Source organism: Diospyros lotus, chromosome 10, assembly GCF_014633365.1.
Source record: "Diospyros lotus cultivar Yz01 chromosome 10, ASM1463336v1, whole genome shotgun sequence".
Lineage (NCBI taxonomy): Eukaryota > Viridiplantae > Streptophyta > Magnoliopsida > Ericales > Ebenaceae > Diospyros > Diospyros lotus.
In genome coordinates, this window is record NC_068347.1 from 27,878,423 (window position 1) to 28,014,438 (window position 136,016).

The 136,016-nt window shown below is 36.0% G+C and overlaps 11 protein-coding genes and 1 long non-coding RNA gene across 26 annotated transcripts in view; 5 read left to right on the top strand and 7 right to left on the bottom strand.

Annotated features, from left to right (window-relative positions):
• LOC127812148 (protein CHUP1, chloroplastic) overlaps positions 1-1,367 on the bottom strand; it is a 6,319-nt gene extending 4,952 nt beyond the window's left edge. The window contains exons 1-3 of one of the 2 annotated variants that reach the window (XM_052352482.1): positions 1,040-1,367; positions 336-955; positions 1-27 (exon numbers count right to left, since the gene is read on the bottom strand). The exon at positions 1-27 is cut by the window's left edge and continues 372 nt beyond it. In XM_052352482.1, coding sequence (XP_052208442.1) covers positions 1-27; positions 336-929 — 621 coding nt within the window. In that variant the 5' untranslated portion in view covers positions 930-955; positions 1,040-1,367. The remainder of the gene's footprint in view (positions 28-335; positions 956-1,039) is intronic. The other variant, XM_052352481.1, reaches the window with a different exon arrangement.
• Positions 1,368-4,136: 2,769 nt separating this feature from the next.
• LOC127810910 (F-box/FBD/LRR-repeat protein At1g13570-like) lies at positions 4,137-9,949 on the bottom strand. 6 transcript variants are annotated; one of them, XM_052350513.1, is made up of 5 exons: positions 9,856-9,949; positions 6,279-6,475; positions 5,208-6,164; positions 4,929-5,075; positions 4,137-4,787 (listed from the first exon to the last, which is right to left on the bottom strand). In XM_052350513.1, the coding sequence occupies exons 2-5, from the start codon at positions 6,312-6,314 to the stop codon at positions 4,476-4,478; spliced, it is 1,452 nt and encodes a 483-aa protein (XP_052206473.1). In that variant the 5' UTR covers positions 6,315-6,475; positions 9,856-9,949; the 3' UTR covers positions 4,137-4,475. The 6 variants fall into 6 exon arrangements, with proteins under 6 accessions (XP_052206473.1, XP_052206472.1, XP_052206474.1 ...); XM_052350512.1 differs by having other exon boundaries at positions 6,279-6,493; positions 9,801-9,948; XM_052350514.1 differs by having other exon boundaries at positions 6,279-6,390; positions 9,801-9,942.
• Positions 9,950-12,025: 2,076 nt separating this feature from the next.
• On the bottom strand, positions 12,026-12,671 carry LOC127811892 (cysteine proteinase inhibitor 1-like). The gene has a single exon (XM_052352087.1). It carries the CDS (start codon positions 12,582-12,584, stop codon positions 12,225-12,227), a length of 360 nt encoding a protein of 119 aa, XP_052208047.1. The 5' UTR covers positions 12,585-12,671; the 3' UTR covers positions 12,026-12,224.
• Positions 12,672-17,393: 4,722 nt separating this feature from the next.
• On the bottom strand, positions 17,394-17,846 carry LOC127811928 (cysteine proteinase inhibitor 1-like). Its single transcript, XM_052352137.1, has one exon. It carries the CDS (start codon positions 17,825-17,827, stop codon positions 17,468-17,470), a length of 360 nt encoding a protein of 119 aa, XP_052208097.1. The 5' UTR covers positions 17,828-17,846; the 3' UTR covers positions 17,394-17,467.
• Positions 17,847-31,552: 13,706 nt separating this feature from the next.
• Positions 31,553-55,715, top strand: LOC127811488 (uncharacterized). 5 transcript variants are annotated; one of them, XR_008025696.1, is made up of 5 exons: positions 31,553-31,683; positions 32,833-33,317; positions 33,437-35,305; positions 54,839-55,104; positions 55,442-55,715. XR_008025696.1 is itself a non-coding variant. In XM_052351397.1 (3 exons), exons 1-3 carry the CDS (start codon positions 32,971-32,973, stop codon positions 55,497-55,499), a joined length of 2,274 nt encoding a protein of 757 aa, XP_052207357.1. In that variant the 5' UTR covers positions 32,833-32,970; the 3' UTR covers positions 55,500-55,715. The 5 variants fall into 5 exon arrangements, 2 of the variants coding, with proteins under 2 accessions (XP_052207357.1, XP_052207358.1); XR_008025695.1 differs by having other exon boundaries at positions 31,576-31,706; XR_008025697.1 differs by lacking the exon at positions 31,553-31,683 and having other exon boundaries at positions 33,177-33,313.
• Positions 55,716-59,018: 3,303 nt separating this feature from the next.
• On the top strand, positions 59,019-66,554 carry LOC127812257 (CBL-interacting serine/threonine-protein kinase 1-like). The gene is made up of 12 exons (XM_052352645.1): positions 59,019-59,368; positions 60,343-60,405; positions 62,975-63,046; positions 63,165-63,272; positions 63,698-63,778; positions 63,900-64,079; positions 64,171-64,383; positions 64,479-64,583; positions 64,667-64,783; positions 65,559-65,627; positions 65,733-65,807; positions 66,314-66,554. Exons 1-12 carry the CDS (start codon positions 59,162-59,164, stop codon positions 66,395-66,397), a joined length of 1,374 nt encoding a protein of 457 aa, XP_052208605.1. The 5' UTR covers positions 59,019-59,161; the 3' UTR covers positions 66,398-66,554.
• Positions 66,555-66,685: 131 nt separating this feature from the next.
• Positions 66,686-68,907, bottom strand: LOC127811212 (pectinesterase-like). The gene is made up of 3 exons (XM_052350920.1): positions 68,768-68,907; positions 67,755-68,617; positions 66,686-67,656 (listed from the first exon to the last, which is right to left on the bottom strand). The coding sequence occupies exons 1-3, from the start codon at positions 68,905-68,907 to the stop codon at positions 66,959-66,961; spliced, it is 1,701 nt and encodes a 566-aa protein (XP_052206880.1). The 3' UTR covers positions 66,686-66,958.
• Positions 68,908-72,632: 3,725 nt separating this feature from the next.
• On the top strand, positions 72,633-78,461 carry LOC127810852 (rRNA-processing protein fcf2-like). The gene is made up of 5 exons (XM_052350422.1): positions 72,633-72,920; positions 73,030-73,090; positions 76,741-76,815; positions 77,620-77,735; positions 78,007-78,461. The coding sequence occupies exons 1-5, from the start codon at positions 72,673-72,675 to the stop codon at positions 78,113-78,115; spliced, it is 609 nt and encodes a 202-aa protein (XP_052206382.1). The 5' UTR covers positions 72,633-72,672; the 3' UTR covers positions 78,116-78,461.
• Positions 78,462-79,268: 807 nt separating this feature from the next.
• LOC127811300 (novel plant SNARE 13) lies at positions 79,269-105,439 on the top strand. The gene is made up of 10 exons (XM_052351040.1): positions 79,269-79,708; positions 101,266-101,358; positions 101,515-101,608; positions 102,385-102,422; positions 102,880-102,977; positions 103,953-104,032; positions 104,108-104,164; positions 104,247-104,339; positions 104,418-104,492; positions 105,010-105,439. The coding sequence occupies exons 1-10, from the start codon at positions 79,629-79,631 to the stop codon at positions 105,103-105,105; spliced, it is 804 nt and encodes a 267-aa protein (XP_052207000.1). The 5' UTR covers positions 79,269-79,628; the 3' UTR covers positions 105,106-105,439.
• A 147-nt stretch (positions 105,440-105,586) lies between these two features.
• LOC127811299 (probable sugar phosphate/phosphate translocator At1g48230) lies at positions 105,587-118,566 on the bottom strand. 5 transcript variants are annotated; one of them, XM_052351037.1, is made up of 11 exons: positions 118,208-118,566; positions 115,491-115,589; positions 115,276-115,403; positions 112,399-112,506; positions 108,133-108,164; positions 107,980-108,030; positions 107,675-107,736; positions 107,321-107,582; positions 106,584-106,849; positions 106,394-106,488; positions 105,587-106,294 (listed from the first exon to the last, which is right to left on the bottom strand). In XM_052351037.1, the coding sequence occupies exons 3-11, from the start codon at positions 115,366-115,368 to the stop codon at positions 106,109-106,111; spliced, it is 1,155 nt and encodes a 384-aa protein (XP_052206997.1). In that variant the 5' UTR covers positions 115,369-115,403; positions 115,491-115,589; positions 118,208-118,566; the 3' UTR covers positions 105,587-106,108. The 5 variants fall into 5 exon arrangements, with proteins under 5 accessions (XP_052206997.1, XP_052206996.1, XP_052206999.1 ...); XM_052351036.1 differs by having other exon boundaries at positions 115,276-115,418; XM_052351039.1 differs by having other exon boundaries at positions 115,491-115,614.
• A 6,820-nt stretch (positions 118,567-125,386) lies between these two features.
• LOC127812113 (probable receptor-like protein kinase At5g18500) lies at positions 125,387-130,276 on the top strand. Its single transcript, XM_052352439.1, has 8 exons — positions 125,387-125,806; positions 126,326-126,996; positions 127,088-127,192; positions 127,608-127,730; positions 128,096-128,266; positions 128,426-128,555; positions 129,712-129,924; positions 130,103-130,276. Exons 2-8 carry the CDS (start codon positions 126,344-126,346, stop codon positions 130,226-130,228), a joined length of 1,521 nt encoding a protein of 506 aa, XP_052208399.1. The 5' UTR covers positions 125,387-125,806; positions 126,326-126,343; the 3' UTR covers positions 130,229-130,276.
• LOC127812114 (uncharacterized) lies at positions 129,751-130,418 on the bottom strand. The gene is made up of 3 exons (XR_008025821.1): positions 130,274-130,418; positions 130,050-130,163; positions 129,751-129,898 (listed from the first exon to the last, which is right to left on the bottom strand). It is a non-coding gene; the product is annotated as an uncharacterized LOC127812114 (long non-coding RNA).
• Positions 130,419-136,016: the final 5,598 nt, after the last annotated feature.

The following is a 136,016-nucleotide window of genomic DNA, read 5'->3' on the forward strand; positions in this document are numbered from 1 at the left end:
TCTAGGATTTTGGTAATCCTCCACAGCCTGCTCTTCGTCCAAATTCAGATAATCAGGCATAGGACCTAGTAAGTGGAACATGATTCAACAAGTACAAAATATTTGTTTGTGCTATTGACATCAAACCCCCAGCTTTGCTTTCAGAATTTACAACAAGAAATCTCAACTAGATCAGTTGAAGAGCCGAGTTTGAATTAATTCATACAGAATAATTTCATGAAAATTAGAACAAAAACACAGCTAAAAGCGAAGCTCGACTAAACCCAAACCCGACTCACACCCGCCGAAGGAATCAATTAAAGATTATAAATGAATTGACATCCTAATTGTTTTACCTGGTGGCGAGTCGTGAGAGTAGCAATTTTTGCTTCAGCAGCGGCAAGGTCCTGGGACAGCTTGGCGTTTTCCGATTGGAGCTCTGCGTTGAGGGTCCGCACCTTATCCAACTCGGCTTTCAATCCCAGTAACTCAGACTGTAAATTCCCGATCAATCTTTCATAACTCCGGTCGGCAACCTTCTCCGGCTCCAACTCACGTCCATTCCTCTTACTAGATTCAGGGTTAGGATGCGTGGAAACCAAGCGTCGCTGTGGCGGAGCAAATTGCTCAGCCACCAGACGGTTGCCTGCCCTGCCGCCGACGGCCTTAACCTCCTTCCCTGATTCGGGCTCCGTCCCCGCAAGATTCCTCCTCGCGCTCTGACTGCTATGTAAATTCGAGTCTCGCGGGGCTACTGTTTTTGCTCTGGCTTTCTGTGAAGGTGAAAAGCCATTTGAAGCCTCTGGTTTTCGAAAATTCTTTGGTTTAGGGCTAGAAGAGGCCCTGAGCCGAGTTGGAGTTGCGGAAGAAGAAACGCCACCACGCTTGGCCTCCAGCTCAGCTCTTCTAGCGGTTGTTGGCGGGGTTGACGGCGGAGTCTCTTGCTTCATGGTTCAATTTTCAATCTCCTCTCTATCTATGGAAACGGAATGAACCATATCAGTGTGTGTGTGTGTGTGTGTGAGAGAGAGAGAGAGAGACAGGGAGGGAGAGACAGCACTATGTAAAGAGTTCAAAAAAAGGAGAGAATCTCTACTCCGAGGCGTATAGTGACCGTTGCAATAACTCCATTAATGTGTCAGTCTGCAGAAAGGACGTGGCGGAATTGGCGGTGGCCGGCGGGCACTGGCACTGGCAGTGGTGGCTCTTGGAATCTATCTCTGCGCTCAATTTTGGAACTTGCGGATGGAAAGGAAAGGAAAGGAAAGGGAAAGGAACGAGAAAGAAGAAGACCAAGAAGGGAGGTGGTGCGGAGACAGTGATGATTTTTTGCCGTGTGTGAAAGGGAGAGAAAAATGAAAAAGATAGTGGCTGGCTGGCTCGCCAATTGAGAAAGCGATAGAAAAGGAGCAGAAGAGAAAATGAGAGGGATCGCGAGGATCAGTAGTTATTCTCCTTCGTTATCATAAGTCATTAAATCTTAATCTTTATTATAATTTAATCCTTTTTTATTAATAAAAATTAATATCATTTACATTAATTTAGACCTCAAAATCATTTAATTGTTAAAAGTAATAATGATTGTAATTTACCCACAAAAGATTACTTGGCCAAGACTGTGATAAATAAATTTAATTAAAAATAACTTACCTTAATAATAAGAGATTATAGTGATTTTTTTTATTAAATTTAAATCTATTTTTGAAATAGATTCTTGCATGTTTATTTGATGTTTGTGAATTATGAATTATTATTCTTATTAAATAATTTTTTAATACATATTTAAAAATAATAATAATTATAGAATCTCATAAAATTAGACAAAACACGAAAATAGTGACACTTAGCAATCTCTTAGAGATGATAAAAAAACTCATTATCACGAACACCCCTGCTGCTTGACTTCATGATTTCAATAGAAAGAGTAAATCAAGGAATCCAACTAACAGATTTCGACTCTTAACATAACTGCAAAGGTGAGGGCGGCAAATATTTTTTATTTTTTAGAGTTGCTCCTTACCTGTTAAGCTGTCTCCTAACCAAGACTCGAACATGGAATCTGGAGACCCAAAAAGCAACACCCCAATAATTCTTCCTTTGCCAGTTGATTTACGCTCTGGGAGAAAAACAAAAAAAATATAGACATTTTTTTTCAAAATCATTCATATTCATAATAGTAATGCACTATCTATCTCTTATTTTTATTTATATTATTATTAGTATTATTATTTTAGCTTACATTCTAAGATGCTGAGGCATAGCCCACTCAAATACATAGGATTAGAATTTAGAACAAGACTGCCAAACTTAGGTGGGCAATCTTAATGCTTAAGCACTTTATAAATTTCTTGGTTTTTAAGAAACGTTAAAGTTGTCGAAGGCCGTCGCTTTGCGGGTCCGCCGCCGCCCCCCGTGAAACTCCCACCTAACGCCGACCGGGAAAATATTCCTCCTCTCATCATAACCACCCCATCCTTGGTAATTATGAATCTTCTAACTATTACAACGCAATAAGTACATTTTGCTTTCAAATAAAATGTATTTATTACAAATTGTTTGTAATTTGTAAATAATTTTATTGGTTGATTAAATATCTCAAAATATGATACGTTTATTATTAATTAATAAAATTATTAAAAAACTAAAAAACAAAATATAGATGTTGTAAAAATAAAATATACATATTATTATAATTAAAATTACTCTAATAAAATATATCCCATCATGTCTCTTGTGACACAAAATTATAAAAATTCTCCAATTATTATAGATAAAAGACTTCTCTAATGTATGCAGTGGCGGAAACAAGGCCAGGGGGTGGCCTCTGACCTGGCCGGGGCATGGCCCCTTGGTCCTTGGTTGGGGGAAGATGCTTTGAATACTACCCATTAAATACGTTTTAGAGACCAACCAACAGTTTATTCAATTTATATTTGTGGTAGGTACCAAATCAACTTCAGTAACAATCATATCTGATTCTATAATTATGGCACGAGATTTTCATTAAAAAGGCAAATACAATAGTTAATAAATTAATTAAACGTGTCAAATTAAAATTATTATGTTATACACATTGAACAATATAATATTTATTCAACTCAAATAAAAATAAAGGAAGGACGTGGAACCCCATGGACACACACACCTCTATACGTTTATGTCAAGTTTTGCGACATATAAGAGAATATTATTAATTTATATAATCTTCATTCCCTATTCTCTTTTTAATCTTAATTACAATTCTTATAATATAGATTGAATTATAGATAATTTTGCTGTTTACAAGTTAAATTAAACAAAGTTAGTATTTTCAAATAGTTATTTATATTTTATTAACCATTTTGTTCAAATTTCATGGGTGCAAGTTTGCCCCCTCCCCCTCACCCTCCTGCAACCTCTCCTACTCCCGCCCTTGAATAGAACAAAATTCTGTGTCAAAAGATGGTCATATTTATTGATACGTAATCTTCAGATAAAAAAGAGCATGGGTACAATTACTATAAAGGCTTATTTCTCCTAATTATTAACCATAGTTAGGTTTTTTTTAATTAAATTACTCAAAAGAAATGTAGATTAAGATGTTGGAAGTGAAGTGGCAGTAAGCAGTCTACTGAAACGAATATTTTCTTGCGAGAAAACCAAACGAAACGAAATTTGTTTCTAAATGATCATTCCCTTCAATTTTTGAAGGAAAAATCACAATGACAGTCACTATCACCATCACAGTCACAATCGTCAGAGCCAGCAGTTAAAAACGTCACTGATTTGAACCACCCTCAGACTTGGAGGGTCTGCAAAAACAGGGCTTTAACTTTAGTTGCAGTGGGTGGTTGTTGCCGCATCCCGTGAAGTTTATCTGATTTTTGCCACTCCACTCCACCACTAGGCTAATAATAAATTAATAATACACCACCCGTCAGATAAAATTGGCTTAGGAATATGACATTATTGATTGACATGAATGAATGAATTAATACCACAAACATTATCTTTACGTGCCTGCCCATCCCATAACATGACACGGACACGATTGGGAGAACGAGTTGCATGATCCGCGTGTTTGTGACTCATCTAGAACATTTTAGAGTTCACTGGGTAGAATTTCTTAATATATAACACGACATATAGCATGAAGAATTGAATATCTGAATGGTCAAGTAAGCAGCGGCTCTCTTGTTTTATAAGCTGTTAGATCGTTTAAATATACGAATGAATCATCCTCTCATGTTCAACATGCTTTGTATATCTTTTATAATTTGAACTCGACACAATCAGCAAAGGGCCATGTAATCTATCTCTTCCTATCATTTGAACTTAAGCCAAAAACATTATGAGTAAACCACATTTCCAGGCTTCCTCTCTTCTCTTTGCTCACAAAGAGTGATCCAACATATGCAAAACACTACCAAGGACTGGCATACAATAACAGTCGGTATCATGGTGCATGTCAATTCTGGGAAAAAGATTTCAAACTAAATTAAGTACCAGAAGCTATGTCACCAGATTTTGAGGTGGACTGTTGGAGGAATGACAGAATGAAGCCACCTGCGTACAGACTCCTTTCTGAGCTTATACCATGAGGCTGCTTCATGGTGAACCCAGTTGTGGCATCCTCTATAGACCTTCTGGCAGGGACCTACCGCCAGAACTTTGAGTTCCACTAGATTGTTGATGAGATACTTGACGAGCTCAACTTCATGCTGATTACCATAAAATCCATTTATCTCTAGGTCGGTCAGGTGCCAATGAGGGCAGCCGGGAAGGTTTCTTTGGTTGTCCCTCGGTATGATAAAGCTTGGGCAAAATAACTGTAAGGAACAGATGGTAGAGTCGGGTGATTCGCTGTATGATCCTTTACTAATTGTCAACAGACACATAGCAATTGACAGAACAATGGACTTGGAACCTTTCTTAAGTTTTTATTAGGTGAAAAGGAAGCATCTACTTACATTTAGTTGTAGTTTGTGCAACAGAGGAAAAGCCTTCAGCAAATAACTAATCCACAAGAGGTCATCATCGTCATTAAAAGGGAAAATAGTCAGCACCAATTGCTTGACATTGATGAATTTAGGTGCATCTTCCGGTAGCTTTATTATCTGAAATTAAAAAATACAAATGAATTCAGTATTCAGAATAAAATAGTTAAACAAACGATAGTTTGTAAGTTACAAAGTTCAGTACACAAAAAAAAATTAAAAACATGTGCTGACCCTCTTGACGACGTTTACCTTCATTGTCAATATCAAGACTAAATTTAGAGTCACCAATTCAGGTAGATCACTTGCAAATCTTGTGAGAGCAAAAGTTCCACCTTCCAGTCTACCCTCTCCAGTGAAACTTAGAAAAGCTGCGGCCAACTTTGGGACATTTTTGAAGCAGAAGCTGATGAAATTACCAATGTATTCAAATAAAACAAGATTCTCTGCACATAATTCCATCTTCTGCAGTCTGAAACATTCTTTTACACGCAAAAGCTTCAGCTGGATGTTTGGACCAGCAAATTTTAAACTGACAAGATCACTGCATTGGTGCAAACTAAGTTCTTCAAGACACGAGCAACTGGATATAAGACTTTCCAGCTGTTGATCACTGATATTCACACCTTGCAGCTGAATGTTAGTCAGGGAGGTGAGGTTGCAAGAACATCGTGGACTGAGACTGCATGAGGCCAGTTTCAGGTGCTTTACACTACAATTTTTTCCAGTGCTAGCAAGAAGCCAGTATGGGAACTTGTATTTTTCTAATGGGGATGAGGAGGAATAATCCATCTTAAAGCTACATGACTCTGACAAATCAAGATCTATATTTTCAACTCCCTTGGTGATTGCACAACTGATCCACTGATCTAGGTGAGGAGCAGAATCTTTGCCTAAGTGAAAATGGATGGTAAGAGAGTCTATTTTTGTGCCTTTGCTCCGTAGATGCATAAAACGATCAACCCTCTCCACAAACTTAAGCCTTTGTAGTATTCTATCAGATTCAGGTTGACAGTTCGATATGCTTGTGGAGTATGCTCTGTTCCCAAGTACTTTAGCAGAATCAAACCAGAGGTCAGCATGACAAGTCCAAATGTACCTCCATTGTTTTGACAAGATACTTGTTCTCACAGCCTCTCTCAATGTCAGCATAGAAATAATTGTGGAAAGAACCCCATCTGGCAGTTCAATGAGTTGATCCTTCTTTGTCTGTCAATTCAAAGAGAGTGTTAGCAACTTCTGGTAAGGGAAATTATTGACATCTTTATGTTTCAAAAATATTGAAGCAAATTCTTCTTCTTAAGATTACAAATTGCTTCTTACAGTCAATTTGGCAACTTTTTGTTGTCTGCCCATCATGTTATCCTTCAAAGTCAATATATCATCTCACTCCAGTCTGAGAGAGTTGACCAGAGAAATTGCGAAGAACAATCACCTAAGCCACATGAAAAGCCATACGCAGTAGGGGATGTTGCTCAGTCATGCAATATAAAATCTATCACTGTACTGATGCAGCGTTTCTGTAGATACAGAAAATACTGAGAATTTTATGTTTTATTTCTCCAATAGCGCAGAGCAATTAGATTGTACAAATTACAACAATGAAGTCAAAAAGAAAAACGAAAAAAGAAAATCACCTTATATGTTATTGCTATCCTTATACTTTAATGGCATATTGTTGAAGGATAAATCAGTAGGAAAAAAAAAAAAAAAAAATAGGCATGGTTACTTCTATGCTGCAACATATAATGGCGGTGTTGCTAAAATCTAAAGGGTGTTGACAGGAGTGACACCTTGTGCAGTGTGGAAGATAGTCAAGGTACCTGCAACCACCACAGAAAGTCACCCTGCGCAGTGCCCAGGAGGAGACTTTCAAATAATTAAGTTAGAAATTAACCGGAGCTTAAGAAGATCACAATAAATGAGTCATGGAGTGCTTAGAGATTTTGCTTGTGGAACGATTACCATACTTGTTCCTTTTATACTTGACTATGGTTTGGTTGTAATTTACTAATATGACTACCTGCTGATTATCCTCAATAGTGAAATCAGCCTAGTGATTATCCACAGTGGAGAGAACATACTTGTTTATCATCATCCCTCGTGGGAACATCTGTGATGTCAATAATCCAAATTTATCTGTGGCTAATCACTCATAGTGAGAAGATAGTTGCTAGTTATTAATAAGGCAAATTACCAAAAAATTTCTGAACTTTGACTCATGTATCAATTATATAATGAACTTTTAACTTTTATCAAATACAATGTTTTTAAAGGCCCAAGACACACTAAGGCACAAAAAGGTATTGGAGCCAAAGGCGCAAGGCGAGGTGCGCACCTAATGGAACTAGGTGTATGCTAACTAAAAGAAAAAAGAAAAATATATATCCTAGTTGAAAAATAAGATATCAAATAAGTCATAACTCCTAACAACATATTCACAAGCATGTTATCAAGGAAATTAAAAAATTCAACATATATTAATGAAAAGAACAATAAAAAATGCCAAAAGATGCAATCTACAAGTCTTTAAGTCAACTTAAATTAATTCTTAAATAATTTATAAGCCTTAAATCTTAATTAAGATTAACTAATTATGCATTTTAAATAATCTAAAAATCATCCTCATCATCAAAATCAAACATTTCCATATTTTCATCATTCCAAGCATCATCTCTAATATCTCCTTCCACATCATCTCCCTCTCCATCTTCATTTAGTTCAAATTCAATTGGAGCATTTGAAATAGTAGCCCTTTTACTCATTGTCAAATTTGTAGTTGAAGCAATAAATTTAAACCCTAAATAATAAAAAATTAAATAAAATAATAAACAGTAAAATAAAAACCCTAAAAAATAGTTAAAAAAACCTAGGTGTGCCTAAGCCCAAGGCGCCTTGGGCCAGGCACGCCCTAATGGTCTGTGATCGCTTGGAAGCATTCCAAGCGCCCAAGGTGCGCCTTGCGCCTAGACATGCCTTTAATAAAACTGATCAAATATATAGTTAAACTTTCATGATTGTACCAATTAGATAATGTCATTATATTTAGTTCTTCCCTCAAAAAAATTTTTATTTTTTTTTATTTTTACAAAAATTAATCAGAAAATCAAAAAATTGAGAAAATTAAAAAAAATGGCAAATTGCATTCAAGCCCCCTCCATTACTAACTCTAGCACTTAAACCCTAACTAAGCTAAATAAAATTAATTAAATGACAATTATGTAAAAGTAAAACTAAATTTAACCAATCAAAATAAAAAAAGTAAAACTAAACTATTAAACGCAGAAAATGCCGAAGAACAGAACTTGTTCTTCGGACAGGCAACCCAAAGGTCTCTTCTGCATTTTCTTGATGAAGGGATTTGAACTTGGTGCAATACCTGAAGACTGTTCCTGCTCAATTGTCCCCCATACCAAGTGATATTTAATAGGCTTCTAATTGCTTTGCCACAAGGTCTCAATGGTACCCAGGCACAAGCTTTTTGATTTCTCAAACGGTTAATTATACCAAACAATCTTTTGTCCTATGACGGTGCTAAGGTTCCCACGTAGTCTCAGCAATGAAGGCACACACAATGCACAAAGATAGCAAAATAATAAAGGTTCCAACCTTTATTAATCAACCTTGATTACGAAGGACTTGGCTTAGAGCTCACTCTCTACCGAAAAGAAAGATTAGGCTGAATGTCATTCTTATTCTCTGAAGAAAATAGTACAGCATTTTATACATCCTTACAAGGATCTAACTTCCCTCAAAAGAATAGGATAACTATCAACAAACTAATAACGACCTCAAAAGTCTTATAACTAGCCTTCCCACCAAGCCCCAACTGATCATAACAACTTTTACTGTCCTTTCTCCCCTTCTTATGCTGATCTCTACTTCAGTCTGGTCTCTATTCCTTTTTTTTTTTTTTTTTTTTTCTGTAAGTCAATCTAGTCTCTATTCCCGGTAGCTTTGTGGCATTCTCTTTGTCCTAGCTGATTCTTCCGTCCTGAATTTTCTAGAGCACCTAATCTGTTCTTTTCTTTCACTCTGTCTCCTGCATGTTCCTGGCCCTCCTGCTTCTTCGGGTGTTATCACTATCTGAATGGTGCATGCAATATGGACAAGTAGGATTAGCTTAGAGAATGGTGTTTTGTAAAGTAACAACAGTACTAGCGCTGCTCGAGTCTGCCACGGTAAGCGTAGAGTTTTGTTAAAAAAGTTATGTCAGGAACTTCTATACTCTAACACCATATGAAGGTTAGTGAAAATGGCTTCTACTTGCTGTTCTTTCCCATTGATACATATATTTATAGAGAATATTTCAATTATACAAGAGATGACTTTGCTTAGAGACTAGGGATATTAGGAGAACAAGAATTACATGGATACAAAGGTAGAAAATAAGGGTTGCTATAATATGCTCTCAGTAGGAGACTGATTTTTTGAATAAACAACAGAATAAAAGAATAATAGAGAACTTTGGAAGGAAACCAGAAAGCATTACATTCACTTACAATAAGAACACATAGACTGAAAACAGATACCATTCAGGAAATAGAGGAAGTATCAAACAAATTGCAACATCTAGATGCTTATCTAGAACAGACCTAAACAAGATTTCTAAACCGAAGTAAGAAACTTGAAAACCCCAACAGCTGATCCATGAAATAAGATTGGATGTTTAGGGCTAAAACCTTTGTTCCGAACATGGCGATGACGCACTTCGCCGGTGACCAAATACAAAACGAAAGGGAACAGCAAAATGTACGCTAAACAGAGAAAGGGAAAAAACTTCCAATAAAAAGATTGCAAGGAAGAGAGGGAGATCGAGCAGGGAGGAGCCAGAAATTCACTTACAGAAAGGACGGCAACGGAAGAAGATCAACCGTGCCGTGCTGATGATAGTACTCACCCGTACCAATTGCTTCCAGGTTCCAAATTTCCAATCCAACTCTAAACACGCGGAAGAGAGAGAGAGAGAGAGCAAACACACGTGTCAATTCGGAAGGAATATGAAACGTTCTAGATGTATGTGTTCCTTATTTTACTTTTGTAATTTTTATGTTAATTTTGAAAAAAAAAATTCACCTCAATTTTTTATTTTTAAATAACCAAATAAACTTCACATATATGTTGAAAAGACCAAACATTTGAAATACTTCTCATATTTAAGATTGCGTTCTCCTTATTGTTTTTAAGTCATTTTTAGTTTTTAATTTTCTAAAATAATGAAAACGCGTTCTCTTTGTTATTTTTAAAAATATATTTTTAAAAATAAAAAAAAAATTGTGAAGAAAACTCAAAATAACAAAAAATTGTTTTTGAGTGTTTTCATTCAAAATAAACTCAAAAGTCAAATATATTTATTTATTTATATTTTATTATTATAATAAGAAAAAATATTATAAAATTTATTAACTTTAAAATGTATGTATATTTTTAATAATATATTAACATTAAATATTTATAATTTACTTAATAATTAAATTTATTGAATAAAATATCATTAAAAAATATTTTTCAAATTTCAAAAGAACGCATTTTCTAATTTTTTTGTTTTAAAAAATAATTTTTTAAAATAACAAAGAGAACGCGTTTTCAATTTTCTAAAAATAGACTACCAAAACAGAAAATTGAAAATAAATTCAAAACTCAAAATTAAAAATTAAAAAACAAAGAAAACGCACCCTAATATTTTCTTTCTATTATCTTGATTGACAAACACCCCCTCATCGAACTTTAAAAGGATTATTATTTTTTAATTAAATTAATTTCAATTATTATTTTATTCTTTTGTAATTTTAATTTAAAAAATAATAAATAATTATAGAAAATTTCTTCACAAAACCCATTTTTATATACATCAATCTTAAAAATGTTGATATAAAAATCAAATTTTATATAAAAATCTTTATAAAATAGATCTTTGAATAATTTCTCATGAACATTATAAATATTTTCTAAAATAATATTTTTAATATTAAAAAATTCATAAAAAGTGATAGACCGACCGGTAAATATTATGAAGGAGGGTGTTATTTTTTTTATTTCTTAAACAAGTGATAAAATTAGCAACCATTTTCAGATTATTCATAATTATTTCCTACAAAAAAACCATTTATCTCTAAATTAGCTTATGTATTTGAGTCCGAAATAAGTAAAAAAATAAGTATGTGTATTTTTAATTTATTAAATATATTAAAAAATTAAAATTCACACATCATTCATAAATTTATCTAGATTCCATCAACCACTTTTATATTTTCATAAACACATAAGTCTCCTTTGATATTAATAGGTCTTGTAAATTGATTATTTTATCTTTATATATTTATTTATATAATTGATTTTTTAATTTTTATTTATTATTTTTTTCTTTCTTTTCTCATCTCTTTTTCTTTCTACCCTCCTGATTGCCAATAATCTCGATCAATGTGGGACAATGGTCATAAAGGTTTGAAAATCCCAAAATCATCATCGACAATAATTAATATTTTAAATCTCTATCATTTCTTTACAAATTTCAATTAAATATGTAGTTTGCCACCGACATAGAAATCCTATCCCTTTCCCCTCTATCCCCAATCACCACCACCATTAATCTTAGATGGTTGTCGAAAAATTTCAAATAAGGTAGAATAGAAGATGATAGTAAAGTTCATAAATTTCAATAATAAGTCTTTCTTTCTTTTCTGACGTATATGTATGTATGTTTTGAATTTGAACCCAAGTATTTGAATTTAAAAATATAAATTTTTTTGTATTTGAACGTAAATCTTTGAGTTCAATATTATTTTCACCCAAATTCAATATTTTTTTCTCGATCAACAATGGAGAAGGAATCATCAATATGGCATTTTTTATTTTTCACTTTTATGTAATTTTATACGAAAGAAGAGATAGGAGGATATTTTGAGAATTTTTGCAAAATTACTATCGTTAATTATCGACACTGGAGTATGTGGTGTACTATAATTAATTTCAAGGGAGGTTGGTGTTTTTGTAAAAAAATAAAATAAAATACACGAGACAATTGCCTCCAACAAAACGTTAATTCATCAAATGAACCAATTGAGTGCAAGTGGTTCAGAATAACCCACCTTTCATGTGATGCTCAGGCAGCATAATTCATTCATCATAATTTCCACGAAACGTTTCCAACAACTTTCAGAATCATTCAAATTCTAAACTGCCTCTATTTCACTGTCATCATCAAATTATAAACGATCTTTCTTCCACTATCATTCTCTTTTTAGGGTTTTACAACAAAATCTATCAATATCATACCAAACCAGGCAATTTCTTGAAGGAGGTGAGGTTCCTAAACTTCTCCCAATCCTTAACCCATATAACCGCCTCGTAATTGCCGGAAACTCCGCCATCTAGCGCCGCAATGACCAGCCGGTAGTTCATGCCTGCCACCACTTGTTGCTCACCGCGAACCACGCTCTGGAACTCTAATTTGGCGCCGGCAGCCTTGTTGTCTTCGGCGATGGCGAACTTCGCGAGGTCTTGAACCTCCGGCGAGCTTAGGTCCTGGATCGGCTGCCAGCCGCCCACCAGGGCGGAGTCGGAAGCGAGTAATTGAACGGAGAGAGCGGCGACGAGAAGGGCGATTAGGTACTGAGATTTCGAAGCCATTGATTGGTTTATCTATCCGCAGACGTCTGGCTCCGTTTTATAGGCGGAGAGTTACTCGGGGATCTGGGCACTGAGCGACCGGAATCCCGAGATTGCACTTCTTATCTTGTGTAAATCACGATCAAACCGATAACGGACAGACACCGATATACTTGTCACCGAGGGGTATCCAAAGAGCCTGGATGGGCCAACCTCGCCCCTGCTTGTGCTGGGCCTGTCTCTTTGTGGGCCCAGTCTGTTTGACAGGGGGCCAGTTCTATTCCTTTTTTAGAAGTATTATAAATATTTTTATTTTTAAAAGAATAAAATTACTTTCTATTCTGATTGTATTTGTTTTTTTAATTTAGGTTATAAAATATTTTAAATGTCTATACATAAAGATTTCATTACTCAAATTGCAAAAAATAAGTGCAGTTCAGACTGAAAATAATCAATCGTTTTTTAAAATATCTTTCACCTTTAAATTTAAAATAAAATTTTAATTATTACATTTAAACATTTATTCCAATTTCAAAATTTAAAATGTAACATATTATAGTTTAAGTCGCATGTGTAAGTATGAAATATGAAGTAATTTAGATTGTGAAACTTACAAAAATTTCAAAGAAAATGCACATTAAGATTCTTGATCAATTAAAATTTAAATATTTATATATATTTGGTAGTTACTTAAATATTTAAGGGTAAAGTACTAAATAAATATTTAAGGGGAAAATTATTTAAAAAAATGTTAAACTTTTGATTTTGTTTTTATTTTATAATGAACTTTCATTTTGTTAACAATATATCAAGCTTTATGTGATTATTCTTAGACTTTTTACGGTTTGAGTTATTTATACAGAGACTCTTTGTGATTTAGAAATAATTTTAGTAATCTTTGTAATTTAACTTTTTTGTTCAAACACACCCTCCATCCCTAATGTTGTTACTTAACTCTAATTATTATAATTTAAGTTAATTAAATACTAATTAATCTTAATTAAGTTATCAAACATAATTAAGGTAAATTAAAAACTAAATAATAAATAAAATTAAAAAAAAATATAGTTGCTAGAGCCAGTGTTTTTGACAACACCACTGGAAATGAATTTTTTTTTTACTTACAACCCATCTCTGTCTTTAATTATTAGTATGACCCATTATTGGAAGATGATGAGTCATCTTTGCTCGCTAATTGTTTCCAGTGATCAAATGTCTATAGTTGGAAACGATGGCACTAGGTATTGTATTTTTTTATTATTTTTTGTCTTAGTTTTAGCTTGATTTAATTTAATACAATTTAATGAAGATTAATTAATTTAATTTAGTTTATTTTGAATTTAATTAACATCGTGATAAAAGAGGTATATGTGCAAAAACTACAAAGCACGGGGACCAAAAGAGTCATTCCGAACCACAATGAATCTTCATACCAATGATCCAATTGATATGAGATGTAGATGCATTCTTTCTTTTATAATATCATAAGTATAGTTTATGTATGGGTGTGTGTATATATATATACAAATACATATAAATCAAATAGAAATATTAATTTTGTCTATATCAGACATTAATCTCACATAATATAAAAATTAAAAGATGAAAAATAGTTTATGATATGATAGAAAGCGTAGTAAATACATAAATCACTTTGGTATTAATAGATCTTGTAAATTGATTATTATATCTTTATATATTTATTTATGTAATTATTTTTTTTTATCTACCACCTCCCTTTTCTCATCTATTTTTCTTTCTACACTCTTGAATGCCAATAATCTTGATCGATGTGGGACAATGGTCACAAGGGTTTGAAAATTCCAAAATCATGGTCGACATTGATGAAAATTTTAAATCCCTATTGTTTCTATAGAAATCTCAATTGAATGGGTAATTTGCCATCGTCGACATAGAAATCCTATCTCTCTCCTCTCAACTCGATCACCACCACCATTAATCTTAGATGGTTGTTGAAAAATTTCAAACAAGGTATGGTGAAGATGATGGTATAGTTCATAAATTTCAACAAGAAATCTTTCTTTCTTTTTTTTCTGTGAGTGTGAGTGTGTGTGTATTTTGAATTTGAACCCAAATATTTGAACTTAGAGATCTAGGTTTCTTTGTGTGTGAAAGTAAATCTTTGAGTTCAATGTGATTTCCAATCAAATTCAATATTTTTCTTCTCACTCAACAAAGGAAAATAAATCATCACCACTAATGACATTTTTTATTATTTTTTTATTTTCACTTTTATGTGATTTTATAAGAAATATGATATGGGAGGATATTTTGAGGGCTTTTGCAAAATTACTATCGTTAATTATCGATACTAAAGTATGTGGTGTACGGTAATTAACTTTGAGAGAGGTTGGTGTCATTATCAAAAAATACACACGAGTCTCTTGATTCAACCGTGGGTCCTACAAGTTTGTCTATAAATATTAGCCTTTTCAAAGACAAATAGATTTTTCGAATCTTTTTGAACCTTTCTCCCAAGAACTTATGTGGAACCTCCTTGACTATCCTTCGAGATACCCAAAAAACACCACATGCATACAAACATTAAACATTTATATACTTGTACATTTCATATATTTCTCATATTGTTGTCTAACTTAGCCATTGGAGGGCCCGCACGGGGAAGTCTCCCGCGTGTCTTTCTAACATCCTTTGTATTTGCAAGCTAAGGCAAAGTCATGATCCCCGAAAGCTCCTTTCCCCGAAAACTCTTTGAGGTATCACAATTATATTTATGGAGTTATTTGTAATCAAATAATGTTACATCTCCTAAATCACTTGCAATAACTATAGTAACAAAGCTTATGATGCACTTAAAGCTCTTATATGAGTTGAGTTTTGCTGTGGGGGTGTCTTGAAAATTTTTTAAGTTTTAAGAAATTTCTTGATAAATATGGGACGATTGCTTTCTGGACCCGTGTTGGGTCCCCTGGGATTGGTTTAGGTCAATTTATTTTGCATAAGTCTAGAAACCTTTCGAGTTATCTCGGACCAAAGCCACCTAGTGGCCCCAAAACCCTCTTTAGGACCATTTGGAGACAATTATTGAGGCCTCACCTCGAAAATGTCTCAAAGCCCTCTAGCCTCTCTATGCATGCACCTCCTTGAAAGAGTCTCCTGATTCAACCATGGGTCCCACAAGTTCGTCTATAAACATTAGCCTCTTCGAAGACAAATAGATTTTTCGAATTTTTTTGAACCTCTCTCCCAATAACTTATTTGGAACCTCATTGACTACCTTTCGAGACACCCATAAAACACCACATGCATGCATACATTAGACACTTACATACTTGTACATTTCATATATTTCTCATACTGTTGTCTGACTTAGCCATCGGAGGGCCCGCATAGGGAAGTCTCCTAACGTCCTTTGTATTCGCAAGCTAAGGCAAAGTCGTGATCCCCAAAAGCTCTTTTCCCAGAAGACTCTTCAAGATATCGCAATTATATTTATGGAGTTATTTGTAATCAAATAATGTTACATCTCCTAAATTAGTTGCAATAACTCTAGTAACAAAGTTTATGATGCAATTAAAACTCTTATATGAGTTGAGTTTTGTTGTGGGGGTGTCTTAAAACTTATTTAAGTTTTAAGAAATTTCTTGATAAATCTTTCCTTCCCTAGAAAGCCTATGGGACGATTGCTTTCTGGACCCTCGTTGGGTTTCCCGGGATTTGTCTAGGCAATTTATTTTGCATAAGTTTAGAAACCTTTCGTGTTATCTCGGATCAAAGCCACCTAGTGGCCTCGAAGCCTTTTTTAGGACCATTTGGAGGCAACTATCGAGGCCTCACCTCGAAAATGTCTCAAAGCCCTCCAGCCTCTCTATGCATGCACCTTCTCGAAAGAGTCTCTTGATTCAACCGTGGGTCCCACAAGTTCGTCTATAAATATTAGCCTCTTCGAAGACAAATAGATTTTTTGAATCTTTTTGACCCTCTCTCCCAAGAACTTATTTGGAACCTTCTTGGCTACCCTTTGAGACACCTAGAAAACACCACATGCATACATACATTAGACACTTACATACTTGTACATTTCATATATTTATAATATTAATGTTGTTTAACTTAGCCATCGAAGGGCCCACATGGGGAAGTCTCTCAAGTGTTTTTCTAATGTCCTTTGTATTCGCAAGTTAAGACAAAGTCGCGATCCTCAAAAGCTCATTTCCTAGAAGACTCTTCGAGGTATCCCTCATTTGTCACCTTGAAAATCCCATTCGAGCGAACTACCTCGAAGACTTTTTCCCGACTATAATCGCACTGAGAAAGAGAGAGAACATGCGCCGCTACCCTTACCGACTGCCAGTGCCGTTACCAGCCCCTTTTCTTTTCTTGCCTTGCGACAACAATAAATGTCAAAAGGCCTCTAAATAAATATTTGCCTAAGAGCCCAACTCTATTGAGGCGGTCCTATTTGATTGAATAATTATTTTTTATAATAATTTATATTTAAAAATTATATTTATAAAGCATTCTCTATGTTTTTTATTTATACTTTTTACACGCTCCCATTTCTTATTTCTTTTTTAAAAAAAGAAGTATCGTTTCACGTGATATCACTATTCATCTCCGTTTCCGTACAAGCGGATGACAGGCCAATTTAGCGGGCATTCCCCCAAAACACTGGCAAATGAACCAATTGCGTGCAAGTGGTTCAGAATAACCCGCCTTTCATGTGATGCTCAGGCAGCATAATTCATCATAATTTCCACGAAACGTTTCCAACAACTTTCAGAATCATTCAAATTATAAACTGCCTTTCTTTCACTATCATCAAATTATAAACTGCCTTTCTTTCACTATCATCAAATTATAAACGATCTTTATTCCACTATCATTCTCTTTTTAGGGTTTTACAACAAAATCTATCAATATCATACCAGACCAGGCAATTTCTTGAAGGAGGTGAGGTTCCTAAACTTCTCCCAATCCTTAACCCATATAACCGCCTCGTAATTGCCGGAAACTCCGCCATCTAGCGCCGCAATGACCAGCCGGTAGTTGATGCCTGCCACCGCTTGTTCCTCACCGCGAACCACGCTCTGGAACTCTAATTTGGCGCCGGCAGCCTTGTTGTCTTCGGCGATGGCGAACTTCGCTAGGTCTTGAACCTCCGGCGAGCTTAGGTCCTGGATCGGCTGCCAGCCGCCCAACGGGGCTGAGTCGGAAGCGAGTAATTGAACGGAGAGCGCGGCGACGAGAAGGGCGATTAGGGACTGAGATTTCGAAGCCATTGATTGGTTTGTCTATCCGCAGACGTCTGGCTCCCTTTTATAGGCGGAGAGTTACTCGGGGATCTGGGCACTGGGCGACCGGAATCCCGAGATTGCCCTTCTTGTCTTGTGTAAATCACGATCAAACCGATGACGGACCGACACTGATATACCTGCCACCGAGGGGTATCCAAAGAGCCTGGATGGGCCTACCTCACCCTGCTTGTGCTGGGCCTGTCTCTTTGTGGGCCGAGTCTGTTTGACAGGGGGCCAGTTCTATTCCTTTTTTAGAAGTATTATAAATATTTTTATTTTTCAAAAAAATAAAATTACTTTCTATTCAGATTGTATTGGTTTTTTTTTTAATTTAGGTTATAAAATATTTTAAATGTCTCTCAATAAAGAGTAAAGCATTCCATTACTCAAACTGCAAAAAATAAATGCAGTTCAAACTGAAAATAATTAATCGTTTCTTAAAATATCTTTCACCTTTAAATTTAAAATGAAATTTTAATTATTATATTTAAAAATTTATTCCAATTTCAAAATTTAAAATGTTACATATTATAGTTTAAGTGGCATGTGTAAGTATGAAATATGAAGTAATTTAGATTGTGAAACTTACAAAAATTTCAAAGAAAATGCACATTAAGATTCTTGATCAATTAAAATTTAAATATTTATATCTATTTGGTAGTTACTTAAATATTTAAGGGTAAAGTACTAAATAAATATTTAAGGGGAAAATTATCAAAAAAATGTTAAACTTTTGATTTTGTTTTTATTTTATAATGAACTTTCATTTTGTTAACAATATATCAAGCTTTATGTGATTATTCTTAGACTTTTTACCGTTTGAGTCATTTATACATTGCCTCTTTGTGATTTAGAAATAATTTTAGTAATCTTTGTAATTTAACTTTTTTGTTCAAACACTCCCTCTATCCCTAATGTTGTTACTTAACTCTAATTATTATAATTTAAGTTAATTAAACACTAATTAATCTTAATTAGTTGCTAGAGCCAATGTTTTTGACAACACTGAAGGATTTTTTTACTTATAACCCATATCTCTCTTTAGTTGTTAGTATGGCTCATTGTCAGAAGATGGTGAGTCATGTTTGCTCGCTAATTTTTTTCGATGATCAAATGTCTATAGTTGGAAACGATGGCATTAGGTACTGCATTTTTTGTTATTTTCATGCCTTAGTTTTAGCTTGATTTAATTTAATACAATTTAATAAAGATTAATTAATTTAGTTTAGTTTATTTTAAATTTAATTAACATCGTGATAAAAGAGGTATCTGTGCAAAAACTACAAAGCACGAGAACCGAAAGAGTCATTTCAGAACCACAGTGAATCTTCATATCAATGATCCAATTGATATGAGATGTAGATACATTTTTTCTTTTATAATATCATAAGTATATTTTATGTATGGGTGTGTGTATATATATACAAACACATATAAATCAAAGAAAAATATTAATCTCATCTACATTAGACAATAATCTCACATAATATAAAAATTAAAAGATGAAAAATAGTTTACATGATGATGTGAGGTGTCATGACATGTTAGAAAGCGTAATATGATATCTTTTTTATTGGATAAATTTCTAGTAAGTACAAAATTTCACTTAATTATTAATTTTATAATGAATATTAAAAATTATAAATTACATACAAAACTTTAAAATTTGTATCAATCTCTTATCGCGGTAGCATGGTTAATCGAATTAATGTTTGTTCCTTCCTGACCAAAGGAGGACGATCGGAGGCAAGGCACGGGCTCCGGCAACGGGTCCATTCAGGGAGCAGCTGACACCTGCAAGCACTCTGATGATCGAGTGAGTAGGAGAGTAAAATAAGACAGCGTATTAGTAGATCAGAGATGGGAACATACTTTGGCTCTGAGGAGAGCTGATTGATATAGAATGAAGAGATGTTCTCCTGCATGCACGAGTCGTGCATTTGCAGGTGATGAGACTAGCTATCCGGCGCCGGTGGAGGTTCCCAGGATGTAACATGGTGGTGATGGGACCCTCATTAATGTAGATGGAATCCGCCATTAATGAGGACATGATTTGGGACTACCGTGCGTATATCCAGTGGGATTGCAATGATGCCATGGCAAGTTAGGCGCTGGGCCAAGATTGAGTCTAAGGAGAGGGTCGAGATTGGGTATGAAGAGAGGGCTAAGATTGGGTCTAATGAGAGGGTCGAGATTAGGCTTGAGGAGAGGATCGAGATTGGGCCCGGATGGTCCACAGCCCCCTAGGTCGAATGCTCAAGTAAAGAGCGTTCGAGTTAAAAAATGGAGGTCTAGGTAGTTTTTGCTGCATATGCTAATTTTGGAGAGTTGGGTTTCTGATTCGAGGCACGACTTTGGAGTCAGACCTAGGTAGACTCGAGGTCTGGTGTGCCTGTCTGATACAAGGTAAGACTTGAAAGAGGAAGTAGGACCGAGGCGAGCTCGAGGTCCTATGATGGATCGCGTTGACCTAGGTCCGGAGCACTGCAAATGAAGGACCGAGGCAAGCTCGAGGTCTTGTGATGAACCGCGTCGACCTAAGTTCAGACCATTGCAAAGGAAGGAATGAGGCGGGCTCAAAGTCCTGTGGCGGACCGCGTCGACCTAGGTCCAAAGCACAATAAAGGAAAGACCAAGGCAAGCTCGAGGTCTTGTGACTAACCGAGTCGACTTAGGTCCAGAACACTGCAAAGGAAGGAACATGGCGGGCTCAAAGTCATGTGGCAAACCTTGTTGACCTAGGTCTAAAGCACTGCAAAGGGATGACCGAGACGGGCTCAAAGTCCTGTGACGGAATCACGTCGACCTAAGTCTGAAGCACTACAAAGGAATGACCGAGGTGGGCTCGAGGTCTTGTGACGAATTGAGTCGACTTAGGTCGGGAGCACTGCAAAGGAATGAACGAGGCGGGCTCGAAGTCCTGTGGCGAACCGCGTCGACTTAGGTAGGTTCGAAGCACTGCAAAGGGAGGACCGAGGCTAGCTCGAGGTCTTGTGGCGGACCGCGTCGACCTCGGTCCGAAGCACTGTAAATGAAGGACCGAGGCGAGCTCGAGGTCCTGTGCCGAATTGCGTCGACCTACGTCCGGTGGGCGCCAGATGTTCATTCCTGACCAAAGGAGGACAATCGGAGGCGAGGCGCAGGCTTCTGCGATGGGTCCGTTCGGGGGGCAGCTGGCACCTGCAAACACTCTAACGGTCGAATGAGTAAGAGAGTAAAATGAGGTAGCGTATCAGTAGGCCAGATATGAGAACATACCTTGGCTATGAGGAGAGCTGATTGATATAGAATGAGGAGATGTCCTCCTACATGCATGAGTCGTGCGTTTGCAGGTGATGTGACTAACTATCCGGAGCCAGTGGAGGTTCCCAAGATGTAGCATGGTGGCGACGAGACCCTCATTAATGTGGATCGGATCCGCCATTAATGAGGACAGGATCTAGGATTTCCATGTGTATATTCAGTGGGATTGCAATGATGCCATGACAGGCTGGGCGTTGGGCTAAGATTGGGCATAAGGAGAGGGCCGAGATTGGGTCTTAGGAGAGGGTCGAGATTGGGCCCAGACGGTCCAATGTCTATTAATAAATCTTAAAAATTTGTATCAAATTTATACTAGGCTTTAAAAATTTACACCCATACTAAATTTAAAAAAATTAACAAATCAATCTTGCTTGTGTATAACTAGTGTGCTATTTTTTTTTTTTGTAGTACTTGAGAAATATGTATAAATAAACAAAAAAAATATATACAAAAAGTCTTTAGACCGTAGTTAGGGCATATATAGAGCAAAATATATTACAATTTTTTAAAGTGGATTACCACTTATTGAAATATTAGATCGTGAAAAATTAACTGATTAGATCGGTAAAACTCTTCTATTGAACTATCCTCATCTATACAAGAAATTTCACCTTGGGGATCCCATCGCGTGAGTAGGTCCATAATATACCTAGTGATTATGTGGTTTATTTAGATGAGTGTAATTATAATAGTGAAAAAATTATTCACTTTTAAACAAACAATTGTCAATTTGACATTAGACAAATGAAAAAAAAAAAAAAAAAACAATGAAACAAGAAATGCAATCTATGACCCGTAATTGTGTTCGAGGTTTAGTTGAGCTTTTAGAAGGTTTTGAATTCCATTGAATGTAAATAGGTATTTAAAGCTAAAAGGGATTTCAAATATGTCATTAAAAAATTTAAAACAAGACTAGAGAATATAAAAAGATGGCAAACAATGATTATAGAAATATGTTTTTTTCTTGTCTCTTTACAAATGCTTTCAGAATAATTATGACGTTAATGCAAATTATGATCTAGAGCTCTATCAAGTGGATGTAATGATAACTATTCTAAACAAATATATCTTTGAGAAAATATATATGCAACAACTTGAAAATTTTAAGGTATAGCTTGTGAATTGAAGGTCATTTATGGCCTAAAACAAACTTATCTAAAATTTCATGAAATTGTTTCATCTTTTTGTTTCGTGAAAAATACAATTGATTCTTTTACATACCTCATGGGGTTAGTTTTATTTTATTGGTTTCATATGTTGATGATATTTTGTTGGTAAGTAGTGATTTGGGATTACTTCATGATGTGAAAAAAAAAAATGCTATTTAAGAATTTTGATATAAAAGATTTTGATGAATCGAGTTTTGTTTTAGATAATGGAATCTACAAATATAGAAATAATAAATTATTCGATTTATCTCAATCTGGGTATATCGATCGAGTGTTGAATAGGTTCAAACTTGAAGAATTGCTAAATAAGAAGGAAGATAAGCTCAATACGAAATAATATCCCAACACTAATATTGAAAGAGCTACAATGAAGACAATTGTTTATACTAGTGTTATGGATAATTTAATGTATGCACATGTCTATAATAGTCGTCTTGATATTCTTATGTAATAAGTGTTCTTAGTAAGTATTTGTCTAATTATAAAAAAAAAAAAAAACATTGGATAGCTATAAAGGAAGTGCCAACAAAAAAATCATAAATCACATGCTTATTTATTAAAAAGTTGGATCACTTCGAGATTATAGGCCTTGTAGATGCAGATTTGGTTGGGTTGTTGATTTCATCTCTAGGCCAATAAAGATTTATAATGACAATACTTCACAGCAATGTTCTTTACAAAGAACACACGTAATTTGAGTGGTGCAAAGTATATAGAGTTTAAGTTCTTCAAATTAAGAGAATGGGTCAACAATAGTGATGTTAAATGTAAACACATTACTGCTAGCTATATGCCAACCAATCCATTTACCAAAGGCCTCAAGGACTATTGATTTTGATGGGCATGTTAAGAACATAATTTTTTTAATTTATTTTGATGTATTTGATTAATGAATGTTGATACATATATTTAATTGTTGCTATGGTTAAATTGTAAGCACTCCCGTCCGGATATTCCAGCCGCCCGGACTATCCGAACCGGAGCGCCTACGGAAGGGGAAAAATAATGAAACACGAGACAGAAATACCCTGGCATGCATACTCAAAGATGAGAGCAACGGAAGCGAAGCAAAACACATGCATGCACTACGGGAACCCTGCTAGCATCGCGGTCACCAGATAAATAAAAGAATACAAACTCATGTGCCGACACACACGAGATATGACCAGGCACAGTCAGAAATAAAAGAATAGACCCCACACAACCATCAGAGTTGACAGAGGTTGACGAGACTGTCTGTACACCATACTGACTCGGTCGCTAGACGCTGATTCCCCTACTTGGACCCACGCTGGTACTACCTGTAATGATGGAAAGCAAAGTGAGTCGAGAGACACAGTAAACATAAAGAAAAGAAAGGCTGAAGGCTGAACATAACCAAATCAATTTAATTAATTTAAACTAATTTAGATAAACTTAATTTATACTTTTATTATGTATTTATTTTTTTTTGGATATTACATAAATTATGGCTAACGTTTTATTTACCCATCATATAAACTTGATATTTATTTAGAGGGCGTTTGTTAATCAATATATGAGATGGAAAAGTTAAGATATGGGATGTATCCCGGATTTCTATTATTTCCAATATGTTTGTTAAGCTTATTTAATTATTTTTGAAAATATTATTAATGATCTCTTATCTTGATTTTTTAAGATATGCTTATTTTTCTCCCTCTCAAGATAAGCATATATTGATCTTTATAGATAAGAAAAAATAACATTTGTATCCTCTAGTGCATTTTAAAAAATTTAACAAACAGTTTGATAAAAATTTTAGAATACTTCTCAACTTTATTTTGACCATTTCGTATCTTGGTCCGAAAATCATTCTAGGTTTATCTTAATACTCCTTTATTTTGCTCATTTTAACAAACGTCCATTACTATACATATGTGTATTTTTTCATTATATTATTATGTTTTATGTTATGAGCTCATGTAGGTACAAAATTTATCTTGAGATGTGCAATTATATTTTTTAGATACAGTATTGCTTCAGTTTAGAAACATAGTAAAAGTGTTAAGATTTTGACCATGCATCGAATTGGATGTGATTTCTTAATTTATACATATATTTTGGATTACATGAACCAACACCTGACACTTTATTGCACTTAAAATTTATGTTATTCACACTTTAATGATACATAGGAGTCTTACATTAATTAATTTTAGATTGTGAAAAACAAGTTAATCAAATCGATAAAATTACTTAAGAGTGATTCAAACAAATTTCTAGCCTAACATCCTATTTAATGTTTATTAATGTATGAAAGTGTAGAGACTTTATATAAGTTATTAGACTATTTAATAAGAGGATCCATTAAAAAAATCCAAAGGCTAGATCTCTTTCTCTCTCATTTAGGATGATTATTTGTCCAATTGAAAACCATCATACAAATATTAGAGAAAAAGATAAAACATCTAACCAGAATATGTAAATCTTGTCATATAATTAATTCAATCTATCTAAACCCATCAACAGTTTGGCTAAAAGAAATATTTAGAAGGTTGCGAGTTTTGATATTTTTTAACCCACTTTCGATTATTGTTCTATTTTTGGTTTTGAATAACACATTACATTCAATAAAACAAACACCCAAATTAGAAATTCCCAACCTTGGAAACCTCACAACTAATATATAATAAGTAATATTAATCTTGCAACATAACATTTTAAATTATCAATTGACAAATTCTATTAATAAATTAGCTCTTGACTCTAGAAATGATCCTGAATTACAAATAAGATGGTCTCATGTTACCAAAAGGTTATCCCATAAGAACATCTGCCTTGTGATGAGAAGGAAAGATCAGCCATAAGAAAATGTGATTGTGTTTACGTGTCATTTAAATGCATAATAGCTGCAAGGGATGAAGATTTCAAATCTTTCACCTATACCAAGGGCATGTAGAGGGAATCTTAATTATTCAAACATATTTTATCTTTGATACACTAATAAGGCAACCAAGATAACCAAACCTATTCCTCACTTGAAGAATTCATCACATCATCAACTACACACACAAAACAAAAAAAAAAAAAAAAAACCTATTCCATGCTCTAAAAAGTTTAGTACTTAATCTTCCCTCCTCATATTTGCACACATGAACCCATGTTACCTTAAAAGTTGCACAACATAGCCTCAATTTTCATTATGCTTGCTTGAAGGATCATAAACAAGGATGACCACTACGCATATAATGTAGTCAATACTAATTGTATAAGTTGTAGTCTAGCTTCAAAGGACAAAAATCAATTATTTCGTTGACTTACCAACCCTATTATGCATCTTAGTAAAAATAGAGCATAATGAGTCGTAGTTAATTAATAATTAAGGTACACTAAGATACCAAATAGGGAAAGTGCTAGTGTTGCAATCGAACTAAGTCGAGCCAAGCTTCGCTAAGTTCAGGCTCGACTTGGCAAACCATCTTCTAAGCTTGAGCTCGCTAGAAACCTGTGGGGTAGTGACAAGTGGCAATAGGGATGGAAGAGGTTGTGTGACGACGATATATAGGGAGGGAAGTGTGCAGCGGTAATCGGGGCTTTAGAGAGGCAATGATAGAAAAAGATGAGGTTGTGTAGTGGTAGGTAGTGACAACAATGGGCAGCGATAGTAGGCGGTGTTTTAGAAGGAAAATGTTGTGCAACGATGGCAAGTGATCGTAAAAATAGGGGGTAAATTTAACATATACTCACTAAACTTTAAAAATATAACTACTTAATTATTCACTGAACTTTAGATTGTTATTATATGCTCACTAAACTTTACTCAACGTCAACTATCCATCACCCATTATATCTTGCAAATGAAAAATGCTCACGTCGCTAATGAAATTTAGGAAAATTTAATAGATACTCACTGAAATTTAAAAATATAATTATTTACTAAATTTTGGATTGTTACTACTTGCTCACTGAAATTTGTTTTACGTCAACCACCCATCACCCGTTACATCACCGTCTGATATTGTGAACCAAAAGTGCCCACGTGACTAATAGAATCCGAAGTGACCCAATCAAATCCTTATTTTTAGCCAACTCAACGTCGTTATGTTTCTCTCTTTCTCGCTCTCATCTCTATCCCCTTCTCTTGCTCCAGCAGCAACGATTGGCATGCGAAAGGAAAAATACCCATTGTGACGAGGGCTGGGATCGAACTTCACCCTTGTGAGTCGACAAGTGGCGGGGTTGCGAGTGGACACCACCCCGAGATCATTAAGCGATAATATTGTTCCCGAGGTGGACGTGGATTCCCAGGGATTGTGTTGATCATCTTGTGGCCAGGGTTGTGTTGAGATCCGGATGCTTTTGAGTGTGAGCGTAATGCCTAGACATGATATGGGGGTGATACCCGGGTTCATGTGTTGAGGTTGTCCCTCTTAAGCAGGATTGCGTTGTGCCAATGTGTCGATGTAGTTGCGTTACCTTTGGAGTGCATTTTCCCCCGGTTAGGGTTTAGTGTTGTGTGTGATTCTCTTCGGCTGGGATTTGTCATGATGTTTCAGTTGTTTCATGTCTTGCATACATTCATGAAAATGTTTTGGAGTTCTCACTTAGATGATTCAAGTTCTAATTTGGACTATGTCCCTGAAATATTCAAACGTTATAGGTGAAAGCAGTGGCGCTAAAGGAAAAGGAGTTATCGAGATGTAGTCGTTGATTTCGTTGGTAATCGTTAGCATATATTTTGTTTATGCTCGAGGTATTAGTAGTTATTGTTGAGAGATGAGACTTGATGGATTTTGTTTTGAAAATGTCATGTCAAACGATGGTTCGAATTCTATAGTATGAACAAAGTGAATTCGGTTATGTAATTTTGAGGTTTCAATTCTACTTCCGCTGATGTGATGATATTGCTAGTCTTAGCTTATTCCTTGAAGTTAATATGCTGAGATACTGGATCGGGATTGTCGGGGTTTGATTTATGCTGAGTATATGTTGAGTATTTGTTGAAGAAAAAAAAATGTGTCCCCGAAATTCCGTGATTAATGCTCGTTTCGAGAAAGTGAGGCGTTACAATGAGTCTCTAATTTAATATGCTCAAGAGTTTTAATGAGTTGAGTTTTACTGAACTCAAATTTAACTCTTTTACAAATTGAGTTTTTAAGTTAAACTCAATTTCAACTTATTTATCTTAATAAACAAACTCGAATGTATTTTTATTTAATTGAAATTTCATTTGTGATCCTAAAAAGTACCAATATAGAATCAAATATTTCATTTATTCACTTTCACAAGTTTGACATCATCACAGTACACAAACATATCAGTATTTTTATCATTTGTTAAAGAAGTAAATTATGTCAAACACTTCTTAAAATAGTATCCGGACATGAAGGTGATTATGGGCAAATGACAAGAGTAACTTATACAACATTTGCAAATTAATTATTGTTATGGGTATTTTTTGGACCACCTTTCTTATGGGCTGGACTCGACCCAGCAAGCCTGCCTAATCTCTTGAAGTCCGATGAGTCCAAAGCTGAGGTCGTTAGGTCAAGCTTGCACGTTGCCGAAACCCGAGCTCAGACCAAGGAATCAAGCGAGCTCCCAGTGATGTTATCAGCTTGCTAGCCAAATCGTTTAGCTCGTGTAACAAAAAAGACCGTAGAATAAGTGGAAAATATGTCCACCTATCTTATCAGAGGCAAGCCGGATCCCTAATAATGCGAAACTCACTCCCAGTTTTATAGAGTTGATAAGGACACATTGTCCCCCATGATATTATCCTTCTACTTTTGGATTTTATGTATGTAACGCCCCGCTTTCTCGGGCGCATTATAAATTGGGACAATTCTGGGACAATAAAATTTTTCTTTTCAAACTTAATTCTAAATCACGTTATACCTCGAATCCGTCCCAGAATTCCCAATCATTTTTCTCGAAAGAGAATCATTATATACATCAAATGCGGAAGCAAAGATCAAAACCTGATATCTTAACATTAATCATAAATAAATTCTTACATCTTTAACATTCCTCAAAATGTTCAGAATTTAAAGTAGCAGAACTTAAATACATGGGCTACATAACATACATTTAATTCTTCATGCACTCTGCTAAGTGTCTTATCATGCCTCATTTATCCTTGTATCTGCTACAATCTCCACCTGGAACGTTTGAATATTCCAGGGGCAAAACCCAAGTTAGATGATGAACCATCTAAGTAAGGATACATAATGCTATGTCATGTGTGTATGCAATGTCTTTCATCGTAGTTGTCAACTGCATCCCTCATGCTACCTATCATTTTTGCGGCCCCCTCTTTCGAAATCGATGTGTATGGGTGCACCCTTGGTAAAGTAGCGGTGTCAATTCGTACTCCCTATGGCCTCAAATGCGAGTGATCAATGATATCAACGTGTATTCATGCATTTCATAGTCATGTCATGTATACAGCCTAAGTGTTGGATATATATCAGTGCATGTCAATATGATGAAAATATTTTCGAGGAACATAAACCAAGCATTTTCCATAAAACTAACTTTAATTGAAAAATACCACTTACCTTCTCAAGCTTATCGGGCTACCTCGATATTCGTGCTTTGCCTCGATTTGCGTGCCAATCTCAAAAATTTGACAAGTCACTTTAACTTATTCCTTAAATCATCCTAATCACCATAATTATTTAAATAAATATTAAAACCTATTTTTTCATAATTTCTGGCATTTTCTGTAATTTTCTCTCTATTTCTTCCTATTTTTTCTCAATAAATCCAAACTAAATATTTTTAAAATATTTCTTTGAATATTTCACTATGATAATTCATAAAATAATATTCTTGAATTTTTGAAATTTTCTAGAGAATTTTACTCACCTTGATTTAGCATCTCCGACTTCCTCGGTATGCGTGCCATATTCCCGAAATGTATGCCTGCATTTCTTTGTCTCCCAAAATCTCTGAAATATTAATAAATCTCTATTTTCCATTTTTCAGAATTTTTTCTCACATTTCCTCTATTTTTTTTTCTTCCATTTTCTTTCTTTCTTTTTCTTTTTATTTTTTTCTTTTTCCTTCCACTTCATCTTCTTCCTTGCGCCTCTCCTATTCCCGCGCCTGCAACTTTTTCTTTCTTTCTTCTTTTCTTCTTCTTATTATTCTTCTTCTTCCTCTTCCCTTCTGCCTGTAACTTCCGTGACAACCGTCGCCCGCCGCACCAGCCTGCTGCCGCCGCCGCGTGCTTCCGCCTCCCTCGCTTCCCACGGCGCCTCTGTCGGCCTCCCCGAACGTCGCAACTGCATACGCCCGCCGCTTACGACCGCAGCTGGTTGCTGGTTCGGCCCAACTACCTGCGGCCATGGCTGCCATGGCCGCACTAGCTTCATTCGACCACCTCTGAGCCTCTACTAGCACTCCTCATGCACGTCTGGCCCCAGCTCGCAGCTCCGCCTTGCACTCAAGCTGCCATGGAAGCCCCTGCTCCGCTCGAACTTGCGGCCATGACCACTTGAAGCTTGCGGCTATGGCCATTTGCTGCTTTGGGGCAGCCACCGATCGGCCTCCCTCTCACTTGCAACTCTCTTTCTCAGCTCTCCTCTTGGTGCTTCTCAATCAGCCAAATCCCCTGCTTATTTATAGGCAGCCATTGCTTGCTCTCCAATGGCGTGTATGTATATATATATATACATCACATTAATTGCAAAATCTCACGAATTCGGCTGCTATATCCCTTAAATCCAACTGCAACTATCTTCCACAAATCTAGCTGCCATTATCTTCCAATTTGCAGCCCAAAATCACGGCCATTAAAGCTTCACAGAAGCTGGCCATCACGCGCACTGCTATGCCACTTATATATACATCTATAATTATATACTACATATATATTGAAAATTGCATATTAATCCTTAATTTTCTCATAATATCACTAGGGAAATTCTTTTATTACAATTATACCATTAAATTTCAAATTAATTTGCATTACAATACTAAAAATTCACAATTAATAATTTAAAATTTACTCGATATAGACGATTTTTGCCTTTGCATCCTCACCGGGATATCGATTGATCCAAAAACCACTGAAGGGTTGATCTTTACGCAAAACCGGAGCCCCCCTAGGGTTCCGTTGATTTTTTGAGAGGCTCCTACAACGATTTGATTTTTCAGCCTAAATGGCAACTGTATTTTAGCTGTACCGAAAACTATTCCCGATTCGATTTCTTTCGATTCCATAAATCTTATCTCGGAACGCTCGTCGAGACCATATCATTTTCCTTAGACAAATCCACTCCGAGGTATTCCTTACAGCCAATTCGGTACTTATAATTACTATCAAACTAATTTTTCGGTATTCTAAACTCATCGAAATTACGTGTCAACCTCATATGAACATGGGGTATTATAATGTAAATTGCAAATACCCTACACTATAAATAAGGGTTAAAAACTAATGTAAATGAGATGAACAACAATAATATACTGTTACTTTGCTGGAATAAACAGAGAATAACAGTGGACTACGCATTATTATAGCCGAACCACGTAAAAATTTCCTTACATGCGATTTATTATTAGTTTTATTTGTTTTTCCTATTTGCATTTGTGCTCTTTTTCTCATTGCGGGCCTATGAATCACGGTTGACTAACTCCGAACGTCGATAATTATAAATATTGAATAACATAATTTGTAACACCGCTAGTTAATTTTAAACAAAAAAAACCATTTTTGGACTCTTACGATTATCCCAACACTGGAAAATTTTTTTTATTAGATTAACATATACCAAGATGCCAAGAAAAAAAAAAAATCATAGTGATGCCACAAGATGCCAAGATCTTTATGCACGATGAATGGCAAAATATATATTTTAATTTATGTATTTATATATATATTTTATTTAGATATTCGATTTTTTTTATTATTTCAAAGACATCTCTAAACTTGTAATTTTGAGTCAATTGTATTTTTAAATTTTTTATTATTTTAATTATATATTTGAATCAATTGTTCTCAACTAATTTGTCAAGATGTGCAATTGATTCAAAATTACGTAGATTAGGGGTATAATTGAAATAATAAATAGTTAAAGAGTACAATTGACTCAAACTTATATAATTTAGAGGTGTATTTGAAATAATAAAAAATTAAATATATTTGAAATAAAAAAATTAAATATTTAAATTAAAAAAACGTACAAGAGTAAATATGTATTTAGCCTACAATGAATTGATTTATTACTAACTTTTGCAAAATAATATAACCGTACCGGCACCGGTCCCATTCGGTCCAATAATGAACCGGAATAACTATCTGCCTTCAAGGCTTAAATCCATAATGGGAGCCGGGTTTTCAGAATTCAGGTTTCTGATAATAGGGAGCTAAGCCGAAGCGTAGAATTCAATTGCCCGAAGGTGATTCTTCTCGTCTTCTCCAGGTCTTCTCCTGTCATATCCCCTCTCTCTTTCTCTCTGTGCTCTATAGCTTCCATGCAAATTGGTTTTTGTATGTATCTATGAGTATCGAATTGTCAATTCGTGTATTGTCCCAAATTTTTTGTTTCTGGTTTTGCCCTAGTGATGTGTCTTTTGATTTCCGGAGTGTCTCATTGTCTTCCGCTTGATTTGGGTGAAGATGTTAGGTTTTTCAACGAAACACGGCGGTATCGAGAGGTCTGCCCTAATATTACGCTTCCATGGTTCTGATGATTGGTTCTGGGATGAGTAGCAATTACGGGTTTTTGTTCGGCTACCGAGTGTTGAGTTATTGCATTTTGGGATATCTTATCTACTGTGTTTTTGAATTTGGATAATCTTTCGTGTGTTACCAGGAAATAGTTACTTGGTGGAAAATCTCCTGGTTTTGGTATTGTGCGAAAAAGCTTTAGCAGTTGGATTAACTTGTGTTCTGTTAATAAGCAATTAGTGGGGTACCTTACCCCGCTGAAATTTACGGGCAGTGGGATGTGAAGCGGAAGACTTTCGAGTGTGTTTTTGTTTTGTTCCTTTCATGTTGATCATTTATGACCATCTATATGTTCGTGGACTTATGATTCGATTCTGGTCGAATCAAGATTTGAATCATGAAACCTTAACGGGGTTTAATTGGGTTATTGTTGTGTGGTCTACATTCTGTAATGGTAGATGGATCAAACCTTAGATTTTGAGAAACTAAAGGGAAGGTTTTTATGAATATACATACAATCAATTTAACCTAAAGTGAAAAAGGGATCTCCTAAAATCAAATATGCCTTTGGTTGAATGAGCTCAGAAAAATCTGTTGACTGTTATGTTATTTGAAATTACTATTCGTCATTGTGGCAAACTTTGCAACTACCAGGAATATGATTGTGAGGACAAATCTAAACGGGAATGATTCTTTACTGAAAATAGTTTGCACTTGAGCCATTTTTTCATGGTATAGTTTCATGGTTAATCAGTTCTACTACTTGGTGGTTGAGGTTTCTTGCTTTTATGTGGTTTCTGTTTTGGTTGTTTGATTTTTGCATCTCTTTACCCAGAGAAGGTTTAGTTTAACTCTTTCTGGCTTGTTGGCAAATGTAGGTTGAATTGAATATTGGTGTTCTGCAGAACTTTTCCTACGGGAATTTTCACATTGTTCCTTCCCATAGTTTACATTGGTCATGTCTATTACCCGATTCAAATAAATTTGCTTTGTGTAAATGCTCTGTTGGCCTCAACATGGCCACAAAGAAAATTATAGCTATTTGTCAGTCTGGAGGTGAGTTCGAGACCAACAAAGATGGGTCATTGTCATACAATGGTGGAGATGCCTATGCATTGGACCTTGACCAGCAGACGCAATTAAGTGATTTCAAGCAAGAACTCGCAGAAACATTTCATTGTAGGGTTGAGGGCATGTTGATTAAGTACTTTCTTCCAGGAAATAAAAAGACACTCATTACAATATCCAAAGACAAAGATCTCAAGCGCATGGTGAACTTCTTTGGGGACTCTGATCAAGTGGAAATCTTTATCATGACAGAGGAACGTGTTGCCCGAAATGTGTCCAATATGCCTGCCAGTAGGTACTTACAGTTGAGCTTGGCTTATTCCATTTTGTTCAAACACAAGTTATTCCCGGTTACAATTTATGTTTTAGTTGTTCACAATCAGAATGAATGTTGTGGGATACTTGATCATGCAGGTCAAGCAGGACAACTGTGTCAGAAGCTGTGGTGCCTGCAGCTGTACCTGTTGATGTTATGAACTATGATGATCCAATTGATATGGACGCACCTATTAAAATACAGAATCTTGAAGCTTCTGCTGATATTAATGGTGAGAAGCACATTAAAGCTATAGTGCAATGGGAGAATACAATCACTGGTGTGGACCAAAGATTTCGTAGTTTTACTGAATTCCGTGAAGCTTTGCACAAATACTCAATTGCACATGGGTTTGCTTATGACTATAAGAAAAAGGACAGTCATCGTGTAACTGTCAAATGCAAATCAGAAGACTGTCCCTGGAGGTTATATGCATCTAGGTTGGCCACCACAGAGTTAATTTGTATTAAGAAAATAACTGGGAAACATACATGTGAAGGAGCAACTGTAAAAGCTGGGTATAGGACAACCAGGGGCTGGGTTGGAAATCTCATAAAGGAGAAGTTGAAGGTTTCTCCAAACTTCAAGCCGAAGGATATTGCCAGTGAGATTGAACAGGAGTATGGGATCCAACTGAACTATACTCAGGCATGGCGTGCAAAGGTAAGGGCAAGGGAGCAGCTTCAAGGTTCTCATAAGGAGGCATACAATCAATTACCATATTTTTGTGAGAAGATAAAGGAGACTAACCCAGGTAGTGTTGCTACATTTGCCACAAAGGAGGACTCAAGCTTCAATCGCCTCTTTGTCTCATTTCATGCCTCAATATCTGGTTTCCAGCAAGGATGTCGGCCTCTCCTCTTTCTTGACAGCACAACTCTATATTCCAAGTACCAAGGGACCTTATTGGCTGCAACAGCTATAGATGGGGATGATGGCGTATTTCCATTAGCTTTTGCAGTAGTAGATGCCGAATCTGATGACAACTGGCATTGGTTTCTATTGGAGTTGAAATCGGCAGTGTCAACATCTCAACCGATTACATTTGTTGCAGATTTCCAGAAAGGCTTGAGAGAGTCATTACGAGCGATATTTGACAATTGCCAGCATGGTTATTGTCTGCGCTACCTTGCTGAGAAGCTCAACAAAGATTTAAAAGGGCAGTTTTCACATGAAGCAAGGCGTCTTATGGTTCAAGATTTTTATGCTGCTGCTTATGCACGCAAACCTGAAGATTTTGAACGTTGCACTGAAAACATAAAAGCTATCTCACCTGAAGCTTACAATTGGGTTATAAGAAGTGAGCCTGATCACTGGGCAAATGTGTTTTTTGGGGGGCAAAGATATGACCATATGATGTGTAACTTTGGAGATCTGTTCTACAGTTGGGTAGAAGAGGCGACTGAGTTGCCAATAACTCAGATGGTTGATGTACTACGAGGAAAGATGATGGAGTTGATTTATACAAGGCGTGTTAATTCCAATCAATGGGGAGCAAGGCTGACACCTTCTATGGAAGAAAAGCTACAAAATGAGGCTTCAAAGTCTCACTCGCTTCAAGTGTTACTCGCACATGACAGCACATTTGAAGTTCGTGGTGAATCTATTGATTTGGTGGACATTGATCATTGGGACTGTAGCTGCAAAGGATGGCAGCTCACTGGATTGCCATGCTGCCATGCTATTGCTGTTGTTGAACGCCTTGGTAGGAGCCCGCATGATTATTGCTCCCAGTACTTCACAGCTGAAAGTTACCGCCTGACATATGCAGAATCAATTCACCCAGTACCAAATGTTGAAAAACTGGTGAAGAGTGAACAGACCAATGCATTAGTTTTGGTGACTCCACCTAGTAAATGTCCACGAGGAAGGCCAAAGATGAAGCCTGCTGGGTCAATAGAAATAATCAAACGCCAACTTCAATGTAGCAAGTGCAAGGATCTTGGCCACAATAAAAGGACATGCAAGTAGGTGCAAACATTACACAGCTTTAAAGTGATATATCTTTGAATTATTTATTTATTTTGTTTTTGGTGGTTAGCAATTAGCAATTTGATCTCCTTCACTTCAGATTTTGTTCTTTGTTTACGCATCTTATCTGTATGCTTTTTTCATCATTTGCCTTTGCCTTTGTTCATTCATGTCTTACATATATATGTATATATATTTCTTGTTGTTATCCTATCCTAGGTTTATGGCGGAATGTAACTTAGATGATATATGCCTTACTCACACTCACAATCCTCTCGGTTTGGACACAAACATCACAACATAAAATAAATGCTACAAAATCAGAACAGAAATAAGAAACAAGAAACAGAAACACAAACCACAATGACACCAGTTTTATCCTGGTTTAGATTGCCCCTTTAGGACAACCCTACATCCAGTCTTGAACCATCATGAGCAGCCTTCCTTGATTCAAAGAATGATCAGTACATGTGTTGCCCTCTCTCATGATTACAAGCCCTTCCCAAGATTACAAAAGCTATATTCTAATCACACAGCCTTTCCTTTCAGCTTTATCGTGAAACCAACAACAATTCTCATGTGTCTTTTGAGCCAACCCCCTCTACCGTATTTATAGATTTTAGGTGGATATCCCAATGAAGACATAAACATGTTTATAGTTTAAACCCCCCCCCCCCCCAAAAAAAAAAGCTATCACCAATTACAAATTGGGATATAAACTTCTATTTAATTCTTCATTGGCCCTCAAATGCACTGCTTTGCTTTCATTGATCTTCTTATCCTACACTCGAGACAACTTTTTAACACTTGTTGCATGTCAGATTCTTTTTTATCACTCACAAATAGTCTAGTGCACAGTGCATCCCATTTGGATGCTTTAATAAAATTTGTTTAACTTGGTAAAAAAATTAATTACAGGATGTGCACGACATGTCATCGTGTAGTCTCCTTTGTTAGCTATCAAAAGGGACACTGTTGGCTGCCCACCCTAATGTCTCTAACAATTTCAACTAGCTAATTTGAATGGGAAATATATACCCAATGGTGCTACTAGTCTGGTATCACAGAAAAATAAAATGCTTGTATTTCCTAACTCCCATGCTATGCTAGTTGAATGTCAAGGTAATGCCATGTGACAAATATAACATTTAGCATTACCTATGCCATGGGGAAGGCCTAGTTGCATCAAATTACTTTTTCAGCAGGCATAGGCAGAGCCTGTTGCATCAAATTACTTTTCCAGCACTGCAGGACTCCTGGGGTCCTGCAGGTCTGGACTCTTGGGCTTGGTAGCTAAAGATGGAAATTTTGGTACTACCATGTGCAGCGCCAGTGTTTGTCTTAAGGCCAGTTCTACTAGGAGAGGGAGGGCTTCTTATTATGTAGAAACTAGGTTCAATTTTTCTTTTAAAGGGTAAACCTTAATACCTTATCCTTGGAAAATATACTCCAGCTTAGTTTTTAACTTTCCGTTGATAGAATTAATCCTATTTGGAGTCTATGATAATCTTCTATAATTGGAGGGGCTGCTCCAATTTGAGGAGGCAACAAGCAGAGTACCTCTGTTTCTGGGTGAACTACTTCATTCTTCACTTCATCATCCCTTCAGCTGAATCAGCTCTCATTTTCTGACCTGTTTGATGAAGTGCTCTCATAACCCCCACATAACGTCTAAACCTGCCTGCTGTTCCTACCTGGTTACATGATGTGAAATGCCACTGGTATTCATGTTATGCAAAAATGTTTGCTCGACATTCTTAAACTTCTGTTGTTGTGGGCTTCTTATTAGCATAAATTCTTTTGATAGAAGCACTGTTGCCTGATGCCTGCATAATGCAGGGATTTAAAATTGTTCTGTATACCTCTAGCAAGTTCTTGTTTACAAGAAACAAAATAGTTACATAATAGAGGACACTACCTAGTGTTTCTCCATGGTGAATAGGAGCCGTCCGATAACCAAACATTTTGTGCTAGGTTTAATCTTTGAAGTTCTTCAGTGAATAATATGTTGGGTTAGGGCGAGGTTTAGATTTATTGAAGTTCACAATTTGAGTTTATTCTATGAGAACTTTTGGATGTTATGGCTATAATACAGACTCCTAAGATCAGAATTTTCATGTGAAAGGCTTCAGTTCGTGGAATAGATTTAGTGAGGGTGAAAGAAGGGTTTGATCTATGACTTAAGCACAAGAGATTAACCTTAAACTCTAGTGAGGCTTTCTAGGAGTCTCGTTGATGTAGACCGACCATGGTAGAACAAAAACTCAAGAACACTGTGAGAATGAATCTTAAACCAAGAACAAATCTCATATCTGCATATTAATTCAGTAATCAATCCTAGTCTGTCTTTTCAAAATTCAATAAGAGATGTTGATATGGGGTGCCAACAAACCCTATTTAGAAATGAAATATTTAAAATTAAAAAAATGAGACTAATTAGAGTATGTTTTGATTTGATTTTCCTCAAATCTCAAATCCCTTAATTTAGTTGTTCCATCGCCCACCATGTGAGAGGAAAACACTTCAGATGCAAATTTTGTTGATTAAGATGTTCTAGTATCCCTTATATAACCTTGGTAAGGTAAACATAGACACTAGTTTACTTCATCATCATCATCATCAACTGCACCTTATCATAATTAAGTTAGGGTTAGTGACATGACATTCATAATGTCAATTGATTTTTGAAAGTCATATTGACAATACAAATCTTTACAAAAGAACAATGTGGCAAGATTTAATGCCCAATGCCCTTCTTGAGGCAAACATCTAGTAAGGGAAGGATGAGATAAAGTTCCAACATCATCATCATAGGGAAAACTTTTATGAGATGGTGGTGAATGAAGATAATCTACACTTGTTTATTACAAAAAGGAATTTTTTTAATGCCCTACAAGTGAAGAATATGATTTCTTTTACAGGGGGCCTTAAACTAGTCCTTCTCCCCCACTTTTCTTTAGATAAATACAAGAATTAATATTGTCATATGCAGTGTTCTAAAAATCGGCGTAGGCGGCCCATGGCTGTCGTGAATATAGGCTAATCGACCTCCCTAGGCGCTGATCTGATTAATCGGTCGTTGGTGGTGCCTAGGCCGATTTCTCTCTCTCGTCGCCGCCGCCAATCGCCTCTTCGAAAGAGCTATCTCGTTGCCACTACCGCCACCAATCGTCTCTCTTGGCCCCGATTTCTTGATTTCCCTTGGCCCCTTGGTCGCCGTCGCCAATCGTCCCTCTCGTTATTAGCTGTTCTTCCTCCGCCCTAGCCATCACCCCAGTTTATATATATATATATATATAAGTTTCATTTGTCTTTTTAACTTTGATTTATCTGAAAATAACATGAAATTATATTAAAAACTAAAAAAAAAAAATAGCAGTCCGCCTAGGCCCCGGCTAGGTGTCATAGGAGCTAGGCCCCAGTCTGACGCCCGGCTAGCGTGTTTTAGAACATTGGTCATGTAGTTGCAATCTGTGAGAGCTAGGCACGTACAAGCTTAAGGCACGCACATGCATCTGTTGGATTGCACGGTGTTGCATGTGCTTTTAGGGTGTGCATACTTAGCTTTCTGAGGAAAACTGAACCGAACTGAACTGTTCAGTTTTTCTATTTACTCAAACTGAAAGGGAAATTGAGTGGGACCATTCTGTTTGGTTCTTCCAAAAACTGAAGCATTTTTTTAATTTTTCTAATACCAAAACTTGAAAAGAAACAAATTTTAATTTGGTGTTGTTGACTATAAGATTGATTATACACACAATAAACCCCCACTTCTCACAGCCAATTCACAACCAATAGAACACAAATAGAATAACAGATAACAGAGGAAATCAAAACAACAACAGAAAGTAAATGAGGCAATTAAACTTATCTTGGCTCAGGCACTCCCTTAGGATAATATGCCCTACATCTAGACTGCCGAAGACCTGACAGAATCCACTAGGAAGCAATATAATTACAGCTCTCCCTCTCGCACACACTTGGCTATTGACAATAGCCTTCCCTCCCGAGAATACAAGGACTGAGTGCTTTGCTCTATTTCAATTCTCTCTAGAGCCCGTGCAAGATTTAACAAAAAAGAATGAATGAATAAATGCCTTCTTCCCGAGAACCTATCCGTCTCTATTTATAAGGGATAGAGGCGGTTACAACATGGGACTAAAATGCAATTCTGTGAAATAATGAGACTGCTGGTACTAACTTGTAAAAGTTAGTTTCTGTTACATTTTAGACTCATAAAATATAAACATACAAAATTATTCCTAACTACATTCGAAGACCCTCTCCCAAGAATTGAATGCTAACTAATGCAAATCCTAATAGGTGTAATATATATACACATATGGATTACACAAAATATGTAAAAACAAAAAACACAAACTCAATTACAAAATACACAGAAAATTACATAACCTGGATTTACATAAAATTACAAAATCAAAACGTGGCTCACAGCCAGACCAACTTGAAGCAGGCACAACAAGTGCAATAAAATTGATTCATTGAACACACAAAATTGGAACCAAATCCAATTACCGTAAGCACTAAGCAATTCGTCTATATTCTCCATACAAGTGAAATGAACAACACAAATGAGAATGCAGCAACCTGGAGAGAACTTGAACAGAAATAATGTAGGACAGAGCAGAGAATGAGAAATGGTAATTGCAGGCTGAGATCAGAGGGAGACTCACACTGAAATTACCTCTGTGATAACAGAGGTATTAGATTAGCAGTGAGCAGCAGATTTAGTAGTGGGTCTCAACAGTGGATGAACGGCAGATCAGAGTGACTGGTGGTAACGGCATCATTGCAGACTGCGGTTTTTGGGAGAGGGAATGAGAATTGAGGGTATTTCCAGTAAAAGAAGAAAGATGTAAAGGTGTTTAGACTTTAGGCGTGTACATATTATTGGAATAGCAAATTGGTAAAAAAAAAACAAAAAAACATATGGTTCAGTTCAAAACTTTGGGTTGGTTTTTCAGTATACATAACCAAACCCTAACCAAATGCCTCGTCCCCCCAGACCAAACTGACTGACCCCTCTAAAAAACTGAACCAAATGTCCTGGTTCAGTTTGGATTTTGGTTTTCTCATTTTCACTGCAAATTGTGCTTGTAGCTGATAATGAATTCACTATTCTCCTTATCCTTAATAAGATCCCAGCCATCAATAATTTAATTAGTTGAAAGCAGATTATCGTTTATTGTTGTTTTTTGTAGAGTAGCTATATAAAGCTACTAAAGACTGTTTTGGAGGATATTTTGTTGAATGATAAATAGAATTTCTGATTCTTCTCTCTCTATTCTCACTCGATGTCCCTCCGATTTCTCTCTAAACGCTCCTTCTTTTGCTGTTCTGTTTGAATATCTCCCCCTATTCGTTTGATATCTCCCTCATTTCTTCTGATTTTCCCCCCCTTACTTCCTGTTCTATTCCCCTTGGATTCTTCCATCTTCCCATCAAAACCCTAGGTACATAACAATAAAGTAATGCCTAATGTTGGGAGAATAACATCAATACCCTTTCTGAAGGTGAGAGTAACCTAAGAAGATGCACTTGATGGACTTGGTGGAAAGTTTGTCTCACCTAGGGGGTCAGATCATGAACGAAACAAGTGCAACTAAAGACACGAAGGGGAAGAAGATAGGGGGTCTGAGTAGGGAATAAAATGGAATGTGGAGTTTTGTGTTGCAAGATAAATGAAGGCATACGATTAATCAAATAACAAGTAATAATAACAACATCAGCCTAAAAAAGATAAGGGACATTATTATGGAGCAAAAGAGTGCGGCGGTTTCAATGAGATGGCAATTTTTATGCTCTGCAACCCCATTCTGTTGAGGTGTGTGAGCACAAGAAGACTGATGAAGAATACTTTGAGAAGACATAAATGTAGTGAAAGGAATAGAAAAATATTCACAGGCATTATCACTGTGCAACACACGTATAGAAGCATTAAATTGGGCCTGAATTTCAGCACAAAAAGCTTGAAAAATAGAGAATAGCTCATAACGATTTTTCATTGAAAATAACCAAGTGCAGAGAATAGTCATCAATGAAGGTTACATAATATTGAAATCCTAAAACAAAAAGGATATGACTAGGTCGCCAAACATTGGTATGAACCAAGTCAAAGAAAGACGTAGCTCGATTATTAACATGCTTGGGGAGCGAAGTACGATAATGTTTACCAAGTTGACATGACTCACAATCTAAAGAAGACAAACTAGAGAGACTTGGAACCATCTTCTGAAATATGGAAAGAGTAGGATGCCCCAAGCGATTGTGGATGAGGGTTGGAGATGTAGTAGAAGTGTAGGCAACTGTGGAAGTCGGCATGGGAAGATGGTAAAGTCCTTGTAATTCACGCCTTGTATCAATCATCTGTCTTGTACTTTGGTCCTGCACAAGAACAAAATTATCAACAAAGATAACAGAACAATTAAGAGCATGGATTAGGTTGCTAACAAAAACAAGGTTAAAGGACATCCGAGAACATAAAGAATAGAGTCCAGAGTTAATGAAGGAAGGGATTGAGCTTAACTAATGCCCTTGGCAATTGCTTTGGAACCATTGGCAACAGTGACACAAGGAAGACATGTGGAATGATTGAGATGTGAGAAAAGATGTTGATTACTAGAGAGATATGGTCAGATGTACCAAAATTGAGAACCCAAGGGCCAAGTGAGGAAGACTGAGTAAGGCAAGCAACAAAATTACTAGTGTGAGCTATCCAAGCAACAGAGGATGTGTACTGCTTAGTCTCTTGATACTGGAGGCATTCCTCATAATCAACTCTAGTTAAGAGAAGAGACAACGATGATTGACCTTTTGATGCTTCTAATTGAGAGTCAGGATTAACAACCTGAATCGCATTAGTAGCACGAGGAGGTCAGCCATGTAATTTATGACAAGTCTCCCTAGTGTGACCCCATTGGTGACAATAATTGCATTTGGGGTGGTTTTTTCTATTTGAACAGTAGTCCCAACGGGCAAGAGAGAGTTGAACTCCTCTTTAAGTGACTCAAGTTTGCCAATAAACTCAGACATGTCGAGATCATGCTACTTCAAGTGAACCATGTTAAACACAACATTATAGAACCGTTGGATATCATTAGTGTAAAGAGTCTTAGCCTTGGTCTATAATTGATAGCAAGTCCTATAAGCTTTATAAATAACATAAAGTTTAGGGTCGATAGATTGTCGTAGTAAATTGCAAGTGAGAGCATTGACTTTCCTCCAAGTAGCTCGTTTAGGTATAGTGTAGAAATGTAGGAAATGGGGACAATGGATCCATTGTTTATGGGATCCCACAAATTGAGGAAACATGTATCCATGTTTCATGGGTTACATGTTTTCATGTTTTATGGGTTTTACTTTTCTATTTTTTTGTGTGTATATTAGATGTTGTATGTAGATTAGATGGTATGTGAAGGTATCATTGTATTTCATGTTGTTGTGTTTTGTTATATGGTATCAAAGCAGGAATTAGGAATTAAATCACAGCTATTGACTGTGAAACCCTGGCAGCCCATCAATCACAGTCGTTCTCTGTGAAATCCGGTTGCCCTTAATCCCTTTGCCATAGCCCATGAATCGGTCTCCACCGTCCAGAAGTCGGAAGTTAAGAAGCAGCCAGAGATTGCTGTAGAGGTTGGAAGACGAACAGCCGTCGGAGACAGCTGCTGGAACGACCTCCATTGTCGACGAAGATGACCACGGGCCTGCTTGCTGTTGCATCGGATTGTATCGCCGTCACCAGATCCATCTCCCTTCTTCGACCACGACATTGTCACTGCCATTGTTGACCAGATTTGCTCCTCGCCCACACAGATTCGGCCGCTGCCGGCTACCATCGCCACCGTCGCTGTTGTTGCCCAGATCTGGCCACTAAACCACTTTGTCCTTGACTTCGTTAAAGGCGTGAGGGAAGGGGGAGTCGGATCCTGCCACTCAGGTTCTAAGGCCGTCGTCGCTCCAGCTGCGCCACCGCCTGCCGACCAGATCTATCTTCGGCCGCTGTCATCAGATCTGACCAATTTGCATCAAGATCTTGCCACCATTGGCCGCGTTTTCTCCAGAATTGTCAGCCACCACAACCGTCGTCCATTATCGACTGTGTCGCCTTCTTGTTGGCCATTAACGTCCGAATTTGGTCCAGATCTTAAGTCTGCCATTGTTGGATGACCAACCAACCCAGATCTCAACTCAAATCTGATGCAGATCTGGTTTAACTCGTTGGTCTGCTCTAGACCCGTTATAGACTACCAGCCTATTTCAGATCTATTTGTTGCCTAGATTTGATACTTCTGGGTTAGATCCGACCCCCACTTATGACCCGCTTCAAATTTGGGGCCAGATCCAACTACTAGATCTGCCAGATAGGTCCAATATACCCAACCAACTCTTATTAAAAGCCGAAGGATGATTGGATCTGCAATGTGCAGTCACTTATTAGTCAATAGATCATCGGTTCCTACTGCCACCACGTTAGACGTTCCCTCCACATCTGGTTCCTTCAACAAAGAGCAATTCAATTAACTCTTGACATTGTTATTGTCCAATTCGTTACCTGGTACACCTAATGGTTCTCTAGTACATTCAGGTAGAACTACTTTAGTTTTGTCAAGTTCCTTTAAATCTACTGCATGGATCATTGATTCAAGGGAATCTGATCACATGACTTTCTTGCCCAATCTTTTTGATTCATATACTCCTTGTTCAGGTAGTGAGAAAGTAAGGATAGTAGATGGTAGTTTTTCCTCTATTGCTGGCAAAGGCCTCGTTAAAATCTCTGAAAGTATTGATCTTCAATCAGTACTTCATGTTCCTAAACTTACTTGTAATCTTTTGTTTGTTAGTAAACTCTCAAAAGATTCTAACTGTCGCATTACCTTCTTTGATTCTTATTGCCTATTTCAGGATCAAAACTCAGGGAAGACAATTGGCAGTGCTAGAGAGATAAACAGACTTTACTACTTCAATGAAGATTTCTTCAGTAATAAAAAAGCTCACGGATTAAGTGGTAATAGTTCAATCTCTGTTTCTAATCCAATAATGCAATAGCATCTCCGGCTAAGCTATCCTAATTTTCCTTATTTAATACACTTATTTCTTAAATTGTTTGAAGGAGTGGATTGTTCTAAGTTTCAATGTGAAAGCTGTCTTTTATCTAAAGATCATCGTGTTAAATTTGTTCCCAAACCTTACCATCCTTCAAAACCATTTTATTTGAATCACAACGATGTTTGGGGACCCTCAAAAGTAACCATTTTATCTGGTAAATGATGGTTTATAATTTTTATCGATGATCATACTAGACTATGTTGGGTTTACTTGCTTGATAAGAAATCCAACGTAACAAGTGTTTTCAAAGATTTCTTTTACATGATCGAAGCCCAATTTCAAACAAAAATTTGTATTCTTCGGTCTGATAATGGAACCGAATACTTCAATGAATGTTTAGGGGGTTTTTTGAAAGAGAAAGGTATTTTACATCAATTAACATGTCGTGAAACTCCTCAGTAGAATGGCATAGCTGAACGAAAAAATAGACATTTACTTGAGGTAACTAGGGCTATTATGTTTTTTGGGAGATACTGTTTTAACTGCTTGCTATCTAATTAAGAGGTTGCCCACTCGAGTCTTAAATTTTGAGACACCTTTAAATTCCATAAAAAAGGTTTTTCCTATGTTCCAGTTGTACTCTGAGCTACTTTTAAAAATTTTTCTTTGAACTCGCTTTGTTTATATTTCACAAATTTTTCGATCCAAATTAGATCCAACGGCTGAGAAATGTGTTTTTGTTGGTTATGCTCAAAAAAAAAAAAAAAGGGTACAAATGCTTTAACCCTTCAACAAAAAAACTCACACAAGCATGGATGTGTCTTTTATGGAGAATCAACCCTATTTTACCAAAAATTATCTTTAGGGGGAGAATATTATAGAAGAAGATAATTTTTCTAAACCTGTAGAAGAAGATAATTTTTTGAAAATTTTTGAATCTCTTCTAAATATGTTTGATATGATTGACACTCTACTCCACTTTGATAAATGATCCAAGGAAACTTGTGCTCAAAACAATAAAGAACAAGATGCGTCTAGTTTAGTTTACAAGTGCTAAGCATAATGGAGTCGGAGTCAGGGGGAGAATTACTACAATCAGATCAAAGCAATTTGAAACCTGAGCTTCTGTTTTATATCAGAAGAAAATCTTAGAGAAATGCTATTGATCCGAATATCCTTCCAGTAACTGAGCAGTTGGCATCTTTGGATGATGGTCCTTCTTCCACTTAGGGTAATTCTAAACTTACTCCTTTAAATTCTTTCTCAGTTGATTTATCTGATCTTGATGTTCCCATTGCCACTAGAAAAGGAGTAAGATCTTGTACTAAACATCCTACTGCCAAATACTTGTCCTATCAAAAACTATCCAATAGCCACAAGGCATTTCTTTCAAATATTTCTAACTTGCACGTACTAAGAATAATTCAGGATGCTCTAGGTGATCCGAATTAGAAGCTAGCCGTAAAGGAGGAGATGAATGCTCTTAAAAAGAACGGAACTTGGGAATTGTAGAGCTACTGAGAGACAAGACAATTGTAGGCTGTAAATGGGTCTTCGCTGTAAAATGTAACGTAGATGAAAGCATAGAGAGGTATAAGGCAAGTCTTGTTGCCAAGGGGTTCACCCAAACATATGGCATTGACTATCAAGAGACATTTGCTCCAGTGGCAAAGATAAACTCTATTCGAGTCCTTTTGTCTCTTGCGGTGGCCCAAGATTGGCCTCTAGACCAACTCGATGTAAAGAATGTCTTCCTAAATGGCGATTTGGAGGAAGAAGTGTATATGGACCTTCCACCTGGATTTGAGAGGAGCCATGGTACCAACAAGGTATGCAGTTTAAAAAAATTATTGTATGGTCTGAAACAATCTCCAATAGCGTGGTTTGAAAGGTTTGGAAAGGCGATAAAAAGCTATGGTTATACTCTGAGCCAAGTGGACCACACAATATTCTTCAAGCACTTTGGTGACGGTAAGAAAGCTATTTTAATTGTCTATGTGGATGATATAATAATGACTAGTGATGACAGGGGAGAGATTGAAGAACTTAAGAGGAAACTAGCATATGAGTTTGAGACCAAGGACTTGGGACCCCTAAAGTACTTCCTTGGGATGGAGTTTGCAAGATCTAAGGAGGGAATATTTGTCAACCAACATAAGTATGTCCTGGATTTACTCATTGAAACATGAATGCTTGGGTGTAAGATAGTTGAAACTCCCATCGAACCTAATTTGAAGCTACAATCTGTCCAAGCCAAATGTGTGGTAGAAAGGGAGAAATATCAAAGGCTTGTGGGCATACTCATTTATCTGTCCCACACTTGACCCGATATATCATTTGCAGTAAGTGTAGTAAGTCAATTTATGCACTCAAGGTTCACAACATTTTGAAGCTATCTACAGAATTCTAAGGTACCTAAAGAGAACTCCTAGAAATGGTTTGCTCTTCAGAAAACATGGACATCTTCATATAGAGGCTTATACAGACGCAGACTGGGTAGATAGTGTTACGGATAGATGATTTACATCAGGATATTATGCCTTTGTGGGAGGTAATCTCATCACTTGGAGGAGCAAGAAACAAAACGTGGTGGATAGAAATAGTGCTGAAGCAAAATTTCGTTCAGTTGCTCACGGGATTTGTGAGGTCATGTGGATAAAGAGACTTCTAGAGGATTTAAGGGTCTCCACTCCCTTACTAGCTAAGGTTTACTGTGATAATAAAGCTGCGATTTCCATTATCCATAATCTAGTACTCCATGACAAGACAAAGCATGTAGAGGTGGATAAACACTTTATCAAGGAGAAAATTGATAATGGGGTAATTTATATGACCTACATTCTAACAGTTGATCAAGTCGATGTTCTTACAAAGGGGTTACACAAAAATCAATTTGAAATATTAGCGAGCAAGCTTGCTATGGAAGATATCTTCAAGCTAGTTTGAGGGAGAGTGTAGAAATGTAGGAAATGGGGACAATGGATCCATTGTTTATGGGATCTCACAAATTGAGGAAACATGTATCCATGTTTCATGGGTTACATGTTTCCATGTTGTATGGGTTTTACTTTTCTATCTTTTTGTGTGTATATAAGATGTTGTATGTAGATTAGATGGTGTGTGGAGGTATCATTGTATTTCATATTGTTGTGTTTTATTATATATAGGAATATCATCAGCCTTTTTAGTCAAATGATCCTCGTATCCTTGACCCAAAAACCATAATTCAACAGATGCAACCCAAGACATATAGTTGGCACTACCAATCAGTTTTTCATAGGTATGGTTGGAGAAGGAGTGATAATTGGAGAGAAAATACCAGATTTGGAGCTCGAATCAACAGAGGAACTAGTGCTGGACACAATTTGGATGGAAGGCAATAAGTATTTTGGAGAAGCAAAGGATTGTAAATTGATGGTCGTAGTAGCATCACCGAAGTAGGAATGCTTTAACGCCGAAGAGGAAAAGCGAACGGGCTGACGAACAGTCACCTAAGCAGCCTTGCAATCTAGTTCAATGATGAAAGGGGGAACGTCGGTCAGCGATGGAAAAGGGACGTTGACGTCGGATCTGGTGAAGGCTCGATGGACGAGGGATGCCAACGTTGGATCTAGTAAGGGCTGCGACGGATGAGGGATGCTGATGTTGGATCTAGTGAAGGTTACGACGGATGAGGGACATCGACGCCGGATCTGGTGAGGGCTGTGATGGAGTTGTGAAGCAACCATCGAAAAGCAAGATCGGAGGTCAGGCTCGTTGGATTTGGGGTTGGATGATGCAACATTGACAACGAAAGAGGTGGCGTGTGGCAACGAGTTTGTCGATGAGCTTCTGGGGTCAAGCTGATTGGCCCTTTCTGAGCACGATGGTGTGGTTGGATTTCTCAAATGGCACTGGGAAGTGGGTGAACGAGCCTTGACAGGTAGGGTTGCAAATGAGCTGAGTCGTTCGAGATCGGCTTGAAAAAAACTCGTTTGAGTTCGTTCGTTAAGGTAAACGAGCCGAACTTGATCTCAATAAAGCTTAGCTCGTTAGCTCGCGAGCTGGCTCGATTAGAAGTTTGTGATTAGATATAATAATATATGTATGTATAATATATTAGATATATATTTTATGAATATATTATTTAACATGCATACATACAACAACATATCCAGCCTTTATCCCACTATGTGGGGTCGGCTACATGAATTCTAGACTTCCATGTATTTCTTTAACATGCATACATATACATACATATTATTATATCATTTATTAAATTATATATTAGATTAGATATATTTTTTATAAATATATTATTTAACATACATATATATACATACATATTATATCACTTTTTTCTCCCCAAGAAACCCTTTCTATGCCCAAGAAACCCACTCTTTCTCCCCAATCTCTTTACCCAAGAGGAAACCCACTTTTCCTCTTCCTCTCTCTGCTCTCTTCTTCCCTTCCCTTGGTTGCTTTGTCTTCTTCCCTTCCGCCTATTGCTTTTCTTCTCCAACCTTCTTCCCTTCGCCGCCGCCTTGCCCCTTGCTGTTGCCTTGCTTCTCATGGCTACCTCACCTTTCACCATCGATTGTCGTTCATCCTCCATCTCAGTCGTCGCTGCACACTTCTCCCTCTTTCCCGCTCATCTTCCTCTCTGTGGCGAGCTCAAGCTCGAGCCAAGCTTTCAAGCTTGACTCGAGCTCGAGCACGAAGCTTGGCTCGACTTGATTGCAACCCTACACAGGTGCGGGAAGAGAGAGAAAATCTGGTATGGACGTTGTTGGAGAGAAACATAGTAGGACTCTAGGGTTTTGGCTCTAATACCATGAAAAATTCTATGGGTGAATATTTTGTATGTCTCTTATTGGTACTACTGAGCCAATTATATACAGGCTATGGGCCGTGTAGTACAATTAGTATTAATGTAGTACAATAGCTAAACTATAATATATATACACTATTCTAACAATAGAATATACCTAATTAAACTTCTAAATTTGTAAGCTTGACCAGTTTTGTGCTACTCAAAAAGTCACTTGATATATCCTCTTATTTTACACTTGATATATCACTTAGCGTTATAAGCTTTGTGTTGAGAGATAAGCATTTTATCCTATTCTATCCAGTCTTCCTATCTTATCTTTGAATAGGAGGTTGCAGTCAAAAGAGATCCATTAGGAGACTTATTCTCTTATTTTAAAAGTTTCAGATTAGGTGGTTAAGTTAGTGTCCTATTTTTGGGGAAGTGGTTTGTTGACTCCCCAAAAATTGTATATATTCAAACTTTTCCTTGGAATAAGATTATTATGTTTTTCTTGCTCAAATTTTAACATGGTATCAGAATTGTAGGCTCTTTTCTGGGAACTAAGCATTCTTCTTCTTCATGTTTTTGAGTCCTGCAAATTTGTACTATTGCAAGGACAATATTCTACCCCATTTTCACCAAAGAGATCAAGCGATTTATACCAAGAGACCATGTCCATATCAACACCTATTGGCGGAGTTAACAAGGTCACAACTCCAACTGAGGAACTGTAAATATTCAAGCAGCCTATAGGTTGAATGGTAAAAAACTATTTGAAATGGTCTCAATTGGTTCACACATTTTTGAAGTGAAGAGGCAAGTTGAGTCATTTACTTGGTCTTGGGCATAAGAAAGGGGATCCTACATTTGAGGCTTGGGATGAAGAAGATTCTATGGTAATGTCTTGGTTATGGAACTCTATGTTCCTGGAAATAAGTGACATGGTCATGTGTTTAAGTACTGCTCAAGAGATTTGGGATGTTGTTAAACAAACATAATCTAAAGTTTGGGATGTTGCTCGTATTTACGAGATTAAAACTAAAATCTCGGCTACAAAGCAGGGGAATCAGTCAATCATTGAATACTCTAATCTTTTGCAAACATTATGGGAAGATATGGATCATTATAAGTGTATTTAGATGAAATGAAGTGAGGATGCAACGCTTCTCCAAAGGTTTGTTGAGAAGGATAGAATTTATGAATTTCTTATTGAACTGAACATTGAGTTTGATGCAGTGAGGGTGCAAGTACTTGGAAAAGAAGACTTCCCATCTCTAAATGAGACCATAGCTATTGTTTGTGCTAAGGAAGGAAGGAGGGGAGTTATGCTTGAGACTCCTATAAGAGACGGTTCATCTCTAGCAATAAGAAAAGGGATTATGAAACATCCTAGTTCAGAACAACAATAAGGTGAGATTAGAAAGGAAATCGATGGATCTCGATCTAATAAAAACTCCTTATGGTGTATTTATTGTAAACGGCCTAGATGTACCATAGAAAAATGTTGGAAGCTCCTTGGTAAGCCTCAAGTTGAGAACTAAGGATCATCAGGAAAACTGAGACGACAATAGGTGTATGTGGCAAACACACAACAAACTGGGGAATAGGATTGTCAAGAATCACTAACTGATTTTAATAAGGAAGAAATTACAAAGCTGAAATAGTTACTTGGGTCCCTAGAGAAACCATCTAGAACAGGTACTTGTACCTTAATCTTTTTAGGTATTTCTTTCTTATCTCATGCTCTAAATGCCTCAAATATAACCCTCTCAAGGGTCTGAATCATTGATTCAGGGGCCACAAACCACATGCCTCCCAGAAATTTATTCCCACCATGTGCTAGTAATAAGAAAGATAACCATTGCTAAAGCACGACAACAACAGTAGCTGACCAAGGAGATGTTTACATCAATGATTTTCTCATACTAAGAAATGCCCTGCATGTACCAAAATTGTTTACTAACCTTATTTCAATACAAAAACTCACCACTAACTCTAACTACAGTGTGATTTTTTGTCCTTCTTATTGTGAGATTCAGGAACATGACATGAGGAAGATGATTGGACAGGTTAGATAGAGAAATGGTCTTTACTATCTTGAGGAATCCAATGGGCAGGATAGGACAGCTAAGTTTTCACCATTTTCTTTTCTGTCCGAGTCTTCCGAGTCACGTAAAGAAAGAATCTGGTTACCACATTTTCATTTTGGTCATCCATCTTTTAGTGTTCTTATATTAGGTTGCGTTCTCTTTGTTGTTTTTAGGCCATTTTTAGTTTTTAGTTTTCTAAAATAATAAAAATGCGTTTACTTTGTTATTTTCAAAAATGTATTTTCGAAAACAAGAAATTTTTATAAAGGAAACCCAAAATAATAAAATGTTGTTTTGGTTGCTTCGGCTAAAACAATCTCTAAGTCCAAAATATGGAAAACACAATTCATTTTTCATGTTTTGACTCTAAAAAAGAAAAAGGAAAAAAAGAAAAAAAAATTATTCTTAAATTTAAAAAATAAAATTATATATTTATTTAAAATTTAAAAAATATAGTATATCTATATTATAATTAAAAATATAAGATAACATATAGTATATTATTAAGTATATTACACATATTATGTATAATAATATTTAATATAAATTATCACTCAGATGTCAATAATTTATTAATCAAATTTATTATTTTATTTTAATAGTAAAATTTTATTAAAAAGAGTTAATTTTATCATTTAATAATCAAATTCATTGAATAAAATATCATAAAATAATTTTTCTTAAAATTTTAAAGTAAACGTGTTTTTTAATTTTCTGTTTTAAGAAACAGTTTTTTAAAATGACGAAAAGGACACGTTTTCAGTTTTTTGAAAGTAGACTATCAAAACAGAAAACTAAAAATGAATTTAAAACTGAAAATTGAAAACGCAAAGAGAACACAGCCTTAGTGTTTCCTTTATTGTTCAAAGGATCAATTGGAGAGGATTTTCATTGTGATATATGTGAACTTGCAAAGCACAAAAGAACATATTTTCCAGTTAACATGAAAAGGAATTTTTCTATAGGGACATATGGGGTCTCTCTCCTATTTCTAATATCATTGGGGCTCTGTGGTTTGTGTCTTTTATTAATGATTACACTTGTGTTACTTGGATTACCTCTTGAAAAATAAATCTGAAGTGAGCTCCATATTTCCAATTTTCTATAATATGGTTAGGACCTAATTCAATGTTAACATTAAAAGATTTCATTCTGACAATGCTACGGATTATTTCAATCAGTTCCTTTCTCCCTATTTTCAAGCAAGAGGTATAATTCATGAATCTTTTTGTGTCGGCACCCCTCAACAAAATGGGGTATCTGAAAGGAAAAATAGTCATTTTCTTACCATCACAAGAGCCCTTCAATTTCATAAAAATGTTCAAAACAGTATTGGGGGAAGCTGTTTTGACTGCTACTCATCTCCTAAACAAGTTACCTTCAAGAAATTTTAATTTAGAAAGCCAATTGCAAATCCTTTCACAATTCTTTCCCTATTTTTCCATCTCTGATGGCCTTATTCCTAGAGTGTTTGGGTGTGTAGCTTTTGTACATTTACACTCCCAACATAGGGGGAAAGCTTGATTTTAGAGCTTTTAAATGCATCTTTGTTGGTTATTCATCCACTCAAAAAGGCTATAAATGTTTTCATCCACCATCCAAGAAATTTTTTGTATCAGCTGATGTTACATTTGTTGAACAAGATCGGTACTTTGCTCAATCTTCTCTTAGGGGGGGAGACTCCATTACCCGAAGATAAGGACAAAGATTTCTTCCTTATTGAGTTTTCAGTCTCGTCAGTTCCTAATGTTCCACTCTCTCAATCGAAGTCTATTAGTTCAGATGATTAGTCCTAGACACAAGAACTTATGCAGGGAAAACTTGCTCAAGAGCCTACCCGCTACCCACTGCAAGTATACTCAAGAAGAAAGGTACCAGCTACTCATCTTGCACCTATCCAACCATCAGACTCTACTCCTAGTCTTAACACTGGTCAAATTGAGGTAATCACTCCTCCTCCTTGTATCTCTTCAAATGAGAATCAGAATGAACATAATGAACCATCTAATTCAAGTGATGGTGATGTTCCTATTGTTATTCATAAAGGAACTAGAGCATGCACAAAACACCCTCTACACTTATTTATGTCTTACAAAAATCTGTCCCATAGCCATAAAGCCTTACTTACCAACATAAATTCCATTCCAATACCAAAAACTGTATTTGAGGCATTAAGTGATGAGAGTTGGAAAAATGCTATGAAGGTGGAGATGGAGGCACTTGGAAAAAAATGAGACATGGGACTTGGTGAGCTTGCCCAAAGGAAAAAAACCAGTGGGATGTAGATGAGAATTTACAGTTAAATATAAATCGGATGGGTCATTGGAAAGACATAAAGTAAGGTTAGTTGCTAAGGGCTATACTCAAACCTATGGTGTAGATTATCTTGAAACTTTTGTTCCAATTGCAAAAATAAATACTATAAGAGTATTGTTGTCATTAGCAGCTAATCTTGATTGGAAATTGCAGCAATTTGATGTAAAAAATGTCTTTTTTATATGATGACCTAGAGGAGATCCATATGGTGATTCCATCAGGATTATGTCCAAATGCAAGAGAGGGTGTTGTATGTAGATTGGAGAAGGCATTATATGGCTTGAAGCAATCTCCATGAACATGGTTTTGGAAGATTTATCAAAGCTATGCTTGGTTTGGGATATAAAGTCAAGGTGATCATACTCTGTTTATAAGATACAATATTTCAAGGAAAGTAACTATTTTGTTAGTCTATGTGGATGACATCATAATGACAGGGGATGACTTGGAAGGGATAGAAAGCCTAAAGAAATGTTTAATAAAGGAGTTTGAGATTAAGGAATTAGGCCAGCTAAAGTAATTTTTAGGTATTGAAATGGCACATTCTCAACAAGGGATTTTCATATCTCAACAAAAATACATCTCTGATCTACTATACAAGTACACTAGGGTGCAAACCTGTTGAAACTCCCATTGAACCTAATTATTGGCTTGGTGATAACCCAGAAGATGCAGCAATAGATAACAGCCTCTACCAATGTTAGTCGGGAGACTTATCTAGTTATCATATACTAGGCCAGACATAGTATTTGCTATTGGTGGTGTTAGCCAATTTATGCATAATTCTAATGAGGTACATTTGAAAGCAGTTCATAGAATTCTACAGTACTTAAAGGGTACACTAAGTAGAGAAATCTTGTTCAAAAGGGGACAAGAGTTAACTCTTGAAGCTTATACTGATGTTAACTATGCTGGGTTAGTAATTGACCAAAGGTCAACATCTGGATATTGGATGCTCTTGGGAGGAAATATCGTGACTTGGAGGAGTAAGAAACAAAGTGTTGTAGCACTGTCCAATGCAGAGGCTAAATTTAGGTCCATAGCTCTTGGAATTTGTGAGTTATTGTAGTTAAAAATAATTTTAGAAGATCTGAAAGTTAGATGGAAGGCTCCAATGAAGTTCTATTGTGATAATAAGTCAGCCATTAATATTGCACACAATCCAGTGCAGCATGACCGCACCAAACATGTGGAAGTTGTTAGACATTTTATGAAAGAAAAACTTGATAGTGGTCTGATTTGCACTCCGTTTGTGTCTACAGGAAAATCAGCTTGCAGATTTACTCACAAAAGGACTTCCTGGTGCTGTTTTTCAGAAGATAACTAGCAAGCTGGGAATGGAAGATATCCATTGACCAGCATAAGGGGGAGTGTTGAGAGATAAGCATTTTATCCTATTTTTTCCAGCCTTCCTTTCTTATCTTTGAATAGGAGGTTGCTGTCAAAGCTGATCTATTAGTAGACTTATTCTCTTATCTCTACCCGTTTTGTGGTTGAAACTGGTTTGGATAATGGCAGAGAGTTGAAGGTAATGTTTGAAATTTTCTTGAACAATTATCTAGATCTAAAGAATAAAAAAAAAAATAAAATAAAATAAAATAAAACATCCCCGTTAATCAAAGAATTCCCACTCAAAATGCCTGTCATACTATTTTCTTAACTATCTTTTCCTGTTCATACATCAGCATCTACTTCCTTGTGACGAGTGTGTAGGATACATTTTTGTACCAATTCATTGACTGCCTATCCAGATTACATCCACCTCAGATTCAGTCACGCTTTTATGCAATTATTTTCTCATATTTTTCTCATCTCCATGTTGCTGTTTTAACTGACGATGAGCTTCTGCTTTGTTGTGTAAACAGCAAGAAGCATAAGAATGACGAATCTGATGCTTTAGCCTTAACAAGTCTGGCAAGCTAGGCGACGCGACCAAAGCAACTGCAAGGACAACTCGCCTTTTGGATGTATGTTGAATTAGTTTCTGCTTTTGGTTTTCTTATATATGAACCCCATGAGCTGCTATACCGTCTGTAAAAATATTATTGCAGTGGCCTTTTGTTAGTTTTTTGCCCAATTGAACCTTGTAGAAGTCTGATAGAGGACCATTATAATCAATTTCATCTGGATTTTGGATCCCGTCTTGGGCAATGAGTTTCTTTTTTTCTTTCTTTAAAGCGAAGTAAAAGGGATAAAGATCGGAAGATTAGGGTACCTATCTTGTTATGGTTAGTGGCTTGAATGGTCTATTATTATTATTATTATTATTATTATTATTATTATTATTATTATTATTATTATTATTATTATTATTATTATTATTATTATTATTATTATTATTATTATTATTATTATTATTATTATTATTATTATTATTATTATTATTATTATTATTATTATTATTATTATTATTATTATTATTATTATTATTATTATTATTATTATTATTATTATTATTATTATTATTATTATTATTATTATTATTATTATTATTATTATTATTATTATTATTATTATTATTATTATTATTATTATTATTATTATTATTATTATTATTATTATTATTATTATTATTATTATTATTATTATTATTATTATTATTATTATTATTATTATTATTATTATTATTATTATTATTATTATTATTATTATTATTATTATTATTATTATTATTATTATTATTATTATTATTATTATTATTATTATTATTATTATTATTATTATTATTATTATTATTATTATTATTATTATTATTATTATTATTATTATTATTATTATTATTATTATTATTATTATTATTATTATTATTATTATTATTATTATTATTATTATTATTATTATTATTATTATTATTATTATTATTATTATTATTATTATTATTATTATTATTATTATTATTATTATTATTATTATTATTATTATTATTATTATTATTATTATTATTATTATTATTATTATTATTATTATTATTATTATTATTATTATTATTATTATTATTATTATTATTATTATTATTATTATTATTATTATTATTATTATTATTATTATTATTATTATTATTATTATTATTATTATTATTATTATTATTATTATTATTATTATTATTATTATTATTATTATTATTATTATTATTATTATTATTATTATTATTATTATTATTATTATTATTATTATTATTATTATTATTATTATTATTATTATTATTATTATTATTATTATTATTATTATTATTATTATTATTATTATTATTATTATTATTATTATTATTATTATTATTATTATTATTATTATTATTATTATTATTATTATTATTATTATTATTATTATTATTATTATTATTATTATTATTATTATTATTATTATTATTATTATTATTATTATTATTATTATTATTATTATTATTATTATTATTATTATTATTATTATTATTATTATTATTATTATTATTATTATTATTATTATTATTATTATTATTATTATTATTATTATTATTATTATTATTATTATTATTATTATTATTATTATTATTATTATTATTATTATTATTATTATTATTATTATTATTATTATTAAAGTTTATGGCTTTCCTAAGTTAATTTGAATTCAGTTTCCTAGTTTATAAGGGTGCTTCCTGTTTGTTACTTTCTGTTTGTTTGATTATTTTAAAGGCCATTACAGGAAATAATGTTTGGTTGTTTGTATTGGTTTTGTAAAACTCAGAAGAGGCGTTCATCTTTTCTTTTAGTCAGTCTTGTTATAGTTGTTGGCAACCTTTACTTTAGTTCTTGGAACTTTTTGGGAGTGATCACTGATCAGGTGAGACTTGAGGGAGTTGTTGGCGGTTGGCAACTTGAGTTGATTTGAGTTGAGTCTCGTGAAGTTAGGAGACTTTGATGACTTCGACCACATAAATAACGTTTAAATACTTTAGGAAAATATATATATGTATAAAGAAATTAAGAAAAAATAAAACGGGCCTCTTCTTCATCTTTTTACTTGGTTTGGGGGGGGGGGGGGGGGGGGGGCTGGCTTGAGCCTTGACCTGATTAAAGTATAGTATAGAATTAAAAGTATTTAATCTGTTTGTTTTCGTGGCTGCAATCAGCCGCACGCACCAAACTACGCAGTCTGAAAATGAAATCTGCCCGTGACAGAGGCAATGCCCGTGCCCATTTGGTCGGTTGCAGTCCCCAACCACATGCACCCACATCAGCACACTAAATGTAACCGACCCACCTGGCCGGAGCACGACTGTAGGAGATTTTTATTATAAGGCTATGGCGTCTGTCTGTGTGTACGATATATGTGGTTAGGGTTTGTTTTCTGAACTATTCGGCATGTTGGTTTGCTGCCTCAGCCTGACTGGCACTGCCGCCCGGTGGTGATAGATCATACGTGCATACATATCAAAACAAAGACTAGACCTGATTATTATGTCTTCTAAGGCGATAATTGTTCTTATAAATAAATAAATTTTTAATAAAAAATTCAAGTTATCAAATTATCGTCTCTTCTATTAGTTTAAAATTTAAAGTTGTTAATAAATTTATCAAAACGATATTATTATTATTATTTTTTTGGTTTAGAAAAAAAAGAGGGATCGCTGTAAGACTAAACTCTTGTCCCAAAATTTAGCCTACTCTTCTCTTAATGAAAGAAGTTAAAATTACCATAATAATTAGTATTCAAAAATGTTTTTGTTTTCGTCTTACTTAAAACTTTGGTACAAAATTCTTTTAACAAAGTGGTGGTCCTGCATCTGCATGGCTGTATCTATTGGATGCTATATCACCCCGCGCTTTCCCCACTCCTCACGCCACAAATGTGTGTGTATACATATATATATATATATATATAAAAACTAATATTCTAACCATTGGATCCTAGTGCAATCTGAATGTATTTTTTATAATATTTAATTAAAAGTATGAGATAACAATTTTTAAAAATAAAATTTATCATATAAAGTTTAAAGGATTTAAAAGTGCAATTAAAAATTTACAAAATAATACTAATACAAATATATCATAAAGGTAAAAATAAAATTCATGATTAAATATTTAAATTACAAATCAAAAAATTATCCATATATTAGCAAAATGATAAATTATATTCAAATAGTAGACTATCACTTCTGATTAAATATCTTATATTACTATATTTTTAATATTTAAAAATAAAATATGCACCCATCCAATTCAATTCTATTGATAATACAGCATATTTATATAACATTAAAAATCTTTAAATAATAAATAATCATATTTCTATAACTACAAAACAATAATTTATCAGCCTTAAATTTAATATATATATATATATAAATATATATATAATATAATTCAATATTTTTTGTCATCTACACGCGTCCACATATGATAGGTTTGATGCAGTATAAAATAAAATAGGCCGCGCCAAGCGACGTTTCTGTAACTTGTTTGCGTGGTTTTCCCTCTCCCTGCTCCCTTCGTACTTATATTGGAACGATTTCTCGACAACGCTGCTGCCTAGGCGAGTCCCGGAGAAGCCAGAGCTGCGGCGCCAACGGCGGGGAGGTTGTGATTTCGATTTTCACGGGGTGTCAGATGGTGGGAATTGGTTGGAACAAGAAGAAGGAGGGAGGGAAGGAGGAGGAGGGAATGCGATTGGGGAAGTACGAGATTGGGCGGACCCTCGGTGAAGGCAATTTCGGCAAGGTCAAGCTCGCCAGGCACCTCGATTCCGGCCAGTGCTTTGCTCTCAAGATCCTTGAGAAGGACAGGATCGTTCATCTCCAAAATATCGCCGATCAGGTTCACTGCTATACATATATTCCACTTCTCGTCGTCTACGTACGGCTGTTTGTTTTCTGTTTGAAGTTTCTTGTTGATTTCCTTTCGTTCATGTGCATTCAAGTCGCGCGAAAAGATTGAAGTATACGAGTAGAACAAGAGCAAGAGTTCTATTGTAAATCAATTTTTGTGCTTAACACTAACAGATCAATCCTATGCCCAACCAAACGAGCAATTTGAGTCGTTCGTACTAGTTTGTTTTTGGTACATAGAACTGTATTTTTCACCTGGTGTTCTTTGTTAAAAGTTTTAACATGATTTTTGAAAACTGAAAAACCTTTCGAGAGATTCCGATATGAATTGCCCAAAATTTCGGCACATATTCATGCGAATACGTTGCCCTGTCTGTGTCCTCACTCAACGTGACAAAGGGGTTCGCTCTGCCGGTTTCCAAAGGTTTTCTTGTTACTTGGTTTGTCAACATTTATTAGTTGTTTACCACTTGTAGTCGTAGGTTGCCAACATTGTAAATTTGAGGTCTTAAACTCTGAATCTCATCAATTCAGCTAATATATAATTGAAGGTTTTTGGCTTATTTTCATAATACTATATCCTGCTTAATTTTATTATTTTAACTTTCATTTATTTATTGTTTAAACATCTCCTCGTTTTTATAAATCTAATAGGAGGTTACTTGATCTCGTAAGCAAATGAAAAGGATTATTAAAAACACATAAATTATAAAAATAAAGAATTCAAAATATTAAAAATAAACTATAAAAATATGCCCTAAATTCAAATGAGCTGTGGTGTGAATTTTGCGTATGGGTCTCACTTCCCGATAACCAATTATTGAGTTGTATGATTGTAGAAGACCTTCAAAGATAACGGAAAAGGCTAAATCATTGAGCTGTATGAACTTTGGATACGGTTTTTTTTCTTTTCACTATTCATTATTGAGTTTGTAGATGAAATTTTGGCTCTTTGAATTGCAGATAAAGAGAGAGATTGGCACCTTGAAGTTGCTCAAACACGCAAACGTCGTCGGGCTACACGAGGTACGCACAGCAGCTGACCTAATTCTTTACTTTCACACGCTACACCAATCACAAACAGATAGAAGAAGTCTTTTATGATGCGATATTCTCACGCAACCGTTAAAGGCATATTCTCCCAGTGGAATAATTTTACGAGAAACGATGTTTTCATGGGATTATAAAATGATCCCATTCTTCTCGTGTTATTAATATTATTATAAGAAGTTATATTACTTTAATATTATTAGTTTTTGATTAAGAATAGAGTTTGGGTCCTTAATTCTTAATTAAACACTGATATTAAAGTGACATGACCTTTACTAGTAACGCGAGAGGGGCCGAATCCATTATAAAAATATTCATTAGTATGATTTATGATTATAAAAATATTTTTATTATGTTATTTTAATATTTAATGGGTCCATGAAAACACACATTAGTAAATAATGTGGTATCACAATTATATTTTAATATTTTTTTCTTGAATGAAATCATTTATAGAAGCTATTCTCTTCTTTCCTCAAAGATGTGAGATTTTTTAAAAAATGCTTGTTTATCTTTTAAAAAAATTAGAAAGATCAATAAATTAAGACCTGTTTTTCAGTGACTCGGTTTTGAAATGCTCTTTATAGAATGCTTAGTTTTATTTTACATTTTCAATGCCAAAAAGATTTGAAATAGAGAGCTTACAGAAAACCCTAATCCAATATTTTCATTTACTTTTGAAATAAATGAAAAGAATTTTTTACTTATTAAATCTGGGTTTTGGGGGAAAAAATTTTAAATCAAAATCTGAAGTTAATTTAATTAATAATTATCATCTATGGATTTATCTAGTTCTATGATCAAAAGTCAAATTTTGAAATCATAAACACCACATGCCTTTCTTATGATATTTTTATTTTCTAAAAAAAGCATCGGAGAAGCTTGTGGTGGAGCTGGAAAGGTTATTTTCTTTATTTTATAATAAAGTGGCTGTCAATTAGTTCTTTGCTTCACTTAGGCTTCATTAGAATATGCTGTGCGGCCCCTAAGTCCGCCATCACAACTATCACAACTATTTCAAGGAAAACTAATATTTGTACAGATTTTTTATATATTATTAAAACCAAATAAATTCTAATTATTATATATTTTATTTACTTTAATATAATTACAAGTTTTGGGGGGGAAAATTCTTTTGCAAACTATCCTACTTTTATATATATAAAGATTAGTAAATTCATTATATTATATTATATAAAATTTATATAAAAAATATATACTTACGTATCATTACCTTTCTTGTTGCACGTTATATATTATCCTTCAACAATATAACTAGGTTCCTTATTCAATAAAAAGTATTATCAATGGTAAGCCAATAACACTGATGATGCTACATCAAATTTGAAAAACTGTATGATTTGATTCTGATACTGGCTATTGGCTATTTACAGTATTATTACAATTGTTGCGCCCTTTTGAGTAAAAAGAGAATTTGTGGGCCCTTTTTCTTGCCACATTATGGTTGGGGTGGATGAGAATTATGCAATGAGTCAAGAGATTGAGAATATAATTATATTAAGGATATTGTTAATTATTTGTGTGAAGGGTAATGGTTGCGGTGTAATAATGTATTTTATTTTTAGATAATGTGTATTTATTATATTTTGTTTTTAGTTTAAAAATAATTTTATTAATAAATAAATGCTATGTATTTATTAACAACTAATAGAAGTATTTTTAAGCTAAAAATGCAATATAATAAGTGTATTTTACCTAAAAACAAAATATTTTTACTAACGAATTATAATAAACATTACCTTTATAATAAATAAGAGTGCCCCTTCCACTTCCCAATCAGCCTGCAAATCCCAAAAATGTCATTAAATCTTGTGGTTGATAACCAATCTTATCTGAATTCCATGGCTTTAAGAAAGATTAATAGCAAATACCTTGTAGCCTTGTAGGATGTCAAATTATTGCTAGAACGCTGTCTGGACTATTTGAATTAGCTCTAGCACCTCTTTCTTTATTTAGCAACATGCAAAAGAACTTACATATATAGTATTGATATCGGGGAACCGAAAAAGGGCATTTCTAATGCATAAAATTCTCCATTTTACAAGGGTTTTTGTACGTAACTTTAGATTGCTTTGCAGAGAATCTATCACAATTTGAATCCATACCATTTGTAATCTTACCATTACTATACACCAAGTTGGCACTTTTAGCATTCACTGAGACATGAAATATTTAGTGATAAGTGTATTTTTTATTCCAAAAATGTTGACCTTATAATTAGAGTATAGATGTTCTATATATTATAATATCATATAAGATCTCGTCATATGTTAACGATTCTAACATGTTCACAATTCTAAGTGAAGGATCAATGCTTCTTTTTTTTTTTTTTCCATAAGAATAATATATTTTCTGTTCAGATCCTAGGGAACTTAATTTGCCACTCCAGAAAGGAAAACAACATTGGTAAAAAATTTCTATGACTAATGATGCTTTCCCCGAATAAAGATGTAAAATTAGAAATAGGTTACTGCATACTGAAACCAATGATTTTGTTTCTCACTTCCTTATGACAAATGATCAGGTAATGGCAAGCAAGACCAAGATATACATGGTTCTAGAATATGTGACTGGTGGAGAACTGTTTGATAGAATTGTAAGGAAACTTTACCATGACAAAAGCTTCCTTCTAGATAGTTCCTTGTGCTTTTGAGGCCTGATTTAGACTCTCATCTCCGCTCTGATACTTTCATGCTGCTCGTTATGGTGTACAGGCTTACAAAGGAAAGCTCTCGGAGGCCGAAGGAAGGAAACTCTTCCAGCAGTTGATCGACGGAGTTAGCTATTGTCACAACAAAGGTGTCTACCACCGGGATCTCAAGGTCATTTGTTTTTTGTTTTTCACATATATAGGCATTTTTTATGGTAAATTTCACTCGGACTCTATTGTTTAGGCTATTTTCATACATACCCAGTGTGGTTTACTATTAGTGTTGAAAGTCCGTAGTTTCTTTTTTACTCCCAAAGATCCTCATCCGTTGAGTCAATAGCCCCAGTTGGATCCTTATGGTTTACTTTTGATATTTTGGGTCCCTTGAGTTGCTTTAGTTTTTGTAATTTAAATTCAACATAAAAAACAACTCATTTGGACTACTGACTAAATGATGGGGGATAGGGGGTCTCTAAAAGAATAAATCACAAGGAATCGATTTAAAAATGGCTAACCACAAGATCCAAGTGAAATTTACTGCTTTTTTTAAGATTTCTCACTTGTCATTGTCCTACTAACATTCATCTTGAAATGCAGCTTGAAAACATACTCGTTGATGCAAAGGGAAACATAAAGATCACTGATTTTGGTCTCAGTGCATTACCTCAACAATTTAGGGTACATGTCACGTAGAATAACTTATTGCTTACAGGGCACTTATTCTTTTTTTTTGGCTAGATTATAAGGCACTTATTCAGTGAAGTGATACTCATCCCCACAAATTCTACCTTGCCATTAGGATGATGGGCTGCTGCATACAACGTGCGGAAGTCCAAACTATGTTGCACCAGAGATCCTTGCTAATAGGGGCTATGATGGTGCCACCTCTGATACCTGGTCATGTGGTGTCATCTTGTATGTAATTCTCACAGGCTATCTGCCATTTGATGACCGAAATCTGGTAGTTGTATATCAGAAGGTACAGAAAAAAAGAAACCAACTTTACCTTAAACCACCTCTGTATTGATTTCAACAAGTTTCAAACTAATCTTTTCAAGGGATTTGATCAGATTGTAAAAGGCGATGTACAGATACCAAAGTGGCTATCTCCAGGAGTACGAAACCTGATACGGAGGATTCTTGATCCCAACCCCGCCTCGCGGATGTCAATGGCGGAGATCAAAGAAAATGAATGGTTCAAGCAAGACTATTGCCCTGCTAGTCTGGATGATGAAGAGGAAAATTCATATATGGATGATGAAGCCTTTAAAATGCATCAACTGGTATGAGTCTGGAAACCGTAGTTTTTCGATCTTTGTTGGTTATGTTTCACTGTCTCTGTATGCCACAATGATAGGATTTTGTCTCTTGAGCATAGCCACCCGAAGAAGAGAAGAGCCCAGAATCAGCTACCCTTATCAATGCATTTCAGCTGATTGGAATGTTATCAAGTCTAGATCTCTCTGGCTTCTTTGAGAAAGAGGTGCGTGTCAGAATAATGTTTATGAATTCTTTAGAAAGTATGATATATGGCAAAATGAACTAATTTTGCTGGTGTCCTTTCAGGATATTTCTCAAAGGAAAATCAGGTTTACATCCAAACTTTCCCCAAAAGAACTTCTCGAGAGGATTCAGGATACCGTAACTCAGATGGGATTTCAAGTCCAGAAGAAAAATGGAACGGTTAGTTCTTTCGAGATCTCTAGGATCACTCAAAATCAATCTTCTCCGTGCACAACATTTTATCATGACAATGATTTAGGAAGTTTCACATGCTCTTTTCAGTCATTCAACCATGTTTTGGTAGGAAAGGTAATAGACCGAATATAAATTGGGTGCACCTTCTCCCATTCATAATGGCCGAACCCATCAAATAATATTACTTAATTCCCTGTCCTTGTTTGGATAATGGATGTGCCCATTGAATATCCATACTCATTCAATTTAAATTAAAAAGAACTCATTTAATCAATTTTTATGTTAAATTTTCAATCAAAATTTGAGGTTACTGCAGGTTAGGAGGTTTTTTTCTTTCTTTCTTTCTTTTTTTTGGGTTAAGTTAAATTATAGTTACTAACTAGCTGCCTAACAAGATAGGTAGGCCTAACTAGTAGCCAACAATTAGCCTGGACTTAGATTAGGTCACTTGAGCCGGCCTTATATGCTTTATGCACAACATTATCCCAAGCAAAATACACACACACATATATTGATTAATGCATGTACTGGATCAGGGATTTTATACGTGTCCCCCCACCCATGCTCTGATTCTCGTGTGGGTTTTTTTTTTTTTTTGTCTATACCCATTTCGATGAAAAAAATTAGGTTGATATCCGCTCAAATAGGCCAAATTTATTGAATAGACGAGGCCGTGCAGTCTAAGAATTGGCATCCTAAGTTTTGGTGCCATGCCACTTTTACTTGTAATACTGTAATGTGATTGCGTCCGTCTTTTTAGCTTAAGGTGAAGCTGATGCAAGAACAGAGAGGCCAGAAGAGCCCCGGCAGCCTCTCGGTAGCAGCAGAAGTAAGTAACCTTTTTCCAACTGCCTATGAATTTCACTCAACTCAAGCTCTTAACAGTGTCTACTTGCACATATAATGACCATGTACTTTACCTCTAATTGTGCAGGTGTTTGAGATAAGCACGTCGTTGTATGTCGTTGAATTGAGAAAATCCTATGGAGATTCTAATGTTTATCGACAGGTCTCTTTTGTGTTTCTGTTTCCTGATAAATTATTTTATGATCAAATCCTTTGTGATTTGAGCCATTTTTTTGTGGTTTGGTGGTATAATTAGATAGGAATCTAATCGCAAAAGCTCCAAATCATGGAGTCTGGAGGTAATTTATTTGCCTTTATTAATAAAAGGAGTATGTATGTAAAAAAAAATACAGTAATCTTTTTCTTTAAAAGATGACCGTAAGAACCTTAAAGAATATATTTAAATCAGAAAATCTCATTCTTAACAATTTACATTGTCAGTGAGGAGTTTGGTAAGTGAGAAACATGATTGCATAAATGTATTTACAAACTTCACCCAAACCCTAAAATGGGACAAGAAATCATTGACCGGGACACCAAGACATATAACATTATGTTGACGCCGTGTTGTTAAAATAAAAAAATAAATGTTCTGGGTTCGTGGGTGTGGCTGATATTAATTTGCTGCTGACTAACACATACATACATTGGAACTTGTGGTGGTTGCAGTTATGTGAGAAGTTGGCGAATGATCTGGGCGAGGCGCGTCGTCGGCCGGCCGGCAGTCGGGAGCAGACGAAGGAGTTGCTTTAGCCCGGAAACTGCCGTAGTTTACAAAAGCGTTTGTAAAAATGGTCAATTGAAATGCATTACAAATTTATTATGCAAATACTTCTTAACTTTTATCATGGAAATAGAATCCTGAAAAACGAGTTCAGTTAAACGGAAAATATACAAATTCTGTTCTTTAGTTTTTGAAGTACAAACAATCTAAGATTAAGAGTTGTAAATAGTAAAAATGGGAATAGATGACAGAATTGAGTGGTAATCGATCGATCATAATAATGGAATTATTATTATTATTATCAAGGCGATTAGTAGTACTGGCTGTAAAATAGTTCAAAATCCATCTAATTAACCTAAAAACATGGCATGATGTCAATGTCCATGCCACAATTGTGTGAGATTTTATTTCTTCAACAGTGGAGAAAGAATATTTTTAAACGGAAAAATGGCGTGCGAGTCCGACAGCTTAGTGTAGTACCAGGCGGGAGGACGGGGATGGGGATGGCCCTCTAAATCCATCCTCTCATCCCTGCAAACCGTAGCTTCATCGGAGCTCTCCAGCAATCTTCATCCATCTGATCACCTTGATCAAGGTTTGAAGCCAAGGAAGTAATTTGCTCCGGTCATCGGCAGCCATTGTTTGGCCTGGATGAACTCCGCGGCGGTGAATTTTTGGGCCTCGTTCCGGTCCTTGAGCACTCTGTAACCCTTCCAATTCACCCTCTTGTCAGTGGGGGAGCCTGGGCCGCGGTTCGCGTACTCGGCGTAGTAGAGAGTGTCGAGGGCGAAGTTACCGCTCCACGGCAGCCACCCTGCCGGCTGGATGAAATCCGCTAGCGTCGACTCCATGATCACGGTCCTCGAATACTGCTTCCATGGTCGGCCGAGGTATGTTGGGATTTTGAACCTTACTGGGAAGAGCTTTTCCTCGGGGACGATCCGACAGTTCTGGATGACGAACCCGCTGGGTTGGTTGGCTTCTTCTCTTCCGTGCGCTGTCACCGTGGTCTGCTGGTTGTCCATTGGTTTCCTGACGATGATCAACGAGTTTTGGATGACGGTGGCGCTGTCGCCGAAGATGAAGTCAACTGTGCCGGATATGACGCAATTCCGGTAGAATTGGCGGTGGACTTGGGCGTAGAGCGTGTCTTGGTAGCCGTCCATTCTACAGTTGTAGAACGCCGACATATCGGACTGGACTCGGAGAGCCACCGCCTGGTGTCCTTCCGGCCCCGCTGTGTTCTGGAATCCCATTGATTTGCATATGAAGCCGGTCCCAATTACACCTGCACACGCACACACATATATATACATATGCAAGAATAATATGAGAATCGAGAATTTTATATATATATTAAGCGGAAAATTAAAGAGAGAGACTCACTGAATGTGGCTGTCTTCCAGGTGGAGTAGCCTCCACGATTGCTCTTGTTTCCTGTCACCATCGTCTTCCTCGGCCCATCTCCATACATGAAGATGTTCGTCAGATCTTTTTCCATGATAATATACTCATCATAAATCCCTGCCTTCACGTAGATAACGTGTCTGTCTTTGGAATTCTTGGGCGCGGCCGCCAGCGCCGCGGAGATGGTCTTGTACTGCCCGCTCCCGTCCTTCGCCACCACCGCATTCGGCTTCGGGTTGACTCCGTTCCTACTAGCCTCCACCAGTTTCCGGTCGTTGCTCGAGAACCAGGAAGGATACTCGTCATCGTCTCCGTCGTGGCCAAGTTCCTGAAGGTTCCGAAAGGTGGAATTCCACGGGATGTTGAAAGCGAGCATGATCTCTGAAATGGCCGAAACAATGGACAAGGCATTGCTGGTGAGCGCCGTGGCGTTGAGCAGCCCGTCCGACATCGCGCTCTTCAGCTCCGGCTGCGTAAACCCGTCCATGCACGTCTGCTGGTACGTGATCACGGCGCTCAGCCAGTTCCTCAGCTCCGCCTCGCGGCGGGCGACGGTGTGGATATCGCTGTCGCCCACCATGGAAAACGAAGCTTGGAGCTCCATGATGGCGTAGTCCATCAGCTCCTTGCAGTCGTCGAAAGCCATCTTGTTCAGAGAATCATTCGCGGATTTCCCAATCTCCGAGGTTCCATTGAGCGCCGCTTTAATTTCGGTGATGGTTAACTGGATGGCCGCTTGGATGAAGTCACTCGGCACGGCGCTCTCGTTCTTGGCCACGGCGCTAAGGCTGTCCACGCATTTCTGCTTGTGGTTAGTCACCGAGCAAATCGCCGCCAGCGTCCTTGTTAATTATAGCAGGTGCACAGAGAGAGAGTGAGTTAAAAGATGAGATCATCTACGTACTAATATATCATTAATTAATTGTTCAAAGCAAGCAATATATATATATGTATATATACGTAACAAAAATATACATAGACTATATAGAGACCTGGTGGTGGAGGCCAGCGCCTCGTCGCCGTCGCTGGTGGAGGCGGAATCAGCTACGTTTTGATTGCTTGTATTGGCAAGGACGCCGATGACGACGGCCACCACGAGGACGCCAACTCCGGGCACTAGAAGTTTGTTCATCTTGAATTAATGTTCTATATCTATCTATGCTGCTGGATCGATGTGATTTGATTCCCAATGGGTTGGAGGAGTACTAGATGTTATATATAGAAGGATGAAAATTTAAGGGTTCTATAATTAGGATAGAGGGACGTTAAACTGTGTGTGGTGTGATTTTGTAGAGACTAGATGAGCGGTTAAAAATTTTAAGGATATAATTTGTTTGTTTAATAAATCCTCTCCATGTTCTCGCGAAATTCTCTCTTCTTTGTCTGCTAAGTCCCCTCCACCACGGTCCATTTGTAAGAGGATAACCAATTCACAAATAAATTTCTACCACTAATAAGTAGTGTACATAACTTATATCAAATTACCAAGAAATAGTTAATTATCATTAATTAATTAAATCTCCTTAATTTATACTGTTATTCTTTTATTTTTAAAAAAAAAAATCAATACCAATTTTAGTTTTAACTACCTAACTTTTTTCTCAAAATTTTCTTCGATGTAAGCTTTTATCAACTAATTTGTTATGTTTTAAGGAAGTAATTAGTTAGAGATTTCGTCTTTTATAATTGATTTTTTTTTTTAATTTTAAATAATTTTTTAAACTTACATTATTTTGTAACCTATTATTATGAGCTTTTAAGAGTTGGTGTCCAGATAAATAGCTAAGAGAGAGGTGAATTGGATTTTTCAAAAATATTTAAATATTAATCTATGTTGCAAAATCTTTTTAATGTAATCTTTCAATTTAAAATTATAGTAAATGTACACAAGACATCGAAGAATTTTATAGAGGTTCATCTCTATAAAGAGCCTAATTCTCTCTCTCAAGACTAATCTTGAGGTTCCACTTGGGAGATAATAACTCTAACTTTTAATTGGAACTAGAATCAATAAAAAATTCATTGTCTAAGCAAAAATAAACACTAGCTTACATTGGCCCCGCTTGTTGTAGCTTAATTAAAGAAATTATAGTTTATAACTTCTTAGATTATAGATTCTAAAACTTAAAATAAGTTGTGAACCTGTTTGCTGCAACTTCTTAAAAGTTGTAGTTAAGTAGCTATGCTGTTTGATACCATAAGTTGTAAAATAACTTATTTTTGTATAATTGTCCATAATACCCTTAGTAGTTATAGAATGATAATTTAAAAATTAATTAGTGTATATGTATAAGTTTCAAGTGTTATAAAAAAATTAATTAAAGTATAGAGAGAGGAAGATGACGAGAGAGATGAAGAGATTTGAAAATGAAAATGACGGTAGAAAAGAAAAACCCATGATTGCGTAGACAAGATAGTAATTCTTTGCTAAAAATAATGGCAAAATTGTTATAAAAATGTAATTATTTAAGTAGAAATTGTAAAAATTGGGGTACCCCAGTTTTGAAAAAGCCAACTTCTACCCTTTCTAAAAGTTAGTAGAAGCTATAAGTTAGAATTCTATAAGCTAAAACAAACACTACATCCCAACTTTTTTGAAACTAGAAGCTAAAAGTTGCAACTTTTAAGTTGCAACAAACAGGGCCATTAGCACATACAATCCTCTTACATATAGTGAGTAAACAACAAACTTACAACTAAGAGTTTTAATCAAACAAGTAATCAGCAATAACAGGAAATTGTTCGCCAACACTTGAATACTTTTCAAAGTTTGTTCTCTGTATATTTTCATATCAACAACTAATTCTACATATATAGTAACCTTTAAAAGAGAATTATGGGCACATGGAGAGAGTGAAAAACTAAATGTATATTTGAATTTACATCAATTTTATCTTTAATTTTTTTAGCAGTTGTTGGGATCAATATAAACATGAAAGTACGTTGTACATAATGTCAAATTGATAAAGATAGGAGACAACTTGAAGCATAATTGAACATAAACTTTATGGAGACAAAAAATAATATATGTGTTAGAGCAAATTAGAATATTCAAAAAGTTAACTAAAAGTAACTTTATTTATAAAAAGAAACTTATCTTTATACATGAGAATGTCAAGTCTAAGTAATAAGGTACAGAGAAAAGCATGATCATGAAATAGAGGTGTCAAAAGGGCCGGGCGACCCAGCCCGTGACGGGCGGGGCTTTGGCCCAGCCCGTTACTGTTCATACGGGCCGGGCCGAGCCCGGCCCTCATTGGGGGGCCAGGCTGGGCCAAAGAAATTGGGCCCACGGCCCGGCCCGTGGCCCGTTGGGCCCTTATGAGCCGGGCCCATGAGGCCCTTATGGGCCAGTAAAGCCCTTACTCATTTGTTTTTTAATTTTGTTATTCTTTAGTAATTATTGATATTGGATACTAAAAAATTTAATTTCGCAATATATATAAATAATAACCATCAATTAATTTATTTAAAATTTTTAAGTTAAATTTTTTATATATTTAAATTATAAATAAACATTCTCCTTTTTATATGTACATTATTTTTCATATCAATTCACAAGAAAAATTATAAGGCATATAGAATTTTGAAATATAAAATAATGAAATAATATTTAAAACTTAAGAATTAAGATAGAAAATATTTTAAAAAGAAACAAATTAATTTTTATATATGTATTATTTTGATATTTATATATGTATATATTATATGTATTATTTTTAAAAAATTTATTTAAAAAAAAGAAAAAAAGGGCCCGGCCCACTAGCTCATGTGGGCTAAGGGCCCGACCCGGCCCTCTAGCCCAAGGGCTGGCCCGGCCCGGCCCCTTTGTAGGGGGGCCGTGGGCCGGGCCGGGCCGGGCCCTATCAATGACAAAAGGGCTCGGCCCCGGCCTGGCTAGTTTAAAAAGCCGGTGGGCCGACTCGGGCCGGCCCCTTTGACACCTATACCATGAAATGTACCTCTTGGCATGCATGAAATATGAAAGAATAGACAAAGATGATTGTTAACTTCAATCAATTGAAGATCAATTGAAGATCAAATGTCGACAATCTGGTTGCTTTAAGTAGATTGAAGATAATCTTTAATCGACTTAAGTTAATTAGTGACTTAAGCCAAAACATTCAGTCGACTTATCAGTCGACTAAAGATGGAAGCCAATTTTATAGCCAAATTCGGTCAACTGAAGATAAACTTTGGTCGACCTAAATTACACGCATATAAATACATACTTTATGCATTACTTTGATCAACTGGTCCATAGTTTAGGTTGACCGAAGATACTTAGATGCGAAGAGAAAATAAAGCATGCATATGCAAATGTGTACAATACCTCAAGTATAAGTTTTATAGTAATCAATTTCTTTTTATAATTTTTAGGGAGATAAATTTTTATAAGAATCAAAATTATTGTATTTTAACACCCTTGAACATAACAAGAGCTTATGAATTTTTATAAGAAAATTGTGTTCGGTTATGTTTTAGGTTGAGCTTAGGTATTAAAAATATCTATTATATTTTAAAAATAAAAAAAATCACTCTTATTATTAAAAACTAAAGTAAGATGATGATTTTACCCTTTTAAGTTATTTGCTATCTGTATCTTGTCATCACATCTTCCCTATTTTTCTTATCTTGATTCTGTTCTAAGCTAAACATATATATTACCGTATATATGTTATATATCTTTAGCACGGCAAGGGTAGTTAATGCTCTTTTTAAAAGCTCAGGGTACCACATGCAATTAGGCCAAACCTCATGGTACCGAACTCAATTTTCCCATTTTTTAATAGCTAGACTTTCCACGTGTGTATATACACACACACATACATATAGCCCAACAGAGATCAAATAAATATAAACCCTAAGCTAGCTGGCTCGCTCTCTGTCGCTGAGAATGGCAGAAGCAGGAAGAAAGCCGGTGATCGGCCTTTCATGGGAGCCGAAACTGCCTCCTCTGGCCGCCGGGGTCAAAATAAGGTCCGATGATAAGCCGTCTTCTTCAACTGTGCCTGAGACTAGTTCCAGTACGCTTTATAAACCTTCCACCGAGCTCATCGACGGTCTCTTCGTTCCGCCGAACAACCCTAAAAAGCTTAACAAATTAGTCCGGAAGCAACTCAAAGATACCGCCGGCAAGAACTGGTATGTCCAGATTTGTTTGAGAATTCAATCGTCCTTCCTTCTTACTCTAATTGTTTTGATTTCGAGTGAGTTTTCTGATGTAGATTCGGGTGTATTTTTTGGATAACAGGTTTGACATGCCAGCCCGAACTGTGACGCCAGAGTTGAAGAAAGATCTCCAGCTTATCAAGGTGCGGTCACTTGTTTTATTGTCTAATTTTACTGGTCCTTTTCGCTGCGGAAAATTATGTCAATATATGCTAATTTAATAGCACGCTAGCCTCCTAATTTTAATTAGGAAAAATTTGACACTGACAATTTAGAAGTAGGGATTTTGAGGATGAGCATCATCTCCAATAATCGAAAGGAGTCTATAAACAAATAGACTTGTGTGCTTCTAAAATTTTGGATCGCATGCCAATGCATAACAAATGAAAAAAATAAAATAAAATGATAAAACACATTAGAACTTGTTTTTCCAAGTTTTTGGTAATTGAGATGATTCCTTTATTTTAGAAGTTTGAAAAACCATGCCTCATTGCTGATGTGTGACATGCCATGGATGAATTGAGTTGATGAAAGCTCTTTTTTATGCTTGAACCTCTATTAGAGGGCAAGCATTGATGGCAATGGTAAGGTTGTTTCTTTATGACTAGAAGGTCATCTGTTAAAATAATGAAAATAACTTATTTGTAAAGCAAGGATAACGTTGCATTCAAAAAAAGATCCTCCCCAATCCTCGGAAGACATGGATGCTCATGCACTGGGGATGACTGTTCAATTTTGTAAATTATTATACATCCATTTGCTACATTGAAAGGCTTATTTGTTTGAAAATATTTCAATGTGTAACTTTTCACACTTTTTTTGAGCTTTCTCAATCAGGTAGGTACTCTTGACTTTAATTTAGGCCATAAGAAATTGTGATGATGTAGAAATTATGTTTAGTTGTTATCTATTATTTAGCTAGAGTTTGCTTGATGATTTTGTAGCAATTTTTTGATAAATTCCTGCGTAAGTAGAATTTTATATTCCCTGAAAATCATCTTCTATTCTCTTTATATTAGTAGATTTTGTTCATGAATTGTGCTTAAGGTTTTAACTATTATTGGATTGAGAATATATGTTTCCTCTAATCATGCTCCATCTGAAAGTATTTTTTTGTGCCAATTTGAATTGATTTAAAACAACGATTACAACATATTTAGCCTTTATTCTACTATGTGAGGTTGCGTATATGAATTTTAACTTTCTATTCATATCTTTCTATGGCCTTGTTTTCTGTAAGGCCATATAAGCCAATTTGAATTGACTTCTTCAACTAAAATTGACCATGAACCATAAGTTCAAGGTAGTGTTCCAGACTTCCAGTTGTTGTGTTGCCCCTTTTGCTTCTAATACTAATCTAGAGTCCTAGAATCTTCAACTCCAGCTGTATCAACAAAACCCCGTATCAAAAATCATTACAAATATGGAATCATTCTTTGCGTTACCATCGGAATTCCTTTCAATTCTCCTAGTCACCCTGCAAGATATTTATATAATAGATGGATTTTGATTTGTTAGGGTACATTGTAACAGCTCTTGTTTTACTGTTAAAAAAAAAAAAATTGCTTAACAAAAAAAGCACAAGATTTTATTGCTTAAGTAGGGTTTCTCATTTGCACTTTACTTTGACATGAAAAAAACACTAGAACTGCACTTTGTGCTTTAATGGCACTTAAGCATGCTTCTAACAACATTGCCTGCAATATATCTTAAAAGTTTAGTGATTTCTTTCTAAGGGTTAAAAAGCCCCATTTGAAACTTGTTCAGAATCTTTTGCAGAATCTTTGCCCTTTAACTGCAACTAATGTTTGTGCAACTTTCAGAGGTTAATCTGGTACTCTAAAGGGTGCTCTTTGCAAAGTTAAGCCCCCTGAATTACTGCACTGATATCCCTCCTGCCACCAACCCTGCATGAGTAGGGTTAGTACCAAGCTTGGCTTGATCAAGCTTGGTTGGAGCTCGAACAAAATCTTGTTCATCTTATTCAAGTTCCTTTCTCTTGTGCTAGTAATTGCAATCTCTTAAAGTTTATTTTAAGAATTTGTTGAAACTTTGCTTAATTGTTATTCAAATTAAGTGACCAGGACACCTGTCCTGGTTCCTGAGAACATCAGAGTAGTTGTTGGGTTGTACAATTGTCTCATAAATGAAGTGCTTCACTATTTAAAGAAAATAAAATGCTTGCTAAAAAAGAGAAGGGTGGGGGGGGGGGGGGGGATGAGAGAACTGTAGATGGAAATAATGATATCACCAAATCTTGGTAACTTTCAATGAGATTTTGAGATTTTACTAAAGATATTGATGCATTTCATAAGCCAAACAGTGGAAAAAATATATATTTAATGTATGGTTTAGTGTAAAATCTGTAGCATGCTTAATTGGCAATGTGAACTGCATAAGTAATTGACTGAAAATAACAAAGTTTTGATGTTATGTTTTCTAATCATTTGAACAAAATAGTATCTCACAAACAAACCCAGGTGCATTGATTAAATCCATTTATTTTAATACACAAAAATAAAGCACGTGTTTGATTCATGAGGATATCCACGATTGATATTAACCAGTCTAAACTTTGTTGGATAATATGGAGTTTCTAGTTAGTTCAAACCTTAAAGGTTACTCATTTCTTATAAAGAGTCCCATTCTGAGCTTGTTCATAATCTTCTGCAGTGTAATATCAACTAACATGAGTCAAGTTCTTATCCTATACAAGCCTTCAATTTTTTAGTGGTTGCTGACCATCTTACTATCTGAATATATGAGTTGTTCAGTTGGCAAACATGATATGGATATCGATCCAACTTCCCATTTCAGTCACATGCATAGTTTTGATCCAACTTCCCATTTCAGTCATATGCATAGTTTTCCCTTCAATTTAATTTAAACTAAGGTAAACATATCAGTGAAATAAATAGACAATGTTTTGGTTTGCTTGTCAAAGAAATAAATTTCAACTCATAATGTTTTGGTTAGTTGCTCAAAAGTACCATTGTTAGATGAATAACATGTAAGCTACCCTATTCATTCTGTATTTTTCAGTGCCATTTCATAACTATTTGTGCCTAAGTTAGCTTGGTACTTCAAAGAATGCTCTTTGCAAATTTAAAGTGCCCTGGATTCACTGAAGCAGTATCTCTCCATTCACTAATCCTTGCACGACTAGGGTTAGTACTAAGCTTGGCTTGATTAATCTTGCCCTTGATCAATCCTGCCTGGAGCTTGAACAAAAAGTTGTACAGCTTATTCAATGAGCTCCTTTCTCTTTGTTTCCAATCATTTTAATCTCAGCTCATATCTAGCTCTAGTTCTTTACTTGCTTAAGGGGCTCAATTTTCGAGACTACATGGACCAAGTAATCTAATATTTGAGTTAAATATGTCAGTTCCCTCATATCTCAACATGGACCAATTTAAGAACTTTGGCCTATGTCTCATTTCCTACAATATGCAGTTATATATTCTTGTTGACTGCATCTGCACCAAATACGTTCTTCTGTGGTTGGCTTTCGATCTAATTTTGATATTGCCACAGCTTGAGTAATTTCCCATATGTTAGTTTATTTTTCTTCCTTTTGTTGTTGTCTCATAAAAATGACTTCTTTTAGCTTATTTTATCTACATCCATGGGCAATATTCACTGGGTTGTTGATTAAGGTTATATTAATAGTCAATAAAGTGATGATTTGCTTCATTTTTGCAAGCCTTCATAATATTGTTTTGCAGGTGGTTTCATGTATTCTTAGTTTTAGAAGAATTGATTATTTCCATTTATGTATCTTTTATGGTTACAGTTGAGGAGTGTCATTGATCCAAAGAGGCACTACAAGAAGGGCTACTATTCAAATTCACAAAACAAGTATTTCCAGGTAAGTTGGTTGCATACAAGAAATATAACATTATTACCACGAGGCACACTGTTGGTAATTTTATGTATTTCTTTAAGGGTTCATTTGGATGGGGGTATTCATACCAATGTTTTCATTTGGAATTTGCATTTCAAATTCTAAATCTTTTGTGTGCACACATTTTATACAAGGTATTTGGTTTTGGACCCAATGGATGTCAATAAGGTTTTTATATAATTTATAATTAAAAAAGATAAAAGTAAAATTAATATTAAAATATTTTTAATACATAACACTACAATATATATTTATATGTATTGTATATATATTTAGAATTGTATATAGCAAATGTATAGTCAATTAATACATACTCACAGAATTATGTATATATGTCTATATTTGCATCTATATATATTTATATATTAATATGTATGTATACTTAATTCCTGAAAATTTATACATATCAATATATATGTACATACATATTAATACGTAGTACATTAACATTTGTCATTTATTATAAATATTTAATATTACTAAAACTAAAATTTTAAGATAGCATGCACAGATTATATAAATATAATATATATTTACTGTATATAGCAATGAGAAATGTTAATGTAATCCCAATTTAAAATGGTTGGATTTGAAATTTCTTCGTTTATTATATATCTAAACAATTGAATTTGAAATGTGAATATTTCAAAACACAAGTTTCAAGTGACATCATCTGAAATTCTCCTAACCAATCACCACCTAAGCTCCTTTCAATTGTATTTTGCTTGTTAAAGTAATAAAATGTTTTGCATGCTTGAAATTAATCAGGTAGGCACGGTGATTGAGGCAGCTGAAGACTTCTATGCAGAGAGACTTACCAAGAAGGAGAGGAAGGTGACCCTTGCTGATGAGCTACTTTCTGATCATACCCTGACGAAATACAGGTAAGGCAGAGTACTTCAGTTGTCTAATCGTCCATATATTTTCATTCTGCTGTTTCATGGCATGTGCGATCATTAAATTAATTGACTCCCGCTGTAGAAAGAAAATAAAAAATCGTGTAAACAAGTTCAAGTGTGCAATTCTGAAAACACATCATAGCATGTAGCTAATCAGATTGATCGTCTTAAAGAGCCATTGCTGGGAGAAACCCGTTAGTGTTGCATGTGGTGATGCCTGTTTTTCTTTCTAACTGCGTGTCAACTGCTGTTGCAGAAAGCGTAAACTTCGTGAGATAGATGAAAGGAATCAGCCTGGAGGGGTCAATAAATGGAAGATAAAAGGTAAACAGTCCCGGAAACGCCCCAAACAAAGAAGACACTGATGTCCCTGAATGTGACCCTACAGGTGTATTTTTGTAGAAGTGACAGCAGCCAAAGCTTGAGCCAGTTCAATCACCATAAACACATCGGATCACATTAATTGAGGGTTGCTTTTGTTTGAGACATTGTAGAAAGGGCAACGGCTGCTTTTGGTAGTGTCTTTCTATGAACATTATTATGACAGCAATTTTTTCGGTCATCAGCCCTGGAATAGAATGCTCTTCCTTTTTGTGAAACGAAACACCATTATTCTTATTCGGTATAAACAAAGGGCTTAATGAGTGGCTTGAACTCGTACATGCCAGCTCTCAGGCAACAACAACAATAATAATGAACTAATTCTACGAAGTGGTCACATGAGTGATTGATGAGTTTATTCAGTACCTATTTAAATATTTTAATGATTTTTTTGGTGTTTATAGAATAAAAAATATTAGGTGGATGGGGTCAAGGGCATGGACAGCGCGGCCCCAGGCAGGCAACAGCTTATGGCACGTCAATCAAACAAACCCTTTTGCAAGCCAAAGTCTTTTCATTGGTCCCAGTGGCCAGCTTGGCCTCTAATTCTCAAACTTAATTACTGAAAGTCTTATTAGCAACACAAACCTCTACTTTTGGTGTTTCCATTTTATCCATATCCATATCGATATATATATATATATATATTTCAAGAAGAATGAGATTACGAAAACTTTATTGCAGCAATTTAGTGTAATATGCATAATTTACTTTTTAAGAGAAAATCATCAGTGTTCCAAGCCAAGTAGAAATTTGCTACAATAGTTATGGGTGTTGCTCCCTTTTATTTCTGCCTTAAAAATGAATTGTTATATTAAAAATTAAGAAAATTTTCATGTTTGTTTGGTAGACTGATTTAGTGGAATTTTTTTTTAAAACAAAAATATTTTATATTAAGGGTGTTCGATGGATTACATGGTATCTACTTTTTTAATTAGAAAACATATAGTTTTTATTTGAAAAAAATCTCTAAAAAAAATACAGAGATAATATTAAAATATTAATACCGATGATGGAAAAAAGAAAATGGAAGAGGAGAAGAATATTGAGAGAATTGACAATGGAGCAGTGCAGGAGCAGCAGAGCAGGCTGTATCCGGAGTTGTCGTTATTTTATTAGTTATTACCCAACCCAGACCAGACCCAAACCCAAACACAACAGAGATTCTTTTATCCATCTTTCCCCTTCATTCTCACGTACTCCTCCTTTATTTCTTTTCTTTCTTCCTTTCTTTTTCGTTTCAACAAAAACCCTAATGCCTTTTTGTTTTCGCGTTTGAATTTTGAATTTGCGCTACATCTGTTGCTTTCTCTTCGGTCCGGAGGCAGCAATCAAATTATCTTTCAGCCAACGATTCTTAGGTTAACTTTCTCCACTCCAGGAAAAAATGCGGGCGAAGATTGGGGAACAAGGTCGGTAGGTTGGTAGGTAGGTCCTGGCTACTGCTCTGGTGATTCGATCTGCCGGCGAGGCTGAGCAAAAGAGGGATAGACGAAAATGGCCAATTTGGATTTGCAGATGAACCCCCAGATGGAGCAGATCCACGGCGAAATCCGTGACAATTTCCGAGCTCTTGCGTATGTCTCCTTTCCCTCCCCCTTCTCTCTATCTTATTACTCCTTTCTGGCCATCAACAGCAATCCTAGCCCAACATATTATGATGGTGTGTTTGTTTGTGAATGAACAATGCGTTCTAGAAGCGACTTTTTGCTTCAATTGTTGAGATCTGGGATTATTGCCTACCTGTTCGGTAAAGGTTCGAGATGAATTCCCTCTTTGGTATCTGACCCGAGACTCGTGGGGACATATTCCCCTCCCCCACTTGTCTTAATAGCCTCTTAACGTCTGTCCAATTTCTCGAACGAACTTAATACAAATATTTGGTAATTTGATTTGTGTTTCCATGTTTGGTCACTCAAGTCCTGGAGATTAAAGTACTTCTCCCCTTATTTTTCCTTTGCAACCAACTGTAGCCATAGCTGAAGGTTGAGCATATCTGAGCTTATATGTTCCCCTCTTGCTCCTACCCTCCCTCTCTTTCTTTCTTTAATTGGCTGTTTATGAAATTTATTTGAGACATTCAGATCATTCTTGGAGTCCAACTGTTGAAGTAGATATATTCAGTGCGGTGATTTTTTTTTTTCTTCTGTTTTTTTGTTTTTTGAAAGCTTAATTGTAGACACTGATGGAAATCTCTGCTTGAGTTTGTGATATTGTGTCACGCAATCTTATTCAGTCAACTTCTTAGTCTAACTTGAGGCAATTAAAGCATTTATGTTTCCTCATATAGAGAACATTGCTTGAAGAAGAAGCTATTTCAGTGTTATCCAAAGTCCTAACAATATACTTAATACTTGACAAGGTTGCATCATTATCATCATCACAAGCCTTAACTCCAGGCACAGGAGTCAACTACATGGCGTCTAGCTCTCCAATTATCCCTATTAATGACCATATCTTTTGTAAGGATATTTTATCCCCATGTCATACCTGCATGAGAAGTGCTGCATTTCAGCAGAATAAAGTAGTTTTAAACCATCTCTATTTTTGCTTCTACCCAAATTCTATGGTTCCACGTCATTACTACATTGTCATGACAGATGCATTTAGGTTGTTCACAATTTAGGTTTTTAAATCTTTATGATGCCAAACCCAGAAGCATGTATCTCTTTTGGTGTTTTTTCCAAGATTTGGGTATAGCATGCAAAAATCCAAAAATTTGAGATACCTCACTAGTGTCACGATCCCAAGAATCCCCAAGGATAGATTAGTAATATGAATTACATGTATTTCTCTTTTAGTTGTACTCTTATGCTGTAGCTTTTTAGTACCTTCATTTGTAAAGCCTATAAATAGGCTAAGGTAGTTAGAGAATGGCTTGTTTTGAATGATAATTGAATTCAGTCATTTCCCTCTCATCAAATTCTCTCTCAATTTCCCTCTGATCTCTCTCTTGATCCCTCTAATCTTCCCCTCCTTCTTGATCTATCTGTAATCCTCCCCCCAATTCTTGCTGTATTTCCCTTCCTTTCAGTCTATTTCCACCTCGATTTCTTACAATTTCCTAGCAAAACCCTAGGTACATGACAACTAGCTTCAATTGTCATTGTTGTTCTCTGAGAAGAAAAAGAATCCTTTTGGAAATTTTGACATTTGCTCCTTTTTATGGAGCATATTAACTCTTTGAGGTGGTTTTGTAGTGATTAATTGAGAAAATAAATTATTATAGAATAAAAAAATATTTTTTAAAATTTTTACATTTGCCATTTTTGTGGAGCATATTAACTCTCTGAGGGGGATTTATAGTGATTAATTGAGAAAATAAATTCTTATAGATTGAGAGGATAATTTCAACTTGAGGCTTTCTGATCTTATTGCAGTTTAGCCTGTTAGTGGCTGCAGAGATCATGAGACCTGGATGATTTATGCAAACGGGAAGGGGCTCATCATCAGTCAGGTAGAATTTTTGAGGGAAATGGAGATCTAAATTGAAGCTAATTGGGGACATAGTGGTTATGTCATTACAGTAAACTATTATCAAGGGTATTAAGTTCTAGTACTCTTATTTATCCTTGGGAAAGATACGGGCTGCACATCTATTGTTCTATCTATGATGAACTTTTAAGAAGGGTGGATGTTACTACTTTTCAAATATGGACGTAATTCCATCTGGTATGCACAATAGGCTCATTAAGGAATATATGTGGTGTCGGTGCATGTCTTTATGTCGAGATGACAACATAGAGTTTCTACAAGGCAACCACCTTTCATTCCATTTATTCAAGAACAGTCTTACTTGGTGCTTCCCAACCCTGGAGCATGAGGCAGATGGGTTGAAAACTAACAATCTTCCCTTGCCAATTCTATGATAAGGTTAACCGCCCCCCCCCCCCCCCCTCCCCGGGCACCAAATATATTGTCACTTTCCTAAGGGCAAAATAGTAATTATAACTATAGTATATAAGCTAATTGTACCTAGTTGGTTAGAGCCTTGTTGTACCAGGTGTACAACCCTAGTTAGTTATGGCAGCTGGTAGCTATATATGTGGCCATAGCTGGGAATGATGACTCACGATTGAATGTACAAAATCAGATTCCTTTCTCTCTCTCTCTCTCCCCCAAACATTCTTCCTATCTTCTCGGAATTTTTCAATTTCTAGAAGAATCCCCCTTGTCAGTTATCAGAGTGGACAATTGGTATAAGAACAAAAGGTGATTCCGGCTAGTGCATTGTTGTGTGTTGCTCGCTGTCATGAACCTAGGATTCGTGATAGGTTAAAAGAGGGATTCGTGATAGGTTAAAAGAGGAATTGGAAGGAATTGAGGGAGGGAATTAAGGGAGAACAGTACAGAGAAGAAGATTTAGGGGGAAAACGAGAGAGAGAGGGAGATTGGAGAGAAGTCTTAGAGAGAAATGAGAATTAAGAATTCATTCAATTCAAGCATGCATTTCTCTACATATTAGGGCCTATTTATAGGCTATTCAACAGTAAATGAAATCTGAAAAATAGCACTCATGTGCTCCTAACAACTCACAAAATATCTCATACTAACTACTACAACCTTATTACAATAATACCCTTCTAACTACCCTTGAGTTGTGACATTTCCCTCCCATTGAAAGTTTTCTTGTCCCCAAGAAACTTATTACATCCAAGCCATTGTTTCTTCATCCAATGCCCATCTTCACCCATTAGTTTCTTTTTCGCTTTTCCTTCTTCTTATCTTGTTTTTCCCTTTTCTTTTGCTTTCTCTTTTCTTTCTCCTCAGTAGCAACAACATTATGTCTTGCTGTCACACCAATGGAAACATGAATAAGCAAAACAACAAGGGTCTCAGTCCCTTCAACAAAGAATCCCTTCCCTTTCTGCCTTTCATCTTGTTTCGCTTTATCCTTCTGCATCCTCCATTCCTCCATATCAGAAACATACTGCTTGAAGATTTTAGTGTAATCAATGTCAAGCAAGCATCCTCCCTTAACCTCTAACCAATCTTAAATTGTCCTCCATTGGTTATCCACTTCGATTAAGGCACAAGTTTCCTCCCAATTGACTGATTTCTCAATTGGAGTCACCTGATCCATAGTAGGAAATTCAACAACTCCTTCCATTCCTATTCTTTCAAGAGAAATAGATTTAAGATCTCCACAATCTAAGGCTGTTGTGGTCATTTCCATTCCAAGATATTTGGCTCCCGGATTGCTAGCGAACATCTTAACTTCATCCTCAACAGTTACTTCCTCCAACGGTGTCATATTGAGTGTTTTAGCATCTGGATTCTCAATACCAGTGGGGGTGCTTGAGATGCTGCCAACCATTGGTCTGTCATCCCCCAATTCTTCAATCCCTTCTTCCATATACTCCTTAGCCCTCTCCACAGCCAAGACTAAGGGAGCAGTATGTTTAGACCCTTCCATATCTTTAATAGGGGCCTCCTCAAGTGGAAATATTTTTACTTGTTGGTAGCTGGAGTACACCAAGGATTTACTTTCAGCAAGGCTTTCCTCATTCGGCTGCTCCACTTTAAGGAATTCCTCATTGTTAAAACTTCTTCAATAATCATCGAAGTATTCTGCAGGGAAGTTGTAATGATACTTCTTAGTCAGTATCATTGCAAACTCTTGCAGCTTCTTGCGGAACATTCGATCGAATTTCTCACACTCTTCATGTATCCCACTAGTTGTTTCCTTGCACCTTAGATTGAACTGATTATGCATTTTCTTTTCCCATCTCCCATGATTTCGACCAAACTCCTCATGGTTTCTGTTATATTCAACTGAGATTATAACATTCTGCTTCATATATGCACTGCCTTCCTTAGCTTCACGAGTAGGACACCCCACTAAAAATGCAGCCTTCTTTGGCTGCCATTGAGGTTCCATTCCAACTAAAAATGAAGCATTCTTCTGCTGCAATAGAGGCTCCACTGATCTCATTCGTGCACTACTCTTGGCCGAAATCTCACTGGCTGGAAAAGCAATAGGCTAAGAAACCATAGCTCTTTCCATCATAATTCCCCACACTTCCCTTCTATAATTGCCTCACCCAATCACCTCTAAAATTGATCCACTAAGTGGCAAATTGCAATCACTGTTCTACTTCAAGGTCAAGTCTGTTGTAGTAGCGGAAGAAGTCGCACAATTACAGCGGCTTGATTAGCCTTCTAAAGTCCCCTAAATTGCCATCAGAAGTGAGAATTGATCGCTACCCTCACAATCGAGATCACCGAAGTCAAGGAACTGATCTAGATCGCTTGTTGCTCTCGATTTCTGTAATCGCCTTCAATTGTCGAGAGTCAAGCTCGATGCGTTGGAATCCATTGGCCAAGTCATCTTCCAATTCCAGGCCTCAAATATTAGTCGACCTCACCTCCTTGTGCGTTGAACTCAATTTTTGAGATTCAACCAAAAATTAATCAACTAATCAATAGAAAAACAGCAGAGAATTGACGTGGGTAGGGAGTTTGCCTAGCTGTTGGAAATCAAGACCAAGGACCTTGCTCTTGTCAGTCCTCCTGAAGATCAAACAGCCAGCATCGGGTTACTAATTTAACTCCCTGAAACACCTCTTGAAAGTTCGATTAATTCCGTTGCCGCTAGGGATCGCCTAACAGTTGGTCGATTTCTATAGCCTAGGGGTCGGAAACCTTCGAGCAAAAGAAATCGGAGGAATCCGCCTCTCACAAGGGACTCCACCTATATGTTCGAGCCCGAGAATTACCGAAATCGCAGTCGTGGTCAACCTCCTACTCACCTCCAAGAAAATCGATCAACTCTTCCCCTTATATGAGTCGTCTGACTTCCCTTCGGAGACGTCTTATCTGCTCGTCCTCAATTTTTATCCAACCTTACTTGATTTCAAACTGAGTCTCAACTATCGGCTTCGTCTTCAAGACTCAGACTTAGGTATGCTAGAATCACCGAAGTTCACTAGGATCTGCTCTGTGCCTTCTTCGATCGGCTCTGTTGCCGTCCTTCAACGTTGCCCAATTCCGATTAACTGTCTCGACGACGGAAATTATCTCCTCGTTCAATCGATGCTAATCTAGCCGTCAAAAATTGCTCAAGGCTTTGCTTCGATCCCGCCTTCCTTCTCACTATCTACTCATGATCAAGTGAATTCATGATCGCTAGTGGAGTCTCCACCCAATCACCGACCACTTGTTGGAATTCACCTGAATTCTTGAATCAATCTTGATTCCTTTCGAATGCTTGCACTCGCCTATCACCCTGTAACCAATGGAACTCGTCGGAGTTCTTGTACTCATTGGAATCACCCGAAGTCTCTGCTCTATCGATTTTGCCGAGAGTCGTCGGAATCAATTGCTACCCATTGCAGGAATTACAGCTAAGGAACCTGGCTAGCACTATGCCGAAATTCACCTTACCGCAATCGCCAAGGGAAATTGCTCACCTCACAGCAGTCGCCTTCAAGCCTCCTTGATCTAGACCTTAATCACTGAAATTGATTTCATTGACCTTCAACTGAAATCAGACCCACAGCCAATGATTGACTGCTCTGATACCATTTGTCACGAACCTAAGATTCGTGATAGGTTAAAAGAGGAATTGGAAGGAATTGAGGGAGGGAATTAAGGGAGAACAATATAGAGAAGAAGATTTAAGGGGAAAATGAGAGAAAGAGAGGGAGATTGGAGAGAAGTCTTAAGAGAGAAATGAGAATTAAGAATTCATTCAATTCAAGCATGCCTTTCTACATATTAGGGCCTATTTATAGGTTATTCAACAGTAAATGAAATCTGGAAAATAATTTCCATGACTCACAAAATACCTCATACTAACTACTACAACCTTACTACAATAATACCCTTCTAATTACTCTTGAGTTGTGACACCCGCTTTGATTGGAAAGCGATTTCGACCCGGACCAATGAGGTGAACTTGATCGTGGCAACTAGAGTAATCGGCCATGGCAGAGGGGACAAGGATGAAAAAATTTAAGACACACTTGGAAAAGACTTTGGAGTGGGGAATCCGACAATAGTAAGAGCAACTTGATGACAAGATGGACCTAATAGATGTCGGCCTACGATACACCCTGGAGGAGTTGGGTCGGACGAGAGTAGAGGGTGCGGCCACACGAGAGGAAGTCACCAACCTCTGAGCGGACGTCCGAGGTATTAGGGAAGAGGTCGTTGGAATGGGTAGTAGCTGAGCACCGTGTTGAACTTGTTCTCACAATTGTTGAACGCTAGCGTTCCGATGGACTTTCTTCCAAGGCTAAACACAACCCCAATCTTGACTGGAACAAGGGATAGACCCCAGGTCACCAACCTAACATGCATGGATGAATGACTGGAGAATCATCAACGAGGACCCCCCGCCACCTTGAACAATGTGCCAATGTTGAAGCTAGAAATTTCAGCATTTGAGGGAAGCAAGCCACATTGGTGGGTCCGACGTTTTGAGCGATTCTTCCATCACTATCGGGTGGAAGATGGCCAGAGGGCAGGGGCGAATCCAAAAATTTATGTAGGGGAGACTAAATTTTTTTTTTGAGATATAGAATTGTATATCATAGATTTTGGGGTGAGTTGTAATTTTTTTTTTTTAACTGATTTATTATTAAAAATTATTTTTTTACATTAAAAAAATTATTTTTTTATATTAAAAATTAATTTTAATTGTGGGTTGCCCTGGGCTAAAGCCCAAGGCAGCTCACATATGGATCCACCCCTGCCAGACGGTGAAATTGGTTGCAGCTTACTTTAACGACGCAGCAGACTCGTGGTTCCAAGGTTGGAGTAGCAGGAGGACTGTTTTGGTTTGGGAATAGTTTGTAGTAGCTTTCTGTGTCCAGTTTGGAGAGAGAACCATGGTTGACGTAGTGGAAAACTTCCACAAGTTGAGGCATACCAAATCGGTGGAGAAGTATCAAACCAGATTTGAGGAACTAAAATCACTGCCCATGATTTCTTGACCTACCTTAGATGAGCAGTATTTCGTGTTGAGCTTCATTAACAGATTAAGTGATGAACTCCGACCCTTGGTAAAGATGTGGCAATTAATCACTGTTAAACAAGCAGTCGAAAAGGCACAACTGCAGGAGTTGGTCTTAGAGGTAGTGATTAAGAAACAACGGAATGCGACAAAAGGGTATGTTGGTAGTTGCTTGCAGAGTGGGGTTTAGGAGTTAAGTCCAGCCACCAAATAGGGCACAAGGGGAATCTACTACCTAGGGGACCCTTTAACCCTATTTCGGAGAAGTCCCTATCAGTGGAACAGAAAAGACAGTTGGGATTGTGTTTCTGCTTCGGCGTAAAGTACTTTCTTGGGCATCAATGTAGAAAGCAATTGTTGCAAATGGAAGGCCTAGAATTGGAGGCAGAAGAAGAAGCAGTGAATGTGAGAGAGGTGGAGGACACAAGCAATGGGGAGTTCGGAGAAGATGGAGGGGAGATATCATTACACGCCATAGAAGGCTGCCCCTCAAAAAAGATAATTAGGTGAAAGGCTCAGTGGGTAAGAAGAGAGTGGTGGTCCTCATTGATAGTGGAAGCACACAGCTTCCTAGACAAAGACACTGCCCATAACTTGCAGTGTGAGGTACAGGCTGTTATACCACTTTCAGTTACAGTTGCAAATGGAAGCAAGATGATAAGTTGGTTTAATTGTCCAGCTTTCAAATGGATGATGCAAGGTCTTGAGTTCATGACTGATTTGAGAATCTTTAGGTTGGGTGGCTAGTACAATTGACAGGGGTAGATTGGATGAAAGCGATGAGCCCATTGATTTTCGATTTCAACACATTGGAGATAACCTTTGATTTGGCAGGGAAAATGGTGACATTAACAGGGAGCATGGAAGATTAAGACCACAAGTTATTGACAGGCTGAAGGATGCATAGATTATTTCAACATGGGGAAGCTAATATAGCTCAATTGCACTCCTTATATTCCGTAGAGATGGTGACGGATGGGGAAGAAGTTGACAGCAAACTGGTGACAGAGGAAGGCAGTCATTCATGGCTTAATCCTATTCCTACTCTCTAGTCCTTGACAGAGGTATCTACTTGTGATTCTTTACATTCATTGCTGATTGAATTTGAGGAGCTATTTACAAAACCTACTGCCCTACCCCCAACCCGCTTCCTTGACCACGCTATACATTTAAAACCCAATTTAGAGCCTGTCAATGTTTGTTCCTACCAATACTCACCTTCTCAAAAAGTCAAAATAGAGAAATTGGTCAAGGATATGCTAACCAAGTCCATTATTCAGCCGAGTCAAAGTCCATTTGCTTCCCTTGTACTTCTAGTAAAAAAGAAAGATGGAACATGGCGGTTGTGTTGATTATCGCCAACTAAATTCCCTCACCATCAAAAATAAAGTTCCCATCCCCAATATCGAAGACCTCCTAGATTATCCGGAGCCACCATTTTCTCAAAGCTTGATCTAAGGTTGGGATACCACCAAATTAAGATGAATGCAACCAATATCCCTAAAACGACCTTTAGGACTCATCAAGGTCTTTATGAATTTCTAGTTATGCCATTCGGCTTAACTAATGCCCCTGCTATCTTTCAAACCTTGATGAATCACATCTTCCACCCTCACCTTAGAAAGTTTATTTTCATTTCGAATTTTTTGTTGACATCCTAGTGTACAACCCCTTTTTGGACCAACATTTGAACCATTTAAGAACCACTTTCCACATCCTCCAATCCAATCAGCTTTATGTGAAGAGGTCCAAGTGTACCTTTGCCGAGTAGAAAGTACAGTACTTAGGCCATGTAATTACGGGGGAAGGAGTGAGCACTAATCCAAAGAAGATTACAGTAATGTTGGAGTGGCCGAGACTAGAAATCGTTAGAGGATCGAGGGGATTCCTAGGCCTCATAGGTTACTGTAGGCGATTCATAAAAAATTATGGTGCGATCAGCTACCCATTGACTGAACTCCTCAAGAAGAATGGTTTTGGATGTAATCCACAAGCAGATGCAGCTTTCCATGCTTTTAAAAGGGCAATGACACAAGCTCCTATATTAGCCTTACTCGACTTCTCGAAACACTTTATTTTGGAGACAGATGCTTGTGAAATGGGGGTAGGGGTTGTGCTTGTGTAGGGTGATAGGCCTTTGGCTTTTCTTAGCCAAGCCTTAGCCCGAAAGCATCTTGGGTTCAACATCAATGACAAGGAGTTAATGGCTGTGGAAAGGTGGAGATATTATTTGGAAGGGGGCAAGTTTGTGATTAGAATAGATCACAAAAGTCTCAAATCCCTAAGGAAGAGGCTGCACACACAATTACAAAGAAAGGGGGTAACCAAATTGTTAGGGCTTGAATATACTATACAATACCGCAAGGGGAAGGAGAAAACAAAGTGGCAAACGCCCTATCCTGGAAGGAGAAGGGAAACTGTAATGATATATCTGCAATGGTGCCAAACTAAGTAAAAGAGATCACTGCTAGTTATGAACGTACTCCTTGGGCCATAGACCTCATGGCGTCGCTAGCAATCCAAACCACAGATTTAAAGGGGTATACATTATTAGGTGGGCTGCTCAGACACAAAGGAAGACTGGTGATCGGAGATGATGACCAGCTTAAAGGGAGGATACTACATTCAATTCACAGCTCATTGATAAGGGGACACTCGGGACTGAATGTCAGATACCATAAGGTAAAACAATTGTTCTATTGGCCTGGGTTAAGCAAGATGTAAACGCATATGTGCTGGGGTGTGCGACTTGTCAACGCTGCAAGCACAAGCAGGTACCTTACCCAGGGTTGCTGCAGCCATTTAACATTTTAGAATAGGCATGGGAACAAATTCCGATGGACTTTGTGGAGGGACTGCCTAAGTCAGAAAGAAGGAGTGTCATATTGTTAGTCGTGGACAGGTTGACGAAATTTGAGCACTTCCTAAGTTTATCTCATCCCTTCATCGCCTTAGAAGTGGCAAGACTCCTACTAGACTTGGTGGTGAAGTTGCATCGATTACCTCTATCCATTATGTCAAACTGAGACAAGATATTCACCAGTACTTTCTAGAAGGATCTTTTTAAGAGTTTAGAAGTTGGATTGCATGTCTACGGCCTACCATTTCGAGATAGATGGACAAACGGAGCGGGTGAACTAATGTTTGAAAACCTATCTAAGGTGTGTTTGCTTCTCTAAGCCAAGGAGTTGGAACAAGTGGTTGTCGTTGGCTTAATAGTGGTACAACTCCAATTACCACAGCTCCCTGAAAAGAACTGCTTTTGAAGCCCTATTTGGGTATAAACCACTCCTAATACTTGCTGTCAGGAAATACTCGAATACTAAAATGGCAATGGATCAATATTTAAGACAAAGACAAGAAGCTCTGCAAATTATCATAAGGGAACTAAGTCTGGTGCAAAATTGAATGAAATAGATGGTTGATCGAAATAGGAGCGAAAGGTCATTTGAAGTAGGGGATCGGGTATATTTGAAGGTTAAAAGATTTCAACAACAATTGTTCTCCACTACCCCCACCTCTAAATTAAGCCCCAAGTAGTGTTATAAAGGCCGCACCTAGATGCAAGGTGCACCTAGGCACACCTTGGGCGCTTGAATTGCCTTCAGGCGGGCGCAAACCATCAAGGCGCGCCTAGGCCCAAGGTGCCTTGGGCCTTTTTAACTGTTTTTTAGGTTTTTATTTTGTTGTTTATTTCTTTATTTAATTTTTTACTATTTAGGTTTTAAATTTATTACTTCAACTACAAATTTGACAATGAATAAAAGAGCTACTACTTTAAATGCTCTAATTAAATTTGAACTAGATGAAGATGGAGAGGGAGATGATGTGGAAGAAGATATTAGAGATGATGCTTCTAATAATGAAAATATGGAAATGTTTTATCTTAATGATGAGGATGATTTTTAGATTATTTAAAATGCATAATTAGTTAATCTTGATTAAGATTTAAGGCTTATAAATTGTTTTAAGCTTTAATTTAAGTTAACTTAAAGACTTTTAGATTGCATTTTTTGGCTTTTTTTATTGTTATTTTCATTAGTATATTTTGATTTTTTTAATTTCCTTAATAACATGCCTGTGAATATGTTATTAGGAGTTAAAGAGTTATTTTATACTTTATTCTTCAACTAAGATATATGTTTTTCTTTTTTCTATTTTTAGTTAGCATGCGCCTAGTTCCATCAGGCGCGCATCACGCAGCTCGCCTTGCGCCTTAGTCCTTGGGCCTTTAATAACATTAGCCCCAAGTACCATGGACCATTCGCAGTGGTGGCCAAAGTAGGGAGAGGGCTTACAGGTTAAAACTTCCTGAAGGAGTGACTGTTAGCTTGGAGGTACCCCTTGCTAAAGAGGACGTAGCTAAGGCAGTCAAACCTCTAGCAATGATGGATAAGAGGGTAACCTATCGGAATTCGATTCCTTTTACTCAAGTGTTGGTGTAGTGGACTCACTTGCACCCCGATCATACCACGTGGGAGTACCTGTCAGACCTCCTCAAACAATTTCCAAGGGTTGCCTAGCTTTTGTAATTTCTTGGGGGACAAGAAAGTTTTAAAGGGGGGAAATTTTGCCACATTCCTAAGGTCTAAATAGTAATTATAGCTATAGTTTAGAGCCTTGCTATACTAGGTGTACATTCCCAGCTAATTATGTTATAAATTGGGAGCACTGACAACCTTTAAACACAGTCAAGAAACCAATTAAACACCCCTCAACACACTCACAACTCATTGGCCAACACACCACAACACAAATATGTAATACAAAACATAATTAAACAAGAACAAAGTAAGAAAGAAAACTCACAAATCACATGAGGAGACAGAATTTTATCCTGGTTCATGCCAATTGAATTGGCACTACATCCAGCCTTGAAACCACCACTGAGTAACCTTCTTTATTGATGGAAACAGTACAAACTTCCATCTTTCTCTCCCCCACGATACAAGCCTTCCCAAAAGTGTACAAGACTATTCTAACTCACAACCTTATCACTTTCATAGCTCTCATGAAATCAGAAAGATAACATGTGATGCTCTCTCTCTCAGCCCCCACCCACACCCCCCATATTTATAGAAAATAGGGAGATATTTCCTAAGGTCGGTTATAACATTTTCATACAAAAAACACTGCACAAAATCCTATCACTAACTCTAGACAATCTTTAACAAGTTATGGCAGTTGGTAGCTATATATGTGGCCACAACTGGGAATGATGACTCACGATTGAATATACAAAATCAGATTCCTCTCTCTCTCTCCCCCAAACATTCTTCCTATCTTCCCCAAATTCTTCAATTTCTAGAAGAATCCCCCTTGTCAGCTATTGGAGCTGACATATATATGTAAGAATTCTGTTAAAGTTTGCACAAATTTAGTCTTAAAGTCTGAATAAAGGCATTAAAGAAATTAGAAGTTATGTTTTATTTTTAAAGCCATTGTAACGATACCTAACTATGTAACGGTTAGTACCGACTCTTATTTTCTTTTATGTCTTGTAATTGCCACCTCCTCTATCCTCTATAAATAGAGGGGTCGGCTATGATTTTGGTATGCGTTTTCTTTAGTTTTTCATTTACATGAGAGGAGAGAAAAGCCTAGGTCTTAGACTTTGTAATCTCTGTGAGGGAGGCCAATGTGAGTGTGTGTACCTATCTGTTCTATAGTGGATTTTGTGGTGTCACTTTCGATCTGGATGTAGGACTTTGATTCATTCAAAGTCTAAACCAGGATAAATCCTTTTGTCTCTTGTTTCATTTCTAGTTTCGCGTGGGAGTGTGAGAATTGTGTGCAAAGTGTTTGGTCAATTACTCAACAACTTGGTATCAGAGCTAGAATCATGGGCGCACAATCAAGATTCACTCAAAGGAGTTAAGACATAAACCCCAATCAAGAAATGGCTCTATCAGCATCATCCTCAAGGTATGATATTGAGAAGTTTAATGGCAATCATGATTTTCCATTGTGAAAAATTTAAGATGTAGGCGCTTCTTGGAAATCTTGGATTAAAGGAGGCGCTAAAGGAGTCGTCAAAAAGAAAAGGTTGGAGAAGGGGTCAAGATCCTCTTGGTAGAACAGAAGGCGAATATAGAAGAAAAGGCGTACAACACCCTTATTGTAAGTTTGGGCAATAAGGTCCTCCGAGAGAGGTCTCCAAGATGACTACGACATTGGAGACATTGAAGAAATTGGACAGCCTCTACTTGACAAAGACACTATCAAGCCGGTTATTTCTAAAGGCAAGATTCTTTACTTTTAAGATGAAAGATAATCAAAAATTGCAAGATCATATTGACAAATTCAGTAAGCTTTATCTAGACTTAGAGAATATAAATGTTTAAGTATGATGATGAAGATAAAGCCTTGGTTTTATTGCACTCTTTGCCATAGTCATATGAGCATTTTGTAGATATCTTGCATCATGATATGGAAAAGTTGTCTTTAGATGATGTAATTGGCGCCCTAAATTGACTTAAGATTTAAATTGGATGAAAATTCCTCCACTGGAGATGTGTTGACTGCTAGATCTAGGAACTCCAAGAGAGACCCTAAGGCAAAAGGAAAATCTAGGTCTAAGTCAAGAAATGGAAGGAATCCAGTTAAGTGCTATTACTATCATGAAGATGGGCACATTAATAGAAACTATCCTAAGAGAAAAAAAGGACTTACAGGATAAAAAATATTTCTGATGGTGGAGCCTTGGTATGTGAATTTGTGTATGATAGTTTGAATGCCTTAGTTGTGTCACATAAAACTGAGAAAGAGATATGGATAATGGACTCAAGATGTTTCTTTCATATGACACCAAATAAGCATTGGTTTGTGAACTATCAGGACACTAATAGGGGTAAAGTTCTATTAGGAAATGACCATGAGTGCAAGGTTCTTGGTATAGGAGATGTTAGACTAAAGATGCATGATAACTCCTATAGGACTCTAAAAGCTGTGAGGCATGTCCCTAAATTAAAGAGAAATTTGATTTGTATTGGATAATTGGCTAGGAATGGCCACTGCCTTAAGGGAGAGGGAGAAACTCTAAAAATAACCAGAGGATCCTTAGTTCGTATGAAGGCCTTACAACAAAATGGCATATATGTGCTGCAAGGTTTGAATGGAGAAGCAACAATGGCCGGAGAAAAGGCAGTCACACAGGCAAGACTCTGGCACCTTAGAATGTCTCATATAAGTGAACTTGGTCTAAAAGAATTATCAAATCAAGGGATCTTTGAAAAGGATCAGGTGGCAGGACTAGATAAGTGTGACTCCTGCATTTATGGGAAGTCTGCTGAGGTAAAATTCAGTAAACATGCCATCCACTCCTCAAAGGCACCTCTAGACTATATACATAGTGATCTATGGGGACCTACCCAAACTCTTACTCATGGTGGAGCTAGATACTTTCTATCCATAATAGATGATTATTCAATGATGGTTTGAGTTTATGTCTTTAAGTCCAAAGAACAGACTTTTGAAGCTTTCAAGACATGGAAAACCATGATAGAAAATCATGAGGGGAGGAAAATTAAGACAATCAAGATTGATAATGGCCTTGAGTTCTACAATAGGGTGTTCACGGATTTATGTAAGGATAGTGGGATAGTTCGACATCTAATTGCCCCCAGGAATCCTAGACAAAATGACCTTGCAGAGAGAATGAATTCACTTCTAGAGAGAGTAAGGTGTATGCTATTTCATACCAATCTATCTAAGGTATTTTGGAGAGAGGCCGTGAACACTACTGCATATTTGATCAATAGATCACCGTCAGCAGCTATTGGTTTTAAAACCCCTTATGAGAAGTGGACTAGGTATATATCTAGAACACTTGAGGGTATTTGGGTGTTTTGCATATGCCCATGTGAAACAAGGAAAGCTAGAACCCCTGGCAAAGAAATGTATTTTCATTGGATACCCAGCTGAGGTAAAAGGGTATAAACCATGGAATTTGGAACCTAAAAGCCAAAAGATCCTTATTACTCAAGATGTCATTTTTGACGAAAATTCCATAGCTAAAGGCCTGTAGGAAAAGGATAATGAGGAGCAATCTCCTACAGCAGAAATGGTAGATATTGAGTGGCAGGATGAAATTCCAAGCACCAATACTGATAACCCTCAAAGTTATGGTTTGGATCATCAAAAGGGCGTCGAGGAATTAGTGGCAGACTAGGAATTTGACCCTCAAGAGGAGAGTAGGATGAATTAGATGTTGAGAGTGAGCCCGACTTACAAAGATATAACGTTCCAAAGGATAGGCAGAAAAGGCAAAGTAGACCTCCTAAACGTTATGGTTACTCAGATCTAGTATCCTATGCACTTGCAAGTGCATCAAAGGTTATTGGAGATGAACCCTTGACCTATGAGGAAGCAGTCTCCTCAAAGGACTCACTTAAGTGGGTTAAAGCCATGAAGTCCGAGATAAACTCTCTTAAGAAGAATGAGACCTGGATTCTAGTTGAAAGGCCTCAAGGACAAAGAGTAGTGAACTGTAAATGGTTATATAAGGTAAAAGGAAGGATCAGGAGAAAATGCAAAGCCTAGATATAAAGCTAGGCTAGTTGCAAAAGGTTTCACTCAAGTTTTAGGAGTGGGTTTCAATGAGGTATTCTCCCTTGTTGTAAGGCATACCTCAATTAGAGTCCTTCTAGCAGTGATAGCGCAATTAAATTTGGTTTTGGAGCAGATGGATGTTACAACAACATTTGTACATTGGGAATTAGATGAAAGGATCCTCATGGAGCAGCCAAAAGGGTTCGAATCTAAAGGAAGAATAGAACAAGTCTGTTTATTAAAGAAATCCTTGTAGGGACTCAAGCTATCCCCATGTCAATGGTACAAGAGGTTTGACACATTTATGATAGAACATGGGTTTGCTAGGAGCTCATATGACTGTTGTGTATATTTTAAGCATATATCTAGTAGCATATCAATATATCTCCTATTGTATGTTGATGATATGTTGGTTGCTTGCCAATCAAGGAAAGAAATTTAGAAATTAAAACTGGAATTAAAGTCAACATTTGAGATGAAGGATCTAGGAGAGGCCAAGAAAATTTTGGGAATAGAAATTACCAAAAACAAGCAGAACATAACCCTATGTCTATCACAAAAAACATACTTAAGAAAATTAATTCAAAAGTTTGGAATGGCGAGGCAAAGGCTGTAAGTATTCCATTTGCCAAGCACTTCAAGCTGTTAGCAACCCAATCTCCTATTGACAAGGAAGATCAGGAAGAAATGAGAGAAATCCCCTATTCAAGTGCGGTAGGAAGCTTGATATACAGTATGGTATGTACATGGCTAGACCTAGCACATGCAATGAGTGTGATCGGTCGGTTTATGCACCTTGGCTCCACCATAAACTAACACCGTATCCAATGATCCTTTCAAGTACTTAAATACCCATTTAACTGCACTCCAATGAAGTAAGGCTAGTATCCTAGGATATTTAGATGCTAACTATGCATCAGATCTGGGATAGGAGAAGGTCCACAACTGGTTATGTCTTCAAGGTTTGGATGCTACAATAAGTTGGAAAGGAGAGAGACACTACTATCATGTGTGACAACCAGAGTGTCATTCACCTATCTAAGAACCAGGCCCATCATGAATGCACAAAGCACATCGATGTGCAGCATCTTTTCATTCGGGAGGTGCTAGACAAGAAGGATCTTAAGCTAGTAAAAGTAGCTGGTGAAGACAATGCAGCAGATATGTTCACCAAGGCCGTTCCAGTGACCAAGTTGAAGCATTGCTTGAAGCTACTCCAGATAGCTTCAGGAAGCCTAAGTAGTCAAGCTTAGGATATGGAAGAAGGAAGGTAAGGAAGAAGGCAAATGCATAATCCAAAGGAGAATCTGAAGATTGAAGACTCAACTTATGCAAATAGTGGAGAAATTGTTGAAGTTTGCACAAATTTAGTCTTAAAGTCAAAATAAAGGCATTAAAGAAACCAGAAGTTATGTTTTATTTTTAAAACCATTGTAACGGTAACTAACCATGTAACGGTTAGTACCGACTTTTGTTTTCTTTTATGTCTTGTAATTGCTGCCTCCTCTATCCTCTATATATAGAGGGGCCAGCTATGATTCTGGTATGCGTTTTCTTCAATTTTTCATGTACATGAGAGGAGAGAAAAGCCTAGGTCTTAGAGTTTGTAATCTTTGTGAGGGAAGTCTGTGTGAGAAGGCTTTGTGTGTGTACCTATCTGTTCTATAGTGGATTTTGTGGTGTCGCCTTCAATCTGGACGTAGGAATTTGATTCATTCAAAGTCTAAATCAAGATAAATCCTTTTGTCTCTTATTTCATTTTTGTTTTCGCGTGAGAGTGAGAATTGTGTGCAAAGTGTTCGGTCAATTACTCAACAATTATTCAATAATATGGCATCATAAAGATCTCAATACAACTTGGTGGAATTAACTTGTGAGTAATACTCAAGCATAATGAATTCACTCATAAATGTAACGAATATGAAGTAGGATATGCGATGATAGATCCCCTAATCCATAAGCTCCAACATACCATAGCAACCTGCGAAAGAACCACCCGCCCGGGGGGGGGGGGGGGGTTGGTCAAATGTGGTCCTTTATGGGTAGGCTACTGGACTGAGTAGGATCCACCATGGGTAGAATAGGTTCAAAGGGATTTTAAATGTTTCAGGTGATTTCTTTAAATATATTTCTTTCTATTCAGGTAGTGGTTCGTTTATTAGATTTTGTCTTGATAGCTGGTTTGGCCACTGTCCTCTGTAAGCAGTGTAGTCAAACACAAGATAGGTGCTTGCCTATGTGCCCAGGCCACGCAAGACACTATGGAGGCTCCTTGCACTTCCAGGTGTGGCTCCTTTACTCCCCTCAGGCACTTGCCTGGGCTGCAATGAAGGAAAAAAACAGAAAAATAAAATTGAAAATAAAGATTATCATCTCTGAAAGTCAGAGAAGGCATGTGAAATGTCCCAGAGAATCTAATAGGAAGAGGAAAAATGAGAAATCAAGTAGAGAAATGCAAACTTGACCTTGTTTATCTGCTGTTACAATAAACTGTCAAAAGCACTGTATCTCCCTTCTGATTTCTCCAATGTTTCATACTTATCTATAGCTGTAAAGCCACCATCAAATAGATCTGAGTCAGGTGAGGTTGCAAGCAGTCATCGGAGGTAGGACAGAGCCATCACATGATGGGAACCCTCGGTGTGTGGACAATGCTTCCGGAAACTGCTCCTCACTGGAAGGCTTGCTTGCGATAGGCAAGCTTCTTGTGGCCTCCCCTCCTCTAATCTGCCTACAGAATCTGATCTACTCTTGTAGTTTCGGTCCTCGGACCATTCGTTGCATTCTCTCTTCAGTTTTGTTTTTTTTTTAATATATACTTTGTCTGTTTGTTGCAATCATGTTTTATTTTATTTTATCCATTCTATCTACATTTTATATTTTCACTTAAAAATATTAAAAGAATTTGTATTTAGGAATATCTTAGATGTTTTATTATATGCATTATTTGATTGTCTTTTTCATATTAAGTAGTATATTTATTATTAATTTAGCACCTCGCTTCCCTCGAGTGAGTGCTTTTGTGGCACCCAATACGTCAGGTGATAGAATGCGCCTTTCACCCTTGACTACCTTGTTTGTAAGAGCAATTTCCCTATTTGTTTTAGCTGACTACTGATAGTTTGGCTTTGGTAAATAATAGTTTGCCTTTTGTGTCATCATTTCTTATCTAGCTCCTCAATGCAAGCTTAATCTCCAAAATTAGGTAACTAGTGTGGTGTTTGGTCAAAAATAAAATAAGTGCTTTAACTGACAGCAGAAGCTATTTTTCTTTTGAGAAGCATAAGCAAATATTTACAAGGTTGTCAAGATGCTTGCCTAGGTGCACTAGGTGCCAGAGCAGAATAGGACCTCCAGGCATCCTAGGCAAGGAGCTTCAGGTGCCTCAAGACAGTAGAATTAACTGTATTCTGGAAAGTTTAACTGCGTTGAAAAGTCTTCAGATTCCTGTTTTACAGCTACATAACCTTAACTGTATTCTGGAAACTTAATATATAATAAAGAGTTAAAGGTTTGCGAAAGAGTAATTAATAGAAAACTTAAAAGAACCTTTTTTCCCAGCAAATTAGTTATATAATTTCAAGCAGTTTCTGTTTCCAATCAATTCCTGGCATTCTTAGAAAGAATTTCTGCTCATCCTTTTCTCCAATCCGGCCACTGAATTATTTATTGATGTGAAACATAATTTGTTATCGTCTTTATAAATATATTTTTTATTTAAATTTAAATTTCACCATTTTACACGCGCACATATATATTTATATATATTGTAAAAGGCACCTTGGTTTGCTTTGGTGAGCACTTTTTTGGCACCTAGTGTCTCAGGCAATACAGGGGTCTTAGTGCATTTTGGGTGCCTTTCACCTTCGACTGCTGTGAAAATTTGGAGCTCTCTTGCTGTGAAGCAGAAGTAGAAGTAGAAAATAAAATTACATTTATTAGATATATTTAATTCTAATGTCATCTCTTCATAAACAAATCAATACAGAATTCATATCCTCACAAACCACTCAATATAAAATAATGCATTGTGCTCCTCTCACTGACCATATCTTAGGCTTTAGTAACTTCTGCACATTCTAAAATTTTCTCTACAGAAGAAAGAACTGCTTTGATCATCAAATGATTTTTCAATAATATTATCATATGTAAGTACCTTTAAAATTCAAAATTTGTGTTTGTCCTGTTCTTCATATTTTTATTATAATCATTAAAAGTTTAATATATTCCCTCAAAAGATTATCAATTTATATTTTAGTTTGAATGATTTTACTATATTTTTTAATTATTGATGACAAATCAAAAATAGATACCGGTTTTTGTAAAAATTTGTTGTTGATTAAATGTGGGTTTATACTTTAGCTTATTTTTTCAGTTAAAAATAATATTCAATCATAAAAATTAAAAAAAAATGTTAAAATATAAACACTTATGTCAATGCCTTTTCTGGTAATTTTATTGTTAAAAAACAGACTTTCCAATTACTGGTCAAACACATATAACAACAATAAAAGCATGTTTCAGATTATCTCATAAAACACTAAATTGTTTTTTTTTTTCTTTTAAAGCAATTCTTATAAAATCCTTTTTTACATAACAGAAATTACACATTACTGTCAAACAAACACTACACATTTTTCTTTATATGCTTCAAGTTCATTTGAGATTGGGCAGGGAGAAGACAAGGAGTTGTGCTATCATGATATTGATGCCAAAGTAGAAAAATAGGTTAAATGGATGGTAAAATTAGGTTGATGATGGTCATAGGCCAACTAGTCATTATTATGTCATGTTTAGAAGCAAACATCAATTATAAATATTTAATCACTCGACACCATGTCAACATAAAAGCTGCAGATCATAAATGTAAATATACTCCTTGTGTAAGTCATTAGATATTGTTCGACTATGGACCATGTTCTTTATCTATGTCAAGAAATTGGTGAAAAAAAGGTGCATTCTTAAATAGTTTTCAGAGGAATTCTCCATGTAACGGGTTTACTATTGGACTCTGCCTCCAGTTGTAAAGTTCTGTTTTATGTCTCCATTTTCATTATGATATTTTACTAGGTAGTTGTTTGCTTTTTTACTGGTTGTCAGCCATATCAAATATCCATGTAGAGAGCAGCCGCATGAGAGTCCATATTGAAAGAGCATCCATATTATCAATGCCATATTAACTTGAAACATTTATTTTGCCAAAGGTTCTTTTGTCAGTGCAACGAATTTCAAGGTCAATCTGGAGTGAGATAGGGATGGTCCTTTGGTGTAGGATAATGTTATGTATCAAACTAAATGGCAAAATGAGATTTTGACTGATTTGAACTTCTTGTTTCCTTGGCATTCCAAAAGTTTGCCAGGAGGACATGCATGGTTGGTTTTACCTGAACATTCATATGATAAAAGTTTCCGGATTATGTTCCTGCTGCAATTTTTGGGTTGCCTGGTTTACAGAATATAATGTAATTCTCATTTTTAGAGTTACTTGCCAACTTGAGGGATTGCTTCTCATCTCCTTTGTTACTTCTAGTCAGTTAATGTCAGTATGGCCTTTGTAATTTAACAACAGTATATGTTACAAACTGAATTTCTTGTCGTAACTATTGTTAACCAATGTGTACTCAGAAATGGTTTCCAGAAACTGGATAAGATTAAAGACTCTAATAGACAGAGTAAACAGCTGGAGGAACTTACAGGGAGGATGAGAGAATGTAAAAGGTATGGTTTGTCTACATCTGTCTAATTACTACTACCTTCCCTTTCTGTTTATTGTTTAAATAGGTATCTCCTGTATTTCGGCTGGTTAGATTTCTTGTTCTAGTGCATTCAATGGATTCATCTATTCTGAAGTTACATGCTGGATACTCTTTTTAGATTAATCAAAGAGTTTGATCGTGAAATTAAAGATGAGGAAAGCAAAAATCCTCCCGAGGTTAACAAGCAACTCAACGATGAGAAGCAATCCTTGGTAAGTTTGTGGCAGACCCTAGGATCTTAAATCTGCAATTCAAGCATGCAATGGGATGTGCTTACATTCACTGGTACAACCTCCAAAGCTGCAGTCAATTTGCAGTTTAGTTTTTTTTACATGCTTTTGAATCGTAGCAGGACATTGTAAAGTCAGATTTCCTTTTTGTTTGTATTACTTTCACTCAAGTTCATATCATTTGGAAATTTGACCCATGCTTATAGAGAGAGGTTTCACAATTTTTTTGATGGTAAGCATGCATTTCTTTTTATCCAACTTTTCTGGAGTCCACTTTTGCAGGACCAGAAATTGTTGATGTTCTTCCCTCATTGTGATCTGAAACAATGGCACATTTGATCATATTGTCTTGAATATTGAACAATTGCCCATTTGCAAATTGAAGATGGACATAAAAGCAAATATTTTTGGAAAACAATGTTCTAGGCATAGAAATATAAACCTAAGCAGCATGACTGTTGATAGAATTTGTGCTCTTTTAACTGGATAGTTTACTTGTATTCCGACAGTTTTCATCAGCATTAAATGTAATGTTTTAAAGCAGTGTTTTAGAAGACGCACTCTGTTTGGCTATTTGTGCTTCCTGATGGCATATTTGGCTCACACGTCCTAGCTATTTATAAAAGGTCCTCACTGCCTTAAGGGTTCAGAATAGTGAACCAGGATTCCATAATGGAAGGCCTACCTGCATTCCTGCCCACAAGACCGTCTGAAAATGTGCTGAGCTTCTCTTAACTATCTCTTCTATTTCTTTGCAGATCAAAGAGCTGAATTCATATGTGGCGTTAAGAAAGACGTAAGTTAATTTGTTCAATTTGATCTTTTGATAGATTTTACTTCTTATAGATGAAAACTGGCATTAATTCATAGTTTATGCTCGGCACTTTAATGCTTTTTCTGGATGATACTACATTTGGTTCATCAAGGTTTAGAAATTAATTCTGGGTTGTGGTTGTAATTTTAGGTCTTATTTTGGAGATGGGAAAAAGATGCAACAATCTCATTTCTTTTGTTCTTTGTTCTAAATTCTATTAAGAGTACTGATCTGCTTTTAACTGTCACATGGTAGATGGATTGGATATTCTGCATAAATTTTCTAATTGCAATGCCTATTTCTGAAGCCATAGAAAAGTGGTCTAGTGTGCAAATTTTGGTGGTTGATATGCCCTGTAGTTGACCTACTGTGAAAACAAGAGGTCGTACCCCCATTAAGAAAACATTAGTTTACACCCTGACAATCTCACCATTTATAGGTATATGAGCAGCCTTGGTAATAAGAGGGTGGAACTCTTTGAAGGGGGTGCAGGTGCTACTGATCCTACAGCTGATGACAATGTTCAAATGGCATCAGGTGATTTGAGAACTCTCTTCCTGTCTGCAGCCGAACAATTTACTGAGCATGAGAAATTTTTTGTGAAAAAAAGCTGTCAACTTGTTTCATGCGTCTTGTGTTTGTTGTTATTGATTTCCTCCTTTATATAAGGCCTTTTATATTGCTTATGTAGTTTCCACGTATTGGCTATATATAGGCCCACTAAATTTCAAAGTTCTATGATCTGGGCTTACTTTTTACTTGCCAGGCTGCCATTTGAAACACAATGCTGATTGAATCTTCTTAGACTTGTATTAGAAGCTATTACGTGATCTAGAGTATGCTCCATTCTCATTGTATTGTAATTGAATAACCCTCAATTTGGCATGTGCCTAGTCTTTCATTATTGAAACTTCAAAGTTTTATGATAATAGCTTGGATTTTTCTTTTCTTTACCTTTTTTTTTTTTATTTGGATACAAATAACTGCTTGGCAGTAGAGTCCTGTTAGACTTCTAACAGAAGTAGTTAACTGTATTATTGGTCTTTCCCTCTCAACAATGGATTGTTACCCTTGAAACAATGGATTAGCCTCCACAAATTGAAACCTTTTAAGTTCGTCTCTGATAATGCTGATTTTCGGGATTCTATTTATCTGGTTAGATAGTTGACCTCTTTCATTCTAGAAAGAAGTGAAAGATGGTGGTTTATTCTTAGTAGTCCAAACTTGGTGGAAGTACCTTAATGCTATGTTTGGAACTAGGATTTTGGGAAGATAAGTAAAGGGAAAAAATTGATATTTTTTTTGCATATGCAAACATGCGCATGTGCATGTTATTTTCCTTTTCTTTTCCTCTCGATCTTATTCTTTTATATTTATTTTCTAATACTATTTGCTTCTATTCCCATATTTTATTTCTTTTGGAAATCTCAGTCAGAGCAATATAGATAGATATAAATGCATTTGAGTTCATATGCTTAACACAGTTTCTCATTTTCATGGGTGATCCTGTAGCAATGTCAAATCAGGAGCTTATTAATGCTGGGACGAAGACAATGGATGAGACTGATCAGGCAATTGACCGCTCCAAACAGGTTGCAGTTAACTCTAAAACATGTTTTGTTTCAGTGTTATCATTGATTATGCTCTAACTTAAGACTGACCCATAGGTTGTTGCACAAACAATTGAAGTGGGGACCCAAACAGCTGTTACACTAAAAGGCCAAGTGAGTCTACATCATTAAGGATCTCCATTTTTGTTGTCTTCACTCATGTTCTGTTCTAATCCTCGTTTTTCTGAATTTATAGACTGAGCAAATGGGCCGAATAGTTAATGAGCTTGATACAATTCAGTTCTCCATCAAGAAAGCCTCCCAGCTTGTGAAGGAGATTGGTAGGCAGGTAGGCTTACTTTTCCCTGTTGCTTAAACTTTACTTGATCTTCTTCTTGTTTACAGACTAAATCTCAGTATTTTTCAGGTGGCTACAGATAGATGCATCATGCTTTTTCTATTTCTCATTGTCTGTGGCGTCATTGCCATAATTATTGTGAAGGTACACTCCAGTTCCTTCCATGTGCTGCCCTAAATTCTGTTGTTAACTCAACTACCTTGTTAATATTTTAAAGGACGAGGCTCACAAAAAACCAAAAAGGAAAAAAAAAATTAGGAGTGGGTGAACAAAAGCTGAAAAGCGAGCAGACTGGGAAGTTTGGTTCCCTATTGCTTGGATTATTTGTAAGATCTGATGTGGTTTCTTTTGTGGATCAGATTCATAAAGAAAATGAAAGGAAAAATGCTTCTTTTGTTTGGTAATTGAATAGCTTGCCCACATTAATGGTGATTAGCAAAATACATGCCCATTTGTTGAAGTGGTGGATATATGTCTTTAATCTTTTGTCACCCATGATATGGACAAGCATAGCAAATGTGCAGTTGCAACTTATCATGACAAAAAATGGCAAGATATGTACTGTTTTCTGCTTGTTTCACAGCACCATGACACCTTGTTATATTTCATCAAACAGTTATTTTCAATGTCATTTGAACCTGACTCTGACCTGTAAACTCAGATTGTGAATCCGAATAACAAAAGCATCAGGGACATCCCTGGCTTGGCTCCTCCAGCCCCCACAGCGAGGAGACTGTTGTTTAGCAAGACCGAGTGAATGTTTCAAGGTCGGCGTCCCTACCACCGATGGGGGATAGTTTTAACCTGGCTTGATTGTTCATGTTGATGCGGGAGAAGAGGAGATGAAGATGAGTGATGGTTTTTCTGCCACCCTGTTGGTTTTCCAGATTAATCTATTCTTGTGTGAGATGGATGTGCATATCATGTTTGCCATTTTCTTATGTAAATCATATGTTCACAGTTCAGGCTTTATTGCCTTGGTACCACCCTTTTTGTTTATTATTGAATGCGATATTTCTTTCGTAAACTATCGTCCCGAGTCTGTTGTATTGCTAGAAAGGAATAATATTAGCCTGTGATGTCGTCTACCATGACACCCGTACTCGACTCGAGGGAATCTCTTCAAAGGGGATATACTAGTTTGTGTACTTTTTTTATGATAATGGGAATTGCACCAAAGTCTTAAATGTGTAGATTAGGGGTCATCTTATGGATGAAATAACTTTTATACCCAAACACATACTTCCTGAATTTTATTTGGTAAGTTAAAAACAAATATAAGGTTCAGCCAAACATGCCAAAAGTCAAAAAAAACATGATAAGGTGAGTTAAGAGCCAACATTTCACCATCCGAAAGAAATAAAAATTCAAAAAACAGAAGTAGAATGAGTTGATGAATGGATTAGTTAATCCACTCCGCTTTACTTTTTACCCATCCGCAATTTCCCAATCAATGAAAAAGCATTTCAACCCAAGAATTGGCCTCAAATATGTCGAAGAACATTACACCACTAGAAATAAAATAAAAGAACAGCCCAAGGCAAAAGGAGAATCCCCAATACGATACTATATGGTGCCTTAAGCATCTCCCATGAAGCATTTCCCGTGCCGCATGCTATTTCATTTTCGGCATACAAAATGGAACAGGGCCCCATGGGAAGAGAACAGGAGTGTACCATACATCTGCGCCCGGTTTATTTTCCTCCGATGCTCTCTCTCTCTCTCACTCTCTCTCTCTCTCTACAATCCATTAATTGTAGTTACACCCCATGGCTGCTGTTAAGCTGCGATCGTCCAATATGAGACAATCTTGAAGGAATCACAGCTGCCTCTTCGTCTACATTTAGGTCAGAAGCAAAATTGTTTCCTCTACCGCTACCTCCATTGTTATCATCACCGCTGTCTGGTCTGTGAACGTCAGAGGACTTCTTCTCTAGCTTCCAGTCCTGTATTGAACAACATGAGAAACATGAACTTGGAAGATGTAGAAAAACAAACTAGACAAAAGCAGAGAACAATTGTGGCGGGAAGCAGCAGGAGCTGACCTTCCCGATTCTTTCTAGAAGACTTTCGGAGGGCAGTTGAGATGCTCGGACATCCTTAACCTTCAGGTAGTTATACATCACAACACCACATAGGGCTGCAGAAAACAGGTCAAGTTAAGGTTTTAAGTGAAGCTGTCAGAATGAGAGCATGATTAGAAGTTCTGCGGTATATTGTTCCATAGAAAAATACCAATTGCATAGCCAATAATATTCAGCCCAGTAATGGTTGACTCTGGGAATATGATAGTCGAAAGGGCTATCAGTATCCAATCTTTCAGGACACCAGCAACTCGGATGGTAACTGCTCCAGTTCTACCAATAACCAAGAATATTGAGAAGTTCAGGGCAAGAGCACAGATAGCATTGGAAAGAAAGATCCAGGAGTTGAACTGGATCTGTGAAATCTCCATCCCAGGCTTCTCTAGGAAATACCAGGGCACAAATAGAAACACGAAACTGCAGAACAAATCAAATGGAAAGCATAAGGAAGCAAGAATTATCTACCCATCAGAACATGCAGCAATAACATGTATCAAACTCTCTGTATGTACAGGATACAAATACAAGTTCGGGCTTATTCACACACATGTTGTACTATAGCTAAAATGCATTCCCCCAGTGCTAAACATCAGTTAAACGGAAAGAATAACATCATCTGAATCAAAATAAAGAATGGAAAGGCCATCTCATGCTGTTTTATATTGAGAATAAGTTGAATATCTGTTCAATCATTAATGATCAATGATTTACGCAAATGTTAAGCTTCTAGGAGACAGCAACTATTAATAATAATAAGAGTAACTATTGTTGCAGCACCATAAGAAATTTCAATGTCTAAATCAATTTTAATATCTATATTACAGTTCATCATTCTAATCCATAAAAATAATAATAGGAAAAATTCCCAAATGCATTAACATATGATACCTGCATGGAGCTATATAATATAAGCTGGTAATAGGATTTAGAGTCAAGCCCTTCTTTTGCAGGAGGACTTGAGTCAAAACAAGCCTCAGAGCCTCTGCAAAGATGCCAGTAACCTGATAAACTGTACCGACTATATTAAAATGAATTTCCCCGTATGAGGAAATTACAACTCCAACACTGACCAGCACCATGTTCGAAAACACGTCCCATCTTAATTTGTCAGTGCCACACAAAACGGCCATAAGAAATGTCGCCACTGGCACTGGAATCCAGAATATTCAAGTGAGAAACTTAAATTAGATAAGACAGGACTAAGAAAATTGAGGAAAAGAATAACAACTAATTTTCACATACTTAGGGCTTTCAGCATCTGGATGAAGGCCACGGAGATATGAAGGTAAGCAGTGTTACCAAACCTGTGGAAAGAAATGCAAAAGGACAATGGATTTATTCTCCCAAATGTAAATGGACCGTACTTAAAATTTGAATGTGAAATATTTTTAGAATGCTCTCCATTGAACTAATAGAACTCATTCATATAAACTTGTATCACACAAGCCATGGTTTAATCCTTTCTTTTACACACAATTGAACACTAGCAAGAAAACTATTTTGATAGTTCAATTAATTGCACTGTTGTTTTACAATTGGATGGTTACCAGAGGCTTGAAGCAAAGAAGGCACTTATAGGAATAACGCATGTTGAGTATCTGCCATTACCCAGAAAGAAAGAAAGTTAATTGCAAAAAGGAAATGTTTTGAAAATGGAACAAACAGTAGGTCATCTCAAAACATGAAATTAGATCTCTTACATCTCGAATGTCATTTTAACAGGAGTTACAATCTGCAGATACATGAATAAAATAAAATTATCAGAAAACAAAATATGTGCAGTAAATAAATGATATCTGGGATTAGAAGAAAAGGAAGTAAGACTGTAAATAGCAACGGTGTTTCTTATAACATAAGTGCTTTTGTTGAGGGAAAAAAAAAATGAAGAGGGCAACTGGTTACAGGGTGATTTTAGGAATAAGAGTGTTCAATTCCACAACCTTCTACTTCCTGGTTGCTATATGTCAACTCCCAATCCTGCTGTCCTCGCTCCCAGTCAAGATCTATTTCATTTGTCCCATATTACTTTCATGTTCTTGACTCTCAGCAGCCCCACTTAACCAAGTTAGGTCATTAAGTTGAGGAAAAATATAAAACCACGCATTTTGTTAGACAGAACATATGTTCCAAGCCTTGATATTATATCATTCAAGATTGTTGATGAACTACCACATTACCATACCAAGAACAAAATTGAAGTATAATCCACATTCCTGTTTATTTCAAACCACTCAAATTTATTTGCAGTCAAAGAAGCTGAAGTCGCAATAATGAAACAAGAGTATCACTTTATGCAACCTCCACTTCTGATTCATTAGTGACAAGTTTAAGCAGTTAAAAAGAATGAATCAATATTGCAAGTTTTCAATATCTCATACAGTTGGGAAGACACTGATAGATGTAGCAATTGGGTGATATGTACATCAAACAACATATCAAGCCTTAATCTCACCATCTGGGGTCAGCTATCTGAGTTCTACTTTGCCAATCATTTTTATCTACGGCTACCTAAGAGTTTCCCACCAAGTTTTTTCTTAGTCTTTCTCAACCACTTTTGCAAAAGACTTGTTTCATTCCATCTACTTTCATCATAGGAGTCCTTTTTAGTCATCTTCTTTGTGAAGCCATCTTAATTGTGTCTAACACATCTCATCTTTAGCAAGAGCTATTCTGATCTTATTATAAATAATCTTATTTTTAATTTTATCTTTTCTTGTATGGCTGCACATCCATCTTCACATCCACATCTTTGTTATACTCATATTTCTAGCACATTGGCACTTTACTACCCAACATTCTATGCCATAGAACAAAACCCACCTTATAGTTGTCCTATATACTTTTTTTTCAATTGAAACAAAACATTACTATCACATAAAACACCACATGCACTTATCCCTTTTAACCATTTTGCCTTAATTATATGGGTACAATCCTCATTAATCTCCTCATGTTTTTTGATGATTGACCCAATATGAACTGATCTTTCTAGGGATAACTTGATCTTTAAGATTTAACATAACATCTACACTTGTATTTTCAAAACTTGCATTCCATATATTCAATTTTCAATCTGCTTGACTTATAACCTCTAGATTCTAAAGCATTCATAATCTCAAGCTTAGTATTCATGCCTTCTTTTATCTCACCCACTAAATCAATGTCATCTGCAAATAGCATACACCAAAGTACCTCTACCTGGACATGTTTAGTGAGTTATAAATTAAATAGGATAAAAAGATCAAGGCTTAATGTATATCCTAGGTGTACTCCAATTATAATTGAAAAAGCCTTAGTATCTCCTTCACATATTCTGACACATACTTAGACTCCATGATACATGTCTTTAGTAATTTGTATATAAGCAATTGATACTCCTTTCTTCTCTAAGACTCTCCATAAGACTTATGTATGAACTTTGTCATAAACTTTTTCTAAATCTATAAACACCATATATAAGTGCTTCATTTATCTCTTTGCATTTCCATTAGATAATTTAGCTAGCATACAACTTCCATTGTTGACTCAACAGGCATGAAACTAAATTGGTTTGGGTAAAGCGCCAAACAAGCCATTGTACTTCGACCTAAGGGCCAAAACATTCCACTATACTTTAAGAAAGGCTAAATAAGCTATTGTACTTTCAAACTCGAGGCTAAATTAGTTAGGCACTTCAAACACAAGATCACATTAGTCATTATGGAAGATGACATCATCTCACTCTTTCCCCAATCAAAAGACCCTTCATGGTCGCAAATGCCTAAGTAAAACCCCAAATCTAGATTCCACGAACCACATATAATTTCAATTTGGACATTTTAAAAGTACAATGGCCAATTTATCCCTAGGTTTTCAGTATAGTTGCTTATTTGGCCCTTTTTAAAGTACAGTAGTTGATTTCACACTTCACCCAATTGGTTTTTAAAAACCTTGGTTTCTCTTCTTAATCTCAGCTTAATCACTCTCCCAAAAAATTTAGTAGTATGGCTAATTAGCTTGATTCCTCTATAATGTCCACAATTTTGAACATCTACTTTAATCTTATAAATAGGCACTAAAGCGTTATTCCTCCACTCTTCCAACATCCTTCTTAATGTAAGAATCACATTAAATAATTTTGTTAACTAAAAAAATGTCATCTTCTCTCATGCATTTCCATGCTTCTTCTATCAAAATATTATCTAATCCAACTACTTCACCATTCTTCATCATTTTCAATGCTTTCTTTATTTCATTTAGACACATATATCTATAAAACATGCAATTCTTATCTTCTTCAGAGTTACTAAGATGCCCCAACATAACACCTTCACATTCTTTGAATAATTTCAAAAAATACTCCTTCCATCTCTCCCCTTGGCTACCCTAGTGCCCTCTCAATTACTTGTACTTTTTTGTTTTTGTTTTTTATGCATTTCACTTGGCACATATCCTTTGTTTTTCTCTCTTACCTTAGCTAGTTTATATATATATATATATATATATATACATTTCCACAGCTTTTTGTGTCAAGTCACGAGGATAAATTTTCATATCCTTGACTTGTTTCACTAACTGCCTTTTTTTCTTCTTCTTTTGCCAAAATATACCACTTTAAGTTTTCTTCATTTGCAACAATTATGTATGTCTAGTAACAAGCTCTTTTAGTTTAAGTTTTCTTTTACATCTTCATTCCACCACCATTATGATTTGGAATAATTCCCTTTTGACTCTCCTAGAATCATTTTCGATGTTTCTTGAATAATAATAGCCATTTCAGCAAATCAGGGAAAAAAAAAAGTTTCTACCTTTGGTCACCCCTCCTATACTCCAATTTATTTTGCAACATGATTTTTCCTTAAAAAAAGCTTGCTTTCACCTTTTAGATAAAAGCAAAACAAAAATATGGTTAAATCTTCTTCTTCTTTTTTATTTCAAAGTAAACACAATATAGAGAAAGCAAGGTGCTACCATGGGGGCAACCTCATACAACTAAAACAAGAAAAACTATTTACAAATCAAACATCACCCAAAGATGACAAAAGAGAATTAGAGGAAAGGGGAAAACCTTCCATCATTCACCAAAATAGGAAACAATAATGGATCCTTTAATAATGTGAAACTATCTCCCAATGCCCTCAAAGATACTCCTTACAATTGAACCATAAGATAAAAAAAAGGAAGCATTTCAACCTCCTAGTAGGAAAACCTGGCCCTAGGCAAAAGGAGCTCCAACATAGCAGCTCACATAAACCACTACAAACCAAAAGCTAAGAAGAAAAGGCTCCAATATCCAATCTGGAAACAACATACAACGAAACAAGAGATCATAGACAGGGTTCAACATCTCTTGTACAAATACAACACCAATTAATCATCACCTGATCCCTCCTTAAACTATCCAAAGTAAAAGTCAAGCCCAGGAAAGTTGTCTAAACAAAAAAGGCTACCCTTGGAGGGCTTTCTATCTCCACAAAGTTTTTCAAAGAAAGCCTACTCCCTTTGTCAAAGGGAATCATAAAACAAGTGAAAAATGAATGCTCCTTTGTTAGAAAGATGCCCAACCCAACCTTCCCTGCACAGCCTGAGAGTGATTTTGTAGCATACCACAAGCCAGACAATAGAATCAATCACCAATCTTGAAGATTGGGACTGAATTGTGTGTATTTGCGGCAGGGGGGGTGTGGAATAAATCATATTGACACTCCCTGGATTTATTTATTCACAAGAAGATAACACCATTGCAATAATCCAGAGTAAAAAAAACTAGACACTACTTGGGACCACTAATTATTTAAGAACCGCACATCAATTGGTAGGATAGGAAGAGGGTAAAGGGAGTTTCTCATACCATTTGTCTAGATGAAGTAATAGTCTAGATATAACCTATTAGAAACTCATCATAATGAAAGCACGTATCTTATCTTAGCAAAAAACAGAAAATATGTTCAGAAGTCAAATTGTAAAATTATGTTGGAAAAGCATACCTTGAAAACACGAACAAGAAAGAATGCTACAATTCCAGAAAATCCCATATGAATCATGGTAAGTGTTATTGGAAATGGAAAGTTGAAGTACTTTGGGGAGAGAACCCACTGCAAATAAATTCATCAACCAGAAATCAATTTTTTATCACTATTTGGCAATAGTACAAGCTAATATTCTAACCTTAATAAAGTTACAGTTCGAGTTTCATCTTAACTACAAAAGTAACTGCACTAAATAAAACAAATAATTGAGGTTCACAGTGTTTGACAACATCAGCATGGGCCTGCACATATAAATCAATAGGCCTGTATTGAGTAGTATTTAATGTCTTACAGATGTATGGTCAGGAAAAGATTCAGATTTAAAGCTGGTAAAGCCTTAGCAGCAGGGTAACAACAACCTTCAGATCAGACTGTTTCTGAGAAAATATTGTCAATAACACTTCCCCAAGAAGATTTGGTTCCCTGCTGGACCCAGGCAATAAAGTGGCCAAACAGTTTTGGTAAAGCTGTTTCTTTAATCACCAGAATTCCTGCCTGGTGCCTACCCAATGTTACCACAGGGGCAACATTAAGTTTCAATCACTAAAGAAGTGTCATTTTCATCTCAATTAAAAAAATATATATATATCAAGCCTTTATCCCACTATGTGAGTTGGCTACATGATTTCTAGTTTGTCTGTCATTTTTATCTATGGCCTTATCTTCCATAAAGCCCTTATAACTAATATAATATTGTTATGGTCTACTACAAGATATGGGACTTGTCCCACATCGGAAGTTTAGGCTCTTGGTGTGAGGTTTATAACCTCTTGGGCACCCTCCTCCTGACCTTTTGAGGGTGAGTTTAGGGCCGGCTCAAGGTATAGGCCACTAAGGCCTATGCCTAGGGCCTCCAAAAAGAGGGGGCCCCAAAATTGGCAGCCCATTTTCCTATTTTTCCACTTGTGTTTTGTGTGTTTTTCCGGAAATTTCGGAAATAAACTGAAAATTTTGTTGTTTTCAGAAGCAAATATGTTGTATTTAGAGACACCAGTTGGAGTGGGTTTCTCTTATTCTAGTGATACCTCCTCCTATGTGGCTGTAAATGAAGAATCAATTGGTAATCTCCAATGTTCTTTAAGATTTTCAGTGTTGATAAATTAGATACTATAAGCCAAGGTTGGCCTCGTGTTAAGAGAATATAAGGGTCTCTTCTGCTACTAAGATTTAAATCTCCCTTTTATATTTACTTGGGTGCACCTGCCTAATAAATTGACCCCAGCAAAATGAAAAAATTTATACTATATTGTCAATTGAAAAAAAAAATTACTTTCTAAATTAGAATATAAAAATTTAATTAGTGATTTTACATCTCAAAAAATAAAAAAATTAATAATTTTTATTATTTTTTAAAAAATCACTAAACTAATTATCGTCTAAGGCCCCACCACCGCTTGAGCCGGCCCTGGGTGAGTTATACCCAAAGGATATAACAGTGGTATCAGAACCGACCCCATGTCTCCTAGTTGCAATCGTGTGGCGACTGAGATGACGTCAGCATTGTAGTGTTTGTCTAGGACTAGCCATGGCTAGTGCACAACCTACCGTCGTAGGCACCGGACTACGGAGCGTGGTGGTATGTTATGGTTCACTGCGAGGTATGTGATTTGTCTCATATTAGAAGTTTAACCTCTTGGGCACCCTCCCCTTAACAACTAGATTTTGAGGGTGAGTCCTACCCAAGGGGTGTAACAAATACCTAACTGTCTCCCACTATGTTTTTCTTAGTCTTCCTCTTCTTTTGCTTGATACTTGTTTCAATCAATCCACTCTTTCCACGTGAGCCTCTATTGGTCTTCTTCTCACATGATAAAACCATCTTAATCATATTTCACACATCTTATCTTTAAAATTTTTGTTTATTTATCTGCGGAGAGATTCCCTAAATATTCAGTGAGGTACAAAGTTACAACAATTAGAATTTTAAACCAAATAATGAAATTTGTGTCTATCAAAATAGCATTTTATCGAAATGTATTTATGAATGCATTTCTTTGACTTATGTTAACATAGATATTAATTGTTGCAATCAAAGACTTAAAAAGCAACTCTTAGCAATTATCTTTGCATTTATCCATGCATCTCATAATAATGTCCCATGAAAGCAAGACATGGAAGATGAATGGAGCACAGCACCTACCAAAAACACTTTGTATGAAAATCACAAAAAGAAACCCAACTAAATATATTGATGAATCTAGGGCATCCAAGGGAGTAAGTAAATTTGTACTGTGGACAAGGAGGTATGAATTTTCATAGTTCTAGGGCCTTTTAAGGATGTCAGGTCCTGCCAGGCTTCATTTTACCTGGTCTGGCTTATATTCAAACCTTGCAAGGACCAAATATTCCTCATCCTCAGATGTTTGAGCAACAATTTAAGGTACAAGCAGCAGAGGTTGAGAACAAGATGGCCATTCATCTCTATTCTATTAAGTCTTACGCCTTAACTTCGTTGTATATTTTACAATCACAAAGAACCCTATAAAATGTTCTATGGAATAGTTGGGGAGCTCTAAATTTAACCACAGCAATGGTGCTTAATTCTGTAAATGGTGGGAGGCCAAAGCACTTTCCTGTAAAACATTAAATATGACAAATTAAAGGCACATTTCCGAGCTTGGATTCAAGGGTAGAAGAAAACAAAACAAGGAGAAAAATTATACTCAAGGCATTTTTAAAAGAAATTCATATTCATGCAATGGTAGTAAACAGAAAATTGTATTCCAAATATGACCGATGGTGTAGAAATATGCATAAAATGATTAAAAAAGAAAAAGATGAAACCCAAAACAGTAAATATATTGACATATACAAGCCAAATAATAATTGCATTACCTTGTTGTATAATATGACTCCAGAAGAGAGCAGAATGTATATAAGCAAGTACAGATAGGTCAAAAGAAGTGATTTATTGATCATCTTCCCCATTATTTTCTTTCACAAGTGATGCTACTCAACCAGCCCTGTCTCCAGACAATCTGAAAATCAAGTCTTCCACGTAAATGAAATTTAAGAAAATGAAATTTAAGATGATCCTTGGCATATCTAACCAGAAATTCTCAACAGCTTCCTAAATCTGGACTGGGAATTCATCTCCAGGACCATAACACTTATGAATAGAAGTGATGGCACTTCCAGAGCTCAGATATCTGCAATCATCATAAACCACAAAACCTAGAGGACATGAGTAGTATATCCATAACTTCATATGATAAAGTAAAAGGGCAACTTATCAAAAGGATAAAGAAAATAACAAAATTAACATTGAGAAAGTAATTAGAACCATAACACAAGCAGAAAATGAACAAGACCATTATAGTGTACAAGGTTAAATTTTACACAAGCATTGATGTGGAACAGCCAGAATTTTTGTGAAGAAGAGAAAAATTAGGGAAGGGGAGAGAGAGAGAGAAAGGGGGGGGGGGGGGGGGGGGAGGTTCCTAGGAATATATGCATTTAGACAGAAAAAAGTCAAAACCAAGTAGGTTAAATAAACCTAAGTTCTAGAATGATGCTCTAGGTTAAATATTACCCCTCCTAGGTTATATTTTGACTTGATCAACTATGTGGAGAGGAAAAAAGAAGAAACAAAGAAAGACAAGCTCTTACATTCTTTTTAGTCCATTCGCATTCTCATTGTCTTTCAATTTTCTTCATAGAAAACTTTAGTTTTATTTTTATTTCTATTATAGAAATAGCTTTAATGGACCAGTTTGGATGTTTTAATTTTCATTATGAAGTGTACTGTGCCTTGCTTTCTTAGTATCCAGGCTTCTAGCAGTACCAAAAAGAGTTCCTTCAGATAATTTTAGGGGCAGCAATTTCGGTAATCACAGCCACTGGAAAGTGAAAGTCCTGGTGAAAATAACCTCCTCATTAAATTTTTGTGCTTTGTTAAGCTTCTTTGGAAGTCTCCCAATTCCTTTGCTTGGTTTTTTTCTCCACAGTTTTTGACATTCATAATGGTCTTGGTTATAAAACACATTCATAGTGGTATTTGAGTAAAAATAATTCAGACCACTTATTCTCTTATAAAATACATTTAAATATATATATTTATATATTCAGCCTATTTTATTCTATGAAAGCATGGATGAGAATATCACATCCTGTAAGTTTTAAGAACGGTATAGAAGCCAAATTAGTTCAGGAGCTACTTAAAATACATAACGTGCCATATACTAAGTACTGTTTCCATAATGTATTAGCCATTAGTATCCTTCACAACTAAATAACATTTTCATCTGCTTTAGAATCAACGAAGTGACGAACAGTTATCTAAATCATTATACCTCTATTTTATTTTGTTAATCAGTGAAATGCATATAATTGGGATGCAAAAAATAGGGAAGAAAAACATATTGTTGTAGATATGAGTTTACATCAATTGAATCTCTTTTAATGTTATATAGAAGTAATAAAGTATGTTGCCACTTTCAACTATACACTTTATTTGTTATTGATCATTATTTATAACAAAGAAGAGTTATACATGCATTGCTTGTGCAAACATTCAAAGTTTACTGGAAAGAAAAATTCCTGGAAATTCTTTTAGAGATTTTGGAGCTACTTTGGAATTGTGTGATCATTCATTGGCAAATTGCAGCGCTGCGTGTGAGGCCATGAAACCTTAGTGTCATGCCTAGAAAACAATGTGATTCCTCTAATTATTCTTCTTAATTTTATAGGTTTTAAACCTTCGAACTCCACAAGCAAATCAGCATAATTAGTTGAAGCATTATAGTTCCACAACCAAACAAGCTAGCTTGTAAAGAAATACAGAAGTGCAATGCAACTGTTCACAGTACCCCTAAAACCCCCAAAGTGCTGTTCCCTCATCCCATAACCCCTACCCTTCTCATCACTAATTCAAACTCTTAAACTTCTCTATACTATTCAGCAATAAAACCATATCAAGCTCGTCCCTAGTGCCTATTGTGTCTGCTGCAGAACACCAGCATTGGCATCACTCCAATAGGTGACTGAAAACACACTTCAACATCAAGATGTCACCTCCGGAACCATGAAAAAGGTCTTGAGGTTGCATTTGGTTGGACCTCCTCCAGAAAGTTAAGGAATCTTCAAGGCTTGGATGGTAAAAAGGGATTATAGAAACATGAATGAATGTGTTAACCCCCATCCCACCCCCGTCGCCCTCCCCCAAAAGCTGGTTTGTTGATTCTTAACAGAGGCTTAACGCTTGTGGATAAAAGTTCCAAATACTAAATGGGGTCTGATGGGAACAGCGGAGGATGCATCAGCAGGGAGGATGCATCTGCTAATTACTTATATTTGTTTGCTCGTCTATTTTCCTGTATACACATTGTGTGCATCCGTTGTGCAGCTCAGAGTCTTTATACCACACATGATCTACTCATGCAAAAATAATTTCCCACACTGCAATGCTCCAATGTGTCATTTCAAATGCCTAACTTCTGGCAGCGGGATCCACTCCACAAAGTCAGTCACCATCAGATAAACACGTTTTCCTCAACGAACAACACCAAAAAGATCCCGACGCAGACGTTGCACAGTAATCCACTGGGAATGGATCAAATATTTTTCTCTTCCCGTACCCAACAATTCACTGATCAGCCTATCCTACAATCTACGTTTGTTTACTGACACACAATGAGGTGCCGGACTCTAGATTTGAGAGCAGCATTTAGCATCCACACACAAATTACATGTAAACACGCACACAAACAAATGCAGCAGTAGACCAATCCAAACAACTCCGAATCTGAAGACTGAAGCGAGGGTTTACCTGCAAGATCGGTCGCTGAGGCCGTCAAACAGCTCGGAATCTGAAGCCGAACGGACAGAAAAAACTCGAAATCCCGAATCTTTTTGCCGCGGAGAGAGAGAGAGAGAGAAGAGATTTATACGAAGAAGAAGCGCTGTTTGAGAGAGAGATATTTGTACGAAGAAGAAGCGGTGTTTGAGAGAGAGAGAGAGAGAGAGAGAGAGAGAGAGTGTGTGTGTGGGTGAAGGAGGGATCTTGTGAATGGATCAAGAAAATAAAGACAGATTTCTTCTTCTTCTTGTTCTTCTTCGACTTCCGTAACACGAAGAAGAAAGGAAGAAATAAAGAAAGAAATCACGCACGCCACTCAAAAAAGAAGGGGCCCCACCCACAACCCCAAGTACTTATAATAATAATATTAATACAGCTGCAAGCCTCCTGCTGCTCCCCCAACTACTCCAAATCTAACTCAGCGCCACACAAAACTCAACTCCACGCTCCACCACCCTCTCTCTCTCTCTCTCTCTCTCTCTCTCTCAATACTGTGCTCATGAAATGCTGATCAAATTTCATTGCCCACACACTCACACACAGAAAATTCGAGTTTGAAGGCCGAATTCTGTGTTTATTTTAAATGAATGAAATCTCTCTCTCTCTCTCTCTCTCTCTCTCTCTCTTAATCAGTATAATAATTATTTATTATAATTAATTAACATAATGCGCTCTCTATTCTCTCTCTCTCTCTCTTAATCAGTATAATTATTATAATTATTATTAATTAACATAATAATAATGCGCTCTGTAGCTCCACCATCACGCACATTCACATCGCTGATTGATCAACACAACCTAAATCATAGCAGATTTCTATAAGCTTATTTCTTAGTAGCAGTGTAAGAGCCATTAATTAAAGAGAGTGATAATACGAGCATATTAACATTTACTTTTATGTATGTTTAACAGTAACTCCAAATTCTGAGGTATCTTTTCTTACTTATAGCTATCAATATAAAAAAATCAATTTTTTACAAGAATTTATAAATAAATTGGGTTAAAACAAATTAAACTCGATCGCAGCAGCTTATAAACTCCCAATTTTAAGCCACTCACTGATCAATCAATTGTATTTTTATGTCCTTTTCATCTTCTGTTTAGTCACGAAGAAATCAGCATGTTTGGGGCCGGGAATTAAGACCGAGTGAGTTGGGCCATTTGATGTAACTCAAACGGATTTTTGGAAGTCATTTTAACCGAAATTTTGTCCTTAAAAGAACCCATCAATCAGCCATCAGCCCATTTGCCAAATTTTGCAGAAATCAATTATAATAAATAAAATTGGCCTCCTGGTTTGAATCTAATTTTATAATAATTCTCATAAAATATAATTATAAATTTGTCTCGTTCCTTCCTCAATAATACATTTTATTTTGTGTATTAATTTAATATTTTATTATAATTATAAAATTAAATTTTAACTTTGAATATTTATAATTATGGAGAAAATTAACTTAACTGTTGAATTTGGTCACATTGAGATGACGTACCAAATCCAAACCCAACCCAAGCCCTCTCGCCTCTCTATCGGCCAGGCCCACACGTTGTTTTGAAGATATATAGGATAGCGACGGATTTAATTAATTATTATGCACCGTAGTTTAACCGACACCCTTAAAATCAAAATCCCACCCTCAATTCAAAAACCATTTATTTGACTTGTTTTCAATTGGTATGGTATGTAATATTATTTTGTATTGTTACTACTATTGTTTTCGCGACTAAGGGGCTCAAGATTTAAGAGAGTGTTTGGTATTTAGTTTTTAATTAATTTAAGTTAGGAGTCAAATATCAAAATAATGAAATGGATTAAACTACCTAAGAGGGTGGTTTAATCTATTTTTTTATTTCCCTTATTAAAGAGTAAACTTTGAATTACACTACCTAAAAGGGTTCAAGAGCCTCGATTCGTTGCCCGCGTTGGTTAACATATCATTGGTGATTGTGGGTCAATATTGGATCCCATCTCTTTTTGTCTAATAATTTATTATTAGGTCAGCGTCATGTTACTCGATATAAGTAACAAATTAATTTTGAAGAGTTTAAATATATTTAAAAGAGTTTTGATAATTTTGTATTTGTGAGATTATGAATCAATTTAACTTTTAAAATTTGAACCTAAATATACATATAATAAAAAAGAAATACTACTTATATAAATGACTAGGTTATCGAGAGAATAATCGAAGACATCAAAATTAAAAAATATTCTTAGCTAATTTGTCGCTGTCACCTTTGAATTTAGTCTCGGATTTCATAAAGCAAGTCTGATCGGATTTTTATCTCGTGATAAAGTTTAAAGATTTATGATGAAGTTGGAATTAGTTATTAAATTTGTACATCTTCTTCCTTGACGTATGTAGCACTAATCTAACAAAAAATTACATCAAAATCTAAAAGGAAAAACAGTTGAATCCAATAAACTCAGATGGTGGATGGGTTATGCTGTTTGGTTTGATTGACATTTTGAAGCTTATGCTATTTGTTTAAGGAAGGTGGAGGGTCTAATCCAAGCCTACTCATCACATAACCTTGTCAAATTCCCATTTGAGGGGGCACATCAGCCAATGCGCTTTTGTACAAATCAAATCATTTATCGTCAAATTTGTTTTAAAATTTTATATTAAATCAATATCATTTTATCACATTATTATTGTGTTGATTTTATTTATTTATTTAGAGTGGAGGTATTAAATGGATTTAAATAATTTTATAAGAGAAAAATTAAAAATATTGCGTTGGAATTCAAATTATTATGCAATGAAGATGAGAAGATTATTGTCTCTAAAACATAAATCGAGCGGTCGAATAAGTAATATGTCAGTGTTAATTTAGTGGATTGTGAGTTCGATTCTCGCTCTACGTAAGGACTAAAAAGTTAACTTGAAATTTATCTTTCCTAACATAATCATGAACACGAGTATTGAAAATTGTGTAAAGACGATCATCTTAATATGAAGAAGTTCTTGGATTTTGTAATTTTATAAAATATTAAATATTAGATGGTGGATACCCATTAATTAATTAATTTATATAAAAGGACGATTCATTTTTACGTGGATTAAGACTTAAGAGAGGGAGCAATGAATGAATGAATGAGGACATTTTGATCCGAGGAGAGATATGATGTGAAGCCCATCCCATCCCATCCCATCCTCTAAAGGTAATTTTAATAGATTTGTTTCGTGGGAAAATAATTAAATGGATTTGTTGTCTAATGGGACCTCTATATGAAGGGCCCAACACAAGATCCTCTCTCTTAGTTGGCCACACTCGTGCACATATATATACATCCACTTCACCAAATCAAATTGCACAAAACCATTCATAAGCAACAACGACATTGTGTGTCCATTTTTCATGTTGTCGTGGCCGCACAAGATCTTCTTATTATATGAATTTTGTTTGAATTAATTACGATTGTATTTAATATTTGCCTAATCGGGTCGTAATCATAAACCAAATGGTCTAATAAGAACATATATCGTAGAATCGAATTTATAATTTACTTGATTAATTCGTGTAAACATCTCGATTGTTCACTAACCTTGTAATTAGATAATGTTTGCAAAAGACAGCTTAATGTAATGGAAGCGGGCAGGCAGGCAGCCACCAACCAGATTAGATCAATGGATAATGAAGGCTTACCCACTAACACGACGATTGTTTGTTTATGAGCATCCAAACGGCGCGCCTTCCCTGCAGCAGCGCGCGCAGCTGCTTCCTGTTGAATGTTGATGGCAATAAACTGATAGATATGGGTTCCCAATGCCCAGCTCATTTGAATAATTTGAAGTGGGCATTAATCAAACGATTGATGATTTGTTTAAATGGGGGAAGCAGATCAATGCCGGTGCCCTACAAATCCAAGTCAATTATGCTTTTGCTTGGCAGACCCACCCTACCCCTTTGGCATTAGTTTATTATGGGAGCCTTGACCCTATTATTTGCAGAATTGTCCTTCAAACGTATGGCATTTTTATGGTGTCTGTATAGAAGTTGGGAGGAGATCAGAGGAATCTAGTGACACTTCTGTCGAGATTATACTCTCTCCATATATATATATATATATATATATTTGAAATAATAAAAATTTTAAAAGAGAACAGCCAAAACGGTTTTTTGGCTGTTTTGGATTTTCTTTATAATTTTTTTTTATTTTCAAAAATATATTTAAAAAAAAATGAGAAAGTGTTTTTAATATTTTTGAAAAATCAAAAACTTAAAACAACAAAGAGAACAAGCCTTAAATTTCAAATAAGAAATAAGACTTAATTCTAGAGTGATTCTCCCAATAACTTACATACTTTCTATATATTTTCATGTTATAGATAATTAAATATTAAAATGGACTTAAGATTTAAAATTTTATTTGATCACTTTAATAAATTTTATCAATCTCTTCAACTCCTTTCTCACAATTCAAAATTTTAATAAGTGATATCTTATTTATATAATTAGTGTTTCTATGTTTGTGATCCCATCATGAAACACGAACAGGCTGTCGGTTACAAACAGGGGAATAATCTTTTAGCACACTTTTCTTTAATATTTTGCTTTGACTCTTCAACAATGTGCCTTTGAATCTCTCCCTTCTTATGGAATTGAGTGTGAGCCAAGGGAAAGCAAAGCAGCAGCAGCATTGCAAGAAGCTTCGCTTAAATTTGTTAATATAAGTAGAGTCTCCCTTTAACGTTAAATTCATCACCCATTATGTGAACTTAATTTTGCTATTAACATAATGTATGTATTTATTTATCATCCCTTTTACAAATATAATTTGGTTAAAGGGTTTGATGCGCATGAAGTGAAAAGTAAAGCATAACTTGCTAAAGTTCTGGTTTTAAGTGCTTTGCATCTGAGTATTTAGCAAATGTGAATCGATACTTGTATTAAATGCATAGAAATGCACCCTTGGATTCGATGTGATTACACTTTGCTTAAGAGACACAATCCTTGCTTTATAGACGCTTAATCTTGGGTTAAGATGGATTGCATTGTGCTCTTTAAGTCACTGTTTGGGCTGTCATCTTTTCTTTCTTTAAAGGTGGGGACCAATCCAATTTTTTCCCCACCAATGAATTGATCGTGGAATAAAAACACCCCCTTTTTCTCTCCAGCCAAACAGCACAACTAGCAAGTGAACCCATGATTAAGAGTAAGAAACCCATGATTAAGAGTAAGAAATTATTATTCTTATTATGGCATAATATGAATATTTTTTAATTAATAAGATCCATAATAACTATTTTTGTAAGTGTACAATGAGTAAATTCGTTATATACATATAAATAATGATGATAAACTACACATTTTAAGTGAACACATACACATATTTATATGTACTCTAAACCCTAAAAAGATTTAGATCATAGTGTGTCCGTCAAATATTAAACATGTTAATAATTGTAGCATTTTTGGTTGAGAATTAATGGCATTATTAATAGGGAGTTTGTCAATTATTAGATATCAGGATTGAGCAAATAAATCAAGATAATGTCTTGAAGAGTTGTTTATTAACTTTGCATTAATTTTAAGCATCCACATATGGGGGCATGTGAGGCAATCCAAAAGAAGTAAATGTTTTTGTAGGGACTTTAGTATTAAATATATATATATATATATTCCCTTTTCATATTTGTTTTATAGTCCAAAGTAACCGAGTGAAGTTGTCTCTACAGTAGGAATTATTTTGATAATATTGTTCCGATGCTTTTAATAAGAGGCCTCCTGCCCCATATAATTGATCTCTTAATAAGGGTTTTGTACATTTAGAAAGCATATATAACCTATATCTATTTATAATCTTAATAAAATAAGAAGTCTTAACACTGTTATCGAATTTACCCGTTGTTGTATCCTAATCAACATGAGAAATGAATTCCATCAAGCAAATGAGACACTGATGCCACAACAATAAGATGAGGCATAAGGATTCTGCTGAATGAAGCAAATTCTGCACCTTTTTGATTCAGACAATTCATCAAACACGTAGAACGGCTCCGTGTTAAACGGCCTCCCGCTCCGGGCTATGATGAAAATTCAAGAGTATTTCCCAGAGTAAAAGTGGGTCTTACTGTTTGTTTCTTTGCACCCACCCTTTCTGTTGCTCTCACCCATGCCGCCATGATTCCTATACACCAAATATCTCAGAAAATCAATGATTGCGGCTATCATGGTTCTCTGTTTTGAGGCCATTGAAACACAAAAGTAATAGCTGGTTTGATGATAAAATAGTATTTTTTTAGATTATTAAATTTTTGGGTGAATAATTTTGTAATTTTTGATTTTTTTCAAGTGACCCGACTTAGTGGTTTCCCTTTTACCTCTTATCGTTTTATAACAATTCCAAAACAAAAAAGGGGAATTTCATCCCCACAACAGCTACCATGTCCAACAACATGAAGAATTTAATATTATTGCTTTTTGTGCATTTACTTGACAAATGTAATTTGTCTTCTTAGTAGTCGCAATAGGGCACATCTGTAATATGAGGAGGAAGCAAGGGTGTCAATGGTCATTTCGGGAAGCTGGTAAAGTGTCCAGTCTGTTCCTTTGACTCTCCAGACCACTAAGGCCACATTTCCCAATCCCCCAACAAAATGTTTTAAATTTCAAGAAGGGGAAGTTTTACAAACCTCAAGGTGGAAATAAATAAGGACTCTGATGAATATTCAACGTGCCCCATAAATGAAGGGGCTATTCTATTCTAATGGATTGGTTTTGGGCTAACGTGGAATCCAGTCTCTTCATTAATTTTTGACCTCGCAAGCTGGAACCCAGCTCTAAATTGCAGTTAATGTCCTTTTGAATTACAGTGATTGCTTATTCTCTCTGTAATCATGGCATTTTTTGAATTTTAAAATTGATATTTGACCAATTAAAAAAAAATTAAGTATACATCATTTTGTACATTTTAGATTATATAAAAAAGTATTATGACTAAAATACCTTTCGTCTTCACGTGTTTTTATGCACCTCATGAGGGATATTTTTGTTATTAACATATTTTTATGAAATCTAAAATATACCAATAGTATTATTCTTAAAAGGAGAGAAAACTCATAATACTTGTTAATAAAAGGTGTGGAATTTTCTGATAATCAGTCACAGTTGTTGGCTTCAGAATCAATCTGTTGAGATCACATAAAAAAGGAAAAAGATTGCATTTTTCATGCTTCTCTTTTACTGTATGTGCGAGGCATCACCTACCACTGATAAGTCCGTGCCTTCTTATTATCCCCACCACCGCCATTTTATAAATCCCAGAAAGCCATTGCTGCAACAATTCTCTTGGATGATTTATTGCCATTAAGGGGCTTTCAAGGAGGGACTTCAAGGACGCAGATACCCATTTGGGCGTGGTGAAGACCCAGAAAGATTGCGCTATTTATCTGGCACTCTTTATGGCAATGGAGATGATTTCTGTGCATTTGAATTGCTTCATTCTGAAATGGGTTTCTGGGATTCGCCTATAAGAAGGAATCTGGAGTTCTAGAGTTGTGATTTGTTGCCTTTTGAAAGTGGGTTGAAAGGGTTTCTGAAGGCTGATCACATTACTTACAGGTAAGATGAGAAACTTGACTAAAAAAAAAAAAAAAAGATGAGAAACTTGGTTCATTTCTCCATGTCATAATCTGTAGTTTTTCTTATTCAAGTTTTTTTTTTGGTTTAATTTCATATATTGAAATGGGAAATGTTTTAGCTTCTTGAACTTTGAGTTGAATTTCCTATCTTCCGCTTCTGTTTTGCTTTTAATTTGGTGGATGGGTTCTGTCACTTTCATATCCTCATTTCTCTCCACTGTTTTTGTGAGATTGGAGGAAATGATGAGTTAATGCCTATGTGACAATGTATTTGATCTAAAAGAAGATAAATAGTCATAGTTCATAGGCCTAAGTAGTTGAGTGTATTGCATCTAATGTTGGTTGAGACGTAAGGGCAAAGAAAAAATAAAGAAATGGGAAAATAGATTGTAAAGTTACATGATGCATGTCCTGAAAGCATTCTGAATGCAATCTATATAAGACATTTGTTATTTATATGTGGAATTGCATTATGATTTCCTTATTTTCTGGTTCACAGGTTTCTTGGTTGTCAAAAATGGCATCTGCTCTCAAACAAGAGCTATTAAAGAAGACACAGATATTTCATCTTAAGGTGTGGGTTGTAATTGGGATTTTTGTCGGGTTGTTCATTGTAGTAATCCTTTTGGTGTTATCATTTTGCCTTACTTCTCGAAAGAAAGCCAGAAGAGCTAACGGAGAGCTTCCTGTTAGCCAAATCCCAACTGTGTCAAAAGAGATAAGGGTCGATCAGAACTCAGCAAACCATTTTGTACCTCATGATGGTGATTTCTTTTCCCTTCATGAAAAATTCAGTGATAAGGATTCAGATAAGCTTCTGAAGCGTTCAAGTGTAGACAAGACAAAAAATGCAGATAATAGCAGTCAATCAGGCTCATTCAATCATTTAGAGAAAGATGGTGATGGTGCTGAAGTGGGAGAAAAAGGGGTTATTGTGCAACTTAATGGATCCAGACCTGCTCACGCCATAACTGCCCCATCCCCTCTATCTGGGTTGCCAGAATTTTCTCGTCTTGGTTGGGGTCATTGGTTTACATTACGGGACCTAGAAACCGCAACAAACAGATTTTCAAAGGAAAATGTTATTGGTGAGGGTGGATATGGAGTTGTTTATTGGGGCCATCTGATAAATGGGACTCCCGTGGCTGTTAAGAGGCTCCTTAACAATCTGTAAGTTTCAAACAGATTTGTTTTCAGTTACTAAACCCCTTATTGCTAGTTATGTGCTTATGTTGGTTTGTCTTACGCTTGTTACTTATAGAGGACAAGCAGAGAAGGAGTTCAGGGTTGAAGTTGAGGCCATTGGTCACGTGCGGCATAAGAATTTAGTTAGACTCTTGGGTTACTGTGTTGAAGGAACTCACAGGTATCATTTTTAAGCTCGCTCTATGTTTCTGAGAAAGTTGACGATGCTTGTACATACAAACAAGAAATAGAGTGTAAATATTTCTTCTGGGGTATAAAAGAATGCATCTAACTATGCATAGCAATATTTTACAAGTTAATTAGTCCTCCATCATTGCTGCACCATTATTTGTACAATAACAGGCAGCCAGACTCTTAATGAAATGCAGTCAATAAACATAGTTACTCCTTAGTAATATTATAATATCTAGATGAGATTGTTCCTTTTCTTTTCTCCTATTGGGTACATGTGGGTTTTAATTTGAATTACAAGAAATGGAGGTCCTTGCAAGTGTTGTGTTTGAACCTTGGAAGCTGTTTGCAGCCTTACTTTCTTACTTTGGGTTTGTATCTCTTATACTTCTATTACATTTCAGGTTGTTAGTTTATGAGTACGTTAACAATGGTAATTTAGAGCAATGGCTTCATGGAGCTATGCGACAGCATGGATATCTTACCTGGGAAGCCCGCATGAAAGTTCTTCTTGGCACTGCTAGGGCGTATGTCACTTTCTTCCTTCCAATTGAATTTTCTTAGGTTACATTTCAACTGTGTTTTGTGGGGGACAAACAAAAGGAATATAAACCAATAGAACAGAGAAAATGAATTGAACTTTATTCGTTTATTCTTCAGAACTTGATTGGATTGGAAAATGAGAAACAAATCAATAGATATTTGACCTCTAAAAAATCATTTTTACTTTGATATTTGATAAAAAGTTTTTTTTATCTGTAAGTATTATTCAGAATAATACAATATTACTTCTATTCATTTTCCCTTGATGTGTCCTAGTTCTTGATATGATATAGCGTAAATCTGACATGCAAACCAATTCTGTTTTTCACACATAATATACTTTTTGCAGGCTTGCCTACTTGCATGAAGCAATTGAACCAAAAGTGGTGCACCGAGACATTAAATCAAGCAATATACTGATAGATGATGACTTCAATGCTAAAATTTCTGATTTTGGTTTAGCCAAGTTGCTGGGTGCTGGAAAGAGTCATATTACAACCAGAGTAATGGGTACCTTCGGGTGAGCATCTTCTATGAAACTATCCCACACTTCGGTTTGTACTGTGGTTCATTTTCCTCTTCAAATTGCTTTTGTTTCTCTGTTCACCAAGCACCTTAAAAGCTACTCGGGTTGTACTTCATTGGGCCTGACAATTTTGTTTTTCCTAAAATTCTGCAGATATGTAGCTCCAGAATATGCAAATAGCGGCCTTCTAAATGAGAAGAGTGATGTTTACAGCTTTGGAGTTGTGCTATTGGAAGCAATTACAGGAAGAGATCCTGTGGATTATGGCAGGCCAGCACATGAGGTATGAAAATGCAAATTTATTTAAATAGGAATGACCGTAAATATCTGAAAAGACATCAGCAGAATTTCAATTTGGGAAACTTTAACATCTCTTTGTTCTTTTACCTTCTTCACGAGTTAGTGATTCGAAGCCTTGAAGGGAGGTGTTTGTGCTGACAATATACACACAAACTCCCCCATCCCCCCCTTCACACACACACACATATATATATATATTTATATATGTACACACCTTTAAGTACATATATAATTCCCCTCCATCTTTTTGTACATCATCTCCTTTTTGATATATCATCTTGTTGACTGGTATGGCTGTTGTGATGCCTCTCACTTCACATCTTTGATCTGGAGACACTGATCTCTTCCTTGATTACTCCGGCAACCCACTTAGCCATTCATCATCATGCAGGGAATGTCATCCTCCTTTCCCTTTTTCCTCTCTACCTACTACCAGTACCACTTCCCACCGTCAAACATCAGTTTAGATAGACCACTATAAGCACCAATGGTGGAGGACCAGCACACTCTCACATTGGCCATCACCACATGCATCCCTTTACGAACTGCTGCAGCATTCTCATCTTAGATTACCTACAGCCCGAGCCCCAGCCTCAACTTTCTCTCACCAGCAATCATGACTATAACCTTTGGTATAGCAATTGATCACATAGCAATATATGTTTCAGCAGAAGACTGGTTCTTTGGGAATGATGTGACATCTATTTAGAAGTGACTGCATTTTTGGCTTTAAATTTGTCTCAATATAGGAACAGATGAAGCTTAATAATAAACAACTAAATTGGGGCAACTTTCCTTCACTGCTTTTAAGACCGATAATGTAATGGGACAAGTTCAGAGTCCAGTTTGACGTTAATTAATCTGCTTAATCATGATGGTTTCATGTTCCAGAAGGCACTGACATTACCTCATCTTTGAAGATAACTCAATTTGCTTGCATGTTGTAAGTTGCATTATGCAATGTGTTCCAAGCAACTTCTTGGGGAATTTTTTTTTTTTATGTTGCCTTTTCCTTGCCAAGAAAATCAATAGCTTTTCTTTTCATCTTCTTTAAACTTCTGTAAGTACCTCTTGTTCTATCAAATTCAAGCATTACATGACCACGTCTTTCCTGATCCATGGTTTGGTGATTCATGAAGGTAAACCTGGTCGACTGGCTTAAAATGATGGTTGGCAGCAGGCGATCAGAAGAAGTGGCTGACCCAACCATCGAGACCAGGCCCTCTACTAGTGCCCTTAAGAGATCCCTTTTGACTGCTCTGCGGTGCGTTGACCCTGATGCTGACAAGAGACCAATGATGAGTCAAGTTGTCCGCATGCTTGAATCTGAGGAATATCCCATACCACGAGAGGTTAGATTCTGAGATTCCAAGTATAAAACAATTCCATGCTAGTTTGTGACTCATATTAGGATTGAATTTAACTAGAAAATGTGCTGTTGCTCCCGTTCTTTTAATTTTCAAACTAGAGAGCTCACCTAGGTATGAGTTGGAGAATATACTCCATAACTTAACATTGTTGGCCTTCCAGGATCGAAGACGAAGAAGAAACCATGGCAGAACCACAGAAAGTGAATCCCAAAAGGAAAGTTCTGACACAGACAAAAGTGAGAAGCCAATCTTGAGGTCAGATAGGCAAAGAAACCGCCAAGCATAACAAAAGCAGGCAAGTTCTTACAGACTATGAGCAGCATATGCGTACCCCCTATGGTTCAATTCCACATTCAGTATCTTCTCTGTTTGGAATAGTTGAGTGCAAGGCAGCCATGATTGAGGCCGTTGACCAGCCTGAGCTTGCTATTGAGGGCTGACATTTTCGGTTTCGGTTTTTATTTCCTGCATCTAGATTCTGGAGGGTAGATTGTTTTGTGTATGAAGTTGGCACTACAAGACAAACTGGTAGTGTGTACAGGTGTCTATATATGGTTTTGTTTACATCTTCATAGGCTGTTGTCTTAGTTCATACATCATAAATCCTTGCCATTTCTATGGAGGCGGCAGAATTTCAGAGTTGTGATTTTTATTTTGTTGAAACTTCTTTTGAAAACAGCAGCGAACTAATGAAATAATGATTCCTGGATCAAGTCAACAAAATCCCTGATTTTTATTGGCATGTGGATAAGCAATCAAATTCAAGGGTGTCAAGACAAATGAAAGAATGAACTGATTAAGACTATTGGGCCAAAAGAGCTCGGCTTTTCCGGTGTGTTACATCGCATTTGCTTGCCTGCATTGGCTCAAGGTGAGCTGAATGTGGAAAACAACTAAAGTTGATTATAGTTGGGAACATGGGCATTATTGAAGCAAGAAGATGCTGAAAAGAGTCATTCCACTTTAAATTATTCAGCGTTGTAACAGCTAGTATCTATTCTGTTTGTTTGGTAAGAAAAAAGAATCAATCTCCCAGCTAGATATGCCTTGGGGGCACCAGACACTTCTTGTTGCTTGTAGATTGAAATCAGATGACTTCAAAATATGAACACAACAATAACAACTGTTTGTTCTGCCCAAATAAACAAAACTAAAAACAAAAGGGAAAAAAAAAAAACAAGAAATTGTAAAGGAGAAGATACTTAGTGGGGATTTCCCTAACCAACTGATTCAGCTGGAATTGTTTGCTTTCAAACAAGCATTCAACGCACGGAAATACAGAGTGAGGGAGGGGCAGGGGCAGGGGCAGGGAGGCCCCTCTTTTCTTTGTCATTTTCTTTCTTTGGCATTCCTTTTTCCGGGAAAATGAGGAAAACGATGAGAAAAAGGACGGCAGAAGGGGCGTCCCGGATAGGTGGTCAAGCGTGATGCCATGCCATCTCCACCAAACACCCAAGAAAAAAGTTTTCTTTCTCCTCCTCTTTCCTCTTTCCTCTTTCCTCTTTCTTCTTTCTTCTTTCTTCTTTCTTAGGAGGGTATTATAATTTTTTACTTGGCAGATATTTGCTGATAATTTATAAGCTGCTAAAAGAAAAGTTGGCATCAATTTTTGAAAAATATTGTTGAAAGACGAGTAGCATAAAAATTCTTCTATCTTTGTTCAATAAATAAAGACATATTAAATCGTTAAAGAGTTTATAAACTCTTTGTGACAAAAAACATAAGTAAAGCCAAACACCTTCCCGGATAAATTTAAGCCAGACACTCCAAGCAAAGAGCATTATGTTGGTAAATAACAGTTGCTGCTCGTCCTGAGATTTGGTACAAATACACTAATAATATCTCACTTTTTAAAAATTATACCCATTGCTCATATTGTTTAAAATTATATCAGATTATCTCATAAAATTACATTTATGTGAGTTTTTAACAGGATTGAATTAAAAAGAGGTTAATATAAAAAATACATATTATAATTGGCTGAAATTGGTTGATCCCAGTTGGCATGTGCAATTTGCCCTTTTATCTTTAAAATTCCAAGCACCACGTAGACCCAGATTTGACATATCTCTTGTGCCCATTAAATTAGTTTGGTCTAGCATTAAGGTTGGCCAAGTTTGTCACGGCACGTTATCTAAAACATACATTTATTTTTCATGCATAAATCTATAATACTTTGGCTATTTTTGGAATGAATATTTTCATAAAAGATATTTATTTTGTTTTTCACAATTCTAATTTCAAATGTAAAGTTTATATCCCTGCATTATGAAAAAAAAAAATCCACCTTAAGAAATTAATTAATAAAAGCCTTTTTTATATTAAAAAAAATGAATGAAAGTTGGGCATCACTCTTAAATGTACATGCTTCGATGCACAATATCTTGTGAAGTTGGGCCTCAACTCTAAATAGTTCATTCACCGACGTGAGTTGTCTTAATAGAAAAATTAAAAAAAAAAATTATTACTTAAAACATTCAATTTTAATATTTGATGTGACATTTTATATTAATATAAAAAAATACTATTTAGATTTCTTTGGTTACCCAATATAGTTAAAATAATAAAAATGCCCCTTATCCAAGACAATGAAGAAAAATGTTAAACACGCGATGAATATTTTAATCATTTATATATATATATGTATAGTATAAGATATAATTCTTAATGTACAAGTAGCATCCCCTATTAATATAACATATAATATTATACATTAATATGCAAATATTATTCAAATATCAAAATTAGGTATAAAATAAATTTGCTACGAGTTATCTAAAGATGGTAATTAATATTATTTTTAAAACAATTATAGTAAAAAAATAAAGAGGTATCCGTCGTAATCGTTAATCCAGTTGTCATGTCCCAGAATTTATAAGATATAATAATAATTCATGCATGAATTGACCAACAAGTTGTCCCTCGTGGCAGGTGGCAGTAGCTTTCTTTCTCCACCCCAATTATTAATTAATTTAACTAAGTGGCAATTTTCACTATTCCCAGATTGGAATTGATCCCTTCTAGCGATGCTTCTTCTTCCGCCGGCCAAGTCAAATCCGATCTTGACATGGCCACACCGACACCGTCCTTTGAATATCATTTCTCGAACGAACGAACTCAGTAACACTCTGATTCAATCTAACCCGGAGCCAGCCAACCAGCCAACCAGCCAGCCTCGCTCGAAGCACGTAAAAGTTCAAATTATCCATATTACCGTGCTGTAGACTGTAGTTGGGAGTTGAATGTTGAATTTTGCTTGAGAAATGGGACACGACAAAAGGCAGCCGCCACCGCCCTTCCTTCCACCGGCAATTAAAAAAACAGAACAAAGCGTTATGGCCGGGGAAAGGGCATGAATGATGGAGGTTTCGCTTTTAAGGAAATGCCGCCGACACCCAAATACGGGGGGGGATATGGTTTACCAGAGATATAATATTGCACCTCTTCTCTTCTGGGCCTCCCACTAATTGCCTTATCATTGCTGCTAATTCATCCTCCTTGATTAGCGAATTAAATCTCCCTCTCCCTTTGTCTTTGTCTTTGTCTTTGCCTCCCAACACCACATTTACTTGTTCAGATGGGGATTCTTCGTGGCTGGCTGTTTTGTTGCTTTTCAGTACATGTCATGATTGTTTTGGCACTCACATTTAATTTCTTGTTCCCACCAAAACCTTCATCCATTGGTCTCGTGTGCTCTCATCTTAATGCGCAAAATTCCTTAGATTTTTGTAAATGGCTTCGAGTAAGGTATCCATACAGTCATTAAATTATGATTTAATAATTAATTTAATGACCAATTTGGTCTTTAAATTAATCTACAATGGCTCATTTGATCATTTTCAAAATATAATGACCACTTTGGTCTTAACGCCAAAGTAAAGGGATTTTATTTGGTACTTAACTCTAGTTTTATTTTTGGTCTGATATCAAAATAAATCATTGTACTACAAGGCAAGAGCTAAATTAATCATTATACCTTAAAAAAAAAGGGCAAATCAACTACTCTATTTTAAAATTTGGGATCAAATTGATCATTGTATTTGGTATTAACTAAGATTATTTTTATTATGAATATTATAATTTAAGAATCAATTTAAGTAATGTGATTTAGAGGAGCATTTATTCGCATAAATTTCAAACAAGAGAATCAAATTCACTTCTTTTACAATCTTACCTAAAGAGAAGTACAATCTTTTGACATAAGAGTAAAAGTTCTCGCAAAAGAAGCATCCCAAGTACAATCTTTTGATAAAATTCAATGAGCAGCGAGATCATTATTTATTAATGAAATAGTTTAATAATTAAGATGAGATATTAATTTTTTTTATATTTTTAAAATAAAATAAAAATTAAGAAATTGGTACGACAATCCATTAATTGTGATCAGAAAGACTCTTTTATCATTGAAGAGTAATTTGTTTGAGCCGTGGTCCCAATCCAACGACACGTACATGTGTGAGTCCCACCCTAACAAAACACTTTATATTATGTTAGGAAATTAGCATAAAGTTTTGGTAAGATGAAAGTGGGGGTGGGAACAAGAATGGATGGTGGGCTCTTTTCTCTTGTGAGTTGTGACGTTTGACCCCAATCCTCTCCCATGTGAAGTGGTGGATGCCATTATTCATGTACGGAGGAACATCGACACTAATTAAATTTTGCAATTATTTTCCATACAAATTCTGTACTGTTTTCCCAATAACCCAACCCCCCCCCCCCAAAAAAAAAAAAAATAATAATAATAAAATAAAAAATTCAATCGTGTAACATTGAGTAAATAAAGTCAACTAAAATAATAAAGAATAAAGTCTAGAACTAGAAAGAGGTAAAAGACATTTCATCAACTTGTGTTTATTTTTAGTGCCAATTTTGTAAAGAATCTAAAATGTAGAGTTGTTTTGGTCTATTCATTGCATTCAATTAAAAACAAAAGAGGGGGATGAATATGATGAGGGCGGGGAAGAAGGGAAGGTCCATTGAAGGACACTCCTCACATGAGCAATGCAGGCAGGCAGGCAGCAATGCTCCTTCCTGCTGCATGTTCATGTTCATGTTCATGTACCACCCACCCCAATTCCCTTTCTTTTATGCTTGGCTTGGGTCCCCTCCTTTTCCTTCCTTCCTTCCTTCCTTTGGATTCCTCTGCAATCTTGTACCCTCCCTTTATATTCATATAGATCATTTTTACAAGAAGATATTTATCTGGTACGACCCACCCATCTATCGGACCCAACCAAACAAACCAAGTCAATTGATTCCTCCCATTGATTTGTCTTGATCCGTATGTCACCTAAGATGCCACTTTAGTGGACTACCTAATAATAATAATACTTTCTTTTGACAATTCTTTTTATGAATCTTAATTTACATTTATAACAGAAAAATACCATTAATATTTCTTGAACTACACATTGAGTTATTAAAAGAGATTGAAATGACAAGATTACCCTTGCTAAATTGCAAAACGCCCTTCCCTCTTTTTTTTCTCTCTCCTCACCCAGCGCCCTGCTACCTCCTTTCTCTCCCATTTTCATGGCCATCTCTAGCGATTGTCCGTCATTGCTATCGTCTCGCTTGGCACTCGTTGACTGTCGTTGCGTCCTTAACGACAATCAACGCGTAAGAAACGAGGTGTGACAGGCAATTATTGGAGACGACCATAAAAAGGAGAAAGAGAGAATAGAGGAGGCAGCGGGTCGCTAAGTGAGGAGAGAAAAGAAGAAAAGGGAATGACATTTTATAATTTTATAATTTAAACAAAAATAATTTTGTCATTTCAACTCTTTTGATAACCTAAAATATAGCACAAAGAGTAGCCAAGTCCATTATAATAACACCGTAATTATGATTTGCACTTCTGCTTATTACATAATTCTTAAATATTTTATTTCGTTTCTTCCCATAAAAGTCTTTTGTGTTTTGACTTTGGATCTCAAATCTCAATCATTTACAGTTCCACGCGCTTTCACATCTCCACATCCATCAAATTAGGGTAAGGTTAACCATACATTGACATTTAATTAGAGTGGAATAAGTGTATTATATATTATTTTTAATATTTAAATAATTTAATT

What these genes read in the sequence shown, in the direction of transcription:
- LOC127810910 (XM_052350513.1), bottom strand. Translation starts at nt 6,314, where the DNA reads ATGATGGGCAGACAACAAAAAGTTGCCAAATTGACT. An exon ending in AAAAAGTTGCCAAATTGACT is followed by an intron (nt 6,165 to 6,278) that starts GTAAGAAGCAAT and finishes TTGAATTGACAG; the next exon opens with ACAAAGAAGGATCAACTCAT. An exon ending in TGCACAAACTACAACTAAAT is followed by an intron (nt 4,788 to 4,928) that starts GTAAGTAGATGC and finishes TGTTCCTTACAG; the next exon opens with TTATTTTGCCCAAGCTTTAT.
- LOC127811892 (XM_052352087.1), bottom strand. Translation starts at nt 12,584, where the DNA reads ATGGCTTCGAAATCTCAGTACCTAATCGCCCTTCTCGTCGCCGCTCTC.
- LOC127811928 (XM_052352137.1), bottom strand. Translation starts at nt 17,827, where the DNA reads ATGGCTTCGAAATCTCAGTCCCTAATCGCCCTTCTCGTCGCCGCGCTC.
- LOC127811488 (XM_052351397.1), top strand. Translation starts at nt 32,971, where the DNA reads ATGGCCACAAAGAAAATTATAGCTATTTGTCAGTCTGGAGGTGAGTTC. An exon ending in TCCAATATGCCTGCCAGTAG is followed by an intron (nt 33,318 to 33,436) that starts GTACTTACAGTT and finishes TTGATCATGCAG; the next exon opens with GTCAAGCAGGACAACTGTGT. An exon ending in CACAATAAAAGGACATGCAA is followed by an intron (nt 35,306 to 55,441) that starts GTAGGTGCAAAC and finishes TTGTGTAAACAG; the next exon opens with CAAGAAGCATAAGAATGACG.
- LOC127812257 (XM_052352645.1), top strand. Translation starts at nt 59,162, where the DNA reads ATGGTGGGAATTGGTTGGAACAAGAAGAAGGAGGGAGGGAAGGAGGAG. An exon ending in TCCAGAAGAAAAATGGAACG is followed by an intron (nt 64,784 to 65,558) that starts GTTAGTTCTTTC and finishes CCGTCTTTTTAG; the next exon opens with CTTAAGGTGAAGCTGATGCA. An exon ending in GCCTCTCGGTAGCAGCAGAA is followed by an intron (nt 65,628 to 65,732) that starts GTAAGTAACCTT and finishes CTAATTGTGCAG; the next exon opens with GTGTTTGAGATAAGCACGTC.
- LOC127811212 (XM_052350920.1), bottom strand. Translation starts at nt 68,907, where the DNA reads ATGAACAAACTTCTAGTGCCCGGAGTTGGCGTCCTCGTGGTGGCCGTC. An exon ending in GCGCTGGCCTCCACCACCAG is followed by an intron (nt 68,618 to 68,767) that starts GTCTCTATATAG and finishes ATAATTAACAAG; the next exon opens with GACGCTGGCGGCGATTTGCT. An exon ending in CTGGAAGACAGCCACATTCA is followed by an intron (nt 67,657 to 67,754) that starts GTGAGTCTCTCT and finishes GTGCGTGTGCAG; the next exon opens with GTGTAATTGGGACCGGCTTC.
- LOC127810852 (XM_052350422.1), top strand. Translation starts at nt 72,673, where the DNA reads ATGGCAGAAGCAGGAAGAAAGCCGGTGATCGGCCTTTCATGGGAGCCG. An exon ending in GATACCGCCGGCAAGAACTG is followed by an intron (nt 72,921 to 73,029) that starts GTATGTCCAGAT and finishes TTTGGATAACAG; the next exon opens with GTTTGACATGCCAGCCCGAA. An exon ending in CACAAAACAAGTATTTCCAG is followed by an intron (nt 76,816 to 77,619) that starts GTAAGTTGGTTG and finishes GAAATTAATCAG; the next exon opens with GTAGGCACGGTGATTGAGGC.
- LOC127811300 (XM_052351040.1), top strand. Translation starts at nt 79,629, where the DNA reads ATGGCCAATTTGGATTTGCAGATGAACCCCCAGATGGAGCAGATCCAC. An exon ending in AGGATGAGAGAATGTAAAAG is followed by an intron (nt 101,359 to 101,514) that starts GTATGGTTTGTC and finishes TACTCTTTTTAG; the next exon opens with ATTAATCAAAGAGTTTGATC. An exon ending in TGAAGGAGATTGGTAGGCAG is followed by an intron (nt 104,340 to 104,417) that starts GTAGGCTTACTT and finishes AGTATTTTTCAG; the next exon opens with GTGGCTACAGATAGATGCAT.
- LOC127811299 (XM_052351037.1), bottom strand. Translation starts at nt 115,368, where the DNA reads ATGGGGAAGATGATCAATAAATCACTTCTTTTGACCTATCTGTACTTG. An exon ending in GTTAAAATGACATTCGAGAT is followed by an intron (nt 108,031 to 108,132) that starts GTAAGAGATCTA and finishes GGGTAATGGCAG; the next exon opens with ATACTCAACATGCGTTATTC. An exon ending in TATTATTGGCTATGCAATTG is followed by an intron (nt 106,489 to 106,583) that starts GTATTTTTCTAT and finishes TGTTTTCTGCAG; the next exon opens with CCCTATGTGGTGTTGTGATG.
- LOC127812113 (XM_052352439.1), top strand. Translation starts at nt 126,344, where the DNA reads ATGGCATCTGCTCTCAAACAAGAGCTATTAAAGAAGACACAGATATTT. An exon ending in CTTCTTGGCACTGCTAGGGC is followed by an intron (nt 127,731 to 128,095) that starts GTATGTCACTTT and finishes TACTTTTTGCAG; the next exon opens with GCTTGCCTACTTGCATGAAG. An exon ending in AATATCCCATACCACGAGAG is followed by an intron (nt 129,925 to 130,102) that starts GTTAGATTCTGA and finishes TTGGCCTTCCAG; the next exon opens with GATCGAAGACGAAGAAGAAA.